Here is a 144,179-nt window from a genome sequence, read left to right on the forward strand (position 1 = left end):
CAACTCAGAGGATAACAGCTGAAGAAATTCATCCCACCACCAGCAATTTATGGTTCCCTGGAGACGTTCTTTATCTATACGTCTTCGTTATCTTTTTTTTTTTGGCACACCAGAAGTTGTAATGACAGTTCCATTCTTTTGACACACTGTACGGCGTCTCTCATATTCAGAAGGTGGGTTTGCGATGATTCACTTCATATATTATTATTATTATTATATTATTATTATTATTATTATCACGTATCCATCGAGCGCCAGCAGCAATGCTGGTTTCTAAGACTACCCACAATCACATCCAAAGCTGTCACGCCATAGATGAAAGAGTAATTACAACGGCATACAATAAGATAAGTGAAGGAATGTGAAAACTTTAGTTAGAACGGTAAGAGACCTGACTGTGGAACCAAATAGATATGTTTAGAAAAAAATCACAGCATACCCACGGAGCGAATGATGATGAGCGGGGCAAAGCGTCCGTCCGTCTGTCCGTGCATTCATTCTTGTATGAGTCAATCCATCCGCCCGCCCGTGCTTCCGTCCATGCGTGCACCCGTCCGCTTGTCTCTCTGTCAATCTGTTTGTCTGTCTGTTTGTCTTACACTGCCAGTTATGCCTGACGCAGGACAAAGTTGATATGAGAGAAGCTTCGCCCCGAAGAAATTTGTTAACAATTTATAGCACTTGGTACTCCGCTATAGAAGACGATAAAGCCGTCCGGTGGTGGTCACACTTTATGAGGCCCTGTCGACAAAAATAACGTGGCTTTCGCAAGTTTTCGTGGATTTGCGCATACGGGAAACCATCGGCCAAGGTCCCAGGGTCTTTTCTTCTGAAAGGTGCGATGTGTCCAGCTGACAGAGCTTGGCTTCCATAATACGTCGTTCAGAGTGGTATGCTGGGCAATGGAATAGAATGTGTTCAAGCGTTTCCTCGTAGGCCCAGATGTTGCATACCGGCTATTCCAAGGAGACTAGAGTACGCATTCGTAAATGCTACGCCCAACCTCATGTGACACAGTAAAGTTTTAGTGCTTTGTGGGAGCCCGGATGGCAAACGAAGTTGCAAGTTTGGGTCGATCGAATACAGGTGTGTGTTGGAGAAACCCGGCGTATTTCATTGCAGTAGAGTTAAACGGCGGGCAAGTAACTGTAGTCGCCTTGCAGCGTTCGTTCTGAATAATGTTATGGGCGTTCGCAGGTCTTGGTCATGAGCCGATCAAACAGCTTCATCCGCGCGGTCATTGCCCACAATACCGCAATGACTCGTCAACCACTGAAATCAATAACGTGACCTTTCTTGAGCGCTTCGTGGTAGTCGCGCCTTATCTGATATACAAATTGTTCGTGCAACCCGTGCTGCATAACAAACAGTAGTCTCATTGATTGATATGTGGGGTTTAACGTCCCGAAACCACAGTATGATTATGAGAGACGCCGTAGTCGAGGGCTCCGGAAATTTCGACCACCATGGGTTCTTACACATGCACCCAAATCTGAGCACACGGGCCTACAACATTTCCGCCTCCATCGGAAATGCAGCTGCCGCTGCCGGGATTCAATCCCGCGACCTGCGTGTCAGCAGCCGAGTACCTTAGTCACCGCGGCGGAGCTAAACAGTAGTGTCAGTAAGGCTGACCTCGAGTCGCAAAAGCTGGCCCATTGGTTTGGTTGCTGCCGAAGAATGTACTTTACTGCACCTTCAAGCGCTGCGAGCTCTGCTGCTGTTGACGTCATGGTGTGAGAAAACTTGTACTGAAGCAACACATTATCAGATGGAACAAGCACCGCTCCTGTAGACCTGTAGGAATTAGTGAAAGCATCGGTGTAAACATGTTTGCGGTCGAAGTACCTTTCGTCCAACAGACGCAAAGTCAATTGCTTCAGGGCTAGCGGTGACATGCGTGCCTTTTTAACGATTCCTGGAACTGATAAGTGCACGTCAAATAGACGGAGACTCCATAACGCAGCTTCTGGATGCATACAGCAGAACGAAGAACAGGGCCTCCACGCTGTCAAACAGGCTAAATCATGGGTTGGTAGCTGTGATAAATGCTGAATGTGTGCTCTGAGCGTCTCGACAATGATATGCGTTGTGACTGGCTGTTTTTGTGCGATAACAATAGTTGCCGCTGTCGATGAGCATCTTGGAAGGCCAATTCATGTGTGAAGTGCTTGGTCTTGTACGCTCTGTAATGCACGGATGTTAGTCTTGCACGTGTTGGACGGGACAGGAAGGCTGTGCCGGAGAATTCCAAGAAAGAGGGATGTATAAAGCTGCAACATGGAGCGCATGGATGGGCCCCATGATTTTCCGGCGATGAACTTGAATACATTCTCAATGCCAATGAGCTTTTTCTTCAGATATGTGACATGCGAGTTCCAGGTTAGGTCCCGATCTACGATGACACCTAAGAATCTATGACTGCTCTTATATGTGACTGAGATGCCATCGATGCACAATGGATTGAAAGATATCGGTTTGCGTGTAAACGCCACCGCGGCGCATTTTCCTGTGGCAAAAGTCAAACCTTGCTGGAGAAAGTATGCCGATGTCATTGTTGCCGCTTTCTATATCCTTGCGCGCACTTGAGGCTGTGTCACTCCGGAAACCCAAATGCAGATATCATCAGCGTAGAGAGGTATATAGGCCGTCTGTGGCAGCATTTTGGTGAGTCCCACCAGAACTAGGTTGAAAAAAGTCTGACTCAAAACGCCGCCTTGTGGCACCCCACGACTTGTGAAATGCTTATTCGTAGGCCCCTCTTCAGTTAGAATGAACATGGATCTCTTTGTGAGGTAACTTCTTACCCATCGAAAGACACGACCTCAAAGTTCAGCCTCTTCAAGACCATTGAGAGCAGCCTCATGGGTCACGCTGTCATAGGCACCTTTCACGACTAAAAACAGTGACCAACAGCCACTTCTTAGAATTCTTTTGCTGAACAGAGGTCACTAAGTCAATGACGCTATCAACTGAGGACCGACCTTGTCGGAAGCCAGCCATAGCAGAAGCCACATGATGTCAAGGAGGTGACCAGGCATAAACGAGGCCAATATCGTGCTCCACGATACATGTCTCAATCATGCTAGGTGGGCTGGAGGAACCAGAGCAAGCAGAAGAGCTGCCGTTGTATCTACAATGCTGCTTTCGAAAACTGCCACATCGGAACAAACTTGCTGCGCGTGTCGATAAAATGCTTCTGCCGTTGAACAAAATGCAGGCACTTAAAGTGTTGGCGCTGCAGCATAAAGCCGTGCATCTGGTAGTAAATGGCGTATCTTGTTCCCTAAGAAATAGCATGCAGGATCACGCGTGGGACGTTGATCCTCGTGCAACAACCTAAGTAAGAATCTCAGGGCAAGCAGCCTGCAGCGAACAGACACTCATGAAAATGAAAATCTGCTGCCATTTCTTGTTTACACAAGTGCTGCTCGGCAAACCAGTTCTGTTCCACTTGACCAGTAAAATGAGCAAATGAGAGATTGCAACGACCTATAGTGATTCGTAGTGGGGGCTGTACGACATGAGGTATGTACCATGCACGGCCGCAAAACACAGTCTGTGCTGATTAGCTTCCTTCGAGCATCGATAAATCATACGCTTGTGCTTCCCGGACGAGTCATTTTACAACTTAGACTGCTGAAAATCACACGGAGGCTGTTATGCATAGTAAGTATATTCAAGCCCCATAATGCGAATGGAGTCACTTTTTTGTAGACCGAAGAAAGGACTTAAGCAGGCGTTTGGGGAACCAATGAATAAATATTGAAATTTTGAAAAATTTATCGCAGCACCTGATATTATGCCATACTCCGCAAAAAGTCGTAGACTACGGGATATACTGTCTTTATTCTTCAATTACAACGTGATGTCATCAGCAAATGTTGTCACCGTCACGGCACTATACTACCTGGAAGAAGAAGGCCTCGAACATATGCATCAGTGATTAGGGAGCAAAGGAATAGTTCGAGGCTGAGTACAAAAAGTGCATTGGATAAGGGACAACCCTGGCGAACACCATGGGTAACAGAAAACGGCGCACTCTCCAAACTATCAAGAAACAACGTGCTGCATATATTTCGGTATGCATTTCTGAGAAGCTCAATGAGGTTTTGGGAGAAGCCAAATGCTGCCATGACGCTAAATATAAAGCTATGTCTATGTATCCACCCTGCGTCCGCCCATGCGTCCATACGTTCGTGCAGCCATCCGTGCGTCCGTCCATGCATCTGTCTGTGTGTCCATTTGTCCATCTAGTCAACACTCGAAGTACAACAATCTCGCATGGTTTCATTATATATGCCGCATATAGAAGCACCGCCATCCAGCAGACATTCCAAGGACTAAACGAGAGGTGGCACACGCACACTTTCTTACGGCTGGCGCTTCGTGTCTACTTCCCACCTTTAACCACCTCGAGTTCATAGTATATACTATTTCACTGTAATCATGGCACTGCGGCCCAACGCTCGCTAAACCTTTCTGAAACAAGGGAGGTTATGTCCAGCAAGTGTAACGTAGCAACTTTTTCTTGTCAGATACTGCTCAATGTACATGCCAATGGCTGCTAATGGGGAATGAGAGACAGAAGAATTTGGCTTTTAGTTAACGCGAACGCTGCGATTTTTTATTGTTCAACAACGCACAGGAGAAATCTCCTACCGGCACCCCCTTGGAGGTCAAAGCGTAAGACATGTTACGTGCCCAAACAAGTCCAACCCCCGAGCACGTGAGCAGCGTTGCTTTGTTGACCTGTGTTATTCTATGGGTTTCTGCCTAATTCTGGGGGATGATTTGGAAATGCTGTCTTAGATGCGGTAGAGTAGATGAGCACAATGAGTGCGCGAACGCGTAGGATCGTTCCACGGTGGTCATCTGCCTAATGTGCTGACCGCGGGAACCCGAACGCATGCGAAACACTGGCACATTAGCCCTGCATCTCGTAGCATTTCCCCTGAAAAATGAAAGAAAAACGCGCACAATTTTTATTGCGTCTTATAATTTATTTCATGTTTCATTATTCTCTTAAAGCAACAAATACATAAACTACGCATGTTGTGGTAAACAATTTTTGCCATGCCACGTGGTATACTGTTGACGACGTCACAGCAGAGTCGTCTACGTAGAGGACCAACGTCACTGCATTGCCGTGTACGTAGGGCCATTCCTACGCCCACATCATCCCCTCATTCTCTACGCGTGCGCCGGCAGAGGGGAGGGCTAGCAGCGTTCATCTTGAAATTTGACCCATTTTCGGGGCGCATAGCGTAGCAAACTTTGGCAGACGTGATCATGAACGACTCGTCTACGCATTGCGTTTGTCAGCTCAAAATTGTCAAACCTGGTGAGTGGACCTTTAAGAAACTAGCGCGCTCGACACATAGAAACAATCCAACCTACTAGACGATGTGATACAACGCCAAGTCCTGGCATACTCTGGTGCCTGCACTAGTTTATACGTATCTATCAAGGAAAAGTGTTGGACCAGATGACGCAGCTCCCGCGCGTTCAAATCAGAGAGAGCCCGTCCCGGACCTTGCACGTCAGCTCACGCGTCAAATATACATTTAAAATCTCCAGTGAGTGTGACATGACGACCATCTAGAAAATATTTTCCAGGTCACGGAAGAAAATGTTAGACATCACTGCATGAGCTGCCCAATAAATACACAAAACGCGCAGCTCGAAAGATGATAGGACGCAGTCAAAAGCCAATATCCGTCCGATCCCGTCGTAGAAAGTATGATGAGTGCGCAGAAGAGCGTGGTTAATATAATAATCCCTACTCCACTGAAACGAGATGTTGCGAAAGAAAAGTAATAGTTTTAATTGAATGCGCGTTTCAATGCACGAACGTGGCCAATGATAAAAAAAATGGTTCCTTGTAAACACAGAATATCACAATGTTCCGCGTGGGCTACGCTGATAACTTCGTCTCGCTTTACTGGGTTACTGAACCCCTGCACACCTATGTGTTTAGAAAAAAATGTTGAACAATTTTGAGTACTTCGTACTCAACTATCCGTCTCACTAAAAAAAAAAAGTAGGTCGCAAGGTACCTTTATAATAATCGTCAGTAATTTTTGTGTTTAGAAAAAGTTTATTTACACTATGTACAAAAAAACAAAGCTCCATAGCATTCCAGGGCGTAAGCGCCCAAGGTAGAGAGTGAATTGACGTCTCTAATGTTTTAAACTCCATAGCATTCCAGTAATGGGCACATATACTTCGACAGATCTATGTACCACGACCAACATCACTACGTTGAAAGAAAGACATCGTTGCTCTAACATACATGACATTGTTGGCATACGTGTACACAAGAATTCATGCGAAATTATGATACAATGAACGGTATAATGACACTATAGATACAATGAAACACAATTGCTTACAAACGGAATCATGAATAACTACTCAACGGGCGCTGCTTAGCACCACGTCGGTAGAAAAATGAGTTTTACCATTTCGTGTTTAGCATTGACGAAAGGGCACGACCAATGCCACAGAACATTGTGCTCCCCGAGGAAGAAAAGCTCCTAAGAGGGGAACGCAAGGATCTCTCGTCTCATTCTCCCCAGTATTGGCCACAAAGCACGCTGGCGGCGATTGGCAGTTACGGCCTCACATAGGTTTTGCCAAAGGCTATACAGCCCCGCAACTGAGCACTGAGCCGTCCCACTAAAAATAATGTGTACCTCTATATTATTCGTCAGCAATTTATTTAGAAAAAGTGGTTAACGATTTAGAGTACTTAGTACTCTACTATGGGAGAGCTGAAAGCCGTCCCGTGGCTCGCCAAAGGCATCACCGCTTGACAGCTACATTCAAATTTATGTTCACCAATCACAAAACATCATTGAATTAAATTATGGTCTCACGAAACAGTGCGCACCGGATCCTGAATTGTGGCCTTATATGTAGTTCTTGTTCAGGCACTTTTATTTTCTTCTTGTTAACGTTTTTTTCTGTTGTGTGCTTTGACTGATGAGTGGTTAAATATTGGTTTTCTATCGTACTTCTAGACTTTTAATTTTTTTGTTGGAAGCTTTTTGATTATCCTTTCGCTGCCCTCAAAAATTTCGCACGCACCGGCTCTACATCTACTGCAGACTATAGCGGCTGGACCGATATTGTGAGATCGTAATGTGTTTCGCCCCTATGAAAAGCTCGTTTTTAAAAGCGTACATACAACCCTGGACAAACCAGTATTTGGGGGATGGGCCAGTAATGTGGAAGGATCCAATTTAATGAGCAGACTGTTTTCTTAAAAAAAACAAAATTAACAATTACTTAGGAGTGCAAGGAAGGCCGTACGGAGCTCTGCAGTCTTCGTGTACGGGTGGCACGGATTGCCGCACCTTCTTCAAATACATGGGCAGTGGATCATCGTCTCAGTACTGATAGCAACATGTATACAAACAATCAGAGTTTTGTCACTTAGTCCGGTTGCTTGCAGCAACTGCAACGCCCTCAGAGTTGCTCGTGTTGTAGACTCGCAACGCGAGTGGCACGTGTTGTATTGAAAGATTTTCAGCACCATGCATTTGTTCAGTCTCTCTGTCTGTAGCTTTTCGCTAGCGATACTTGTTGTTTCTTTTCTCGAGCATTCCAACCTCCGGAAACAATGAGAAATGTTATGTGCGAGGCAGGATATTTACCTTGAAGGACATTTTCTGGTGTGCTACCCTGCACAGAAGAAGGGTAAGGGGCACAGAAAAGTAAGGAAGAAAAAAGGAGATGATTTAAAGAATAAAGCGAGAACGCTTGATCACTAAAGCAGATTATTGTGATAGTTTCAGCAAGTCTTAACCGCTTGAAAATACACAAAAAAGTGCGAACGGGAGCTGTGAATGACTGATTCAGCTTTGATTTCATTTTGTTTCTTCAAGAGCGTCATACTCGCATGCCATGACGTTGGCCACCCAGCACGCTACATATCCGCTCTTTTCTACACTTGTTTTTCAATTTTTTGACTTAGTGCTTCGCATTTATTTGGTTTAGCTCATCCTTCCTTGAAAAAACGAGAGTACATTGACGCCAAACATGCACGTTTTTCAGGGGCGAAGCTCTTTATGTCGTGGGTCATGCATCCGCGACGTATGTAGTAGTACTAGTACTACTACTAGTAGTAGTAGTATTAGTAGTAGTAATAGTAGTGGTGGGGGTAGTCGTGATAGTAACAGTAGTGGATAACCACAGGTACTTGAATTTACTGACCACATTAGGAAAACTTGAGTCTTTGGCACCAAAGAATATCAAGGATGTAAGAGGAATGTCTTGGCCGCCGTCGTCATATTGAATGAGCAATATCATAGCGAATGGTGTACTATACGATGTGGACATCGTCATTCCTTCTGCCGATCTTTCGATGCTTTCCAAGGAAAAAAGTGATCCCGCCAAAGTCGTTCAAGTATCACGCCTGGGTAAGTCGTGCAAAGATCACGCCTGGGTAAGTCGTGCAAAGATCACGCCTGGGTAAGTTACTTTTGTTGCGTGAGGATGCCTACGCAGAGGCAAACACTTTGCCATGGCACGTGAAGCGGGTTTGTCCATATACACTGAAACCAGTACAGTGCCACACGTGTCTGAAAGCCATGTCGCGGTCGTGTGAGTGGAGTTTGCATGAAAGTGTTGGTTGGCTCAAAGAGGTCACTAAAATACCCGGTACAATGCTCTTCTCGACAGCCTATAGGCATGTTCAACGCGGACGCTGCCTTGTTCGCTCAACGCTCCGAGGAGGCCCGTCAACTCAGCCAACGCCACATTCAGACTCGCGGAACTGCAGACGCACGCCGCTACAACCTTCATCACCGAATAATTACCTTCAAACGAGATAGTGAAGCCTAGGTGTGGACCCAATTCAGATAACGTGGCCGATCAGAAAAGTTGCTGTGGCGCTACTTTGTCCCATTAAAGGTTCTACGCCTGCCCAATCATGTCACTTACAAGGTTCTCCCAGAAGACAGCCCAAGGCATCCCCATCGGTTTCCACATAGTGATGTAGTGCATGTTTCAAGGTCAAGCCATGTTTCTGGCATCGTCAATTGAACGTTGAGTCACTTCTAAAACAATGGATATTATTTTTTTTGTATTTTCACGCTTTTGTTTCTTTTTGGGGAGAGAGAATGCCTTTCAGGGATAGAGAATAATGCCACCGGTCAATGTGAATGAGCCTTTCGCTGTGGCATATACTCGCTTAGAAGGGAAGGAAGAAGGGAACGTTGCTTTTTGGTCTGGTTTTGCTGAAGACGTGAACTCCTGGCTGTCTGCGATATTTTGCTCGTGGCAATATAGAAGTTCAAAAATGTTGAACAGTCCATGAAAGTCTACATTTATTAGTGTCACGCTGAGGAGTGTAGCAGCTGACCCTAATTCGAGTTTGTGTGCCCTTTTTAGAGAAGCACCTTCAATTTTTTCGGTTGTTCTCAGCCTGTAAGCTTATTCATGGTGAAAATAAAGCGCGATTTCTTTTGATTTCATATTGCGGCCTCAGTTGCGAACTCACTTTGAGTAATTTTTGCAGCAGGAACTTCTTAGACTGTATTTACCGAGGGGGCTTCTTTTCTCGTCACCTTAAATAGCAACGTGCTATTCAGTACTTGGGTGCTTCAAGGTTAGTTTATTGTAGGTAAACGCATGCAGCGTGGAAAAGAGTGAATCGTTGCCAAGTACAACTGATGTGATGTAAACGTGCGGGAAGGGTATAAACCAACGTGAGTTCTGAACGTGCGTCTGCAGGCGGCTATCTATCTGGGCAGAGTTGTACTTGTTGCCATTACCATATGCCGCAGACTGCAAACATTTTGGCGTTAGGAGGTGAAAAGTGAAGTACAAGCAGCAAAAGCAAAAATACTCGTTTTCCAAGCACCGCAAACCGTTGGACAGGCGAGGTCTATAGAATATTACATACGTGTTAAACATGTCTGATATTTGATGCATGTATCACGTTCGCGTTTTACACTTTTGCGTAACGAATTTTGCTTTCTTCATCAGCGGAATCTGTATGATCTTCATCGTACTACTATTTGTACCATGACATCATTACTGTTGTCAAGGGGGCCGAGTCTAAACAAGACCCTTTATGAAGATGTGACGAGTTGTCCTGTAACACACACACACACACACATATATATATATATATATATATATATATATATATATATATATATATATATATATATATATATATATATATATATATATATATATTAGAGAAGAAAGAGGTACATAAATGCTAGAAAAGGTGGCGAGGTTAACCAGACACACGTCTAATTGGCTACCCTACAGTGCCTACAGTGGGGGAGAGAACTAATAATAATAATTATACTTGAGGTTTAACGTCCCAAATTCACTATATGATTACGAGAGACGCCCTAGTGGAGACCTTTGAAGTTTCGACCATCTGGGGTTCTTTAGCGTAGACCTAAATCTAAGCACATGGGCCTCAAGCATTTTCGTCCCTATCGAAAATGAAGCCGCCACAGCCGGAATTCTATTCCGCGATCTGCGGGTCGACCTTTGAAGAGGGCTCTTCGTTTTGTACTTTGAAAGAAGTGATGCGAAAAGAAGACAACGAGGATGTGCCGAAGGAAACAAGCGGACACATCCGGTGTCTTGTTCAGACCTTCAGCATAGAAAGAGATAAAACACAGAAAATGTGTAGGAGAGAGAGGCGGAAGATAGAATTACGAGCACACTTGAGGGAGCACATACAGTTCAATATAGCGCTGAAATAAAACAAGGATCTAGTCATCAAGCACAAAAGCAAACAGGTTATACCGGAATAATTGTTCCACCTTGTTTTATTTTCCTCTTGTGCAGTCATACTTTTGATTTATTTCCCTTTTTTATTTTATCCATTCAAGCACAAGCTGTGTGAAAAGATTTTCAGTAATAAAGCTTGCTGTTGTTGTTGTTGTTGTGATCGTGGATGCTAACTCTGTTAGAGCTAGCATCCGCGATCACACGATTTTACCGTGTGTTCTCCCAGCGTGCTACAATTCTTGTTGTGAAAATGCTGGAACTAACACAACAAGCAGTCCTTTTCTTCATACATTCGCTGCAGTGGCCGCCACAACGGCCGCGCTTGTTCTCGTCTTGCACTTCGCACCGACAGTAGACACGTGACTCAGTCACGCTAGAGGGTTCTTTGCGGAATCAATAAGCCGAGCCGGCTGTGAAAACATGGCTAGCCACCACGACGTGACAGTTTGTCATCGAGCGAGCCTGAGCAACGCACAACATGCTCTGTTTAATTGTTGCTGTGAGCACCGGAGTTGGGAGTCTGGCTTTTGCTTCGACAGAAGCAGGAATGCCTATGTATCTTGGAAGAATAGTTGCATAATGCGTGCCATTAGGGACGCTTCACTGTGCAGTTCGATGTCACAGTGTACCTGTAGTGGGGTTCGCCTGAACGAGTACGTTGTAGCATGGAGGAACGTCGTCAAAAGGACCGTGAGTTATGGAAGATGAATCGAACAGCCAATGTCACCATCTGAGTATATAATGCACAAGACAAGCGACTCTGTGGGGCACAAGGTTACCTAAAAATTGCTAGAGCTAAAAATTGAAAATAGTGCGCTAAATCAGTCAAACTCGCCTCCACGCTCATGATGATCATGAATCTACCATAGCAAATAAACTGCAGAAATGACGCAGTCTCTTCAGTTCGTAATTAGAAAGTAATTATACCCCAGAAAATAATTTCTCATAGTGCAATCATTGTTTCTACACTCGCGAGATGATTTCGTCACTCCTTCGAAGTGGTCTGTATGCGCGAATGGGCATGGAGAATCTATGCAATGTTCGCAATTGATCAAATAGAGGTTGTGTCACCTGGAAGAGGGAACGATTGGGCAGCGCTGTATAATTATCTCGTTTGTCATTAAAGCACTCTTCTAAACGAAGAATTAACTGCTACTACTCCTTTCACTTGCTAAATATTTGTACAGTGTCCCTAACTCACACGACAATTTGGAACGTAACGACGCTGTATTGCAGTTGTGATCCAAGAAACAGTAAATTGCATAAAAGTGGGCTTAGAGAGGTACCGCTAGGTCTCTGCCATCATCGTTGCTAACGAAGAAAAGCGTGAGATTCTGCATGCTCCCATTGCCCAATCTCAATTATGATTAGTGACTATGAAGGTCAGCAAGTTCAATTCACATCAACGCCTTATTAAGTCTGAGTTTGCCCCATGCTTGAGCAATCTCCGAATAATTGAGTAAACACACACTTCTGCAATGTTGATGGGTTCTGGGGGCATAAAGATAATCCTAGGAGAATGAACCTAATGCTAGAAAGAGCAGTTGCATTATTGATCACTTCGCTGTGATCAGAAGAGTAGTTACACAAAGATTCAGTTTTCTCAGACTGAATGTCAAGCAAACATAATCTTGGCCAAATTTGAAGCAGGGATAAAGAATTGGAATACGCTAATTTATAAGGATTTTCAAGCAGAAATAAGTTCAAGATATCTTTGTTTGAGTATTTTTATGGCATTCTTACTTCTTTTTAATGCAGCTTCATAATCAACGATTACTAAGTAACTGTCTACAAACGTTAAACTCTTGTACTATACCTAACAAAGCAATTTCAATTGCTTAATCTACTTCTACATGAAACTGTTGCAGAATAAATAGTTTTTTCTATACATTCAGGCTGCCATGCGAAAATTGTGTGCGCATTTGATATTCGGCAGTTTTACCCAGCAGGGAACAAAAATAAAAAAAAAACGCGGTATTTCCTCCTTGCACCTCAGCGTGTTTTAATCTCGTAAAAACAATAAATTTCAAATAATCATGCACCCATGCGTGAACCAGTGGCTGTTCTTCTGCATATCCATCCGACCCCTTCCACACGCACGCACGCACGCAAAAAGGCACGTAGCTAGGATTTTTTTTTCTTCGAGGGGAGGGGCAAGGCCTAACTTTTCGGAAATCTTTCCATGGCAGATAGAAAGAAAATTGCCCGGCAATGTTAAAGGAGCTAATTTGTTGGAATAAATTTAGAACAAAGTCTAATGCAGCACAAGAAGTGAGTTCATCAGCTATGGAAAGCAAATTGTGACATTGCAGCAAGACTAGCGCTTGTGCACCGGAAAGAATGTTCCCCACTAAATAATATCGACCAAGACGTCTCATGCAAAATGATTAACCTAAAAAATGAGTGACATAAATAAAGAGAAGGGAGAATACAAGGAAACCAGTCGTCCAGTTACGCATGTGAGACAAAAAAAACCGAACGCTTTCTCTTCCAAACTTCTCATAATTTATCTTAAAACAGGCCCGCGAGAATAACGGAAGCTATTTTATGGGATGAACTCAAAAAAAAGAACACACATATCCAGCAAAACAGTTTTATTAGACAACAAAGAACTAAATCACAGATGCTTCCCTGACACAAAAGAGGCAGAACGTTAACATTCATTTTAGCAGGCAATTTTAAAGAAGGGCATTGCTAATGGGTTTAATAAATAGTAAAGGTCAAGGCAGAAGAAAGAAAAAAAACTAGCATGTAGCCTCGCCGAAGAGAGCAGTTCACGCTGCAATTAAAATGCGTCGCGGTTTTTCCGCATACACAGCGATAACTTCGTCAACACTGATTCACATCAGGTGAATGGGCGTTAAGGCTGGACCATCAAGCCGCTCCTTAGCCTTCCGGTTCCTCAAATACGTTTTCACTCTTCTCAGTGTCGATAAGCTGCGTTTTATAGCAGCTGTATTCACTGTACTCACTCTTGTTGCAGTTTTTGATGTGTTCTAAAGAACAATAATATTTTTCTGGGCTCACATAATGTTAGAGCAGACGTAGCTAAACACATCTCGAATGTGCCGGAGACCGCAAAACGTATCTACAGGCATTTGGGATCAATTTAACATGGCGCAATAGTTTGGCTATTTTTTGCTAGCGAGACATCAGAGCCGTCTGTGTCACCCTTCAAGTAATGGTGATATTTCACCCCCACACCAACAGTTTTGAAATTTTTTTCTGACTATAAGCGTTTCCTCATAAGTTGCAAATATGGTGCAGTACAACCAAGCTCATTGTTGCCGCTGCGTGGAGCTGTCACGTGCAACTGTACACGATTACAAAAGATTGTAATGGCAGATACTCTGCATATTTTGCTCAACGTAACAGAGCCGTCACGAGAAAAGCGCATAAAAGAATTGTGGAAAATTGTATAACACAAGCTTAGCACGTGCACTTGTGCCAGCCTTATTTCTTCAACGCTTGGCCTCTGATTGTTTGCACGCCGATGTAATCTCTGGCCGTAAATAAATCGGCTCTGCCACAAAACCACTGTTTTGTGAGCTAGTTTCAAAGCACGTCTTCCTACATAGGCGTGACGGATCGATGTGGTAAATAGTTTTTAGATAAGGTTAGCAGAGAACTTTTCCGGCTCCAGGTGAGTGATGTTAGAGACATTGTTGTGTGGTTCAGCCAGCCATTGCGCGTGTCAAAATATAAAAGAGAACAACTACGTACTTTTACGGAACATGCGAAAAATAAGCAAGACGTCCTAATGAACTGCTTTTCTACGATCGAATCAATATTGTCAAGCTCTAGTGACATAGAGAGAAACTAGGTGCATAGTAGCATTTATTATAGCTATTTTATTTATTTGTTAGGCCCTTCACCCCTCCCCAAATTTTAACGTGCTGTTGTCGAGGATGGAAATCGTGGAATTGAGGTTAAATTTAACTAAGCCAACAACTCAACATAGCGCGTGTGCAGATCGATCACCCTTCCCCGGACACGCACAAAGAAGAATGCAACACGAGTACGTGCATAGCTATGTCGCCGAACAAATGCAGGTAAGTGAAGAACAGAATACCAAAACGTACAAAAACGACAAAGTAAACTTCTAAAAAAGATATCACGTTCCTTCTTTAATGCATCGAAAGATATTGGAAGCTGCCTAAATATGCAAATTCTCATTCTAAAGAAATTGAAACATAGGACCATTTAAGAAAGCTTCACTGAATTTTTAGTACCAGACAGATTAGTATACGGAGAAGGTCGTTCGCGAGGAACTCTTAACCGCTCATTTGCTTAAAAGAAGTTTTCACAGCGTTAAGAGTGTCTGTAATGAGGCGATAAACGTTTAGCGAGTATTCCGGCTCGTCGTCGCGAGAAACGCTGTTTTGTTTTATTCTATTTTGCTCGTGACAGTTCCTCACTATATGCATTTTGTCAAACTCGTTGATCGTGCGGGGGATGTTATTAAAGCTTTCTGCGAGAATTCACGGAAACGAAGTTTTGCTTAAACACTTCGAAGTTCATTCCAGGTAAAAAAAACGTGAAAGAAAGCAGTACCGTTACATACCCGTTCGTTCTGAACGTCGAGTACGTGTAAACATTGCGCTCAAAGGAAAACGACCAAGCCTCAAGCTGAGTCGGAGAACGTGCGTCATTGCAGAAGGGTGCCCCGGACGGTTGTGCCCTTGTAGTGTCAGCTGCACCGGGGAAGAGCAATCATGGCTAAATGCAAGAGCGGCAAAGGTAGGAAAAGAGTACACAAAAACACAAGAAAAAAACAGAAATAGAGAAATCGTAATGCATTGTTGTGCACTAACGCACTGCGTTGGCCGCTCAAGTAGCGTCCGAACAAGGGTGCAAGAGCCATCGTCGACAACATGGTTCCTGCAGGGAAGAATAAAATTAGAAGAAAAAAAGCTTCATTTTGTTTTTGCGATTGAAGCACCGCACTCGTGGCATTGTAGTCCTCTCCAAAGGGCACGGAGACAGCTGTGTACGCAGCTGCAAAGGATATTCCACCATATTTTCATTTGCTTGTGAACAGCTTGTTGCCTCTTTTGGGCTATCATGAGTGTTCAGTATGGTCCCAAGCGTCATACATCGCCATACAAAGAACTCAATTAGAATTTCCTAATTGGAACCACTACAGCTCGTAATAATTTAATACTTACAATGATAAATTATAGTCAGTATCTATTTTACAATATTCCGCCTTATTTTTATCTCTAAATTAATGGTTCTGGTCTACCCTTTTAGGGGCGAAGCTCCTTATAACGGCACCTATTCGTCCCTCGTAGCCGATGTAGTATGCAACTAGTATAACATTTTGACCTCCAAGGTGGCGCCCGTGAGGGATTTCTTCTGTGCGTTGTTGAACTATAAAAATAGTGCCCAATGTACATGCCAATGGCTGCTAATGGGTAATGAGAGACAGGAGCATTCGGCTTTTAGTTAACGCGCACGCTGCAATCCTCATTACCAGCCATTGGCATGTACATTGAGCATCATCTGACAGGAAATGGTTGCTACGTTATACTCGCTGGGCGTAACCTCCTTGGTTTTAGAAATGTTTTAGCGAGCGTAGAGGCGTGGTGCCATGAATACAGTGAACAAGTATATACCATGAACTTGAGGTGTTTATAGGTGGGAAGTAGACCCGAAGTGCAAGCTGTAAGAAAGTGTGCGTGTGCCACCTCTCGTTTAGTGCTTGGTATGTCCCTTGGATGGAGGTGCTGCTATATGAGGAATATATAATGAAAAGATGCGAGATGGTGGTACTTGGAGTGTTGAATAGATGGACGAACGGATACACAGACAGATGCATGGATGGACACATGGACGTTTACACAAACGGACGCATGGACGGACGGAAGCAAGAACGAATGGACGGACGAATGCTTCTCCCCACTCTTCATCATTTACTCCGTCGATATGCTGCCAATTTTTTATTCTTTCCATTTTCCGTTCACTTGGCTTTTTTTGCATTTTCACTTTTAATTGAATTAATTTTTTCTGACGACTGAATTGTTTAAACTCAAATGTTATTTTTGGTTGCGCAAGCAAAAAGGCCTTATAGTTGTTCCTGGCCACGTTAAGACCACTGCTTGCATACTAATAGTGTTAGGATTACCACGACTTACGACTTTGAGTGTGCATGTTCTCCTCTCTCTCCCCGTCTCTATTTTCACAACTCCCTCATCCTGTCCCCTAATAATGGTAGCGTACCTGTAAGTATGGACTGGTTAACACGCCTGCCTTTCCTTTCCCTCCTGTTCATGGGTACGTACAGTATAGTGTGAGTGCGACAAGCGAACGAATCTTCACTCTCTTTACATTTCCCACATAGTACATTTCTTACGTTCAGTACACTTCTTTTACCTTAACCAACACGGTTTTCAAAAAGGACTTTCATGTAACACTCAACTCGCCCTGTTCGTTAATGACATAAGCTCTAGCCCGGAATTTAAGATACCTGTAACGCCACTTTCATTGATTTCGAAAAAGCCTTCGACAATGTTTCCCCTAACATATTATTCTTGAAGCTTTCACGTATTAACCTTAATTGTCTTCTTTTTAATTGGATATGTGACTTCTTGACTAACCGTAAGCAGTTCGTTTGTGCTAACAACCATTACTCCTCCATATCCGCTGTAACCTCCGGTGTACCTCAAGGCACTGTCCTTGGTCCTCTGCTATTCCTAATCTATATTAACGACCTCCCCGACGACTTAAGTTCTAACATTCGTCTATTCGCAGATGACTGTGTCATTTATCGTCCTGTTTAGAATGAAAGCGACACTGTCATTCTACAATCTGATTTTTTTTATTCAATCTTGGTGCGAAAACTGGCTGATGTCCCGTAACATAAAGAAAACCTGTGTCATTTCTTTCCATCACCGGCAAACTTATTCCTAAAAAATTCTTCCCGTTTGATTCTGAAATTACAGCATCTCATCATCATCATCATCTTCATCATCATCATCATCAGCCTGACTACGTCCACTGCAGGACAAAGGCCTCTCCCATGTTCCGCCAGTTAACCCGGTCCTGTGCTTGCTGCTGCCAATTTATACCCGCAAACTTCTTAATCTCATCTGCCCACCTAACCTTCTGTCTCCCCCTAACCCGCTTCCCTTCTCTGGAAATCCAGTTAGTTACCATTAATGACCAGCGGTTATCCTGTATACGCGCTACATGCCCGGCCCATGTTCATTTCCTCTTCTTTATTTCAACCACGATATCCTTAACCTCCGTTTGTCTCCTAATCCACTCAGCTCTCCTCTTGTCTCTTAAGGTTACACCTACCATTTTTCTTTCCATTGCTCGCTGCGTCGTCCTCAATTTAAGCTGAACCTTCTTTGTAAGTCTCCAGGTTTCTGCTCCGTAGCTAAGTACCGGCAAGATATAGCTGCTACCTCGTTACCGCTCTAATACCTCGTTATCACTCTAACTTTAGATCTCACCTGGTCATCCCACATAATGAACATCACTAATGACTCAAACCGCGTTCTTGGCTATCTCCGAAGAAACTTACGACTAGCCCCGCCTTCTGTTAAACTTTTAGCATATCTAACACTAGTCCGCCCGAAGCTAGAATATGCATGTGCCATCTGAAATCCCCATCAAATCACCCTAACTAAAACACTTGAATCCATTCAAAATCGCGCAGCCAGATTCATTTATTCGGACTACTCCTATCACAGTAGCGTCACCGAGCTAAAAGCTCGTGCTAACATGGTTAACTTAGCTTCGTGCCGTAAAGTTTCAAGACTCTGTTTGTATCATAAATTTTATCATGCATTGCACCTAAACCATGTTATCGTTCCAGCTAATCGTCTTTCATGCCGTATCAGCCATTCCAAAGCGGTTTATACACCTAGTTTGCATACCACGGCCCATCACTCTTCATTTTTTGTGCAAACATCAATGGATTGGAACAATCTTCCTGCTGATGTCGTGCACCACTCCAGCATCACCCATTTCAAAAAAGTCATCGAACAAATCATCTGTTTGTGAACTGTCTACCCCTTCATGTAACACCCCTTGAATGGGGGCCCTTGAGGTATTAAAAATAAATAAATAAATAAATAAATATCACCACGTCTAGATCTTCGTCATCTGTAAATGTCATCATCAGTGTCACTTAGCTCGAGCCTGGCTGAATAAACCACTTCCTCATAATGGGACTGATTGAATGATTGATTGTTGCTGAAGAAACCTTTAAAAATACATGACACGACAACATATCAGTAAGTGCTTCTCATATCTCAAAGACACATTGCCGTGGTCGTTACACACCACACACACGTGCGCGCATGCGCATCGTGCGAGCTCGCTGGCTGGATGTGGCTCGGGCTAGCTGGGGCTGGCACCGTAGAACAAAACGATAAGAACGTACTTAGCCCCAATGACTCTAATTATGTATTGTTCCAAGTTATAGTTTTAATAAAATAAAACTTACTTTACCACTGATTCTCATGCATTTCTCATTGCTGTCATTACTTTCAGGCAGTGTTAGCTCTCAGAGACAACGTTTGAAGAGCCCTTTTCAAAACTTCTTGGCTTTCGTTCAACAGAGAAGCAACAGGGGTTTAGCTAGCAGAAGCCTTTGCACACTTAATGAGTGTTCTAAGGAGCGTGCTTCGAAAAACCTTTTTGAGTGCTTGCCTGTTGTGCACAATAGAAAGCCTTGAAAATACGCCACAAAAGAAAAACACATGGAGAAACTTCATGTCGGAGTCAACACGCCCTGAAAAACACCTAGATTATTTATTTATTTATTTATTTTACCCTCAGGGTACACAGTACATTTCAGAGGGGAAGGGCATGCACAACAATGAAAAAAACAAGGAATACAAAGCAAATGGCATAAAAATGTTGTCACGAATTGGGGTACAAAGATTATTACTCCTAACTCACATCATAATAAAGCAAAGGATAACATAAATTTTATTTTTATTAGATAGTGAAGGCACAAAGCAATACGAAGAAACTGTTCAACAAAGATACAGGGGGTAATTAGGTAATCATTGTTTTAAGGACATTCTTAAATTGAATGGGTTCATTGATGCTTGTTGTTGTTGCAGGCAGAGAATTGCACACATTACAAGTTCTTGGGAGATATGACTGGGCATATATGTTACTGTGTTGCAATAGGGGACTGTGACTTTTTGTTGGTGATTACGGCGAAGAGAAATGAAGGGAGCAGCTTGGATTAAACGGCAACGGAGTTTCGGGAACGGAGAACGGATTACAGCAAGCATGAAGTCTACCGAGCGTAAACGGATGCTGTACGGTGTAGCACGAGCGCCAGCGTTCGCTAATCAACCAAGTGGTTGTTAACTGCGGCTTCGAATTCCTGTGAAGCTTCTAAACACCCTCCTGGCAATATCTCATGTCGTTGTAGATTTACTTCGTTCTATGCTTCTATGACTAGCAAATACCAAAAAAAGGAATACTGCACATCCTAAATACACTGGTCCATTTCCCCCCCTTTTATTAGAAGGAAACCAGGCGTATCTCATAATCGTATGGTGGTTTTGGGACGTTAAACCCCACACATCAATTACTAATAGGAAATCAGTTACTTGTTTAAATAATGAATGGCGTTAAAGAAGCGTGCGCTACTTTAACGCGTTTTGGATTCTCCTACCTATGAACAAAACATTAAAGGGACCCTGCAACACTTTTTGAGAATGCTCAAAAAATGCTGCCCATCGGTAGTAGAGGCTCCCGACAACACGTGAGTTAAATAATATAGCACAGCACGCAGCCTGGATAAAAGTCAGTTAAAATTTGCTTTCTCTTCTCTCGACGAATCACCGAATAAGCCCCAAAATCACTCGTACTAAGCCGATGGCTCTATCGCCCATTGGCTGATTTGAACATGGCGCACTTGGTCGTTACAGAGATTACCACGGGAAACCGTGACTTGTCTACGCATGCGCACTAACACTGAGAAAGCCGCGCATTCGAAGAAAAAAAAAGGAAAAGGTGCTCAAGGTAACCAGGCGCGCGTGACGTTTTTCTTTGCGCCGGTCATCCCTCCCTGCGCTTAGCTTCCAGCGTTTTCGTCGGGACGAGGGAAGAGAGAACACAATTGCATCATGCGACGAATCTTTGTAACTTCACTCGCACTAGGCGGAGTCTTAAAATTCTCGCGCCGTTTAATTCGTGAGACAATAAGCTTTTCCAGAGAGTTCATTCCATGGTTGCTTGAAAAAGGGTTTGAAGGCACCAATAAACTGCCTTCTTCGTTGTGTGGTCAACGACAAGTTTACTGTTTTTTATCACCTTTTCTCCCTCTTTTTATGTACAGGGTAGCTAACCGGAGGTTCGCGCTGCTTAACCTTTAGTCACTCGTTGACCTTTTGCATCAGCTTCAGTGTATGGTGGCATGTCACCTGACAGTCAAGTTGGTTTAGTGTAAGTAAAGTACAGCTAAGTTGTTAAATGTATTTTTCACCAATGGAAGGTCATGGCATGTGTGAGTGCCCACCTGCTTGGTCACGACGTAGGATATAGCAATATCAAAATACTAAATAAATTGAATATGCAATCACATATCGACGTTTAGGTCATTTGATCATTAATTGCCTATACAGTCTGTGTATTTAGATTGAGATAAACAAATAAGTTCTTGATCAGTATTTAAAAAGTATATTAAAAATATATATTTATAAGATATATTGTAACATATATTATAATATTAATAATATTTATAATATATATAGTATATTTCAAATATATAGTCCTAGCGAAATGGCCACGAGCACGCCATGAGCATGGTATGTTGTCATGTTCTTACATGACACGCGGGCCAGGATAATCATGTTTGCAGCAGCAACATATTTCGTCATCGATTTACGTCACGTAATGCCGAATTTGGTATACGTGGAGCTAGCGAAATGGCCGCGAGCACATCATGAAGGGTCCAATGTACTCCAATGTAGCGTTTACGCACGCGCACGCTGGGCACAGCCGCGCTAGGTTAGCAAAACGCGAGCACTCTATAGTCTGACGCCAGGTGCGACCAGCGTCCTTCGGCGCAGCCCGACGGCTACCTGCGCGAAATGCGACATGCTGCATTCCGCGCTGTTTCGTTACCCAGACAACACTGCGTCTCCCTCTTTTCGTGACAGGGGGACGCCGGACGTGCTGAAACACGCATGCTTCCATGGCAGGACCAGCACCTGGCGTGGCAACGCCGGCGTGACGTGACAAATTGAACGTCGGCGTGCACGCGCACCGCATCACGTCGCAATGTATTGGCGCCTTGACTGTGGCATGTATTCATGTTTTCACACGACACGCATCTCATGATTATCATGTTTGCACCACTCGCATACCTTTGTCATCCATTGACATCCCGTTATACCAAAATTCGCATATGTGAAGCTGGCGAAACGACCGTGAGCGCATCATCAGCGTGGCATGTAGTCATGTTGTGAGATGACACGCATGTCTTGATTATCATGTTCGGATGTGTCATTTATCTATGTCGTCCATTCGCGTCGCGTAATACCGAAGTTTATACATGTGAAGCTAGCGAAACGGCCGCGAGCGCATCATGAGCTTAGCATGTAGTCTTGTTGTTACATGACAGGCATCTCATGTTTAGCACATTTGCACCAGTATCATACCCTCATCATCCATTCACGTCCCGTAATACCAAATATGGTATAAGTTAAGCAAGCGAAACGGCCACCAGTGCATCATGAGCATGGCATGTAGTCATGTTGTTACATGAACACACATCTGATGATTATCATGTTTGCACCAGTCACATACATTCGTCATTCATTCACGTGCTGTAATATCAAATGTGGTATATGTGACGCTAGAGAAACGGCCACAAGCGCATCATGAGCGTGGCATAAAGTCATGTTACGTGACACGCATGTCATGATTTTCATGTTATAGGGTCTGTCGCTTGTGTGCGCCATGCAATCATACAATACAACAACAGCTTTGCAACATGCCATGTGAACGAAACCACCGCACGAGCTGCAGGAGCAGGAAATTTAAATAATAACATTCGTGACATACATGTGATGATTTTCAAGTTATGACTAGTCAAATATGTTCTTCATACAGTCATGTTATGCCATACCAACCTTGGTATCGTTACCATTGTCGAAACGGCCAGGAGAGCTAGAAGTCGTAGATAGATAGATAGATAGATAGATAGATAGATAGATAGATAGATAGATAGATAGATAGATAGATAGATAGATAGATAGACTAAAGTCGCGCAAGTTCGCTAAGAATTGCTTCGCATTTAGAAATTATGTTCTGACTAATAAGCGTTAACTGTGATTACTTCTCTTTAATTTAGCTCCACGACATATTGAGTGAAGCTTGCGGTTAGGAACGAATAAGCCGTAGCCTACACAAACACAGGTTTCATCTCGCCGCTGCAGATACATCTGCTTGAATCCGTTTGCAGACGGAGATTCTTGCGAATACATTGTTATTTTTATTTTCATAAGCAGAACCTTCGTTCAGTGAGGTGTTCCGCGAATATCTAAATTTAAATATGCAGCACAAAAAACGCCTGATTGCTGATGCCCGCAGTAGGGCGGCTTTGTTAGATTCAATACCACCGGTTAATTTTGAATGAACTTAGGCTGATGATAGCTGGTAAGTGATGCCAACTTATATCAAGGAGTAACGTTGAAAGGTTTCAATTTTTCACTGTCTTAGCTACTTGATAACTTGAACAATAATATTTCTTATATTCGTATCTCTCTTTATCGTGAAACTTCTAATATACATAACATAAATCTGTTTGGTAAAACTAAACCGATATATTATGAGTTTATCTAACGCATGTGACAAAAAGAGTACATTCGCGAAAGGCTATAGGAACGCGAGGCAGAACGCAAAAGTAACGGATAAGGAGATGTAAACAGAAGACATTGTGTAAATGAATAAATTATAGGAGAGGAAGTGTACGCTTCGAACATAAGCAACTGAAAAAGCTCTTCGCACTTACACCAATAACTCACCATTTCTTGCAGTGCTTGTTTTGTTTTCGATGTCTGTCTTCATAAAGAAAAATGCGTCCTGTAGACACACTATCGTTATTTTCTGAAACTCAACAAACTACAACAAGACTTTGCTGTCTGACTGTGACTTCGTTGATTTCACCAGAAATGAAGGGTGAAGTGATAGGTTTTATTTTTATCTTATACCGTTACAACCACGTTGTACGTGCTCGCTGTGAATTCGATAGAACGAGTTTTTATATTAGCGGTACACAGGTTACAATAGTAGGTTACAAGCAGGTTACTATAGCAAGTAGGCCTACGTGAAATCGCAACGGTTCTCTGATAAAGAAGACTATGGCGCAAGTGGTGCTAGTGTTCTTGAACGTATGTATGTGACTTTTGTTCGTTCTTCATATCAACAGTTTGCCAGTCGTTCTTTACCTTTAAGATAGGTAAACACTCAAGTTACACTCAAAATTCGTCTTTACATATATCGAGACATTCCTGGTGAGAATGAATAGTCCAAAAGTTCCTTAATTTCCTTAGTTATACACTAGTTATAGTGAATTACTTATAGGAAAAAATGAAAAAAAGAACAAAAAATATTCGTATAAACATTTCATGTTCATGATGAACATAAAATGCCAGGACATCCGATACCTCCGACCTCTTTCGCACGTGTTCTAGAAGATTGCATCAAAGCGGTGTGTTCATTTTCAAGAGGCCAAAATGAACCATTTTTCTGGGTACAAAAATGAAGCTACCGCTACCTTGTAGAATCAAATATTGGCTTAGGTTGCCTAAAACGCTGTTTGTGAATGTGGTCAAAACCTGCATGTGTCTGTTGAATCTTTGACGTGATTTATACATAGTATCTATGCACAGTTCGGTGCATGCGTTTATGGACAGAAAGCCTTCATTGATCCTTGCACTATCTTCTGCTTGAAAGAAATCTTACTACAGCATGAGAGCTGTGCTTCCCGCAAGTATCGGGAAGCAACCGAGAAATCTGTGACACTAGTGACAATAGAATGCAACATCTGTATGATGAAACGCTTTGTGAAGACACGTAATGTGGTAGGGCTCTTTTTTCTTTCTTACAACCTCAAGCCACACAGTTTGCAAAAAATGTCCGGAGCAAAATGTGCGGCTACATTTGTGACCGGAACGGAGCAGACGAGGATTTGTGACTGATCCAATACCTCTAGGTCGCTAAGTTAGGTCGCTAAGTTAGGTCGTAATAAAGAATAATAGATGCGCGTGAATAAATTTCAACGTCTCTTTTGGGTCTTCAGAGGCAAATATAACTTGGTTTCACTTATCCATCTTTGTAAATGGTTCTTGGATTTGTGTCACTAGTACAAGTGCAATGAAAGTGATACCGTGAAAAACGTGGCTAAGTCGTTCTCAATACGTGTGCCTCAGCGATAGCCCACGGTATTCTGGATCTGACGTGAGCGATAAAGAAAGCAAAAAGCAGAAATGTGTAGTTAGTAACCAGGGAGGTCATGAGGCAATATGTTCGAATAGATGATGTGCACTGAATTGGACTACGATTGAGAGAAAGGCATCGACTGGAATAATCGAATTATAACGACTAGCACGCTATTTTTCTTAGCAGCTGTGGTGCCTTCGTTAATCTGGTTTATTTTGCGTGCTTGACAAGCTTGCGTTGTGTTCCGTTGTGCACGTCGTTCAAATTTGTTCGTTATAGCGGATATTGCTTGAGTAGCTGCTCTGCGACTCTGAATGAATACATTCATAAATTTTTAATCGTGAAAAAAACAACGTATCGAGATGACAAGTCAGATATGATGTATTTTGGCAGTGTAATTGAGCTGATATATTGTGTGTTGGGGAATCATGTGATTCAATACTGAGTTACAAATAATCAATTAAAACAGAAAACAGATTTAGATTGCTGGAAATATGTTTGCTTCGTAGACACTTCGTTTCCAAGATTGTATGCGTCCTAAACCTATATTTATCTAAACGTGAAAAAAATATTAGGTGCGTGGTTATATTTTATAACTTGGGTAAATGCCGCAACAACACTGATACCTGGCGCTGATGCCTATGGATATTTCACACGGGACTCGCTCTCTGGATTCCGTGACGACCAGTTGCGCCCCCGCGATCTTAGACGACAACGCAACACTGGCCGACTGGGTTCCCCCTACGCCATCTCCTCTCCCCGACATGAACTCTCACTGAGTTGGGCCCCGTCCTCGAACTCCTTTGATTGATTGATATGTAGGGTTTAACGTCCCAAAACCACCATACGATTAGGAGAGATGCCATAGTGGAGGGCTCCGGAAATTTTGACCGGCTGGGGTTCTTTCTCGTGCGCCCAAATCTGAGCACACGGGCCTACAGCATTTCCGCCTCCATCTGAAATGCAGCCGCCGCAGCCGGGATTTGATCCCGTGACCTGCGCGTCAGCAGCCGAGTACCCTAGCCAGTAGACCACCGCGGCGGGGCGTCTTCGGACTCCTGCGACCATGTCAACCTTTCCTGTCTTCTCTTTACTTCCGTCGCTCCCTGTCCCTGCGCCTCGCTCTCTCCTTCCTCCATATATACTTTTTAATCCTATCTTTTTATTTCCTCCTTACCCCCATTCCTTGTGAGCTACTGTTGAGGTGTCGCACTCTGATGCAGACAGTTAGGGTGCTCACTTTTCTCTTTTTTTCCCTTTAAGAATCATATAAAGATATTATACACAAGTTCGTAACCAATGGCGCTGTTCTTTTTATAATTATTTTGCTCACGAACCTGATCCTACAGTCTAAATACCAGACTGAGGGGTGCGAAAGTACTTCTATGCTACTGGCAAGCCTGTTAAGATAATTGTTGTGCCTGACACACTCCCGGCGGAAGCGCTGATGCCCGAACATTCTTTACGTAACAATGTTTTCAGAAGTACCAATTCTGTAATTGGGCCCTGAGATTCGTGCCCGACATGCAGTACCGTTATCTGGCACCTTGAAGAAGCCTTTTACCTTTTCATTTTGCACTAGCAGCCGCATTACTGTCAAAAGATGAGCATGACATCATACCTGTCCGCAATATATGAACTTTGGTAGCCCCAGTTGCCTAACTCCATGAACACGCATATTTCATCTACATCCTGCATGCCGCACGCTCTGTATGTCCTTGCTCCTTCGTTCGTCGCAGTCAATGTAATCAGTATTGCGTAACATAACTGTGTAGGCTGCGAGTGACGCAATAAGAGCACGATCGAAGCGACGTCCTCTTTGCGAAACCATGCTAGTCTGCGTGTATGTGCCTTCCTCGGTATGTGACGAAATCGCTTTCACACGAGAGCCTGCAGCGGAAAGCAAGGCGTTAACGTAACCGCAAAGGTAGCCGGAGACTCGGCTGAATCGTGCATCATGGAGATCGCACCTGAATCAACTATATGTGGTGTATATACGCCAGCGCTTCATTTGGGAACGTTCCTCTTCCAGGTGGAACCAAAGTCTGCTTTCAGCATTCGCCAGTACCTCAGAGAATATGCCGTTCTCCTGATCTGTCACATATACGGGGCACGAACACTTACTTTTCAGCACATCGAAGGGAGCGAACCCTTAGGAAGGAGAGAAGCTGCAGCACTAGAAATGCCTATAAAGATTATTGTAGGCTTTCCTGTGGCTTCGCCAAATCCTGCCGGAGGCATAATGTAAAAAGCTGATTTTATCCCGTCCACAGAAAAACATAGGTGTATCCAGCGAAAAGTGCACCGAATCATCATGTGTACTACCGTTAGATCTTTGCAATGGCGGGCTTATATTCGTATTAGCCATGTCACAGCGTACTTATGACAATAAAATACAGCCATGCCAATCATGCAATTCACCACTGCCCTAAATTTACAAAGTAAATCTCGTATAAATGAAAGAGCTAATCTATCTCTTTCTAATTCCAGGCAATGCTGTTCGTTATCTGATGCATTAGTAACTTTTATATCACAAGATGTGCACTACATGCATTATAATAACAGCTGTTACGTCAGGCTGATGGCGAGCATGAAGGCTACTAAATAGGACCGAGGTCTGCGTGATAATGAAAAGAAGACCAGGCAAAGTACTTGACTCTTATGTTTGACTAAAGCCATTCCACATGGAATGTTTCTTGGAATTCATATTTCCTTCAGTTATTCTGTTATTTCGTGCATGGTTACGTGTCCACAGCTACACTTTATTTTTTCTTACAGGGCGCAATAATTTTCCAGTCTTGAAATACCGAGTGACTGAAGGACTTTCAGACATTATTTTTGTGAATGTATTATTTCTCGCCGCCATAAGAGTCCCCCGCAGTCTTGAGGTGTTTAGAATTTCTTCCTTCGTGGATCTTCTATATTTGTTTCGGCAAACAATAAATTAAATACAAAGAAAAATAAACTATACAGTAGAAACGAGAGTCGACTTTCATGTCCCAAAAAAGGACGTTGGGAAGTTTACAAAATGAAATCCGCGGAAAATCAGCTCAGTAATAAAAAAAAGACAAGATTATTAACACGATCCACGCAAGACTAATAGACCCAGCGCTTGAATTTTCAGGACCGAGCATACCTCTACGGATAAGAAATTAGAGGAAGCTACTGCACGTTTTGTCCTAATGAAGAGATGGGCAAAGCGAAATTTAGTTATTTCGTAACAGAAAAGTAGAGAAAGCAGGAGCAATCATGAATGAGCAGTATAATGCCGATGTTGTAACGTTTGAGTCGGCGACTACAGTGATGCATTGTTCCCTTTACTTCTAGAAATAAGTTAGTTATTACATTATCTATCTCTCAAAAGTTGGAAATAATAAAGCCCAGAGGAAATTTGTCGTATTTGTAAGACCTTCCGCATTTCGTCTGCTCATTTGTTCGCATTTCTACAGCGGTGGGATTGAAAAGCAAAAAAGTTATAAAGAGAGTTGAATGGGCAAAACCTTGTGCGTTCTTTTCGGTCCATTATACGGAACTTCTGGGGTACGAAAAGCTGGCGGTAAGAGACAGCACACCAATATGATAAAGGTAATGTTTAAATTTACTTTTGGAGTTCTTAGAAAAGATTTTTTCTTTCTTCTTTGAGAAAAAGCAATACGCGCTTGCGGCTACATCATAGCAGGCGCGTCCTATAGAAAAGAAAACCTAAGATTCTCGTCATCGTTAAATCATCTATCGTAGAAAATGAAGCAGAATCTGAATCACGTATTCTGTAGGCTAGGAAGATAAAATAGCAGTTCCTTGTATTCTGGCGGCTATGTGATCGGCGGAAATCAATTGGGAAAATTTTTCTTGTGCTGACTTAAGCTGGTAGCGGACTCATATATTTTGTAGAAAGTGGTACAAACGGCTGAAAAAGTAGAGACAGCGCTATTGCACAGGAAATCATTGGACGGTGTACGTATATGTTTCGCAGAACAGCAGCGTGTACGTAGGAAACGAACAGAGCAGCGCCACACATTAGTAATCATGTTAAGCGTACGCCTACACTGTATCTCTCTTTTCCGAGGGGTCCATTAATTCCCCATGAAACACGTCAAAAACCTAAATTAATTCAGCTTCCAGCGCATGACAACGGCTGCTGACGCTGAACTACTTAAACACTTTTTTAAATTGCTAAGTCTGTTACGAGCCTATTAGGCATGTTCGAGAAGTGACAGTGGTACGCGGTGGGACACTGTCACTGAAATATTCTGCAGCGGCCACCAGGCTTGAAAAAAATTTCTCTTCCAACGCTGCGTCAAACCGACTTTCATTTAACTAATACGTTGAGACTTATGAAAGGGAGTGATACTTAAGGCTTAACACCAGATATCGGTGTGTACCCTAGCAGACATGCTAAGGTAAATGTGATTAATTCAGCGAAGGAAATAAAAACAGCTCACTATACACAAGATGTATCGAATTTCAACCACTGTTTCTTTGGAAGAACTTGTTCCCATATTACATCGCTTATGTCTGTACAATATGAGCAGCGGTACAGTATTTTGCCTTTCGGGCCAACTGGTGTAGTGCGTTATCTTGACGGTTGCTGTTTCAGTGTTGTTGAATGAAGAAACACGATGTGCTTCCCAGCAAAGCCATAATTACAGTCCTACCTTCCATATATTACGTTCCTACTTTTCATATTGCAATCACTGCACTGCGCTGCACATGTCACACCCACACCTTCTTTTTCTGCGTCTCGGTGTCGTGCATTTTCTTATTGCTCGAAGTTGTAATTGTGTACGAGGATGTCATTTGTCTTTCTGTATACGTTTTTTTTTTCAGAGTGTGTATACGCTTTGCTGCCTGTGGGCGTTATGTTCATTGATGAAAAGTAGAGCTTACAAAACAGGAACGATTCTCTCTCACGCCATATTTCACCATCGTACACATAAAAAAACACTCCAATATGTGCAAAGCGGAATGTTTTTCTTTAATTAGAACGTTTCATCCATGCTGCAACATACTTCCACGTTTTTTTTTTCAAGTGGCATCTCTTTCAGCTTTTTCATGGCTTCATTGTGGCTTGGCTTATTATGGCAAGAAAAATAATAATGCGTAAATAAATAGGTACATATTTCTGGGTGGGAAGAAGAGAATTCGCACGCAACCTCTAAACCTTCGTGACCCGCAGTGTGTTGTGGAATAGAATCAATAAATCTATAATGTCATTCTCAATTCCGGCTCGCCGAGCACATCTACAGTTGTCCAGATGCACCCTGGTAGAGGGGGCCTTAGTTCTAGTTTTATTTGCAGTTGTGCGCTTTAGAGAGACGCCAAAAATTGTCACGCATGTACTCACAAACATAAGAAAACTATCACTGGGAAGTCTGCATCCGACATGTCGGTGTAATTAGGTGATGCTTCTGCAGAAATAATGAAAAAAAAAACCTTCATAAATCCATGAGCTAGAAGAGTTTTTCTCGATGTGCGCTCGCAGAAATCACTTTATAGAGTACCAAAAACATGTATATGAATATATGATCCGCCTAGACCCCAAGACCGGGAAAAAATTTAATTATTTTTCTCCGAGTTCTTGTTTTTGACATTAAGGCCGTAATCAACATATATATAGAATACCTTACCGGAAATTGAGTTGCGAATTCAGACGTACAGAACAAGAAAAAAAAGTGGCATTTAAGTGGTCGGATGAGAATCCATTTCATTTTCCCAAGAGTAATGTGAAATATGATGTTCATTAGCTAGAATACTGAGGCATGTATATAAACGACGAGCGATGAATTGTGGTAGCTGGCATTGATGGATTTGTTGGAGCACGCATGATTTCCCGAGGCGTTCGCAACAGTACGATGTGTAAATATTCAAAAAGATGTAAAAATAGGTTTCCAAGGATACAAAAATTGTCGCGTGTTTTTCCACACCTTTGCTGCAGTTTTCTTTGTTCAGGCAGATAATAACTTACAGAATTAGTAAAATAAAAACCAACTTTACTTTTGGTGTGTATTTTTTTTTCTGCAAGCAAATATTCCGCAGTTTTTCTCGCCAGAAATATGTTACAGCATGCGCAGTAATGCACTTCCGCAACTGAACTTCGTTGAGGGAACCGATTTCTTTTGCTTTGATGCCACTGTTTACGAACACTTTTTTTGTAGCATCTACCACCTGTGCGTATGGTCACTTACCTTCTCATGCTAACGCATTTCCAGCCGAGAAATTTGGACGAGGTGGTGCTATACTTTGTCTGCTTATGTAGGTTATAATAAACCGTGTAATATTTCGACCGTGCCAAGCTTGGTTAACCTCCCCGTCTTTCCTCTGTATTTCTCTCTCTCTTTATGTACTATTTCGGCTTGTTTTATATAATATGGTGTAAACAGTCTTGATCACTTGCGATGTTTGAAAAGTTTGCGGTACTCATGTTGTAGTGTATTTGGGCATTTTATGACCATCCAATCACATGGAGGTGATTTAAAGAAGCTGAAGTAATTAAAATCCAACCATTTACCACTAAAAAAGCTTGAAATACGTGAACAAGTTTAAGTACGAAATAGGGAAAAAAGACTCCGTTGCGCATATAAATGAGACTGCGCCAAGCACTAAATGACAATCGTGATTAAAAGTCCTTGGAAGTAGCCACTATGCCGTGAAAACAAAAGATGAATAACAATCTTATCAAGGATCGGTGAGGAAGCGTGCGTCAAGGTTCCGACACAGAAATTTTTTTATTGTGTTGGCAAGAACTACTTGTGGGTCTCCTTAACCCTGATGTCAACAAGCGACATAATATTTTACTTTGTGAAATATAATTGAACTCTTTCATATTTATTTGGAACAATCCCGAAGTTGACCGCATTGCTCTTTGGAAATACATTAACGTTTTTATACGACCAATGTTATGCACGGTAAAATATAGTGTTGGCTAATAATATTATGAAGGCACCATCGGGGTACGCATACTACTCCGTCTATAATACCGGAGCGTAACTCTCTACAAGCTACTATACTTTCACTTTTGTTTCTCCATCTCCCCACATTACCTTTCACGTGCAAGTTACTTTTATTTACATTGATATGAAGTAGATATACTTCATTGCAGACATTTTGTACTGTGTGTGTTGTAACCATAACATTTAGAAAAAAAAAAGAGTACCTAGAGTTAACATACGATTTACTCTCACCTAAAACAGTTTTGCCAGTTTTCAGAGAGCCTACATTGCCCAAACATTCACATAGCCCATATGCCGTTGGTATCTGGATTCTCATTTGTGTAATATAGTGACAAGCAGCACGTTTTGCAAAAGCTGCATGCCAAGTCTTGTGAACAACCTCATGGTGGAGTGCTCAAAAACATATAAATATTCCTTGAATACATAAACACGCTTATCGAGAATGAATGTAGCAAAAAGAGATGACAGACAGCACAGAAAAATAGGCTAATCCGGACGTGCCCAGTAATCTAATATTCCGGCTCCTCCATTTATTTTCTCTTTTTCATTGAGTGAGCAAATCGAGTTTCATTCTGTGCTCTGAGTCCATAGCGTTTCAAGTGCGTCAGCTTCACTTGGGCAGAAGGCGCTCCCAAATAGCAACTCAGGTGCCTCTCGTCCTGCCGTCGTAAGCATGTTTGGTTGTTTGTCCAGCAATCCTACAAAAAAAAAGTTTTTTGGGAAATGTGTTGGTACGTAAGTGAATTACTTGCACTCTTGTTCACACTGGATATAGAAGAAAATGGTGAATGTACTCATCACGTTTATTTAGACAATCCTCTTTCAGAACGCAAGCTTAGTTTACACAACGTTTGTGTATACGCGTCCTTGCCAGAACCACGTCTCATCGTAACATAATTGGGACTCTTGAGGACCACAGAAGCGTACTTAAATAATACTGCAAATGGCTGAATAGCGGCTACCAAGAAATAAAGAGAATTTTGGTTTCTATTAGCTTATGAATTTTTAATACTGAATTCATCATCGATGTAACGGTGATGATTTGGATATGTATTACACTTTGTACTAGAATAATAGGTGACCTCGTCTGCCAATCCTCGCTGAATATTCTGTACAGCGAATGCATTGTATAGGAACAACTGTGTTTTGTACTACGGTTTCTGCTTTTCGTGGAGCCTCTGCGAGAGCAAGCATATATGTGATTTATACTACTGAGTTCCCTCATATGCCTTTCTTCTAATAAATTCAGTTTGAAAATGAACCTGTATTTCAAACTTCTCGTTTCTAAACATGATGACATTGGTATGCTTTAGTCACAACCACCTTCACATCGTCTTCACTGTAGCTCAACGCGTCAAATCTGTCACATATATGTACCACTGCAGATTTAACAAAACCAGAAAACCCACTGTTTCAGTCAACTCGTAAAATTTACACGAGAATTACTGAAAGAATATTGTTGTTGCTTGGCTGCTCCTTCCAGAAGCCATTAGCAGTTTTCAATCGCACAGTGTTCTTTAGGAGTGATTGCATTTTCAGATCGGTAGCGCATTATGTGAAAATCCGATGAGTCACTTGGCTGCAGTAGGTAGGGAGGTACTAAATTTAGCGACAATATAGGAGCGCGCAAGGTAGAAAGAAGGAAACCGCTTTAGAGGAATGACATGATTGTGGATGCAATCCGCAGTTTGGAAGCACGAGTGTTAGGAGGAAATCTAACTCAGACTGACCAGAGAAATCACGGAAGCAGAGCAGAATAGGGCGAATGCGAGCGCGTGCATCAGTGTTTCCTTCGTTGCGCTAAGTGATAAAGAAGTGTACTTTTAAGTAGTTGAAGGAGAAAAACGAAACACCTTGGAAGGGGTTCGTTTAGTTGGGGTGACGTTTCTCGGTTATAGTTGGTTGAGCCTGAGTGCATCGTTGTTCTCGTGCAATTTTTTCATAATAAAACTGCAGTTGTGAGTGAGCGTCTCTCATGTGAAGTGCTTTCCTTCCGTCTGCCTCGTTCACTAATATATTTCGACGTTATGTAGCACCAGCATTCCACTATCTTGATGTAAAGTTTTATGTGGTCCTGAAGAAACCATCTTTAAGTTTCCATTGATTGCCTTATTAGCAGTTGTGAGTTCAATCACGCAAAGGTGAACTGTTGTGGGCATGCCATGTTTGCTCGTAAAACTGCTACGAAATTCTCGGCTACCATTGTTGGCTTCCAACTATACATTGGACTTCAAGATGTACATGAGCAGTTCTGCAGTGTGGCACGTACGCCCAGGAATGGCAGCTTGAATATTGTATGAGTCACGCTTGTGAACGTTGGCTTTTCAATGCATGGGCATTATTAGCGAAATATAACAGATCAGTGAAAAAGAACAAACAGAACAAAAGAAGCTAGAGAGTTTGAAGCTCTAATTTGCTGTAATACTTGCGTTGGGTCTAGTTTGTACACAGCCAAATAAGAAGAGAACTTCTTAAACACAAATAACACTGAAAATTTGAAAATAAAAAGCAGGTCAGAAAAAGAACAGGTTGGCGGTAAATTAACAACTGCTTTAATCATCTCAGAGCATCGCACCAAAGTTGCTTACCCGCCTCATGCTCGGACCGTAGCCCACTCATTGTCTCTTTTCGCGCTGATGCCCAAAGGCTGCAACGTTCTCTCTGCCGGTGCCATGCAACACTCCTGCTCGGTACTCTCCAAAGAAGGACTTGTCAAACATCTGTTATGGTGATTCGTTTTTGACCACCCCTCAAGTAAAGCCCCTATACCGGGGACTTTGAGGTAACGAAAATAAATAAATATTTCAAAACCCATATATATATATATTGTATGCGCATGCACAGGTTAGTATTGTATACGTACTAACTTATAAAATTTCATGTTATATCACACCGCAACACCTGAATACACACGCGTAGTTTCATATTCCTTGCGTAAAGAACAATATCCTAAGATGTGCTCAGAAGATTCATATTCCATGGTATGCAAAGAAACAGAGATGTCACTGATACAATCAGATACGCTTTTCTTAATGTGATGTGGTCTCAAAGGAAACTGCACGTCTTCACTCCTGCTTGTGCCTAGAATCAGCGCATCGTAACATCGCGGTGCCCACTCAATGTAGGAATTCAAGTGAGCCTCAAGTTGTGCCCCTTGGCCTACTTTGTTAGCTAGTTTTTACTCATGTTCCTTAAGATGTTCAACTAGCATCTTCCCGTATGCCCAATGTAGAACTTGGCACATACTAGATGTATGGAGTATAGGTCATGTAAGAAATGAGAAAGACACTGTGTTTACTTTGGCACACACGTTTGCTACTATAGCTCATGTGCGGGAGCACAACTTTGAGATCTTGTTGGGCGCAGAAGACACCAAGCGGATTCCATGCCTGTTAGCAACTTTGGTGAGTTGATGTCTGACCTTCGAAACTAGGCAGCCCGCAACAAAGCATAAAACTGCTGTGTCCTCAACGTTTCCGTCTAAATATAAGGGCAGGGAATAAATGTTTTGATCCTGCGATAACGCGGCTGTTGCGGCCAGAGCCGCCGTGCCTTTTTCCCTATGTAGCTCGGGGAGTTTTCCTAAGAGTACTGCGTTTTCACGTATCCGACGCTAACAAAGACATATTCGCAATGAACGTACGCGTGACCCGCTTGAAGGCGGGAGAAGTAAGAATTGCGAATGCAGCGCTGCACCTTGTCGACTGTTTCATCCATGCGTATTTTTCGTAAGTCATGTACCGTCATTTCTTCCCATATAGGAAACGCAAGCACAAGTCAGGGAGAGACGTTCGCATGGCTGAAGTATGCGTTACTATAGGAATAGACGCTGCTGGAGAAGGCGGTTTGTCGCCAGATTTTGCAGTGCCAGCGGCAAGGACAAGTACTGTGCGTGCTTCTCTTTTGATCCAAAGCACGGCCAGTCATGAATCGTTTCGTTGTGGTGCACCACAGATAAATTTCGAGGGCTTAGTGTATCCTCAGAACAGGGGACGACTCTCATATGGCGAAAGTAAGTGCACTGTGGAAGTTTAGTTCGCACTGTCGATCCTCGAGTCAACTGTTTTCCTCTGCAAGAAATTTCGGGAAAACTTGGACTTTGAAACACGAGCGCCGAGACGCCCAAAGCATGCTACCATAACCATCGTATATCACGCTACCTTTAACCTATAAATAATATGAAGAAACGATTATGTAAACAGCTCCGACTACTCAGTTCGTCATCTTTCTGAGACTTTTGCTTGCCATCCGGTCCTATGGGCACACTTCCGACTACATCAGCATTTTATTAGCTGTTATCGCCAAGTTCAAAAGCTGTTTTTCGCTTTTTTCTACTGGTTGACATGAAAATACACTGTATATCGACTTGAATGTTTCACAAGAACGCATGCACTTGATTAAATAAGGTGTATTTTCTTGCACAAGCGACGACATGCTAGTGCAGCGACTGTGTCAGTGCCTACTGATTTTTGATCAGTAACACAATAGCTGGAACGACATAGCTTATTGCTAAAAACCAATACGCATGTGCACGAAAGTATTTCCACGTGTTAGTTTGTGAACGCGTACTGAACGACAAAGCTGTGTTTTCACGTATACGGAAAACGAGTAACACGGCTGCCGTCCCATACGGCCGGCGTGCGTATTGCGTACGCAGCGCGCCATCGACTGGGCTCTGAAAGGAGGATTGATTTAGGGGACGTGATCTGTTCAATCAGTCAGGTTCTTTTGTTCAATGTCGACCGCATTCAGCCCGAACGAAAAGACGCCGCATGGGCCGGGCTGCCACCCTAGCGTGTGCATCGTGGGCAAAAGAACAAGACTTCGAGTTCGCGTTGTCCGCATGAGCATCCCTCTATATATTTCATTACTACTTTTCTTCGTTCTTCTCTTTGTTTTTTCATTTTATAATAATGTTTTCTCACGGGAAGCAACGACGTTCTACCGCTGAAGTGCTGTTGGCAAGCGGCATAGGGTAGAACGCAATTTTCTTGCTCTGGGCTAGCGGGAAGAGCACTAAAAAAGAAAAAGTTGTGAGTTTTTCAGAGAATTAATGTTGTTTTTTTCATAGACCGAATTCGCGTACGCTGGTTTCACTATGTGAATGCTTTTTTCTATTTCATGTCAATCGAAAAAAAAGTTTGTTGTTCCTGAAGTCAAACTTATTTGCCTCTTTTCACTTGCAAATAGAGCAATCAGCCACAGTGCACGTCTACGCATGTAGGAAATATACTCCCTATTTACTCAACCATCCTCCCAAGAAAACTTGAGATGTCACTAGCAAGCGATTCTGCTTGTCTTAACATGCAATGGTACCCCATGGGTACACAGCGTTATCTCACACGCTATGTCACCCTATAGGTATGAACCAAACGTCAGTTTCAACACATTGTTTCAGCAGCCAGAGCTATAGAGAAAATTTTTCGTAATTACTCATTTCACAGGTTCTACAATTAAGAAGCGTTCTTGACCATTTTTTTACAGTTTTGGCTAGCCGTGTATATCACCCCTTTGAATGAGAAGCTACACGTGACCGCTTCGCGTGGACGAGATTTTGTTTTAAGGATCTTTGATCGAGCGTGCACTTTCCCCCTTTTTTTACCCCATGCGCTGGCATACGATTCTTTTCCGTGCTTGTTATTTCAGTGCTATGAATTATGGTTATTCGACCTCGCCGTTCTTCGAATAAGCGAGCATTCGCCGACGTCCACCGTGGATGTTTTTCTTGGCAGCACCGCAAGTCTTCTGCTCCCGGGCCCTCCAGAAAAATGCGACGTGGCGTCTCCTGACAAGAGGAAGCTTTGAGGTTGCTGCCTTGTCAGAGCTCCTCCCTGAATGCTGAAACGGCAATAATGTTTCTGTTTTTAGCTAGTTCATAGTGTATTACTCTTTAACCAAATCTTTTCAGGAGCACGTAGGTGAACATGGTCGTCTAGGATCACTTTTTTTTCAAGCGTGGTCTAGCATACTTCTAAGCACTCTTGTAACTTGTCAACTTTGTTTCCTTTTTTTAGAAATAAATGATTGTGAAAAAATAGCAGCTAGGCAGGTAAATAGGTGTGAGCAGAATTGAACTGAACTGGTGAAATTTAAATTACTATAGCAATACAAAAATTATCAATGTAAAGAAAACCTTAAGTATTACACTTCAATATGAAAAGTAAATCTTGTTCATGCTCTATGTACACTTTCTGAAACATATGAAGTATATGATAGACAGCTCGAAGCCTACTCTTTCAAAGCAAAAATTATATGCATACCTCAATAAAAGATACATCAAATCAGCTGTAGGGCACTCTGATATTTTTTTGTGGCGAAGACCAAAAAATACCAGTTTCACGAACAGCTCCTGTGAAATAAATAAATGGTTTTTAAGTTAAGCATGTTGAGATCTCACGAAGCCTGGTAAAGCTCGGTTTACACTTGTATATTGTACTGAACTGGATAACAACCCGGTCTTCACGCGTTGTCGTGGTGGCCTTCTGGCTAAGATACTCGGCTGCTGACCCGCAGGTCGTGGAATCGAATCCTTGCTGTGGTGGTGGCATTTTTGATGGAGGCAAAATGCTATAGGCTCGTGTGCTCAGATTTGTGTGCACGTTAAAGAAACCCAGGTGGCCAAAATTTCCGGAGCCCTCCGCTACAACATCCCTCATAATTATATCTCTCATAATCATAACCCCACATATCTATCACATTCTTCTGGTCTTTTCTCTCTCTCCTTTTCACCGTTTTTCTACATGTACCAGCACAAGCAGTGAGATGGAGTGCTCAGTCAGCAACAATTCTGTCTGCATGATTATCTCCTCGTCGACATTCTAAGCCAGGAACCTGAACTACTAAATTATTTTTGAAAATCTTCAGTCGCTCCAAAAGCACTGATGATCATTTTTATGAAGGGTATTGGAAGTTCAAAAATGGTTTCTATTTCTCGACGTCATTTGTCTTTATACGTGCACGTTTTTACTAATCTCTGAAATGAGAACCATACGAGTCACACTTTCACAGTGGACAGTCAGGAAATGCATAAAGCGCCAAAAAGCTTCGTAAGAAGACATTACTGTTAAGAGACTGCCGCACTTTTGCTCGCCTGCGCATAAGAGGGAGCCTCCGCCACGTTCCAGGTTTCAAACGCCATCTGGTCCGGACAGGTGCGCCGGCTAATTAAGCAGCCGGTCGATAGCCGCCCCAAAATATGTTTCTTTTACTGCTGATCATTACGCCTAGACAAGAGACCATTTCTTCTCATTGTCTATCTGCCGTACGGAATATAGACACTCAATGGAAGGCTTCTCCACTAGTGGTATTTGCGCAGAGCAGTAACGTTCAGGGAAGCAGTTGCACATTTATTGCCATTCTTACTCCATTCTTATTGCTGCTTTGGCTGACGCAATGGTATGCGAAGAGCACCTTTTATTTGCGTAAATTACTTTATAGCGTACAGTCTTCAATATTTGCGCTCAACGAGCTTAACTCACGCCTTCCTCGTTCTTCCTAATGCTTCATTTTTACCCTTCTAGTGTAAGCCTCATGTTGCCGAAGCTTACCTGTATGTTTGCGACTAAGAGTCAATTCTTGCAGCTTTAATATCCGGCAGGACTGATTTCTTTGTTTCGTTTTGGAATAAAACAACTGTTAATTCAATTTGGATCTAGAGGAAAAGCTCATCATGGTACCATAAAAAAAGTGGTGATTCCGCCAAGCATGTTCCGGGAGAGTGAGCTTTCGAAATCATCGTGTTTGCGAGGAGGTATCACTATCTTTCTCGCATAGCTTGATACTGGTGAACGAAGCTCCCTTTGCTGGCCCATAAACTAACTGCACTTACTTTATTGACCTCCATGTTGTAGCTCTACCATCACTTGGTTTCAAATCGCGGTTTGAAGTAAACCATCCTTACATTACAAAGACAGGTTTAGCTTCACTGTTGATTCTAGATTCGATTCAAAGTAACGCTTCGATCAGCAAAGCAGTACTTCATATTTTTACTCAGAACAAGGTTTGTTCCGGGGTTTTGACAAAGAGATACAACCTTGGTGAAAGTCGGAATGTAAATAGGCCACACAACTATCACCTTGTTGTATGCCGGCACTTACTTGAAGTGGTGACTACATGTCGAATTTTATGTGAGAAGTTACCTTTGTTTAGACTATGGCTTGTAATTGCTAGAGCAAGGTGTATTCCTGAGCTGATAAGAACTACACTTTTTACAAGGAAGAGCTCCTTTAATAGTTTTCAGAATATTTGAAGAAGTGAGAAAAGATTGAAGAGAGCATGTACTTACAGCAAACTTTATTGCTGAGAAAGAGGGAATATATACGCTATAAGGGGAAGGTGAGAACAAAAAGAGTGCATATACTAAAAACTGGTGAATAGCATGTTGATTTGCGGGCCTCATCTGGAAAGATACTGAAATTCACAATCTAAGTATTGGATCGATGAAGCACTTGCGCAATCCTCACTTGAATTGCTAATGAAACAAGGCTTCATAATTTTGACGTCAAATTCAGCGTGGTAGGAAAAGATAACTGAAGACCATAACATCAGCCATTAATGACATCAAATCAAAGTGTTACAAAAAAAAGCAAGGCGAAACGCAACACTCAGACACAAAAGCGGCTTTTTTTAAATACATGACTATTCGCAATGTTCTGAGTAACCGAATAAACCTTCCTCAATAAAAAGAAATTATAATGCAGGCATTATCTATTGCCAAGTTTTGAAGGCTTTATAGAGCGCGGCTTTCGGGCGCATGCCCTGCGTTAAACAGCGTTGCCGTAGGTGACCTCGTCGCGTGAACAAGCGCGTTGCAGTGGCATTGGACAGGCCCCACCAACACGTACAGCAGGTACGACTGTGAAACGAAAGCAAGAGAGAAATAAATAAAAGGAAGAGACAGGGAGGTTAACCTAGACGAATAGGTTTGCTACCTTGTACGGTGGTTGGGAAATAGGTCGGAAAGAGGATAGATATAGAGAGATATAAAATAAATTACAAAAAAAACCACATGCGCACACATTCAGGGAGAAAGTTCCGATCACAGTCGTTTGGACAGGCCTGTTGAAAGCAAAAAGCACAGGAGCGCCTTCACAGCCTTCTTCTGCGACATAAAGTCCTGTCGGCAGCGCAGGATTCTTTCTTCGGCAAGAGGCTGGTTGTCCAGTTCATCTAGTGCATTGCAGAGTGACTGTCCCTGCGAGCAGTATTGTGGGCATTCACACAGAATGTGCCAAGTTGTTTCATCACTGCTACAATGGTCGCATGCAGCAGTGTTAGCCATTCCTATGCGGAACGCGTACGCATTGGTAAATGCGACGCCCAACCATAATCTGCACAGCATAGTAGCGTCTCGTCGGTGTAATTCCGGAAGAATTCGAAGACTGAGAGTGTAGTCTAAAGTACCTAACCGTGCATGGATGAATTGTGACTCGTTCCATTGTGACAACGTGCGCTTGAGAGCAAGCATGCGGAGTTTCCGTGCAGCGACAGTTTTGGAAAGCGTAATTGATATTTCATCGCTTTCAGTATGGGCAGAACGGGCAGCTCGATCGACCCGTTCATTGCCAATTATTCCACAATGTCTTGGGAGCCATTGAAAGGCTATTTCATGTCCTTCCTCAATGAGTTGGTGTGTCTTTTCTGCAATCTCAAATACCAGCTGTTCATACGGGCCGTGGCGTAAAGGTGATAGAAGGGATTGCAGTGCCGCCTTTGAGTCACTGAATATTGTCCATGTTTGTGGCTGTTGGTCGTTGATGAATTGTAATGCGGCACGAAGAGCTGTGAGCTCTGCTCCCGTTGATGTCGTAAGGTGGGAGGTCTTAAATTTTCTTGTCGTGTCTTTTATCGGTACAACAAATGATGCCGTTGAAGTCTTCTGTAAAACAGAGCCGTCGGTGTATACGTGTATACAGCCTTGATACGTCTCGTATAACAAGAGCAGAGCAAACTGCCTAAGAGCAGGTGACGACATATCTGCTCTTTTCTGGATGCCAGGTATAGTTACCCTGATGTTAGCCTGAGTCAGGCACCAGGGAGGAGTCGAAGGCCTGGCGGCGGGTGTGAAGCGTGTGGGCAAAGATTCGTGATATGTGGTGACCGTTTGGCAAAATGACGAACGTGGTCTGTCTGCTGGTAAAGAGGCTAGGTGGTGGCAGGGTGTCCGAGCAATATGCCTTATATGTGTCCTGAGTGCCTCAACGTCGATATGTGTCGTGATGAGGTGGTGCCCGGTGATAGCTATACTAGCCATTGTCGACGCACTACGAAGCAAGCCGAGGCAAATCCGGAGGGCCTGGGACTGAACACTGTGTAGCGTTCGAAGACTTGTTTTTCTTGCATTGGTCAATGCTGGTAAACTGTACCGCAGAAAACCGAGAAAAAGTACTCTGTACAGCTGTAGCATTGCACTGGGAAACATTCCCCAAGTCTTCCCTGCAGAGAACTTCAGTATATTACAGATGTCCATTAACCGTTTCTTCATGTGCGAAACGTTATCACTCCATCATAGATTCCTATCAATTATGACGCCCAAGAACTTGTGCGATTGAACGTATGGTACAGTTTGATCATTGATGCTTATAGTGTACTTATCCATAGGCTTTCGTGTAAAAGCTACGAGGGCGCATTTCTCGGAAGAAATTTCCAAGCCTCGATTTCGTAGGTAGCGTAATGTTTCAGTGGCAGCTTTTTGAATTCTCCCTCGTAACTGCAGGCGTGTAACAGCCGATGCCCAATCGCAGATATCATCTGCGTACATTGATAGCCTGACCGTGCTTGGCAGATGCTCAGTGAGAGCAATCAACGTAAAAGTGTACAGCACAGCGCTGAGTACGCCACCCTGGGGGACGCCATGGTGGCTGTAATGTGGAGAGGTTGGACCGTCTTCAGTGCTGACAAACAAGAATCGCATTGACAAATAACTACGTATCCAGCGATACATCCGACCACCTACTCCTATATCTTCGAGAGCGGTAAGAAGAACTTCATGCGTGACGTTGTCATACGCCCCTTTAACATCTAGGAACAAAGATGCGCAGAGACGCTTACGGGCTTTCTCGTGTTGGACGTAAGTGACCAGGTTGACTACGTTGTCAATCGATGCTCGACCATGCCGAAATCCTGCCATGGCGTCTGTGTAGATGTTGTTACACTTCAAGAACAACTCCAGGCGTCCCAGGATCATCCTCTCCATAACTTTGCCTACACAACTAGCCAATGCGATCGGACGATAAGATGAGAGCTCCAACGGTGACTTGCCTGGTTTCAGAAGTGGAACTAGGCGTTTTGTCTTCCAGCTTGTCGGGGGCGTTCCATCTTGCCAGGATTTGTTGTACAACTCAAAAAGGAGGATTATCGCGCGTTCACCCAGATGACCCAAGGCCTTTAAGGAATTCTATCGGGCCCTGGTGCCGACGTGCGTCCACGCAAAGCTAGTGCTGCTCTGAGCTCCACAATTGAAAAGGGCATATCTATGCGAGAATCCAGTGTTTGTGGACAGTTAGTCGAGGGCAATAGGCTATTGGGCACTGCGAGTGGCCCAGATACTCTGGCACAGAAGTCTTCTGCCACGTCAATGCCGCGTCTCTGTTCAGAAAGTGCGAGAGCCCTGAATGGTTACCACTGAGTGGGTTTTGTGCAGAGACCTCGTACCGTCTTCCACAATCGGGATAGAGGTTTTCGTGGGTCAAGTGACTCACAAAAAACAGTCCAACGTTGTGACTCGAGAATAATTATCCGGCGCTGAATCTTCTTTTGTATACGTCGAGCAATCCATAAGTCTTCTACTGCCTCCGTGCGTCGGTATCTTCGTTCAGCACGCCGTTGGATTGCTCGAAGTCATTCTAGCTCAATGTCAAATTCCGTTACTTTGCGAGAGCAGGTGAGGGTACATGTAGTATCGTGTATTGTGCTTTTAATTATCCCCTCTATATCGAGGGATATGTTTCCTTCACATTGCTCTTCCATGCGAGACTGAAATTTCAGCCAGTCCACTCTCTGAACACTATCGCGAATCTTAGCTTGGGACAATCCTTCGATTTTGACGTGTGATTGTGGTCACTTCCAAGCGTTTCTATGTCTGGAAACCACTCAGCATGGCTGACGAGGCCTCGTGAGACAAAGGCCAGGTCAAGGCAGCTGCTATACCTTGAACCACGTAGGAACGTTGGACTGCCATCATTTAGCAAGAAAAGTTGGTTGTCGGAGGCGAAGGACACCAACTTTCTCCCTTTAACATTGGTCTTCGAACTTCCCTAGATTGTATGATGGGCCTTGAAGTCACCAATTATAGTGCATGGGTGAGAAGTTGCTGACAGGATACCTTGTAGTCTGGTATGGTCAAACGGCTTGACGGAGAGAGGTAGGCACCCACAACCGTGACGGTAAGTCTCCTTTACACTGTTATACTTATATATTAATTGTCGTCGTGGGGTGACACCGAGTGATGGGTGTAGGTGAGGTCACGGCGAATAAACATCTGAACTTTGCTATTGTCCGCAGTTGTAGACGACATGAATGACTCATAACCAAAAAGTCTGATTTCTTTCTGCAAATTTGGCTCACAGATGACAATGATGGGGAACTTATTGGTGTACACGAACCGACGGAAATCGGCGATGCGTGACCTCAGTTCCCGGGCATTCCATTGAATAATTGCTGCTTTTCGGACCTCTTCCCTGAAAGACAGTGGCTGGTGAGCCATTATTTAATCAAGCGCTGCGAGTACTGGACTCAAAGCATCCAGTAATTGCAATCCACTTCTTGCTGATGGCGTGTGCATGTTGCTTACCAACAAGCGAATGGCGTTAATTAGGGGTCGCAAAAGAGCTATCACTTGCTGATCTGTGTTCACCAAGTCCTCCATTGCAGCAGCTTGCTCTGAAGAAGTAGGCTTCTGCTGCGGCTCTTCTGAGCGTTGTGTACGCGTAAGTGGAGGCCACTCTTCTGTAGAGACTTGCCTGCCCCTTTGCTCTTTTCACACGTCTGTGTTTGCCGTGCTGGAAACTGCAACTGGCGATCTTTCCTGATGCGTCGACTTACTGCCTGAAGTTGGCGCTGTCCGACGTGAAGACCTTGTACGGCAACGTCGTCTTCGCCAGATTTTCTCATCAGCTTCTTTGTGGGTTGAGCTGTCTCATACCATTTGCTTCAGAGTAGAAAATTCTTTCTTTATGTGCGCACATTCCTTAGAAGAAGCCTTGTGGGCACCTTGACAGTTAGGACACTTCAGTGTGGTAGCGCTACAGTTGTCTTCCGCGTGTGGTTCGACGCACCGGAGGCACGCTGATAGCTCCACCAAACACCCTTTACATGGCCGATCTTCTTACAATTGAAGCAATGTACGTGTATAGAAATAAACGGTCGAACTTGTTGACGAAAGTGGCCAACCTTCACGTATGCGGGAAGACAGTCACCTTTGAACGTTACTCTCAAACAGCGTGTGTTACCAAGCCGTCCAACGCTGACATTGACGTTGTCTTGACTCGCTGGTTTTATAAGTATTGGAAGGTCTGCGTTTGGGATTTCCAGGTTAATGTCGTAAATGACTCCTGATGTGGTCGCACCAATGGCTAGTATGATGGACCTAGCGGCAATGTTTCCCAGTTGTGGTACTTGTTGCAGCGTGCTCAGTACACTCGTGTGCACAACATCGACAGCCAGGATGTTTCTTCTTGTATTAAGCCGTACGTCTTTAATCTCTTTCTGCACAGTGTTCTCGAAATAGAGCGAAGGCGGTTGCCTGTTCAGAGCACGCAGACTTTCGGTAGCGTTCTTTGGCACGAACAGGATGGAATGGGGCCATCACTGGTGCGCCGTTTTCACGGTGGGTGTACTTGACACCGGCGATGGATTGATGATCCGTCGCTTGGCCTTGCGGTGCAGGACAGGTTGAAAGCCGTCATCTGAAGACTCGTCGAAAGATGCGGAGTACAGCTCAGTGTCATCGCTCTCACTGTAAGTGTTTCCTCGCGGTCGAACCGGAGTCTGACGTCACCTCGTGAGGTTGTACATCTATTACCGCAACGTACGGGGCAATATACCCCACAACTGCAGCGAAAAGTCCAGAAAAGCACTGAGACGAGCGAGATGTAGAAACGAAAGCAATGTGCCTCATGTACAGGAGAAAGCCAAGAAGACTGGTACGCGTAGCACTTGGTCCCTCTACAGACATCAACAAGCTGTATCTCACCAGTGTAGGTGGAGACTTCAGAATATATCTTGGGATAGCCAAGCTACACAGAACGCTAGCCGACGAGTTTCTTCGGTTGCTATCTTACACACTCAAAACTGTCACGCCTAGGGGCTACAACAAGATTTAGCAGCCACACTTCTTGGTCTGTGTGCTCCCTTGCCGCACGTGCGAAGGACATACATAATTGAAAATTTTGTTGAAGTACACTAAAAATGGACGGAGAGAAGAGGCTGACAAGGACAGCGCTTGTTCTCACAACTGAAGGTTTATTCATCAGAAAAGATATTTAGAACGGATATATAGTCTTTCGCGCATGTGCATCAGAACAGGGTGCAGCAGAAACCACTCTTTTCAGGATTACAAAAATTGTACATATTATGTATCATTTGTTCTATTTTACAAGTTCTAGGAGTCCCAATACGCGTACTCTTTATCATGCAACACAATCGTAGCTTGGCTAACACAGTCATGTCCCCTTTTTCGGATGTAGTAAGATTCCACCATCTCACGTGTTAGCTGATCTTTGTGTCGAAATTATATATCTGTTTCTTTAAACACAGGACAACATCCGCAGCTACTACAGTGATCTGCGAGATGACTTTTGCCCGATGCCTTAACAGATGCGCGATGTTCTCCAAAGCGGTCGTTCACGCATCTTCCTGACTGGCTATTGTAGACTTTTCCCCAAGAAAAGGGCATCATGTATCTACTGCTTTTATGCACTTCACGAACAAGTTTCTGTGTTGTACGGAGCAAGCTTTCGAACCTATGGGCTTATTAATGCGTGGACACAAGCTTGCAAGTTTGGTTTTTGCCGAAAACTTCATGGCTACGCTGTATCTATTTCCAATGTGCTTTAAGTTGTGTGCCAACTTGTGCACGTATGGAATGAGAGCCATTTTTTCTCGCTTCTCTCTCTTCGAACTGGATCTTCGTTTTCTGCCCGTCATTTCTCTGGCAAGGACCGTGCACACTGAGAAAAATAACTGCTTCGGGTAGCCCGCCTTCTGGAATTTTTCCACCTGACTCCTGAAACTTTCATTGATTAGATGCCCACATAATTTCTGCAAAGTGGACACAATAAGAAATTTCACTATCTACCTCTTTACCAACTTGGAGTGCCCAGACACATTATCTAGCACTGGCTTGGCACTTTTTGGTTGATAATACCAGCAAATGTGTTCCCTACCAAGTTCCAATTTTAAATCCAAGAATTGCAACTCGTTATTTTTAGGCTGCTCAGTAGCAAACTCAAGGCCCATGCTACATTTCTTAAACACCTTTACCACGTTCAGGACCTCTCGGGAAGGATCAATGCCATCTGTGAATATCAGGAAGCCATCCACATACCTGAAGACATGTTTAACAATTCCAGAAATGTGCTGCTCGATTCCCCTGTCAAATTTACTCAAACATATTGCACTAAGAATAGGTGCAACTGATGAGCTCAATCATAATCCAGATCGCTGAAGGAAAGGCTTATTTTCAAAATAAACGAAAGTAGACCCTAAATAAAACAACAGCAGATCCAGGAATGGCTCTAACATGCTGAACTGCTAGGAAAAATGAAAGTATTTGGCTAAGCTTTGGGCTGATATTTGAATTTCTACTTTAACATCATGCACATAATCTTCGTCCCGATAAAAAAAATGAAAATATTATTCCTTGATTCGATCTGCCACCCTCTTCAGATGGTGACTCCTCTACTATGAACAGAAAATGTTGGTTCTTACTTGACTTCCGTTCTCCTCCCACTATGTTTTTGAAGATCACACGAACGAAGTAGTGTCTTTAGCTTACGCTGTGATAGGTCATACTCAAAAAAGTGAAGGTGCACTGTGGTGTAAAGTGTTCGATGCAGGAGCCTAGATCGCTATATATCCATCTATTTGATAAAAATGTTTATTACTACCGCAAAAGGTGATTCGGTAATGCACTGTGGCAACTTTCTTACGCACATTTACAAATAGAGGAGCTTCGGGAATGCTCGTAGTATCAACGAAAAGAATTCTCGTGGCAGCATGCAAGCTGCGCTGCACGAATAGTGCTCACAAACTAGGAGAGACTTTCTGACGCTATGGTAATAAGGGCTGCAGCGCGAGCACGAAGGTGCTAGAAGAAACAGACGAAAGGCGAGGCACGGAAGGCAAAGAGGACAACACGAACGCTGACTACGAACTGAATTTTATTATTCGCAGCACATATGATAATATATACAACAGGCAACTTTTAACAGCAAACGTGAGCAACGTGAAATATTCTGGGGAATGGTCTGATAAAGAGAAGGTACAATGATAAAATGGCTAACCCTTATCTAAAAGCGCGAACTCTTTGTCATGCAAGGCCACCGAAGGTTGGCTCACGCATCGGTCACTATGTTTTCTAATAAAATACGCTTCAGCTATTTCACGAGTTAACCTGTCCATGTGGCGTGCCAGCACACTCACGCTCGGAAATCGAGGCTGGCACCCGCAGCTTTTGCAGTGCAAAACAAGGTTTGAACTAATTCCTTTGCATATATTATTCATATGTTCTCCTAACCTTTTATTGATGCACCGCCCAGTTTGGCCTATATAACAACGACCGCACGTTAAAGCAAGCATGTAAACAACACCAACTGCGCAATCTACCAATTTATTTATGTGTTTTACGGCGCATGTCCAACTTTTTTTGGTGGTTCCACTAAGTCGCTCATCCGTCATTCTGAAAATCTGGCTTACTTTGCACGGGGCGGATAAAACTACATCCACACCATATCTCGAGCCTACCTTCTTCAAACCATGAGATCTATTGTGAAAGTATGGGATGACTGCAACTCTTTTTCCCTCTTTATTTCCTCCTGCCTTTTCTTGTTTTTGTTTGATTTTTCGCAACAAAGCTTCGCACACTGAAGAAATTACAGATTTTGCAAATCCCGCTGACAGAAGTCCGGTAATTTGCATTGTTACACTATCCGTCATCTTGTGTAGCCCGTAGCGTAAAGAAAGCTTCTTTTCTAGAATTGTCTATTTTTTTCACTATTAAGAGTCATAAACCGGAAAAACCTTTGCGTACAATTGTTTCTGAAAGAGGAACCTGGAAGAAGCTTTTGGGAGGTTATTTGCAGAAACATTTATCTAGTTTATTTTTGAATGACCCCCACCGCGTACGTAATTCGCAAGAAGTTGTCAGATACCTCAAGGATCATAATGCCATTGGGTGCGCTGTTTTTAGTATCGATGTTGTAGATTTGTATTACACCATTCCTCTGAGCACATTGTTAAATGATGTTAGAGATTGTATAACCAAGGACCGTCATGAAGATTTGTTCATTAATGATAGTGGCATCAGTGTTAATTCTTTCATGGAACTTTAGCTTTTCTACTTGAACTCCACTTTTTTTGGGGGGAGGGTCTCTTTATAGACAACGTAAGGGAGTTTGCATTGGGTAAAGGATCGCCCCGGTTCTGAGTGACATTTTTCTTGCCAAGATTGACACCATCCTCAGTGAAAAACTTGTGGATTTGGTGCAAACCGCTTTCAGATATGTGGACGACTATTTAATTTTTCTGCTGCTTTCCATAACTAACAGGAAAAACCCGGCTGAACTTGTATTGAGTGCTTTTAAAACACATAGAGGTGGGCTAGACTTCACGTGCGAAGTTCCCCAACAGGGATCACTGAGGTACTTAGATATTAATATTACATTGTTTCCAAATCACGTATGCTGGGAATACCAACCGCGAAGTGTTAAACCCTTGTTAAACTATGCCTCCTGCCACACAAAATTGGTCAAGAGAGCTATTGCTTCGTCGGCTGTTAGTGCTGGCTTATTTAAGTCATGCCTACACAAGATGACTGATAGTGTAACAATGAAAATTACCAGACTTCTGTCAGAGGTATTTCCAAAATTTGTAATTTCTTCAGTGTGCGAAGCTTTGTTGCTAAAAATCAAACAAAAACAAGAAAAGGCAGGAGGAAGTAAAGAGCGAAAAAGAGTTGCAGTCATCCCATACTTCCACAATATATCTCATGGTTTGAAGAAGGTAGGCTCGAGATATGGTGTGGATGTAGTTTTTTTATCCGCCCCGTGCAAAGTAAGCCAGATTTTCAGAATGACGGATGAGCGACTTAGTGGAACCACCAAAAAAAGTTGGACATGCGCCGTAAAACACATAAATAAATTTGTAGATTGCGCAGTTGGTGTTGTTTACATGCTTCCTTTAACGTGCGGTCGTTGTTATATAGGCCAAACTGGGCGGTGCATCAATAAAAGGTTAGGAGAACATATGAATAATATATGCAAAGGAATTAGTTCAAACCTTGTTTTGCACTGCGAAAGCTGCGGGTACCAGCCTCGATTTCCGGGAGTGAGTGTGCTGGCACGCCACATGGACAAGTTAACTCGTGAAATAGCTGAAGAGTATTTTATTAGAAAACATAGTGACGGATGCGTGAGCCAACCTTCGGTGGCCTTGCATGACAAAGAGTTCGCGCTTTTATATAAGGGTTAGCTATTTTATCATTGTACCTTCTTTTTATCAGACCATTCCCCAGAATATGTCACGTTGCTCACGTTTGGTGTTAAAAGGTTGCCTGTTGTATATAATGCCACGCGCTGTGTTGGTAGCAGAAGACGAGAGCGAAGAAGTGAATGGCAGCTGTGGCTGAGTAAACAGTCCTCTACTTCGAGTTCCTGCCTATCGTTTCCTCTCGCGACAGACTGGTGGAGGTGCTGGGTACTGTACTGCAACATCTTATGCCTGCTAGTCCTGAACCAGAAGCAACCACCGCCAGTGCACCAGGGTCTGCTGATATCTATCGAAGCAGCCGCCGCCTTCAAGGACTACCACTACAGTACGGCCCCTTGGCAAGTTCCGTGAGGACAATGTTTGCCACATCCGCAACCCAAACCGAGCATGACCCACTCGCTAGCGTACCCTGTGTCAGCAACACGCCTCACACACCCAACCCATTCTATGGTGATGCCGGTGAGGATGTCAAAGACTAGCTTGACCATTTCGACCAGGTCGCTGCCATCAACGACTGGACAATCGTCGTAAGTTGAAGAACTTGTATATCTCCCTCTTAGACGCGGCAAGAGTGTGGTATGAGAACCGCGAAACTTCATTCACAAGTTGGCAGGAATTCCATCGGCAGCTTCGTGAGGCGTTCAGTAACCCCGAATGCAAAGAGAGAGCGGAGCAGGTACCTTCTTCGCGGTTTCAAATGCCGAACGAGAGCGTCGCCATGTTCGTCGAAGAAATGTCGCGATTGTTTCGACGGGCTGACCCCCACATGCAAGAGGACAAGAAAGTGCGCCTTCTAATCCGAGGCGTAAAGGAGCAACTTTTCGCGGGCCTTGTGCGCAACCCTCCTACGACAGTGTCTGAGTTCATACGTGAGGCCACAATTATGGAGCGCATGCTTCGGCAGCGGGTGTGGCAGTATGAGCGTCAGACGGCCATGTCCGCTGCGCGCTCGCTTGTACCAGGAGGTGATAACAGGGAGGTGCTCACAGAACTCATGCGGCAAGTTGTACGCGAAGAACTTCGGAAATTTCATGCAGCGTCTCCTCCCAGTAGGGCTGCTCTTACGGACGTCGTTCGTAACGAAATCAGGCAGTTCGTTCACTCCTCACCACCATCGCAAGTCGAAGCTCCCATGCTTTCCTACGCGGATGCCCTACGCGTCTCTACGCCGTCGACGGCACATTTTATTCAGCCACAGCTGCCATTCACTTCTTCGCTCTCGTCTTCTGCTACCAACACAGCACGTGGCAGATTGAAGTAGATGAACGGGACCGAGAAAAAACAACGTTTATTACACCGGACGGTCTCTGTATGAATTTAAAGTTCTCCCTTTTGGCCTGTGCTGCGCTCCAGCCACGTTCCAACGAATGATGGACACAGTTTTATGTGGCTTGAAGTGGTACTCTTGTTTAGTGTATTTAGACGACGTAGTCGTTTTTCTACGACTTTCGAACAGCACATTGAGCGGCTTGAGGCGGTTCTTTTGGCTATTCGCACTGCCGGCCTCTCTCTGAAACCGGAAAAGTGTCATTTTGGATATGAGGAACTGAAATTTTTTGGCCACATTGTCAGCAGCAATGGTGTTCGCCCCGATCCTGACAAGGCTATGGCAGTTGCTTTGTTCCCGATACCGAAAACAAAGCATGATGTACGCCGCTTTCTGGGACTTTGTGCTTATTACCGCCGCTTCGTGCCAAACTTTTCGAAAATTGCCGACCCTCTACAACAACTCGTCAAGGATGACGTCGCCTTCGTCTGGGGTCTCAAACAATCCAGCGCTTTCCGCGACCTTCAACAACGCCTACAAACGCCACCGATCCTAGGTCACTTCGACACCGAAGCAGACACAGAAGTCCGCACTGACGCGAGCAACCTTGGCCTCGGAGCTATTCTCGTGCAATATCAAGATGGCGTGGAACGCGTCATCGCCTACGCTAGCCGCACGTTGTCATCTGCGGAGAAGAACTACTCGACGACTGAAAAAGAATGTCTGGCGGTTGTATGGGCCATAACGAAGTTCAGACCCTACTTGTACGGACGCCCCTTCCGAATCGTAAGTGACCACCACTCTCTCTGCTGGCTAGCGAATCTGAAAGATCCTTCGGGCCGTCTCGCAAGATGGAGCTTTCGGTTACAAGAGTTTGATATAACGATGGTTTACAAGTCTGGCCAGAAACACCGACGCCAACTGTCTTTCCCGCGCACCTGTCGAGGTCGCTGAAGAAGACAATGATGAAGACTTCAGCTGCCTTGCTATTCTCGCATCATTAAACGTGGCTGAGCAGCAACGCGAAGACTTTGAATTGCAACCACTGATCGAATACCTCGAGGGACGACGCCCACAACCCCCCCATCAGTTCGCGCGTGATTTGTCATCTTTCTGTTTACGCCAAGGCATCCTCTACAAGCGCAACTTTCATTCAACGAAAACTGTTTACCTCCTCGTCGTTCCTGCTGCTCTCCGCGATGATGTTTTTCGTGCTAGTCACGACGAGCCATCGTCAGGGCATCATGGCTTCGCGCGTACTCTGGCGCGCATCAAGGACAAATACTACTGGCGGAAACTTACGAAAACCGTCTGGCAGTACGTAAAGACATGCACAGCCTGTCAGCGCCGCAAAACTCCAACGGCGAAACCAGCCGGTCTGCTTCAGCCTTTGCGACCCCCTCACGAACTGTTTGAAAAGGTCGGGATGGATTTACTCGGCCCATTTCCAAAGTCTACGGCTGGTAACCGCTGGATTGTGGTTGCCACCGATTACTTGACCAGATACTGCGAAACACAAGCCGCCCAGCGAGCAACTGCTTCCGAGGTGGCTGACTTTTTCATCAAGAACATCGTTCTTCGCCACGGTGCTCCCGCTGTCGTCATCACAGAGCGTGGTACTGCTTTTACGCCACAGTTGCTCCGACAGATCCTGTTGCTGAGCGGCACGACGCACCAAACAGCAACTGCGTACGACCCACAGACTAACGGGTTAACCGAACGTCTTAACAAAACGATTGCAGATATGCTTTCGATGTATGTCGCCAAGGATCAGAAGAATTGGGATGAAATCCTCCCGTATATAACATTTGCCTACAATACGGCTTTGCAGGAAACCACCGGCGTGGCTCCTTTTCGTCTGGTTTACGGCCGCGACGTCACCACAATGCTTGACACCATGCTGCAACCAACTCTGCCGGACACGATTACCCCGGACGCAGATGTATTTGTTCAGCGTGCCGAAGACGCCCGGCAGCTGGCGCGCTTTCGCATTTTATCGCGGAAAAATCAAGATGCTCGCCGGTACAACACCCACCACAGAGCAGTAATATACGAACCTGGTGACCTAGTCTGGGTTTGGACTTCTATACGTCAACGTGGACGCTAAAAAAATTGTTACGTCGGTACTTCGGACCCTACCGAGTTCTTCATCGCCTCGGCGAAGTGAACTACGAAGTTGTCCCAGCAGACACGTCACACCGTTCTCGCAGACCCCGCTCCTCGGATGTGGTTCACGTCTCCAGGATGAAGCCGTACTGTTCTCGTTGACTGCAAGACAAGAACTTTGTGATGTGGCAATATCCTTCAAGACAATTGTACATTACTTTCTTGCCTCTTTATTTTTCATCTCGTCCTTTTTTCTTTTCAATAAACACAGACATTTCTTACTACTTTTCGTTGTTTTTCGGAGCCATGGCATTCATTCGATGCTTCTTCTTTTTTTTTTCATTGGGGAGAGGGTAATGCCACGCGCTGTGTTGGTAGCAGAAGACAAGAGCGAAGAAGTGAATGGCAGCTGTGGCTGAGTAAACAGTCCTCTACTTCGAGTTCCTGCCTATCGTTTCCTCTCGTGACAATATTATCATGTGTGCTGCGAATAATAAAATTCAGTTGGCAGTCAGCGTTCGTGTTGTCCTCTTTGCCTTCCGTGCCTCGCCTTTCGTCTGTTTCTTCTAGCATCTTCGTGCTCGCGCTGCAGCCCATTATACCATGAATTCAAACCAACTAGCCCAAATAGCCATTCGTTTTCTGACGCTAGTCTGCAGCAGCTCGCACGAGAAAAAGGCTTGAGGAGACGCGTAATATTGTTTTTGCATTTCTTTATTTGGCTATTACTGCTATCGTCGCAAATCACGCTCGCAGCGGAATATTTCGGCTTGTGTGTGGCTGGCATGGCAAGTATGAGGATTTGCGACTCGCCTGCTTACCTCCAGTAAGCTGGCAATGAAGAACAATGAACGTGTGCGCACATGCCTGAAGCGATTCCGGTGTCTCTCATGGCACTGCAACATGAAACATGAGCAAGTTTCTTTCTTCTTTTTTGACCTGGATTTTCCTACTACGTCGCTAATGCAATTATAATTGAAGTAATACTACGCTAAACACGAGTGAAACTTGCTTCGGATCCGCTCATTTCAGCGATAACACGAACTAAAGGCGATCGAACAAAAACGACAAAAAAATAAGGAAAAGAATACTTCGAAGAGAGATGATTAAGCCATTCATATGGGCAGTTGATGTGCGTGGTATTTCACATGCAAACACACTTGCAAAAATGAAAAAAAAAACACTTTCTGCAAACACACTTTAACAGAAACCTACTCCACGCAATCGCTTCAGTTATGCAGAGAAGCATGGCACCTTTGGCAGCAACTGCCTTTGTTTAGTCGCCCGTTTACTTTTTTGTGTGCTGTCTGGTTAGTACACCTTGTATAAACTTACAAACTAAAAGCAACGTGTTGTTAACGGCGTGTGTAGTTTATCTCTTCGGGGATTATTGGCGGTGCCTCAATTATTGTTCTGTTAATGGACTGATGGCACCCGTTTAGTAGCTGCTACCCATGCACTATTTCCTACAAACGAACTGGAATTCCGCGCAGATCCCCTGAATGAAGCAACATTTCTTTCTTACATTCACACCACAACGATGTCTCCATAGCTGCCTCACCCAGGAGGAGTCGGTCCACTGAACTACTCTATGCGGATGATATTTTCCTCCGAAATTCACATTATGTATTGATATCTAGACACTGGCTATTACCATTCATATATAACGTGTTTGTTCTACGTGGTGGCTAGCAAATGACGTGGGAGAGAACACGCGAAAATTATATAGTGACCACGCTCACATTTTTCCTATGAGATATTGCTTTATTTGAGGCGAACTGTAGCTGACACGCCCTTATGATGATATCTACAAATAACGAGGTTATACAAATAATGATGACACGTCCAGTTGACAAAAAAGAGTTGGCGACTGCGTGCACAATATTTAGTCATGTAAGCTTTTCTCCATTCGCAGTCAGTGCGCCAACCAAAGACGGTGGTGCGGCAAGTAAATGAGTTATTTTTCTGCATATATAAGAAATTTCTGGTTTCATTCAGTGCATTCACAGTCAAATCTTCAATAAGGTTCCACTCACATTGTCATATCTCGTCCAGTTCTCTTTCTGAAACCGATTCTACAGAAATGATAAATTACTCGCATTGCATGCGCCAAGGCACACAAATGCCTGCATGTTGTCGGCTATGGCGGGGTTCTGCAAATCACAAACATTTAGCAAATATTGAGTCCCACAGGGCAAAGAATGAAAGGCACAAACATGAAAAATAAGTGGAAGGCGAAATAAAAACAAAAAGGCAGTTCTCAGGTAGTTTGAGCATCCATAATATGTGAAGCACGATTGAGGAAGTTTGACATGCCACTTTAAAATCAGCATATAGTACGAGGCGGACGTGAACTATGCCGTAGAAAATTTCCATGTCATGATTACCATGCTTGGGTGTGTCTGTCATTTATCGTCGTCGTCTATTCCCGTCAAGTGAAAGCAAATTTAGTATCACGTGACATGAAATGTGGGGCTAGTGAAACGGCCACGAGCACACTATGAGCGTAGCATGTAGTGATGTTCTGCATCACACGCATATCATCATTATCATGTTTGGACGTGTCATATACCTTCGTTTTCTATAAACATAATGCGATATTAAATTTGGGATATGTGAAGCTAGCGAAACGGCTATGAGTGTGCTATGAGCGTAGCATGTAGAGATGTTTTACAAACCATGCATATCATAATTATCATGTTTTCACGCTTCATTTACCTTCTTCGTACATTCACGTGAAGTAATACAAGATTTGGTATATGTGAAGCTTGCGAAAGGGCCGCGAGTAAATTATGAGCGTGGTGTGTTGTAATGTTCTTACGTGATACTCATGTCATGATTATCATGTTTGCACCAGTCATGCACCTGCGCCATTCATTGACGTCACGTAAAACAAAATTTGGTATGTGTGAAGCTAACGAAACGAACGTGAGCGCTTCATGAGCGTGGCGTGTAGGGATGTTTTTACATGACCCGCATCTAATGATTATAACATTTGCACCAGTCGTGTACCGTCGTCATCAATTCACGTCCCGTTATACCTAATTTGGTAAATGTGAAGCATACGAAACTACTGCGAGCGACCCATGAGCGTGGCGTGTATTCGTGGCTGGCCAAAACATAAATTTTATGACATGCATGTCATGATTTTCACGTTAAAGTCTGTAACTTATGTTCGCCATGCAGTCATGTCATATCATATCAGTTTTGCAAAATGCCATGCGAACGAAACTACCGCAAGAACAGCAAGACCATGAAAGGTAAATTAAGACAATAATGACATATATGTCATGATTTTCATGTTGTAATTAGTCAAATAAGCTTGTCATTCAGTCATGTTATGCCATACCAATTATGGTATTCATACCATTATTGAGATGGCCATGGGAGCTAAAAGCCGTTGGCAGCTAAGTAGATAGGCTTTCTTAATGTCACCGCCGTTCGCTAAAAAATGCTCCGCATTAAAAAATGTTGATGGCGGCATTAACCAACCGAAGGCTTGAAACAGTTAAACGGTCTGAGTGGCACTGCGCAATGGCTCAAGTACTTCAGCCGCAGCTGTCACACCGGCGCCCCGTAAACATGTCGGTGAATTTTCTATTAGCGGCGTCATACACCTTCAGTTAGCCCACCAGCAGCCGCAGCCGACTGTATGCATGCGAACCGGGACCAATGAGCAGAAGAACGAGCGAAAGTGGGACCGCTGCCTAGACTGCTGCTTGCGAGTTAGCGAGAAGACGGCCATCTCTTGGGTTATATTTAGAGCATTCCAAATGCCCCGCCGCAGTGGTGCAGTGGCTAAGGTACTCGGCTGCTGACCCAGACGTCACTAAATCGAATCCCGGCTGCGGCGGCTGTATTTCCGATGGAAGCGGAAGTGCTGTAGACCCATGTGCTCAGATTTGAGAGCACGGTAAAGAACCCCAGGTGGTCGAAATTTTCGGAGCCCTCCACTATGGCGTCTCTCATAATAGACACCTTTAGTTGGGCTAGCGTAACGAGCCCATAGAGAAACATACTATATAAAGAGTGGCCACTCGAGCATCTTCACGACCTAGCAAGATAGGCTCTGACCGACCGCTAGATGGCGCGCCCATGGTCGCTTCCACTCTTCTGTCACGGCATATAACAGCTGCCTCAGGAGGTCAATGAAAAAATAAGTTTGGCATCAAATTTTTGCAAAGAAGAAACTTTAGTAATTTGTGCAATTTTCCACATCCGCTTTACAACGGATCGCACTGAGGACGTTTAATGCTTTAGCACAAAACTCGGTAATGTTTGACTAGAAAGTGTTTCTCTGCATTCATTTTGCTCATAGGGTATAAATTCTGGTGGTTTTGATGTGCTGTAGATTTACTCCTTGCGTGCACGGATGAGTGTGAAGCCTAGTCCTAAAGACACTCGCTTTCTTAGGATGAGGCTACGGGTTCATGTTCCAATCTCCGCATCGAAAATAAAAAGATTTGATATTTTAATAATGCAAAAGAAATTATTGGGTCTGACCAGCCACTCGTGGCGCTGAAAGCAGTGCAGTAGCTGGGCCACAGGGCCCTACCACAGTGTCCGCTCTTTATGTAAGTATGTTTCTCTATGACGAGCCCACATACGCAGCAATGCCACGGGAGAGAACTGCGCATATGCAGTACGTAATGCATCAATTCCAGAGATGCGCAGCGTACGCACAAAAAAAAAAGCGGCGTGCGTAAACGTGATGAGGCGAAGCGTACGCGGCCCGATGCTCTCGCGATATTTTGATTGATATAGGAACCAGATAGCTAAACGGCAGTGACGGTGTCAAACGCAGAGAGCAACAAAGTCGGCCCAAAACCAGTATATTTTATTTTGAGGGACGATGTTGCGCTGCTATCGCAAGAGGGCGCTAAAATGCACCCAAAAGCTGCGGCAATGCGGTCTTGTGCATGAGATCAGAAGTTCAAGCAAGATTAGAAATTAAGCAACGTGGTATAGGTAGGCTTGCTTTAGGAGCTCACGGGAATACACCAAATCAGGGAGTACAAGGTGATATGGGATGGACATCATTTGAGGGCAGGGAAGCTAGCAGCAAGATAAAACTTGAGAAGCGATTGAGAGAAATGGGGGAAGAGCGTTGGGCTAGGAAGGTTTTCAGCAACTTGTACATGAATAATGTCGATACAAAATGGAGGTAGCGAACCAGGAAGTTGACTGGTAAATACTTCGAAAACAGCAGGTGGCCAAACCAAAAAGAACAATCGGTTAAGAAGAAAGTGAAGGAAACGGAGACTGACATGTGGAGAATGGGCATGATTAAGAAGTCCGCACTAGAGATCTATCGAACTTTTAAGCAGGAAATTGCCAAGGAAAGGATCTATGATAATACTCGGGGTAGTTCTCTACTGTTTGAGGCCAGGACGGGAGTACTACGAACCAAGACATATCGGGCCAAATACGAAGGGGTAGACACAGTATGCAGTGCGTGCGTGTGGAGAGGAAGAAGAAACTGCCGAACACTTGATAATGTTCTGTAAAGGGCTTCACCCTATAGTTCAGGATGATGGTGCAGAGTTTTTCAAAGCACTGGGGTTTAGGGACCGGGAGGGCAAAATAAACTTTAAGCGGGTAGACTTAACTAGAAGGAGGTTATCTGATTGGTGGCTAATGTCAAGGCACGAGTGAAAATTAAACTCTTCACTGCAAAGTACGAATCCTCAAACTCACTTTTTAAGGAAAAAAATATATAGTTTTTGGTTCATTAGGTATTACGGCTTGGTGGCGCTAGCCACCGCCCGATCTAAAGGGTACAGCCATATCCATCCATCCATCCATCCATCCAGCTGCTTTATTTCTAAGGGCATACGTCCAGTTGAACCAAACGTATCTTGATATTCTCACATAAGAGTGAGGGTAGCCCGAAGACAGGAAACCAGGAGGCTCGTAGAAATAAAAAGGAATCCGTTTATTTGGTGGACTTGCGCTCACTAAAGGAAAATATACACATCGGCTTAGCGGGTGGCGGACAGCGAGCTCGACGGCCGTCGGAGAACAGAATGCCCCACTGGATTGCAAGGCGCGTCCACCATCCAAGATACAGTCGTCGTAGAATCTGGGGCTATCTCGTAATCAACGAATGGTCGACGTGCAGGCCACGATCTTCGCAGATGAATCGCGATGCATCCTGGACCACGATAAGGCCGCGTGCCGGTGGTATTGGCTTGCGTAACACTATCCGCAATACGCTTTGCGGCAATATGGTCAATACGGTGAACTCAAAGTGTCGTTGAGCGCTTCGCATGCAGTGAGCGCAACGTATCGTGTCACTACGTAGGCTCGTTACATACGCCCAACTAAGTTGTGTCTATTCTTATAGTGATTTTGGGACGTTAAACCCTACATATCAATCAAAGCGTTCGACATAAAATTACGATCGTTGGCAGCAACACAGATGCTTTTTGGAGGTGTCGCAGAGCAGCGCCGAGATATTTGCCCAGTAGTGGGAAGTCGCAGATCATCTCCGCGGACAACCTTCGCTGATCGAGCGACCGGTTAGCTCACGGCCAATGGTGGGCGACATGGAGGTGGTCACAACGCACAGCCGAGCTGATGCCCAGATTGGTTTTCACAGCGCATCTCACGTGATATACAACATGACGGAGCCCCTTCGCAGTATTCCATATGCTTTTCACGAACGTGATAGTTACGGCTGATTGCAGACTGATTACTTGTAAAAGTAGAGCACGCCGATTGGATCCCATAGTCAGGTCGCAATCATAGATTTGATAGGCCTACTGTACTCTCGGTCACCATTCCAAGCCAAAGCTTTGCATTGACCACGTCAGAGAAATGCAGCATGGCGTATCGTCGCCAGTTCCAGACTTCAAGAGTGCGGCAAAACGTAAAGCAGCATGACACGTTCGTTCACGCGTACGCGTACATCTAAAGGCGCCATGGCGTAATATCCACCTCACTGAACTAATTGTTGATGTTGAGTGTAGTATATACCTGAAGCATGCAGCAGTCGCTTGGGGGTCGCTCGCTGGATTTCGTGTCGACCGGTTGTGCGCCCGCGCGCTCCGCGCGCTTGCGACCTTCGGCGTCACCGTAGCTCTAGCCGACTGGGCTCGCCCTACGTCACCTCCTGCCGCCGACGGCCTTCGACGACAGTGAAGCTCTGACTTACTGGACCTGCTCTACGCCATCTACAGACGCCGACATCTCTCGCAAGAGTACCCCGTTCTCGGGTTCCAGTGACCGTTATTCCACCTTTCCGGTCTCTCCTATCCCCCCAGTTTGTTGTTGCTTCTTCTTTCTCTTTCCTATACCTTTACTTTTACCCTTTTTATTCCTCCTCACCCCCATCCCTTGTGAGCTCTGTGGCGGTGTCGCTCACTGAAGCAGACAATAACGGGGCTCACTTTTCTCTTCCTTTCTCTTTATTAAGAACCACTCGCAGCAGTCGCTTGACCCAACGCAGTGGTGTAGTGGCTAAGGCACTCGGCTGTTCACTTACAGGTTGGGGTATCGAATCGTGGCTGCGGCGGAGTCATTTTCGATTGATGTGAAAATGCTGCAGGCCCGTGTGCTCAGCACGTTAATGAACCCCAGGTGGTCAAAATTTCCAGAGCCCTGCATTACGGCGTCTCTCGCAATCATATTAAGCTTCCAGAATGTTAAACCTCACATATAAATCAATGAATCAATCCACAGCCGCTTGATGTAGCTATACTGCTAATGTAACTCGTCAAACTCATGTGCCTATAGACGCAGAGAGAACTTTTTTCCAGGTACTAAAGTTCCCTTTTTCTAGAAAAAAATTTCTTTCGACAATTTTTGTTGTAAGGGCAAGATGCTTGCCTAGTAACACCGTGTGGGTGGTTGAGGTTTGTTCGGGCTATAAAGAATTCGTAAAACATTCTAAAAGGCCTTGATAGTGACGCTATCAAAACCAATCGGCTCAGCTACGTTACAGCTTCTCACTATACGAATTACTGACCTTCAGGCCATATTGGGAACAACCGCATCACTGTGACCGAAATTCACGTAGCTGACGCGCTGCCGTGGAGGCCAGAGAGTTACCTGGTTCTTTGCATATCGAAGGGCAACGCACTGATCACACCGTAAAGATGCGGTAAGCTTTCCTTCATGTAGTGGTAGTTGTAGGGAAATGTCACTAACGTGCTAGTATCACCATGTCGTCCTCATCTGTCAATGCCCCACGAAGCAGTGAAAGCTTTCCCGATGTTTTGAGGACGACGGGCTTGTGTGACCGCCTCTGGCTTGCAGTGTGGTTACACACACTGCAGCGAATTCACTGACCCTATCTCTCTTCTCCTTCAGATTCCCCTCTCTCTTATTCTCACCTTTCTATTCGTCTTTCAAGATTACTCAGTGCAGGGTCTCGACCAGAATCCTTTCCAGTTGACCTGACTGCCTTTTACTCTTCTTTTTTCTGTCTTCATTCGTTCAGGTCAAGAACATATCTGACATATTGTTGGGCGAAATTACGGCCCTATTCATCATCCTAGTGTCTTATGATATACCGTAGAATTTCTGTCTTGAACAAATCATTGTATTCTTAACGACTTAGCCTTCCACAACTGGTTCGCTATTTACACACATGATCTGTAATTTTAACGTCATTGATACCCGGAAAACGGGAACTGCGAAACTATGTAAAGAAGTAGTGATCTCAAACAAGCGGCACGATGACCCGTCGGAAACGTCCCGCCTCCCGCGCATGACAGCCTTCATCACATCTTTTTTTTAATTTACTTTACGGCTGGTCATTCAGGATATTGTAAAATAAGGCTCTCATTATTTTTTCGCCTACAGTTATTTCTATAGATAAGCTTTTGTTCGTGTAAGGTACACCGGCGGGTCTAGTCTTGACCGTTTTCTTTCAGGAAGCACCGTATGCTGCCCTCTTGAGTTAAAAGATAACCGCCGAAGAAAAACTTTGCAATACATCAGCGAAGGTTTTAGTGATTGGCAGATCGGTATGTATGTGGTTTTCGAATTGTGATATCAAATACTATCCATTATTGATACGTGTTCTTGATATACAGGAAATAAACTAGATCAAATGGTAAAAATAGCTCGTTAGCTGACGCTTTCTTTCAGCTCCCTTTCTCCCAAACACGCTCTAGAAATTTTTCAATATACCTATCCTTCGCGAGAATAAATTTCGGAAATGCGTTTTTACAAACAATAACTTGAGGCTCATTAAGTAACAGATTGCTGCACATGCAGCAAACAATATGAACGTTGTAAGCTAAGGAATTCATTTTGATCGTCAGTGTTCATAAATTGAAAATGTGCAACGTGTGCGTTTTTTAAATATCAAATTAAGCGGTGATCCCTTTTCCAATTACATCAATAGAATGAGGAGACGTGCAACTTCTGAATTGGAGATAAAGAGATTCAAGACTGTACACCTACGCACCTACAGATGAAGAGTTCTTCAGCCTAACCATACTTTTATAATTAGGCGTTCTTTCTTATATGTATAGAAAGACCAGGATTCATGGTACTTTTCGAATACTTAATTGCAGTTCTTTTTTGCAAGAAGACGTTAGCAGGCCCCATCAGGAGTTCCCAGGAGTCCTTGCTTCATCGTCACCTTAACTAGCAACGTCAGGTTAGTGCTTGGTTCTTACCCGATTTGTTTAGTCTAAACAGATGCTAGCAGCGTTCCGAAGCGTGGATTGTTGCCAAGTACAACTGAAGTGCAGCTTATGAGCGGGGAACGCGAAAAATAACACCACGTCTGAAAGCGTGTCTTCAAGCAGTCGTTTGTTTGCGGACCGCTGTTTCTCTAGTTTACCTTGTGCCGTGAAGTGTTAGCAGTTTTCCGTTAAGAGATAAAAACTCCGAAAGAAAGAAGAACTTTCATGCTTTTCCTGCAGTGATAAACACTGATGACAAAATGATGAAAATACGTCAAAGCTGTGCATAACAGATAATTGATATTTATATCACTCTCGTCTTTACGAGATTGCACATGCAATGCCACTGTATTACTTATCGACATCAGTTGCCTGTCTCGTCATGCCACTGTTCGAAGGATATCGCCATGATTTTAGTGAAGAGTGCGGACTGAAGGCAAATCTTTCAAAACCGAGGTGAAAGGCTTTACTGAGAATGGATATTGAGCGTCTGAAAGCTATATGGTTGCATATATGTAAAAATGTATATATGTATATATGAATATATGCATATATGAATAATACACTTAGGCAAGACCAACAAGCAAGTGAGTAGTGAAGATAACTAGACCAGATGACGAACTTTAAAATGTATTTCCTTTTCTTTTCCTTCTACCGTTCATGTCATGCTTTATTTCCAAGTGATTTATCTCTCCTTGCGTGGACAGTCCCTGTAAACATATTCCACCACAGCTTGAGTGAATGGATGAATGGAATAACATTCATTTTTATATATAAAGCGTAACCTCAGTAATACATAAAAAAGATAGCAACGGAAGCTCTCAGTATATATTTTTCACATGTACATTCCTTACGAACAATTATTTAAAGTTCTCAGCTCACAAACTGTGGTGTTTCCCTAAGTCAGTGGGAAGCCCGTGATCATATTTATATGCTAGACTCGACAAGCTGTAAATGCTGTCGACCGACCATTCCGTGCCCAACAACATTCGCATGCAATACAAGTCTTGTAGGCTGCTGAATTCCTACGGGAAATTCAGTGACTGTATCGATGCATTGCCCGCGACATCATACAAGCATAGCATGGCTCCAACATGGCGGCTAAGATAGTGAAATGACATTACAGTCACTCGGTAGTTGGCCTGCTATCAATATTTGAGAGCTCAGCTAGTTTATGCGTAGTCATTACAAAAAAAAGACAGGGCTTGAAAGCATGAACTCTTGAAAAATGTCAAGGTACCACAAAGACGCATTTGTACTGTTCTAACCTCGGTAATTTGTTCGTGTTTTGACGCCCTGGCTACTTACAGCCTCCATCGATCAAATAACGACGTCACTGGAACAATATTGTGTCTCTGTGCACGAATTGCAGAAGAACGAGGATTCAGTGTACCATGCACACCCATGCCTCGAGGTTGCCTCTAACTTATAGCGTACAGATTTTTTTAGAAGTCACAACCACTACTGAAGGTCATGAACACGCCCTGTTTATTTAACGTTGAGGATTTTTATGCCGGCCAAAAATAACTTTGGTATCTACAAAAAAAACCATGCTCATCACTTGTACCAGAAAATGGGGATGAATCCGACGTTTCACCAGTGTTCCGCTGGAGATAAAGAAGGGAGCAGACGGACGTCCTACACCAATGCGAGGAATCAAGGTGTGCTGTTAACTGACATTGTTAGCGTTGACGACTAGTGGATCCGGCACCGTTAGCACAAAAAAGTGACGGAGAAGCCAATGCTAGAGCCAAAAGCTTGGAGTGTGTGCAACAAGATTGTACTAGCAACGCGAAGGTTGCAGAATCGATGGAAGCCCAACGTGAGTGACGTGCCCGCAAGTCTATGGAAGATGAGAGCAAACTTTTTCAACACATGTTTATGCCACTGTAATGTTGGCCTCAGTGTCGTATTTGCGAATATATGGAGCTGTTTCTCACTCCAGGCAAATTAGGCGCTGGCAAATGAACATGATCTAAAGATCTGACACTTACACGAGAAGTTGTATTTCATGAAAATCTAAGGATCTCGGAAAGCTGATTTCGCGAGGCGCATGTAAGGTAGTATTCTGCAGTAATTAAGGGCTATAGTTGTAGCTGAGGCTTTTTTGAAAAAGCCTAACAATTACGAAAAAAAAAATGGTCATTACAGAGCTCAAATAAACCACTGATAAAAACCGTTCGCCGATTTGTGCGCAAAAGGGCTCCTCATCGTATCGTCAAAATCTACATCTCACGTCGCTTCCTGCCTTGAATCCAAAAACAGGTGCCTATTTTCGCGTTCTGAAATAAGTTTTTATCAAATACTTATCTGGCTGGTACACCCACAACAAAGGGAGCAACTCAATAACTATGACACGCCAGAAAACTACTGTATGCAAAAGTACATGTACTCTAAAAGGTACTCATGGTTGAAAGTTGTTCGGAAACAGATTTATTATGTGAATAATATTCAGGTTGAAAAAACCTACAAATTTTATCGAGTAAAATAATTTTGATCCTGTATATGTGGTATTTCTTGAGCCTGTAATGTATCATTGCATATAATCAAAGCAGATATCTTTTTGCAGAGATTTTGTATCATATACGTTCAACCGTAACTGAAAGCAAGAGAAAAAGAGGGAGGGTAGCCGGACTTCATAGGTTCATATTTATGTTATGTTCATAATTAAACTATTTTTAATTTTATAGTCAAAAAGGATTATGGAAAACCGACGTATCAAATCGGCTGTCTTTGTCTTTGAATTATTTGTTGTAGAACGGAAGAAAACAGTGTGCTTCAGAAAAGTTCATGCGACAAGCCTTTGTACTACAACTTTTTACGTACCATTTCCACTCAGTCATCAATGTGGATTCCCCGCGACGTGCTGACAAAAAATATTATTATTTTATGAGGGAATATACATGTTTATAGCTAATAAAAATAAACAAACTCAGGCGGCAGTAAACAGAGAGACTAGCAAAACTGAAAACGCCTAGTAATCTAATATTTGCCAACCTCTATATTATTCCGCGTTCTCTGCTTGCGTGGCAATATTGAGTTCTCCTCTATGCTCTCTGCACATAGTGATTTTACTGCTGCAGCGTAGCTTTGCGAGTGCTTACACTTGAGGAAGAAGCGCGCATACTCCTGTGCAGTCAGCGTCAGCATTGTGTGCTCTTTGACTCACACTACGCAAAAGAAGTGCTAGTGAGGAACGTGTTTCAGTCTCATTACATTACTTGCGCTCCAGTTCGCAGTCTACATAGAAGAAAATATTGAATGTACTAATCAAGATCTTTTGAGCCAGCCTTGTTTTAGTGTAAACTATTAGCTTACTCAGGCCTTAAAGAAGCATCTTGTGGCCCGAAATACATCCAATCGGGTCATTATAGGGTTTTTTAAGAACCGGAGAAAATGTTTCCAAACAGCACTGAAAATAAAAGAACCATAGTCGCTGAGAAACATCCATGTTAATTGAATTTATCTGATGAGTTCTTACTAATATAATTTATCTTTTCTCAGGATGCTTTTATGGCGGTCAGTTGATATTTATTCTTTGTCTTGCGACTGCACCTCACAACGGTCAAAGAACAGTTAGAAAATCCGAACGAAATATGGTGTACACGAGAACAACTTCTAGCTTCTCGTTTTTTTGTGTGTGTATGCCCATGCGGGAAGGAGAACTGCAATACCCCTTATGGACAAGCCTTGGGCTACAAACCACTCGTTGACGCCACCTGCCGCCGGCGCTACTTGAAAACACAACACTCGCTAACTTGCTGCTATAGATATGTGGTTCTCGTCGTACGAGTATCTTGCGCTTCATGAAGGAAGTAAAGCAGCCCAGTTTTTGTGAAGTGTGACACGGCCGTGCAGCACGCTACCGAGACAAACAGTAATATTAAGGTGACCTCAAATGTGTTAGTAAGGTACTTTATTCACAGAAGTTCTTCGCATCTAATGCAACAACTGCTTACACGTATACTCTAGTGTTTGGTTGAACAAATATGTGTTAATGGGGTGAACAAGATAAGCCGATAAATTTGCACTAGCCGCTTGTAATGAAGTGCCTGGGTAACAACGTTCACACACATTAACTGCTTTATGAGACGTTGTTCCAGAGGTATCTTGCATTTAGTATTTTTGTATTATATGTAAGAAGTCTATTTTGCTCCTCCGTGGAACCTAACTTATCCCTTATCAACACAGGGGCAGCCAGTTTTTATTCCCGTCTTCGTGCGATATTTCCTGACTCGGCAGGCATTAATCAATTGTTTCCACTTTGTTGAACAGATTAGAGTCGCCTTTAACCTACGGATTTCTGAGTCTACCTTAGAACTCCTCTGCACCAGTTCCAACTTAGAGTTAGCAAATACTTGGCATGTACAATGAAGCTGTGTAATTCCAAATTAGAATATCGTGTTTGATCTTTAAAAATACATGCTATAGTTTATTCTACGCTTTGAACTTGACCGGAATTGGGCAAGTGTCTTGTGAAAATCCAGTGACAATAAATGAAAAGACTGGGTAATCCTCACATATACGAAAGGTAAAAACTTGCCGAACGGCTAAACGTCACGCTGCTAACGTTTAGGCACATCCCGACATCCAATTTCGCAACTCGTCGCCTTTTTTTCTAAGCGCAGATCGTTGAGGCAAGCGCCGTAAAATTCGTTTAATCACCCATTTTTTTTTCAGATCGTCGAAAGCTGTTATTTCGCCGAGCATCTTTGAACACTACGCCGACTATGACCTATCATATACAATAATAAAAATACAAAGGAAAATTTTAGAGAAAAAGTAGCTAAAAACTGGTAGGTGGAATTAACATAGGTTCTTCGCTCTTTATTGACACCTTACGTTTGTGTTTTTTTATTTTTGTGTTTGTCTCTCGCTGCAGTACAAGTTGGAAAGATAACTAAAATAATGTCTTAGTCTTTTTGATTTTATTGATTATTTGACCAGTGATACCAGGAAAGAGTGAGTGAGATGAAACACTCGGCCTTCGAGGGTTGGGTAAGCACAACTTGACCGCTGAGTCTAAAAAACTATTTGTAGGGTCTTAAGGGCCCGAAAGACACTAAACCATTCTGAACGAATGTCACCTAAACAAACTGAAGGTCAATTAAAAGATGAGTGGTGCACAAAGTATTTCTTAATTTATTTAGAAATTGAAATCCAATTGCAGTTCCCAGTCGCTGCGTGGAGTTCTTTTTATGCAATACTGCGGAGAGCCATAGGCGCATTATCTTGATGCTCTGCCATGTCGAAAAAAAAGGGACCAATAGCATGTTTCCATACATATACTTCTTCATTTTATGTACTGTTACGTCTGTACAGCCGCTTGTGACTGTAGACGATTTATTAAAGGACAGGAAACGTGAACAAGTTCAAAAGCGTAGCCCAGGCGTTGGAGTCACTCCTGGCCAGCGTTCGACGCCAGGCTCGCGCTCGTGCCACAGCGCCAGTGCCCCGCGCGCACTTCGTTAATGTCGTCTTCTAAGGCGACATGTCACTCTTCCTCCCTTAGACGAAGTCTCCATAGCGGTCTGGAGGTCGCCTAACCTCTGGTGGTCGCAGTTGCCGAGTGGCCACTGCCTGTGACGTCGACGGTTGCGAGGGAGTGTGATCTTGCATCTCGGGCGATTCAGGCGGTTGAGCAGCTGAGCTCGATGGCGTCTCTTCTGGCGTTGCGTCCAAGAGATCGTCAGCTGCGCTCCAATCTGTCCGCGATTGGGTTGTTTGTCTGGTCTGACTCGTTTTCCTCATGTGATTGAGGTGACGCCGAACCTTTCCTTGGTCGCTTTTTACAAGCCAGGATCGTGGTCCGACGCGGCGCAGTATTTCGCCTTCAATCCAATCTGGCTTATTCAAAAACTGCCGGATAAGCACTCTATCCCCTATAGCGAAGCGGCGTGATTTTTGCAATGCCTCCTGGCTCTCAGGACTTCGCTTATCCGTCTCCCGCTTAAGAAGATCGAGAGGGCAGAGCAATTCTCGTCCGAACATCGCTCTCGCCGGTGTCATACCTGTGGTAGTGTGTATTGTCGTGTGCTGCCGATACAGAAATCTTGCAAGTCGGCACTGTATGGACTTGTCTGCATCTTTCAACAGCGCTCTTTTCAACTCCGCCACATAGCGTTCTGCCTGGCCGTTTGTTGCCGGATGATATGCTGGTGAGGTTGCAGCCTGTATGCCGTTCGACGCATAGAACTGCTTGATCTCGTTGGAGATGAATGCTTTTCCGTTGTCGGAGATGACCTTTCGGGGAATGCCGAACGTTGCAAAGAGGCTTCGGAGCACGTCGATTACAGCCGCGGATGTTGCTTGTGTCACGTGCCGGACTTCCACCCACTTTGTGTATGCGTCCACAACAACTAAGTAGGTGCGTCCGAGTAGTGGCCCCGCGAAGTCAACGTGCACCGTGTTCCATGCTGTCTGGGGACGGTCCCACGTAGGAATAGGAGCTTTGGGTGGGCTCTTTTGCGTTGCTTGGCATTCACGGCACTGTCGCACCGTTTCCTCGATCACCTTGTCCATTCCGGGCCACCATACGTAGCTCCTTGCGCACTTCTTCATGGCTACCATGCCTCTGTGACCCGCATGCAGAAGTGCCAGAACACGGGATCGTGCTGAGCTCGGTATGATCACTCGGGATCCAAGTGTGATGCACTCGCGCTGTAGTGCTAGTGCGGTCGCTCGTCGTCGGTAAGGAGCAAACTCATCTCCAGTGAGTTTCTCCACTGTACCATCCTGCACTGCCTTGTACAACCTCTGCATGATGCTGTCTTGTTGTGTCAGGCGTGCTATCTCGGCAGCAGTCAACGGAGGTCTCGATAACGCTTCGAACAATAGTACGTCACCTGGAGGCCAGGGTTCATCGAGACGTTCTTGTAATGGCAAACGGCTCAACGCATCCGCGTTTTGATGGTTCTTGCCACGCCTGTAGATTATGCTGTAGTCATACGCCGATAACTTGATGCACCATCTGGTCATCCGTGGAGAAAGGACTTGAGCCGTTGGCTTTTGTGGACCCAGTATGCCGAGCAGTGGTTGGTGGTCAGTGACGAAAGTCACCTTTCTTCCCGCAATATACTTGTGGAACTTGTGGGCTGCAAACACCACAGCAAGGCCTTCTCTGTCCAATTGAGCATATTTGCGTTCTGCCGGCCCTAGCGTCCGAGATGCAAAAGCGATTGGCGCCTCTCTATTCTGGTCATCACGTTGAGACAGAACAGCTCCTATGCCATATGGTGAAGCATCACAAGAGACAAGAAGCTCCTTCTGTTCGTCGTAGTGTGCCAGTACGGTCTGACTGAGCAGCAATGCCTTAAGCTTGTCAAAGGCTTCTTGATGCTTTGTCTCCCATCTCCACGTGGCGTCCTTCTGAAGAAGCTGGTATAGGCAGCTGGCAACTGTTGCCCTGTTCTTCAAGAATCTGTCGTAGAAAGCCAGCATTCCGAGAAATGATTGAAGCGCTTGTTTGCAGTTTGGTGCTGGAGCGTCCGTTATGGCTCGAACTTTCTCTTCGTTTGTGTGGACGCCTGTCTCGTCGATTCGGTGTCCCAGAAAGAAAACTTGTCGCACCGCAAAGCAGCACTTGTTTTTTCCGAGGCGCAGATTGTAGTTTCGTAGCCTCTTCAGCACTTCTTCCAGTCTCTCGGCGTGTTCCGTGGCGTCTTTCCCACTGATGATCACGTCATCTAGGTATGCGCACACGCCTGTGATGCCTGACAGCATTGTCTCCATAAAACGTTGAAAAATGGCTGGGGCTGCAGAAATTCCGAAAGGCAATCTCTTGACCCTGTATAGTCCCTTCAGCGTGTTCAGGGTCAATATCTCTGCTGTCTCTGGCGTCACGTGAAGTTGCTGGTACGCTTGTGCTAAATCCAGGGTGCTGAAGACCTTGCCTCCCCTCAAGTGGCTGAGCACTTCATCAGTTGAGGGAAGTGGGTAGTCTGCCTTCTTTGATACCTGGTTCACTGTGCAACGGTAGTCGCCGCATATTCGCAACGAGCCATTCTTCTTTCGAACCAGTACGAGAGGCGTTGCCCAATCCGAATGCTGTGCTGGCTCGATTATGCCTTGACTTTGCAGTCGATCCAATTCTGCTTCTACAGCTGACCGGAGCGCGAAAGGAACCGGCCGTGCTTTTAGGAACTTTGGTTTCGCTCCTTCCACGAGGTCTAGTTGTACCGCTGGACCGATGTGTCCTGATATGTCCTCGTCGAATACAGATTGGTACTTGTCGAGAAGCTTCGAAACAAGTTCATCGCCGGATACATCATTGATGCCCGTGATCTGTATACCCAGGTGAGGAAACCAGTTTCGTCCAAGGAGGTTACAACCTGCTCCCTTGATGACAACAAGTGGTAGTGTCATGGTTTTGTTTCCGTGCGTAACAATCACCGTTGCACATCCGAGAACTCGAAGAGACTGTCCTGACCATGTGCGTAGGAGCATGTTGTCGGTCTGAAGCCGTGGTCGATCATCTGTCCACGTAGCTTTGAACGTGACCTCACTGATGAGTGTGCAGGCTGCACCCGAGTCGACTTCAAAATCCAAGAACTTGCCATGTACGCGTAGCCGAGTCATGACCTTCTGTGTGCTGAACGCGTTGGTTACGGTGTTGAGCTCGTAAAGGGCCACGTCTGATGAGTCCTGCTGAGTCGACACTGGTGCTGAGGCAGCTGTCGAAGTTCCTTGTTGGGGATATTCGATGCTGTTGCTCGTTTTTGCTTCTTTCCGCTTTTTCAGACAGGCTTTTTCAATGTGTCCGCGTTTCTTGCAGTAGTTGCAGGAGACTGTCTGGAACTTGCAAGTGTCCGGATTATGTAGCGCGTTACAACGCCAACAGCGTTGTTTCTTCTTTTGGGCAGAGGCACTAGAGTGACCTTGGTTGTCTATCTTGCATGTGCTTATGCAGGATTCGTGAAACTCTTTAAATTCGGTTTTCACGCGTTTCTGGTCTTCGATGGCGTTTTCAGCTCGCAGTGCAAGGTCGAAAGCTTTCTTGAACGTCAAGTCCTTTTCTGCGAAGAGCCGTTGCTGGACCTGCTCGTTCCGAAGACCGCAAACGAAACGATCACGCAGCATGACGTCCATAGGCAGCATTGTCGGATTCGCTGCAGTGTCTGCGCTTGTCCCGAAATTGCAATCTGCTGCTAGCTTCTTGAGCGCCGTGACGTAATCACTGACCGTTTCGTCGTGCTTTTGGTCACGTCGCTGGAATCGTGCCCTGCAGAAGACCTCAGACGGTTGTGGATCGAAGTGAGCCTTGAGCATCTTGACTATGTCCTCGTAGCTCACTTGGTTGGGCTGCTTGGGTTGAACGAGGGCGCAGACGATGTCATAAGTCTGTTCCCCGCACAGCGTTAGCAGATGAGCACGTTTCTTCGATGCGTCCGTAATCTCGTTAGCCTCGAAGAAGAACTGTAGCCTCCCATACCAGGATCTCCAGGAGCTGGGGCTGCCGCTGAATTCGGGTAGCCGACCGAAGTCGGGCGTCGCCATGTTATTTCCTTGACGTCGGTGGAGTGCCGATGAGTCGATCCAGTCTTCCTCGTCGCCAACTGTTACGTCTGTACAGCCGCTTGTGACTGTAGACGATTTATTAAAGGACAGGAAACGTGAACAAGTTCAAAAGCGTAGCCCAGGCGTTGGAGTCACTCCTGGCCAGCGTTCGACGCCAGGCTCGCGCTCGTGCCACAGCGCCAGTGCCCCGCGCGCACTTCGTTAATGTCGTCTTCTAAGGCGACATGTCATGTACACTAAAAATGGGAACGTTTTGAAGCGATTCGAAAAACCTATGCGTGTTATACCCGAAGGTCAGTCAACAATTTTTTGTATTAGCCGGATTCATAAGTTACTCCGAATTTTCCTGCTTCACAAGGATCATCTCCGCAGCGACCTCAAGTGGTCATTTGACGTGTGTATTGCAATGTAGAAGAAAATATTCTGAAACCTAACAGATCAAAACTGATGCTCTAAAAATGTGGCAGAAATGGTGCATGATGTGTGTCAAAAAGTGTACGTAGCAATTGGAGTTCAACCCGCGTCACTAACCCCAGTACATTTTGACTTTTCATGCTACCGCTACTTATGTGTGCACCTTGCATGCCCAATAGTGCCTGGTAACCAAAGTCTGCACTTTTTTTTCGATGCCATGATTACAATGATCAAGTTCAAGTACAGCTGGTTCACAAAATTATTCAAGGGTGCCAAATACGTCCAGCGTTGCAGAAACTTATCTGCGTACACTCGACAGCAATCTTTACTCGAAGGTTTCAACGTTTCATCTGGACTTGTTTGACTGTTGTCAATCGGGAAGTGCTAGGCGCTGTTGGTGAGGTAAGACCTCGGTGTGCTTTGAGAGTATGCCGGCATGCATGGGTAATAAATACCTCGGCAAAAGAATCTATCGCTACGCTGAGATGACGTCAAACGGCTACAGAACATCCTGCGGAGCGTTCGTGTCAAGCTTGGTGACGAATGTGCAGGCTCAAAATTACAGTACTGTCGCTCCAATAAAATTTATATTAGAAAACGTCAGGGCAATACTGCAACTCTGATTGTCGAGGGTTCAAACATGGTCCCAACTCGCCGCACTTCTGCAATATATGACGATACGGTATCGCATATCAACGTAATGTCAGCTAAGGCGTGAGATGGTGGGAAGGAAAATTTAATTCTCGGTTTGTACTCTGTCACGCTACCCGAACTCATAAACGTAGGAGCATCGACCGCTATCTCTTGTGTGGAATAGCTAACTACCCTTTTTATCAACTGTTGCTGTAGACATTTATAAAGAGCTGGACTTAATCTTTCAGGAAGAATATTCCACATCGTGACTACAAACAACGACGTTTACAACCATTCTAACACGTGGTAAGTTTGGTTTGATTTCAATGCACATCGGTCGGTCAGTAAATAGGAAACCTCAGCCTGTGACCATAGATGTAGCCGGGGTTGACGGGTTTGAACTTCCTACGCAATGTTCCCTCAACCCTCCCCTCGTTACAGTTTTCAATTTTGCATTTCCGTATATTCTTGCGCGTATGGAAACACGTTTATTGACATATATAAAGTATAATTTATACGCACCCTCAATAAATTGTTTTGCTGCAGATCTGACACTCGCACTTCTCATCCCAGGAAAGAAAGTGGGTGATAGTCGCTGATGTGCACAATGAATTGAATAGGTCACCTTTTTTACTTTATGGGGCTTCTCTAAGTCGATGAAAATAATTTAAAACTGTCATGTTGCCCACACTTTTGAGTTCATCGTATTGTGCCACATTGCGCTACAATTCTGGTCATGAAAACCATCGCACTGACGTGATGTCCAGTGTGTTTCTGCTTGCCTACACCGTAACTGCCATGAGTAAAGCGAATATTTCTTTGCTGGCCATGTCCTTGCAATGACCGTACGTACGTGACTACGTCACGCCACTGGCTTCTTTGTGCTAAAAATATGTACGCACCTGGACGTAACATTTTGTCATCGAGCGGAGTTGACTGATGAACAACGCCCTCGATTTCACTGCTACCGCCAGCAGCGCAGGTGGGAGTCATAATTTTGTCTGACGACAAAGATAGAGTCCTATTTGTATGGGGATAATAGTTCCACAATGCGATTCATCTGGAATGCTTCGCTGATAAGGTAGATTACAGAATGTTCTTTTCGCAGTGTTTGCTTCATCGAGCGTTTTGCACCCAAAATAAACGTGAAAAAAATGCACGTTTTGCATAGTTCATTGCACCTTCGGTTAAATCATTACACAATAGTCAGTGGGACATGCGACGAAAAGCCACGTGATGTTTTTTCAAAAGAAAGCGTGCATGAAAGAAAGCCCCCTATGTTTCGGTACTCGCTTTGTTGTCGAGACCACCAGCATTACAGCATAATAATGAGCCAACAAGAATGATGCAATACATTTTGCAATTTCTAAATTGATTATACACCAGTCGTGTTGTTTGCTGCTAGATTTATTATTCTCCCCTGCCAGTCTCCATGTTGAAACTCTTTCGAAGTGCTCTTCTGTGTGCGCGGTGGGGCGTAGCCAACGCATGCAGCGCTGTGAAGTTAGCGAAGCGGGAAAGTCGCGCACTATAGCATTAATGGTCCGACGGCACCATATGATATTCTTACCTGTAAGTGAACTATACTCTTGTGAAACATTGTTATGAACTGCTTCTTTCTCTTTGTGTTTATTAATGCAGTGTCTCCTGCGTTAGTTGTACAACTGACCCTATCAAGGTAATCTGACGTACCCACATTGAAACTCTTGAGTCGGAGAACGTTTGAAGGTAGCCTCGACCATAGAGTTTCTCAAAATTAACTAGAGGGCACTCTGGCGCTGCGATCATTCAGCGACCATGAGAATGATGGGTAGTACACACATTTGCCTAGTCTTCGTAATTGTGGGCGGCGAATCGTACTTGAGGCTTCGTTTATTGCTGTGTTTTGATTTTGTTTTGAAAGAAAGATTGAACCCTTTTAAACTTCGTGACCCGATTTGAAAAGGTAACGAAAAAAATAGGCTGGTGAGGCGCAATCGCTGAACTTTTGCCGATTTTTGTTTCATGAGAAAACAGCTTCAAGCCACACGAGCACACACGGAGTCAAAAGCAGAGCAGAAGTATGAAGTTTAGACAAATGAGTGTACTACCCATCATTCCCATGCTCGGTGAAGCGCTGTGTGTTGCAGTTCCCATAGACACTAGCGCCAGAGTTTCCTCTAGTAAGTATTGTGAGAAGCTCTACGGCCTCGACATTTCTGCCATAAGCACCATTGCCGTAGCGAACCACAACACTTTGTGCATGCTCAGAATACCTAACACGTAGTATTATTATTATTGATAATAAGGTCCCCAAACTCCGTACGTAGAAAGGGCGTACCACTCCCCAACTGACCCCCACATGACCGAAGACAAATGTATAGCGCCATTTTCCGCGGGAACGTGCTATCGGTGATTTGACTCGTCGATGTAGCACAGTTACACGTGCCAACGTGTTCGTGTATAGATCGTGAAAGTTGTGCTTAGAATAAAAAATGAATAAAATACTGGCTCGATGGCCTGCGTTGCGGGTCCAAGGCGTTACATTGTCCAAGTGGGATGCAGTGCTATGGAGTCCAATTTAACGTACACAACTAGGGCAGTCCAACGGGACAACAACATGGCGGAGAGGCTAGGCCAACGCCTCCTCTAGGAAGATGCCTGCCGCATGAGAAAAAAAAACAGCTGCCACACTCTTTCCCTCCTTCATTTTGAAACTGTTCTCGGCCGCTAGCGTCACTTGTGGCGGACGGTGCAACAACGCAACACTTTGGATAGCCTCCGAAACAGTGGTGCACAGTTGCAGCTCTCAAATAACTTTCGACTGATGTGCCCCTAGGGGCCGCATATGAAAAACGCTCAGCTGGTACCGCCCGTCGCCGTGATAATAGTGTCGGTCGCGAGCGCCACCGCGCGGAGCTTCTTTAAAGCTGAAGGCAGGCCAACTCCGCTGGGAGCGTGAGCCATTCCTCAGGCATCTTTTTATAGGAGGCATTGGCTAGGGCTATCTGTCCCGACCTTTAAGTGTCCTGCTACGTGTTAGTTGTCGCCCCAACGAACCTAAGTAGGCGAAAATGTTTGACGCACTTGTATTTTGATTTAGGTACACATTAAAAAACCCCAGGTGGTTAAAAATTCCGCAGTCCTCCATTACGGCGTCTATCATATTCATGAAGTGGTTTTGGGAGGTTAAACTACACATTTATTAAGGGTAGTCCTTATTGATGCGTACCCATTATATTCTTAAATTGTATTTCTCGGCATCTCTATTCAATTTTTTATGTCAATGAACTTGACGAGTTGCATTCATGTGCGTGCGCTGCAAAGACACGCACTAGCATTAGCTGCGGCAGCCCCCACATTAGACAAAATCACAGATACACCAAAATAGAGAGACGAAACAAAGCACCTAATGCTAAGTCCCAGCATAAGCTGCTCACCTGTGCCTTAGAAGCACCCTAATGAAGCCGCAGTTCCGCACTGTTGTCAGGTACGGAAGACAACGACAAACACCGTAGGATAATATCTTGTGCATCTGCAATATCCTTACATACGATAACTCGGAGATTTGTATCTGCATTGTTGTCTCTCATGGGGCCAGAACACCGTACATTCGCCTAATCTCGAGAGTTACAACGCTCTACAATGCTTGGGGACCGGAGGGTAAGATCGCCTGCTCCCTTAGATTCTTCTTTATTCTACAAAAAAATAAAACAAATGCTGAGCAGAATGCCTCAGGAGATTTCGCACGAGATAAAAGCGCCGCTTTCACGTCAGTCGCTATCGGAAGTGTGTTTCTGGCGCAAGTTCGTGCGTGTGGTATAACATAATGGCAGCCACCAGCGAGTTCTTAATTGCGCTTGGGGTATCTCCTCTGATTGGGCCACTCCCGATCCCTGGCTGAGTCTTTCATCTTGCTCGACGTAGCGCCGTTCGGCATTGCCTTAGGTGCTTCAGGTCATGAGATTGCTACATTTGCTGGGCCGCTCCATTTCGCCAAGTGGGATGATGCAGAAGTGTTTGTATACAACCCTGGAGAATACGTGTTCACGGAAGGGCGCTATGGTAAAAACGTTTCCAACATCATGGTACTTAATTTCAATAAGGTTAGTGGAAATAGGAAATTTGATCAACACTAATATTTCTACTCAAGGAATGCACCGAAAAAACGGCGTCATGGATAAAAGCGTTGAAATGGCTTCGAAAAGTTGTCATAAGCTTTCATAGAAGGTACAAGAAACAACGAGCTTGCAAGAAACAGTGAAGCAAATTGTACAACAGTAGGCTGTCCATGGAGAGAAAAGTTTGTATGTGCATGTATGGCTAACCATAAGTACCCGCCAGTATATACTGCGAGGCATTAGTAGAAAACCGTGGAAGACAAAAAAAAACAATTGACCATTGGAACGCAACAGCACTATAGAATTTTGTTGTCATATGGCGTGTATTGTTGCTTCGATTTGCACGTTTTTTTATTGAGATATCAGTTATAGAGGCAATCTCGGCTGTATTTCACCGCCGGTGTTGACGTGGGCGTCGGCGCCAATGTCACGCACCGTATTGTATACGTATCTATACACATAAAAATGCCATAAAGAAAAAAAATGCAGAAAAAAGAGTCTAGCGCTTTTTTTATGCTTCTGCTACAACGTTATCAGAATCACGCCAATCACCGCTAATAGTGGTATGCAAATCAATGCAATGTAGGACACACTTCCATGTAATGAAGTTGAAGTCTCAGCGCTAATAGAAGTGTAACAGTTACGTCAGAACATATGGCGACCTTATGTTCAACATATGGTTGTAGTTGACGTGCCTGCAAAATTCAGAGTGAACGAGAAACTGCTCAAAGTACACAAAGACACTTATTAGCCCTGTATGGCATCACTCATTACCATACTAGGCGTTGGCTTCAACAAATTTCTCTCTACGTTCTAAATTAAATCTCACAATGAGTGCAATCCTTGGCATGTTTTTTTTAATTGATTACGTAGAACTCGTATAACTAATATTGCCTACCCACAAATCAAGAGTTGTATCTTTATTGCTATTACATAGTTTTCCTTTCTGATGTAATAACGGGCCAAATAATTGTATGTGCAAGTAGGTTTCACTACCAGTACATCATGATTCACACAAGAATATGACAAATGGCTTCCCACCCTCTTGAGAGACTGTGTGGGAAGTACTGCATGCCGATTCACTTTTCTTAAATATCCATAAATTACGACCACCTTAGAACATAGGATAGAAAAATGGATTGAAGACAATATGAAGAATAGATTTACTTTTTCGTTTCCACCAAATTGCCTGTTATTTTGAGCTGCAAGAGAAATGTCACCTGTGCAGACCCCTAAAAATGCCGAGTATTGCGCAAATTAGACGGGCACTAGCCCTCACAATTTTCTCAAGCTTGCTTGTTAAACTAATTTTCTTTCCTTCTTGTACAAAAAGACATGTTCTGCAGAAATTACAGCAGCCTTACATTTATTCTCTAGAACGTAGAGAGCGCGAATGTTCATGACTATTACATACTAACACTTATACACATACGCACCCAGGCATGTGAAAGCCGCTTCAATAACTTGATGAAAGATGTATATCAGGATATTATTCATCGCACTTAGTGTCATGCATACTGTTTGAAGTTTTAAGTTTGAAGTTTATTTTATTTTTTTCTGATACAGAAAGAGGAGTAAGAGATAAAGGCCGTATTGCCTGACAGAGGCTCCTACTCCCATGTGCATTCGGCATGCGTGTACATGTTTGCATGCGATGCAAGTATACAATCAAAAGAGCGACCAGAAAATTCAAAACATGCATGTACATAATTGTCACTGCAAATAAAGCATTACAGGTAGACATTATACATGAAAACTCTTCATGAAAACAAACATATCATACAGACACTCCACGAATATATACCTATACACATTAAATTATGAATTTTCAAATTGTGGCACAAACTGTATATGCGGTACACGTTAAAAATTAAACAGGTATATTTTATTGATACGTTATCGTGGAATGTTACAGAAAGTTCTTTATAACTTTTTTAAAGCGGGGGGCATGAAAATCTATATGATGTTCAATACTCATGGTCCTGACGCCCGTAGTTAGTTCGCATAAGTTCACATTCTCGTTTGGTGGCGTAATTGATATTGAGAGGGAGAAACGGGAAGGCTACTGAAATGGAGCCTGTGCTTTTTTATGTGCAAAAGTAATCTATAATAGTAGATTTTATTTGCTCTGTTTAACGAGTGTTTCTCAAAAAGATTGTGTGCTGGTAAATCTCGCGGTCTACCGTGATATTTTCCGAAAATTCGCATTGCCCTTTTTCGCAATTTTATTAGTTTGTTGTAATTTTTTGCTCTTGTGTTTCGCCATAATAATGCACAATAGATAAGTTTTGAGTGAAAGAGGGTGTAGTACACTGCCTTCTTTAGTGTTAGTGGTATAAGACTACTAATTTTATACATAGAGCCTACTACAATACTGAGGTCGCTGCTGAGTTTATTAATATGATTGTCCCAAGAGAGATTTTCTTGAAACCATACCCCCAAAAACTTTTGTGTTGTTACCTGTTCTATCTGCTCTCCTTTAAATAAAACAGTAATCTTGACACGGCTTATTTATCGGTTTACATATTATATACTTAGCTTTGCAGACAATTAATTGAAGTTTGTTTAACTTCAGCCAATCAGAGAATAAGTCTGAATAATCATTAATTTCATTTTCAATCTGTTGTAGGGATGAATTTGAAAAGAAAAGATTAGTGTCATCCGCATACATGACTATGTTCGGTGTAGGTGAAACGCTTGGGAAATCATTGATGTATATGTTAAATAATACCGGGCGAAGTATGGATCCCTGCGATACGCCAGTCTGTACTCTAAGATATGGAGAGGTCACCTGATTAAGTGAAACATACTGAAAACGATCCGTTAAGTAGCTTCGCATGAGATCTAACGTTGTACCACGTATCCCATAGCTATGAAGTTTAGATAACAGTATTTCATGATTCACACTGTCGAATTCTTTACGGAGGTCAAGGAATAAACCGACCGTGTATAAACGATTTTCAATGTTTTGTAGTATTTGATGTTTTATTTTGAGGAGTGCGTCCTCACATGATTTATCTTTCCGAAATCTAAACTGAGATGTACTAATTATAGCATACTTACTTAGAAGACCTTCTAGACGGAAAATAATAACAGCCTCAAAAAGTTCTGAGAAGAGTGGTAGTATTGAAATAGGTCGGAAATTGTTTACAGAATTGTCTGCACCCCCTTTGTGAATTGGAGAAACACGGGCTATTTTAAGTTTGCTTGGAAAAATTCCGCATTCGAACATTCTATTGATAATATGGGCTAAGACTGTAGATATGATATCGGATACTTATTTTATGGGAGATGCCAGTATACCATCAAATCCTGCAGCTGCATTGCATTTAAAACTACTGATTACCTTTTCAACTTCACCTGCAGTCATAGGAAATAATACAAAAGAATTTCGCACAGATTGTTTCGTTACAGCGGGTCTTACATACCCGGGATTTTCAAAGGAATTGCTGTTATAACATTCAACAAAGTGAGTCTTCAGGGCACTGGCAGCCCTAAATACTCACTTGAAAATGACTGTGCATCCGCCAGTCATTTTATGTATTCAATGAATAATGCGAGCAGCTGCATTTGCCATGAATAATGGTGGTAAGAGCTGCATAGGCAATCAATGCGAGTCAGTGCGTAAACAGAAGGAATTCACGGGTACCAGGCTGTTTGTTCTGTTCGTTGCTGGTCTAACATTGACCACTTGGTTAATGACTCTCTTGAACCAAGTTATCATACAGGTTTTTTTGCACTCTGCATACCAAAAGATCAGGATAAACGTGCAAGGACCATGTACTATCTACATAATTTTGGATAAATAGATGTTATATACGTACGTACGTCACAATGATTTTGCGTTGTCTGTATTTAGGCTAACCTTCAGAAGTTGAGGGCACAGGTTAGGCGCACAGTCAAATCTCAAAGCTGTCCAAATGGTGAAAAAAAAGGTAACCCAAAAAATAAACGAAGTATGAAACCATTACTTCATTTGAAAGATCGTTAGTATACAATATACCCCAAGTTTCTGTGGTAGGTTCATATAAGTTGCTCAGGAGGGACAAATAATACGCACTGCTTCAGCTGCTTCCAGAACAAGCAGATACATTTAGAACTGACAATCGAATCGTAAATGTGGGAGCTTCGAGGCTAGCGACTACATCGCGAATGAACGTTCTCGTGGATCGCTTTTAATAAATGTAATCACTGAAGGGTCTCAGGAAAATATGATTAACACTATCAGTGTATGCAGCACAGTACCTAAATTAAACAAAGCTCACTATAATAAATAATTTTTAAACATTTCAATAAAAACATTGCGTGAATGCTACTCGCTCATGTGTGCCATAGTAACATAGTAATACTGAAGTATTTATGAATATGTAACGTATGTTTCTGGTCAGACTATATGAGCTAATTGATTGATATGTAGGGTTTAACGTCCCAAAACCACCATATGAATATGAGAGACGCCGTAGTGGAGAGCTCCAGAAATTTCGACCACCTGGGGTTCTTTAACGTGCACCCAAATCTGAGCACACGGGCCTACAACATTTCCGCCTCCAACGAAAATGCAGCCGCCGCAGCCGGGATTCGAACCCGCGACCTGCAGGTCAGTAGCCAAGTACCTTAGCCACTAGGCCACCGTGGCGGGGCAGACTATATGAGAAAATGGAGGATTAGTGCTACATATGACTCGACTTTTTGTGGGCAGAGTGGATAGTATATGCTTTGAGGAGCAATTCGCAGAATCTGTCGAGGCACGCAGCAATACTTCTAAAACTTCTAATGCGGCAAAAAGTGAAGGTTTGGAGTAACAGCATTAAAAACTTTATTTGCGGTTGCATTCACACAATAATGAATACCCATGCAGTTTTTTCAGCGTTCAATGCAGTTTCTCGGACCTATATGTGTTGATCAGTAAGCGAACACATTCATTAGTCATTCTTTATATACTTGTCGACTCTTCACATTGCTTCACAGTAGACGAAACCGAAGTCACCAGGGACGGCTTTAGGCTCCCCCATAGTCGAGTACTAAGTACTCGAATTTGTTAACCAACTTTTCTAAACACACATTGGCTGAGTGTGCATACATATTCACTGCATTAACAGTGAATGACATGGGTTTGCGGCTTCTATGACAGCCTGACAAAACGTGGTCGCGTTTGTTCTCAGAGCTGTGTTTGAAGCATGTATTTACACATATACTACGTTCGTGCAGACGCTTTCTAAATACCAAATACTATAGGAAATATGAGAAATGTGTGCAGTGTTTTAATGATGTAAAAAGTGGGCCGCTTAACGGACGCCGGCGTTTTATTCCTTAGCGAAGGAACACAATATTCATCAGATATGGTTTGTTGAACTGTATGGTACCTTAACTTGGTGTATGGCTTGCCTTAAAATCTAAACAGCGTTCCTTTGTTGGCATGCTCGTGATTTGTGGCATAGTGTTGTATACTGACGTATTTCCGCTTGTTGAGCACGCGACGACGCGCCAATCGTAGCTTTGATTCATTACAAAATCAGATGCGCTGCAAGAACCATTATATTTGCTGCTAGGCATGAAGTTTCCTAGAAAGAAGCAAAGGAGGCTGTGGCACTGCCATTCTTCAGCCACCACGGGAATCATGGGTAGAACACAATTTTTGCCCAGTATCAACGTTTTCGTGCTTCGTACACACTTGCAGCATGTTAATTGCAGTGTTTTGGTTTTGCTTCAAATGAAAAAAAGGTAATCATCGCAAACTTCGCGAATGAATTTGAAATGGTGAGTCTCAAAAGGTCAAGGTGGTGAAGCCTAACTGCTGAACCTTTAATGAACTTCGTCATCGGCAAAGTGGATTCAGGCCCTACAGAGCCAGAACAACGTTTACACTAGGCAAGAATGGGCCAACTAGTGTACTGTCCCTCATTCTACGGTCGGCTCAAGTGCTGTGCATTGCAGTTCTCATAGACACTAGTGCCTGAGTTGCCTATTGTGTATATATTTGAACCTCTACGTCACTATAGGTTCACTTAATGCGGATCAAGAGGCTCAAAGGCAAAAAGCCCTGCTGCGGCAAAAGAAGCCAACACTGTTTTGCACAACGTAAGATAGTCATGACCCTCCAAGATATTCTCTGGTACTTCACTTGGTCTCTTGGGATAACCTTTGTCTTCATAGTACATGACACAGTGTTGTTTGTATTTAAGCCTGTTTGTTTGTAATAAACCAACTGCGTCACGTAAACACCCTTTCGCGAAAGTTTTGTAGAGCCCGTTCGCGTCTATATACGCACGCATCGTGCTTTCGAGCCACAAAACCATTTTTTATTCAGGTAAATACAGGGCAAACAATTTCTTGTCCAAGTGAGTGATGATCAGTAGTATGGGCTGTTTTACCGGAATCTACAGGAAATAGTGGTCAATGAAAACTACAAAAGAGAACGCATTATTTACTACTATAACGCACAAAATCCAGGCATTCCATTATATCGTAGCGATCGCTACATCGGCCGTAATCTCGAAATTTCGCAGCGACTGTCGCCACGCCTACTGACATGACGTCAGAGGACGGGCCACTGAAACCGCGTTTCAACAACAAAACGGTAGCCAGCCTTCCATCGTACATATGAAAAAGCTAGCTCGCTGGGTTCTATCGACATATATTGAAAGTGAGTTAGAAAGAACCCCGAGAGTCGAAATTTCTGGAGCCCTCCAATACGGCGTCTAATCACATAATAGTTTTGGGACGTTAAACCCCATATATCAATGATCAATCAGAAAGTGCGTTGGAGAGTCAGAAAAAAGCCAGGCGTCATCGTGAGGATGCAATCGAGGAATCAAGTGAGCTGAGGACACCGAGGAAAAACGAACCTCACCTCTCAAGATACGTAACCTCACAGAAAAAACAATTTAAACAAAAATCACTGCATATAAACGGAATGAATACTGATGAGGGGAGTCACGCGTCCGTCAATTCGTCCGTGCTTTCGTCCATGTGACCATCCGTCCGTACGTGCGCCCGTTCATGCGTTTGTTCGTGCGTCCATACGTGTATCCACCTGTGTGTCCGTCCGTTCGTTCATTCGTCCTTGCAGCTCTCTGTCTGTCTGTTCATCTCTCCGTCCGTGCGTACGTCTGTCCATCTAGTGAACACTTCAAGTACCGTCATCTCAATTCTTTTTATCATATATTCATGATATACAAATACCGCCATCCAGTGGACAATCCAAGGACTAAACGAGAGTATGTACCACATATCTGCGGTCAGCGCTTTGCTAACAACGAGAGCGTGATAACGACGCCATGCTACGTTTCGTTTTTCGTAACATGTGAATATGCCGGCATGCGCCCGAGAGCGGGTATGTGTCACTGGTATGCGGCTATGTGTCACTGGTTACGCATAACGGCAACGGGACGTACAAGCCCCGCCATAAGAAACTTGGCCCCTAAAAGATTGAGCGTACAAATCGCTAGGCACAACCAGACGTAAATACTTGAGCCAGAACCGATGTCTAAACTTGCGTCGGTAGCAGTAAACTGTTATTGCCTCGTGTTACTAATATGCTGATAATATGAAGTCTTGGTTTGGAAGACCTTTATTAGGCCCGAGGAACCAGCAACCGAAAGCTACGAAGAACGAACCAAGATGATGAACCTACGCAACAACTATGAGGAAGCATGAGCAACACATAAGGATGATAATGTACAGATGAAGAGGATGGGTATAATAAATGCCCTCACTAATTCCCCCCGCGTTAAGCGGCCAGCCTGGCCGTGGCAAGTCAAGGGGACAACGACCGTCCCATGAAGGGCTTCATACGGCAGACATGGACGACCCCAATAGTTCGATAACGGCGATCTGCTAGGGTTGCTAGTGGCGTCACGCGGGGAAGTCTCTTCAATAACTGTGTACGGCTCCATAAACTATGGCTGTAATTTGTCGCACAAACCAGGTGCGCGGATAGGCGTCAAAAGGAGCACTTCGTTTCCAGGTCGAAAGGATACAGCATGATGAGATTCAACGTAAACTAGCTTTTTCTCTTGCTGTCAGGCTTCAGTATTTATACGAGCATGTTGGTGTCACTGTTCCAGTCGTAAGACGTATCCCTCTGAAGTGGATGGAGAGGAATTCGCGTGGCACGTAAAGAAAGAGACGTCCAGGAAGGAAGTAGGTTAGCATTCCTAAACTAGGTAAAATGGTGAGTATCCGGTCGTTCGCTGAATGGCCGTATTGTTGACATAAGTACCGAATGGTGGAACTAAGTCCCAGTTTTTGTGGCCTGGTTGAATATAGGTGGTCATCGTGTCAGCAGGAGGGCGGTGAAATCCCTCAGTGAGGCCGTTAGTCTGGGGATGATAACTAGAGGCAATCATGTTAGTTGTGCCAGAGGCGTGAAGAAGTTCGTTCAATAGTTTTGAAAGGAAAGCTCTTCCACGGTCACTGAGCAACACAAGTGGAGTACCATGGCACAGTATATTGGCTAGGAGTATGAAAACGGCAATTTCAGAAGCTGAACCAGTAGTGACGGATGCTGTCTCGGCGTAGCATGTCAAATGGCCAACGGCTGTTACTAGCCACCGGTTTCCAGCAGCACTGAATAGAAGGGAGCCATAAAGACCAACGCCTACAACTTCGAATGGGGTGGATGGGCACGGAAGAGGCTGTAGTGTACCGGCGGGAGCAGACGCTGGTAGTTTTCTAGATTGGCAGGCAGTGCAAGACCCGACGTACCGAGCTACGCTAGTGGTAATGACTGGCCAATAAAACCGACTTCTCAGGTGCTCGTAGGTTTTATAGAAACCAAAGTGACCAGTGACCAGCAGTCGAATCGTCATGAAGCGCTCTGAGGACTTCGGACCGAAGCGATCGGTGTAGAACGGGAACCCAGCGCTGACCGTCAAGATGGTAAATTTTGCGGTACAGCACCGAGTTGTCCCGCTTGAACAACGAGAGTTGGTGACGGAGCCTCGCATTAAGTCGACGGGAACTGACAGTGAGGTAGCCTATACTACGGCGATAGCATGGGTCAGCCAGCTGTCGAGAAGAAAAATCGTGGTGGTCGTTCAAAGGCAGCCGGTCTACAGAGGTGAGACACTAATCGGCACAGACGTGGACTCCGAGGGTGTGTTGTGCAAAGTAATTGTGGAAACGCTGAGTGGAGCTGCTGGTAGTGGGCAGCAAAAAAAAGCGTCAGCGTCACTATGCTTTTTGTCACACTTGTATATTGTCACACTTGTATATTGTCACATCTGTCACACTTGTAATGTGATGTCGAAATCATACTCTTGGAGGCGTAGAATCCAGCGGCCAAGGCGTCCCGGAGAGTTCTTGAGCGTCGAAAGCCAACATAAAGCGTGATGGTTGGCCACAATGGTGAAATGGCGGCAGTGCAGATAGGGAAGAAATTTCTGCACTGACCAAAGGATGGCGAGGCACTCCTGCTCAATGATCGTGTAGTTCCTCTAGGCTGCAGAGAGGACGCGGCTGGCGTATGCAACGACTCGCTCTCCCGAAGAGTTGTCGTGTTGCAGGAGCACGGCTCCTAAACCACGCCCGATCGCTCCTGTGTGCAGAAAGGTCGCTGCATCACCGTGAAAATGAGAAAGTACAGGGTTGGTCATTGGGGCAGTCTTCAATATGTCGAAAGCCGATTCACATTCCTGAGACGACTCAAAGGGCATACCAGAAGAAAGTAGCTTATGGAGCGGTGCAGCTATGGAGGTAAAGTTTCATATGAATCGCCGAAAGTAGGAGGTGACACCAACGAAACTTCGCAAATCTTTCGGTTTGTCAGGGCGAGGGGAGCAAAGCACCGCAGCAGTTTTATCGGGGTCTAGACGAATTCTATCCTTGCTGTCGACATGATCGAGGACCTTGATAGATCTGCTGGCGAAATGGCACTCCTACGCGTTATTTGAAAGCCAGTGCCGGCAAGACAAGTGAGGACCTCCTCCAAGCGTTGCAAATGTCGAGAAAACGTCGATCAAAAGACAACAATGTTATCGAGGTAACATAGCCAAGTCTTCCATTCCAGGCCACGCAGCATGATGTCAATCGTGCGCTCAAAAGTCGCGGGCGCATTGCATAGACCAAACGGCATAACAATGAATTCGTATAGGCCATATGATGTTGCAAACGCAGTTTTTTCTTTATCATCTTCGTGCATGGGGATTTGCCAATAGCCGGAACGCAAGTCGAGGCTTGAAAAGAATTCAGCACCTTGTGAGAAAACGAGGGCGTCGTCGGTGAAAGGCATGGGGTATACGTTCTTTCTGGTGATTTTATTGAGTGCCGGGTAATCAACGCGATATCGTAGTGAACCATTTTTACGCACCAGAACGATAGGAGACGACCAAGAAATGGATGAGGGTCGGATTATTTCCCGTTGCAGCATATCGTCTACGTTTTCCTCAATGATTTTTCGTTCGACTACAGAGACACGGTACGGACGACGGTGCACATCGGATGTTCCGTCGGTCTGAATACGATGTGCTGTAGTGGTAAAGTCTGGCCAAGGGTGGATGATTAGAGTAGAAAAGAATTTGCATGTGTTATCAACAAATCAAGCAGCTGCTGCTTCTGTGAGTTTGTCAAGTTTCTGTTGATGGCTGCTGTAAAGGCCGAGGAAGCAGCATGACCAGCAGAATGACCTTTACAGGAGACAGGTGTAAGAGGCACAACGTAAACATGCTCCAGATCGGCAACGCAGACGACAGTAGTGCCCCGCGGCAGTAAAAATTTCATCTGATGTGGTGTTCGTAGCAGCGAGGACAGCTGATTCATTGTTGAAGCAAATCACACCGGATGTGAGAGCTATGCCTTTAATTAATAAGGCAACTGGGCGATGGAGTGACCAAAATGTCACCAGAGTCGACTTCGTTGGACAAAACTGAGACTAATTGCTCTTCGTGTGGTAGTAGCTTGATGTCTACAGCAGCGGTGAGTCGAAGTGGCCTGTAGCTTTCATCGCTGAGCAAGTGGTCTGTGTCAGTAAGATGGACTACACGTTGAGCACAACAAATAGCCGCAGACGCAGAGGAAAGAAAATCCCAGCCTAGAATGTGTTGAAGGGAGCACGGGGATAGCACAGCAAATTCTATATGGTGAAGAATGTCGTTGATTAGCACACGGGCAACACAGAGAGTGGAAGCGCGAATCGTTGTTCCCTGGGCTGCAATAAGTATTGGTCCATCGTAAGGCGTCATGACTTTTTGAAGACGGGCACACAAATTAGCACAATTAACGGAAAACGTAGCCCCAGTGTCGACCAAGGCATCAATGTCCACTCCCTCAACTGTGACTGAAATAAAATTGTAAGGGCGCACTGGAGAAGTTGCAGTACTGTGTTGGAATGTCGATGAGCTGGTTGATGAACCACGCCTGCGCGACACCCGTGAGGTAGAATGAGACGTGAGCGAGTTCTTAGGTGTTATCCCACCAGTTAGCGGCATAAGCACGTTTGAAATCCCCCAGCTACTCCTCCACATCTTCGCTGCGCATACCAGCGAAGGAATGGTGCTCACGCTGGAGGCTGTTAATGACGGGAGAAGGCGTGGAACGCGGTGGCGGAGTGGGAATTGTTGCAGCACCAACCTCATCTTACTGCGACATATTTCCGGACACCTGGCCCAAACGGCGACCTGATGTAAGCTCCAGGGGGTATAGCGGGCTAGATGACGACGAGGGATCAAATAGCACCCTCCACCACGTATGAAATCTTTGTTTAGAAGACCTTTATTAGGCCTGAGGAACCAGCAGCCCACAGCTACGATGAACGAACCAAGATGATGATCCTACGCGACAACGATCAGGATGCATGAGCAACACATGATAATGATGATAATGTATAGATGAAGAGAATGGGTATACTAAATGCCCAGAATGTAATTAGATGCGCAAGTTATTTTCTTTTTTTTTCATTTGTTCTTTGCTGAGTTAGATCTGCCCAGAAAGGGAATCAAATCTGTGTGACAAATATTATATTCTCAGCAACCAACGCGCTAAGCCCTGGACCAGCAGACAACAAAAAAAAAAGACGATGAAGCGTCATAAATACGCACATAGAAGCTAATATCGCAAGACAACATCAGCTTGGGAAGTCTGATAATCAAGGAAACTTAACATAGAAAAAAAGCAGGACATCATTATCGCGTTCTTTAGTAAGTAGTTTGTTTATACTAGGACCGCTTTGTTTTCTGAAATGACATATTAAACAAAACGAAACCGAGGAATACTCCATAGCACATTACTGAAGTTTGAACGCCAGAAAAATTTTGATACGGTAGAAGCTTTTTGGCGAGCAACCCTCAGGCACTTCTCTGCAACGATGAGTCGAGGAAACATATATAGTTTCCGAAATGAGGCGATAAAAGTTGGTGAAAATTCTGGGTCATCGTCACAAAGAAAACGGAAGCTATTCAGGCAAATTGCTTGCCACGCCGTGTTTGCTCAATATTTCGCAGCTGACTTACGAGACGGGAAGTGGGATTTGAATAATTTTACGCCCTCATTCTCGCAGTTCACGGTTTTTGAATAAATATTTTGCGAACAATCTCCAGAGAAAGTAAACAAGAGAGGCGTTCATAATTCGTTCGTAGCTCTCAGCGTCATGTATGCGTACACGCGGCGCATATTAAGCGTATATTAAGCGCCTTTCCTCCCCCTCTTCCCTCCAGCATCGTCTCGGAAAGCCGTGAGAATTTTATGGTTATGAACTAACAGTTACATTAAGGTTAAGAATGAACGGACGGAAGGAACCATGGACGGACTTACGGACGCTTTACCTCAATCATCATCATTCACTTCCTAGATATGCTGAAATTTTTTTAGTCAGTTTACTCTCATTTTGATGCTTCCCTAAATCCAAACGAATGCGATGCGTACAGGTTACTATAACTTTTTTGCTGTTTATTGGACCTAGCGATGATATATGGCTTGGTGAGGCGAAATAAATGGCCTAAATGGCGAAAGACCCGGCTGCGGTGGTCTAGGGGATAAGGTACTCGGCTGCTGACCCGCAGGTCGCGGGATCGAATCCCGGCTGCGGCGGCTGCATTTCCTACGGAGGCGGAAATGTTGTAGGCCCGTGTGCTCAGATTTGGGTGCACGTTAAAGAACCCCAGGTGGTTGAAATTTCCAGAGCCTTCCACTACGGCGTCTCTCATAATCATATGGTGGTTTTGGGACGTTAAACTCCAAATATCGATCAAATAATGGCGAAAGACGAAACAATGCAATGCGCTGAGAAAGAGCAAAGACATATGATTGCGCGTGAGTAGGCTGCAGCAGGCGTATTACCACGTAACTGGTTGTAACGACCGGACGGCAGCGCATTGTTGCAATTCATGATAGCGGTGTTCAGGCCTAAAAAGACTGCAGCAGAACGACTATAAATAACAGTAAAAAAGAATTGCAAGGAAGAATAGGGAAAATTCAGTGATAGGAAATTGCACATGACGGAGCTGCTGTAGGCTTCTGAATTATAGCTGTGAAATATTTTTCAGCATGTGTTTGCATCCCAAGTAATTGGCAAGGTGGTGATTTCACTTCTATATACAGCAGCAAAATCACCACCACCATTTGACCATGTTTCTGCTTCACGTAGAGAAGCGGGAACATAGTCAAATAACGCAGTTATCAAGAAGAGCTGAGAGAGGTCATTACTTCTCACGATGAGTTCACTTGTAAACGCAGTAGTAAATATCGGGATGAGTTAATGTAATATACAGATAACCAGAAAATAGCCTAAAGTATAGTAATAGCGTGTGATTAAAGTATAATCATGAAATGCAATTTTGTAGTAGCGTTGCTTGATTGATCATTGTAGGTTTTCAATATTTTGTGGGTGGATTCTACTTCCCAAATGAGGGGGAGGAAGAGGAATAAACGTCATTGAATAAATTCGCAGGTTTAGGGGGCCGGGCCTAGGCGTCCCGAGAGGGACCGTCTATGACTTGCCCCGACACCGCCTCACGGGCTTGCTGGGTCGCCCTAGTTTGGTCGACAAAAGCGGCGCTCCACAGAGCGCCAAGGAGCTTCGACGAAAGGGTCGTGGTGGTAGTGTTTCTCTACTGTCCTGGGCACTCCTACATCACTGCAGCTTCGCGAACCCGCAAGTCTAGATCCACGCTAGTCTGGGCTGTCATGCTGCAGCCGCTCTGCGAGCCCAAAACTCTGGACTGAGTTTCCGCGCAGCCGTGCTGCAAGCCGTCCTGTCTTCATTCACAACAAAGTACACTCCATGAACACGAAAGCGTCAGCCGGGAGCAAGCGTGCTTTATAGCTCTTGGAGCGCCACACCAAAATAAACAGCTTGCCACGAGCGCACGCGTAATCACCGCTTTCCTCTTATACGGGCATGTTCCCGGCCGCTGCTTTCAGCACGTGCAAGCCAGGACAAAGGACGTCGGAGGGACAAGGCTCGACCCTTTGAAACTTCTCCCCTAAAATGCCGTAGGCTTCTACTCGCTGACTGCATGGCATGAAAATTGACTAGCACAATGCTTGGAACATGAAGAAAATTTTCTGACAGGAATGTTTGAAACTATATGCTAAAAGCAGAGAAAGGCGAACACTTATTTTTGGCCTCTATGAGGTCGAGGGTGGGCTAGACATCGATTAACAAACTGCGGTAGAGTTAGACCTCACCGAGTTCTAGCTCAACTGAAGCTCCCATCCTAAGCAGCTGCAAGACCTACAATTTCCGGAAAAAATCATGAGGTATGTTATCATTTAAAGCCGATTCACTCTCACACTTGCTATTTTATTCGGTCAGTTCTGCTACCCGTATTTATATATATCTGTGAATATTCAGTAACCAGTGTCAGTGTATGATGATCACAGCGAATATAAGACAGACGGGCCCTCTGGAAGCTTCATGTTCGAAATATGGGTCCCCTAATTGTCACGAATAAATTTCTATTAATAGCGAGAAAGACTAACTAGTGCCAATTGACTACAACCTTCGAAGCTAATATTTAAATCATTTCGTTCGTTCGTTTCATCGGACTGCGTTTTTCTGCTTTCTACTCCACCTTTTTGTGCGACAGTATTGAGTAAAAACTCACTCCTAAGATGACAATTAGTAGTGTGAAAGGGAGCATCGCGTAGTTATCCTCATTGCGTTTGCCATTTCATCATTCGAAACGTAGAAGTGTTGTCAAGCGTGAACGTATGCCTTCCACTAATTTCTTAATTCCAGCGTCAAAAGGCATCGCCCCTGTCGGCGCCAGGTGCGTTTCAAGAGGCCAACCCCGGACGTCCCAGCTCTTCCGCGAACCAAGTGCACGGCGAAAACCTCAACTTATAGATTTTTTTTTTGCGCTGTGCGCTAAAGCGTGCCAGCGGTTCGTGCGTGTCCTGCGACGAGCGCTCATTGATCGGGCTTGTTGGAACCGGCTTATGAACGCCGTGAATCAAGCAGTTCTCGGAAGTCACCTGCAGAGTCGACATTTTCCCCTGTCATTGGCAGCATTTTTTTCGCTTTCAATGTGCGTGCCGCCCGGTGTTTAGTCATTCCAGTTTCTGCGCCACTTAACTCAAGGTAATGCGTAGTAGTAGAGAACCGCGGAGTCTTGAAGAAAAATAAAAAAAACAACTGATGAATGTCAATGGCTGATTCCTGAATACGACACTTTTTTTGTGTGCACCATCTCTGGCCCATACTCATTCTTTCAGAATATGATGGTTGGTCACGCTATTTCGCCCGTTTCACGAAAAGCTTTCTCTTCCATATTCTCCGTGCGTTAAGAAGTTTGATTACAATTAACTGTAGTTGAGATGCAAAACGTATACACGAGTCATAAAATGTATATGAAGAGTGCCGTCTGGCAAATCAAGTTTATCCACCTCGTCGAGGGCAGGGCAAGCACTGCAATCAACTGCTAATCCGAAAGTAACAAGTTCGATCGAAGCCGCAGCAGTCACATTTCGATGTAGGCAAAATCCTGAAGGTCCGTGTGCTGTGCGATGTTATTGTACGTTGAAGAGCAACAGATTGTACAAAAATGTACATAAAACTTAAGGGGGGGGGGTATCACGCAGTACCCCTGCAAACTGCAGATAACTATATTTCTATGAAAAAGAGGTTTACTATCGTAATGCAGCTCAGAATAACCGAACCTAAGCCAGCGATCTGGTTTCCGCATGGCCACCTATCTGTTTTTACGAAATTGTTGCGGGTTATGCTACAATGTTAAGCTCTTGTCATAACTGCTGTATTTTTTTCAAGCTTATTTTTAGTTTCTAAGTTTGTCGCGTGCCGCGCCGTGGTGGTTTGTGACTAAGACACTCGGCTGCTGACCTGTAGGTCGTGGGAACAAATTGCGGCAGTGGCGGCTGCGTTATCGATGGAGGTGAAAATGCTGTTGGCCTGTGTGTTCATATTTGGGCGTATGTTGAAGAACCCCCGGTGGACGAAACTTCTGGAGCCCGGCATTATGACGTATCTCATAGTTGTTATTATTACTACTATTATTATTATTATTATTATTCTCGCGAGTACTTCATATGTTTCTTATTGTATATAAACTCTCGGAGTTATCAGTCGTATATACTGACCTGCAAGACGGCACTTGTTGCGCCCTTCATTTTTTGTGCATATTTCTTCCACCATGCAGTATTTTGAAACATTTCCTCACAAACCCAGATTCACGTTCTGATAGACTAGATTGTACTGCTCGCTCTAATCAGCAGTGCGCAAGAAGACACATAACACGTTTTGTGCGTTCTAAGAGTGGAAGATTTGCTCGTTTTTCTACTGATAACTACGGAGATTCGCATGAAACGTAATAAAAAAGTATTGTCAGCTCGCTTACTTGTTAAACTTGTCAGGTTTGAAAGAAACTGGTTCGTATGTTAGCCCCCCAAATTGCAACGTAGATACACGGCCAGCTTTTGTTAGAGGTCTGGCTCAGCGAGTGAGTCCCGAGTGTAAACCTGGCCTCATGGTGTGGGTGTGTGCCATACGATTCAACGCTGTAGTTCACATATCTTCACATCTAGTTGTTTGAGGTGCTCTAAGGTGACATCGAAGAACCAGTCGCTAGTATAGGGACTGCTTTTCTGCTGCATTCTCCAAGTAAAATTTACTCCCGGCAAAGTTATTGATGTTTGGCATTCCAACGCAAGTATGTACTCCACATGCTCATCATATGCACGAAACCTAGATTTTGTCAGCGTTTCAGAGGGCATATGTTCTACTGGTATGTATTTCACAATACTATGTCATTCTTTACGCGGTAATCAACATTTTGTCAGCTAACTTTGAATAGTTTTCATACCTTGGCACGCACATCGGGTCGACGTGGCATATTATTTTTCATTCTTCGGATAAACTTAGATCAATACTTTCAAAGCGTAAAAATGAGAAATGGGTGAATAAATAAGAGTGAAACGCGGACACACAAGTTCACAAAACCCATCCACTCAGAGTTCTTCCGACAGGCCAGTAGTTCGCAAGAAGCCCAATAGCGCTTGCACGGCCTTCTTCTGTAATAATGAGTGATGAGTCCATGGCGCAGTATACTTCTTTCTGACAGCGGCTAGTCACCTAACTTGTCGGATGTAATAGAAAGGTACTGTCTTTGTAGATTATAACACGGGCAATCACATAGAACGTGTCGAATTGTCTCTTCATCTCCGAAATGTGCATGGGGGGGCGTTGTCGGCCATCCCTATGCGAGACACGTACTCACAGGTAAACGCGACGCCCAACCATAATTTGCACAGAACAGTAGCGTCACCTCATCGTAGTTTTGTTGGGAGCCGTAAGCTTAACCTAGGATGAAGGGATCGTAATTCTGCATGCGTAAAAATTCCCCAACCCCAGTGTAGGGTAGCATACCGGACATTAGCATCTGGTTAACCTCACTGCCTTCCTTTTTTTCTCGTTTTTCTTCTCTTCTTTGGAGCTTCGTTTCAGTGATAGATTCTGCTTTGGACGTAGCTGTGGGCAATAGCGATAAGCAGAAACTATTGACATAACTGAATATTTTTGTTACACTGTGTCAAAACTCCGTATGATATCGTATTGAGCACGCTTCAGTAGGCGTTATGAAAGGTTCGAATGGGATACAGACGGAACGCTGATATAGAAAAAAACAAGATGAACGCTGTGATTGCCCTCTATCCTCCTGCTCTGATGTCCTGACTCTAGCCCAGTTTAAGGTTCTTTAGCAACTGGTTCCCCGACAAGCGTTTCTAAGTAGGCGTAAATTTTTACTTCGAATGTCTGTTAACGTGGTGAAAAATTTCTGTTTCGGCGTTTTTTTTCCGTTTTTTTAAATGTTCTCATTGAAGTAGTACTGTGCTTAGCTTCCCAACAATGAAGCGGCCACTGCTCTTGGACAGGCCGACACTTAGAAGCAAATATCAAACCCACCATAAATAGGGACAGAAGAGGTACAGTCGCGAACTAAATGGAACTAAGTGCAGCAACACAGGAAAATAAAAATACAGAAAAGTTACACTAAACGAACGTCAGGTGTCTTCCAACCATTCTTCGAATAATTCAAAAACAGCTTGCCCTCGTAAAAGCGCATTTTTAAAGAATCTAAAACCGAGTTGTATTCAACAGCACACTGTTACGGAACTTTGAATACAGAAGCATTTGCACGTGAAAGCAACTCGTTTCCGAGGAAGCCTTAGTCACTTTTTTGCTGAAAAGGAGTTAAGAATGCGTAAAGCGTTTCCGTAAGGAGGCGATGGAAGGTGTTCGAAATGGCGTCTCAGCGTCGACAAAAAAGCGTTTCTGTTTTCTTTTTTTTTATCGCAAGTGCCTTGTTATACCTCATCGCAAGTGCCTTGTCAAAGCCGCAATTGGGGGGGGGGGGGGTAACGGGAGAGGTGGGTTTTATTAAATGTTCACGCGTTAATTTGGGAGAACCGCGTTGCCGATAAACACTTCTCTAGCACACCGCAGTTGAAAACAAGCAAAAAAGAGAGCCGTTCATAAGCCGCTCGTCGTCCCGGACGTCGTGAACGTATACGTTTCGCGCGGAGAAAAAACAATGGAGCTTCACGCTGCGTCGCTGAACTCGTGTCATTACAGGGTGATCCTCTGACAGTTGAGCCCTTAGCGTCAGCGGCACCGAAGAACGAGCAATTAGCGCTAGATTTGACAACAAGAAAAAAAGAAACAAATAAGAGTAACATTATGAACATACCACAGAAAAGAAAGTAGCGTTCTGCGTTAAGGCGCTGCGCCGCAGTCTGAAGCAACGTCGTAAATAAGGTGCCTGAACTGTCGGTGCACGAAGTACTTCCTTAATTGAAAGAAAAAAGAAAACGAGCGCTTCATTTTTTGTTTTTTTTTTCTGGAGTACATCACTTTGCTGTCGTCATATTCAGCTCTCCAAATACTTTATAAGAGTTGACTGGCGGGTGACTTGTTGTTCTGACATAAAAACCATTCTGAGTTGCGCAACTAAACCAATTATACAGGAAGAAAGAGATGAGCTCTGGTACACACTGATTTTATTGAAGGCAGATGCACGCCTTCACACACTAACATACTGTGCAGGGGCAACATCACAACAACAACTGTAGATAAAAACGAAAAGTGAACTCAAACAAGGCGCAAAATAAAAATTGAACATCACTACTGTACAGAAAAAGTGGAAGTGTCGCTTACACACCCCTCCCCTGCTTTCCTGATAAAAAACAAAATGTTTCCAACGCCGTTATCATTATCGACGGAGCTTGGGAAGGGACTGGAGGGCATCACCTTTTCCTACACCTCACCCTAAGTCAACTGCTGGACTTAAAATGAAGTATTTTCGTATAACAGAACGCGAGGCATTTTTCACGTACTTCCATGTAGGAGTTTTCCAAACCAGAATCACGGTTCACAATGCGAGCATGTCATGCCGTGGTCAACGAGGTGAATTCTCCTTTCATTGTTAAGATTTCTTTCGTGTTCCCTCAGTCGGTCCTTCGGGCAGCACCCTGTTTCGCCGATGAACGTTTTACCCGAAGACAGTGCAGTCTCCTATACGCCGTTGTTGTCAAGCTCAACAAAACGTTTTTCATGCTATCTTGAAGAGCTATCTTTTTTCTCCAACATTATTATGAGACCGCTCGGTAGATAGACTCCTTTGGGGCCAAGAAAACCAACAGCACGTAAAAATGACTAGCTACTTTTTTTTTCAGGCAATGTGTGACTTCGTGCATCAACGGAACTGCTTCTGGTCTCTGCGTGTCCACCAGGGACCTCACACCATGTTTTGAGTCGCCTTGCTTGTTCTTCTACAGAAGCGGCTCGGCAAAAGACACGACGACCGACTCAGGGAAGCCGGCTGAAAAAACCCTCTCCTACTGTCATAATCGTAAGTGCGATGCCTGGAATGAGAGCAACTTGAATACATTGCCTTGAGTTGCTAATTGCGAAACCAGTTTAGCTCGACGTACGTATGCAGTTACCATCAAAAGGTGTGCTGCTCTGTTATCGATGCACGTTGTCATCCGCGGGATGTAATTTTGTAGCAACATCTGCGACGTGTTAGAAAAAATAACTCCGTCGACTCAAGAGGTGACTCCGTAAACGCGCTTAAAATGCGCTCCACGTCACCGTTCAAAGTAAACACTGCTCGGAAACACTTACCAAAAGCGCCGGAGGACCGCTTGCATGAGCCATGTGTGCTGTTAACGAAGCTGCATTTGTTTAGCTTTTCTCGCTTTGAAAGCACGCGAGAGGCGCGTGTCTGTTCCTAATTAGTTCCACGAGTGAGCGTGCACTGCATTGCTTCGAGCAAGCGACATCTTTCGAGAAGTTGCTGTCGCCAAGCCTGTCGGACCAGTTTGAGTGAGGTGTTGACGTGGCCAGTCGTTCCAGCTTTAATTTGTAGCCCGAGGCTGCTCGCACGCGAGTAATTACGTGACACTATTGCTGTCATTCAAACAATGTTATCTTTGTTAGCTTCAACTCTGCTAGCAATAACGGCGCATTCATAAGGTGGCACACTCATAATTTGTTTTGACCGTCCACGTCAGAACACATGCTCTGGCTGTGTGCCCGGTGACACTTGTCTAGTCTAACCACTCTGCCACGTTGGATGAGCCCTTCTGGCCGACCAACTCTGTATAGAGCCCTTCTGATCGACCAACTCTGGGCTGTCCAGCAGGCTGACAATGCGGCCGAGTGGCCTGGCTTTTTGGTCCATATACATTGGAGCGGCTGGTTGCGTGATGAGACGCACTCTGTAGGGCATTAATAACGTTTTTATATCCATACCTGAGAAGGGCACTTTTAACCTGAGGTCCTTTAATGTGTCGGCTAATTCATTTCAATATTTATTTGTTTATTTACTCATATGCTAACCCTCTCTAGAAGGTCGTCACAGGAATGGCAAAATAACTCCAAGCACAAACATATAACAATGGCCAACTAACAAGCGAAATTATACTTGACATATTACCTGTCAAAAAATACCAAAAAATCATGTGTACATCATTTGCTTGCACAGCTTTCTCTGGTAAACTATTTGAATAGAATTGAGTTTAGCTATGAGAGAAGACAATGCGCCACATACCACATTAAGACTAAAAGGTCGGGGAGACAAAAAAAAAACTATTTAGTATTGACGGCTTTCATCCGTTCATCTTAAGGCAAATGCAGCTCAGACTTCAAAAGAACAGACAAAAAGTTTCTCTTGACAGGCTTCGAAAATGGTGCGCTGCTTTTGCTTTATGATGACCAAGCAACTACCTCGAGATGTGCCTTTCACCCTTTTAAAACCGTAGCAACAGCAGCGATAGAACCACGAGTCTTGATGCAATATCGATATATGCCTGTGACGATCAACTCTACAGCTTTTCTAATACACGTATAGTCAAACATTTATAAAAAAAAGTAGGGTACAAGGGATTATCACTTGTCAACACCGTTGGAGTTCCGCTGTGATCTGCATTGAATCTTCTCCATACGAGCTCAATTGTATTACCGCTATGTGTATGCTAATCCAACGCGATAACCTACGAAAGATACTCAAATAAGCAAGAAGAGCTTCAAACAGGCAAAACTTAATCCTTAACACCTTGTTTAGTGGCTGGAACACAGGAATTTGCAGTACTCGTCCATCTTTTTTTTATTTTATAGGCAAAATGCATACAATACTCATTCGTTAGGTACGTTGTGATTTCAAGTAGATATAGATGTTTTTGGTTGAAATGCGGAAATGTGACTTGCAAGCAGCGTATACCCCTACCAAGTTTTGCTGGCTAATTGAAACCATGTTATAATGTATACCGCCTTACTGTCTCAGTTGTAGTTCTAGTAGAGTCTGATATTTGACTATTCACTCTGAAAACTACGTGTTCAATCTGTATGCTGTGAACATTAGTGACCAATAGTGGCCGATAAATGTTTTGGTCACTTTAATTATTTGTCCATCATACCTAAAGCAGAAAAAGTAATGCTATACTTGAGTCTGTCATATAGGTATGGCGGTAATTGAATGAAAAAAAAAACAAACAAATTTAGCCGTCAATTTTAGATGGGAGATAGGCCAGTTACATTTGCACTTAATTTACGATTGTCCTAAAGACTGAAAATTTTTGGGAGGCCAATAAATTGATTCAAATCAAACGTGTGGCATCTATTGAAGACATTAAATATGATTGTTTTTCTTCATCCTCTTTGTATCCGAATCAGTCATGCGGGTGGTGACGTCCATTCATTCCTTCAATGATTCATTTATACATTCAACACGTTCTCATTGTGTATAGTACAATGCTATGAGAGTAACGGCAATACACTGCAGAAATGGTAGAACTGACTTACTTTGCAGCAACAACAACGGCAATGATAAAATTAACAATAACAATAACAATAACTGTGAACCTAATAATAATAGTTGTCATTTTACGGGGGAAAACTCTAGATATGAGTGTAAGGCAGGCCAAACAAGACTTTTTGTGAGTATGATGTAACCAAATTATACTCGTTATGTTTTATTTCTTCTCGCGAAAGAGGAGGGCTTCGAAAATTTTGCCAGATAATAGAACTTACGTGAAGTCACATCGTGAAGTGAGTACGCAGACATCTAACATTTCACTGTCTTTGATATGCAACCGATACGGCTTCGAGCTTTCCGGTCAGCATCCGGACACCTTAACCGCGACCGACAGCTATTACAATACATTCCGATCCAGTACAAAGCGAGCACTCCTTGCACAGAGGAGGGCTTCGAAAATTTTGCCAGATAATAGAACTTACGTGAAGTCACATCGTGAAGTGAGTACGCAGACATCTAACATTTCACTGTCTTTGATATGCAACCGATACGGCTTCGAGCTTTCCGGTCAGCATCCGGACACCTTAACCGCGACCGACAGCTATTACAATACATTCCGATCCAGTACAAAGCGAGCACTCCTTGCACATGCGATGAAGAGCATCTGTTCCATCGGGTGGGTGCCCAAGCGACCGGGCCCCCTCTCCCCCCTCCACTCCTAAAAAATTGGACTGAAGGGTGTTCTAGCGAAGAGTAACAAAAGTAGCTCTTTTTTTTTTCAAGGCTTTCAAAAATTCCCTGGCCAAGAACCTGTCGGTTTCCTAAATATACAGTTCTTATGCGTATATATAATACAGTCGAAGAACTACGTCCACAAGACAGTCTGAGTTCCTTTTTTTTTCGCTTTATGACCAAATATAGCATATATTTGTCTATTGTAGGACTACTATTTAGTGAGTTGAATTTTGTATGCTGCATAATTAGCACGACTGAGTAGTTAGCATCGCGGTAAAATCACAGTGATACTGTTGAGTATCAGTATACCTTTCTATCAAGACGCATTTGAAGCAGGTATTTTTAATAAAAATTAGTTCAGCGGAAATTTTTGTGGCATCATACTACAAACAGGTGGTTGTCTTCTATCGCTCTTTTAAGGTGTTTGTATCTCAGTAAAGAAATATTTCCATAAGGTGTTGCTTTTATCGCAGTACTGGCTATTTCGCTTGTATGTCATTACTTTCATTTTATTTGCCGAAAGGAGCCGTCGTGTCTTTGGGAAAAAAAAGAAGATGATTTTTCTATGCTATGCAGAGCAAATGGGCCCTCTGGTCGGTTACACAGGTTAGGTAGCGAAAGGCCTTCGATGCGCAAAGAACGGCCTGTATGGTTAAGCGTCCGAGAAAGCTGACGCTATGATCGCGAGTCAGTATTGCTGAGTGCCTCCGATGAAAGTCGCCATGTTTAAGATAAGGTGAAGCACCCCTCATTTATTTATATTTTGGTGGAAAGCATTCCGTGAGCTCACAGGTGTTGCTTTGAAGCCATATCTACGTTGTCGAGACGGCAGCCTAATCGAGTAGGTGTGGTTGGGTAAGCGCAGTTTACGCAGCAATTTTCTCAGCAAAATATATGCAGTGTGTAAATCAGTGTTAGTAAATACACTCTTTTCTCAAATAAATTGTGTTCATCAGTAATTGTTAACATTTTACGGAGCATTAGCATCCCTGTAATAAACATGTATATCGGTATCTCTATTCCTGTAATTGTAATCATTAATGTTCTTACCTGTTGTGTCCAAAGTATCTCTGAAATAGTCTGTTAGCTCCAAGATCAATGTATCTGAATCCCTGTGTTTAAGGCTTCGAACGCATGCCTTTCGATATCTGTACACTAAAATACTTTCCTATCTGTGCTCAGGTCTGGTATTCCGTCACCTTGAAAAAGCACGTACATGCATTACCTGCACGTATAACTTACAATACAAACACAGGGAGGCGTTAAGCATAGTATACGGCAACGCGTGTTAATAAAAACCGCACTAGAACTCCTTTCAGAGAGCGACTGTCGGTTTTCTTTTTGTCCTCTTCCTGAGCTCTTCGTAGTGCACAATCCCTCTTTTTTTTTTGCTGGATTTATTAGGTCGGTAAAAAAGCGGTGGGCTCGAAGTTTTCGTGTTTTTTTCTTCAAAAACTGACACACGCGATGGCTTCCCCATCGGGCCGGCGTGTGCAATTTATGTATACATAGCGCGCCGTCGACGGGGTTCTGAAAAGAGGATATATTAAGCGGGCGTGATCAGTTCACACAGTCACGGCCCTTTTGTCCGTCGTCGGCTGCCTTCAGCCCGAATGAAAAGAAAACGTACAGACCAAGCTGCTACCCTTTGACGTATGCGGGGATTGGCGAAAAACAAGCTATCGTGTTTGTGTTGGCTCTACCACCATCCGCGTCTACTTTCTCTCGATATTTTTGCGTCCCTCTTATTTCGGCTTTACTTTTTAGGATAATTGATACCCCCCCCCCCTCTTAAACAAATGCCACTCGCAGGTGGCGATGACTAACACTACATTTTCTTGCACTAGACTCTGGGAGCAGCAAAAACAAAAATAAACGAGTTGGGGATATGCGGTTATATCCACCTTTTATAGGAAGAACATTCTTTTGATCATTGAGCGAATGCTTCGGGGCTGCAATAACTACACAAGAAGGGCTTTTCTTACAACTCCGTGTACTGCTCCCGCAAAGGAAGTCCACGGATTCTTAAGTGAAATACATAGACCCCTTTTCCTGTTAGAGCAACCAGCCACCGCAGATTACAGATACGTACGAGGTTATTGTACTACTCATTTCTTTCACGGCTGCGGCGGCTGCATTTCCAATGGAGGCGAAAACGCTGTAGGCCCATGTGCTCATGCAGATTTGAATGCACCTTAAAGAACACCAGGTGGTCGAAGTTTCCGGAGTCCTCCACTACGGTGTCTACATATACATATGATGATTTTGAAACCTTGGACGCCAAATATCAATCATATCAGTCATTACTACTCATTTCTCTAGTCATGTACCTTCGCGAAGCATAAAGTTGCGATACTAGTACCGACCCTTTTGTTTCCTGCCTGTCCTCACACATCGGCATTCTTGTAGCCTCCCTTCAGGCCAAGGTCACAGCACACGCGTCCTCAGCTATGCCGTATACAGCGTAGTCACTACGGTTCCAAATTCGAAAAGTCATTCGGCCTAGACAGATGCGCTAGCTAATTAAGCAGCCGGTCAATGGTGCTAAGTAAAATATTCTTCCCTTACGGCTGTTCATTACGAATACGTGAACGACAATTTGTTCTCGGTCCCGCATCTCTCCAAAAGAATAATTACACACGTTTTAAGAAGTCTCCCCTTGTGCAAGGTGTGCTGAGGACTAATTTTTAATGTCTTCGGGGCAGCTATTTAGGATTTTCAATTTATTTAGCCCTTTTAGTTCTCTCTTTCTGGCCAAACGCTGTAATGAGAGAACTATCTTCCGGTGTGTCGATTAAGCTATAGCATATTTTTCAATACTAGTGATTGCTAAACTTGCTCACAATTTCTTTTTTCTTAAGACCTTTCAATATTGAATGCTCGATTTCAAGAGGTGTGTAGACGCAGTTGCAATGTATATTTGCTGCGTAGAATAAATTAATGCTGCTCGAACAGTTGGAAGAAAAGGCACATTTATTCTGTCTTGTTGTAACCGTTACCGTTTACAAGTGCAGCAGTCTACTGCGTAAAATTAAGAGTTGCAGGATAGGCCTTTTTGTGGTTCTTTTTAACGGATCAAGAGAGTGGGTAGCGCGTGCTTGGGTTCTGTTCACATTAAAACATTAGATACTTATTAGGCAGTATTACCGCCCTCAACGTTTGGGCGAGTACTGATGTTTTACGAAACTTTATTTGCTAAGTGACGCACAGAAACTACGGCTACTTTATTGATTTCGTTGTAACTCCACACTATCTTGACCACTTATGTGGCAAAGCGAGTCATACTCATCGTATGCAACCCCAATTTAAAATCACTGTTATTTATAGAATTGCATGAATGAATGTGTTGGTGCATAATATTCGGAAAATGATACGTCGTTCTTTTAATAAGCAGGGGCTTTCCTCATGCTGATGCTGCACAGATTCCACTATGCGCGAAATCTCTTTGATTGTCAACACGAGAGAAGCAGATGGCTACATGCGTGCCAGCCGTTACCGCCACCCACAGGGCACGTCTTGTGAGCCTCGAGATAATCAGCTACGTTTTTTTATAAACTTCTTTCTTCTTCGAAAAGTGATGGATGCTTAATGATATTCTGCCATTTATAACACTCTCGGGATAATATAAGATGGATGTTCTTTCTGGTATGAATTTAGAGTGCCCTCGTCAAACCCCCGCAATAGTGACATTGCTACGAGTGCGGCAAGCTAAATGTCAAACGCAGTTGGCGTTGCTCCAGCGCTTAGCTAAACTATTTAGCAGTGTCGTAATCTTCACTGAAGTTTTAGGGGTGAAGTCATTGCACGCCACGAAATGTCCCTTCATTCTGTATCTTCTGCACGGGGTCTACAGAAAATGTACATAGTAACCCGAAACATCTGTGCAAAACAAAGCAAGGCAAACAAACAAACAAACAAACAAACAAACTGTTGTGGTGGTCTAGTGGTTAGGGCACTCGGCTGCTAACGCAAAGATTGCGGGGTCGAATATTGGCTGCGGCCGCTGCATTTTCGATGGAGGTAAAACCTTTATAGGCCCGGGTGATTTGGGTCCATGTTAAAAAAACTCCAAGGGGCCGAAATTTCCGGACGCCTCTCCTACGGCGTCTTTCAAATCATACGGTACTTGTGGGATTATTATTATTATCAAGAATAATGATGTATTATTATTATTATTATTATTATTATTATTATTATTATTATTATTATTATTATTATTATTATTATGCAGAAAAAGGTTATCGTGTGCCTGTTAACCAGAACAAACAGAATAGAAGGTGTGTGCCCCAATCTCCGATTTGAGGCACACAACTACGCCTCATCATCAATATTCACTCGCTTTTTTGATGTTGTTTTCTTTTAGCTTATCAATCTAAAAACTCTCTTACTGTACTTCAATAGCCCACATTTTTGAAGACATAAACACCAAAACAATTGTGTTGGTCGCATTCTTTAGGTCTTTTCGTTACACATTATTATTGACGGCAAGTGATAGGAGGTAATTGCATAATCACGCGTGAGGGACGCTATTTCCCAAAGGAGATCCAATCGAACTACGGGGTTTAGGAGTGGGTAAACTACACGGGGTGACACTTACGTAGAAATGACAACCTTCAGGTGACACCCAAGACATGTGCTCGATAAATGGTAGCCTTTGCATACACGCATGTGGCTTTTGTTCCTTTCTAGTTTCAAGTGTTTAATATCTTTGTGTGCTAGAAAAAATATGAATGATTTAGCGCATAACGTATATATATATAAAACTGCACCTCACCGATGTCAACACAGTGCTGGAGTACAACCGTCTGCGAACTTCCTTGTGTGTTAGTGGAGTTCAACTTAAAGGAAGGGGGTATCTTTTATCAAAATGTCAAGAATTATCCTTCTCCCTACAAGCAGTGAAGCGATATTGTGGAATAAGGTACTAGATTAACTCGTCTGAAACTTGAAGATTTACTTCGTGCATTCGGCAAGCAATAAAGTGTTTCCTGCAATTTTTCACGTGATGTGAAGATGCGCTGTGTCTACTTCTGTTTATTCCGTGACAAATAGAGCACCGTTATCAACTCTAGTGCTATATTCTGAAATGATTTCCAAGATGGCATCCTGGCTGGGCTGCACGCAACTGTCTACTGATTGTCAGAAACTTCCTGACGCAAGTTCGCAGTAGCTCTCGGGAGGAATGGGTTGGGGATGAGGCATAATTTAATATTCTTCTTGTTTGCTCCTTCCTAATTATCTGAAGTTGCAATGGTAGCAAATGCCGCCTGGAGTGAATCCTTTTGGTACGTGTTTGGGTGGCAGGGCGCCGACCAGGATTTGCGACTGGGTTGTTTACCTTTCGTTCGATAGGTTGGGGGACCATGAAGATTAATGAACGCGTGCGTACGCGCCTGAGAACATCCTGGTGTCTCTTGGTGGGCTAAAAGAAAAATTACGACAGTTTGTTGCCTGTTTTCTTTTGTACCACGTTGTAGGAACAGTGGCACTAATACGAATGTAATGGAAGTGCGCTCAAAAGAGTAACTAAATTCAGTATTCAAACCGCGAAAGTAGAGCGATAGCATACGCTAGTGTCGATTCCACGTGAATGATGAAAAGGCGTGTAGTTATAAAAATGGGTGCTCATTAAGGCTTTCGTATGAATGGTTCGTGGTCACAGTCTTGCGCGACCTTTGAATAACAATAAAATGTGAGCTTTTGCTTCGCAAAAATATGATATGACTACGAGAGACGCCATAGTGAAGGACTCCGAATATTTCAACCACTTAGTGTTCTTTGTCACACACTGCGATCGTACACGGGATTCTAGCATTAGGATTATGTCAAAATGTGACCACCGCCTATGCGATTTAACTCACGACTAGTGAGTCGACAGCCAAGCACAATAACTACTGATCCACTTCGGCGGAATGGGCTTCACTACCAGGAAATTTGGTGCACACGATGAGGGAACAACAGCAAAAAACGCGGCGTACTGAGCTGCAACTAACACTGTGACGAGTTGGCAATCTATGTTGTTGTGTGCCGTGTGATTTTGTTGAGCTGTTTAAGATATATTGATAATTTGAAATTTTGCTCCTTGGATTGGTTGCTGCTTGGGTAGATTACGCCTGCTCTCACTCATACGACTCTGGGTCCTCTGTGCATGGAAGGCACGTTTTCAGACGAATATTTTTCGCTTAGCTGAAAAATAAAAACAAAGTTTGAAAAGATTTTTGCAGAAGGTGTGCTATGCTCACGTAATTAAATGACTGATGTGGTTTTCGATGTGGTGTTTAAACCTGACGGGCTGTGTCGGACCCGGAAAGAGTTGTCAGTATTGCTACGGAAAGAAATTTTTGTTCCTGCTTCCGTGCTTTACAAAGTTTTAATGATTGTTTTTCGGACAGCTTCGGGGCGTTTACATAGGACCAATAGTCACGCAGCTGAGTTATCAAGGACTGTGCTTCTTGCAACATTGAGTTTCGATGCTCTAGCCATTGCCAGCCTAGTTCAGAGTGTCCTATTTTTTTTCCCGTGTGGCCGTCATGACCATTGAGAAGTCTCGCACTGTGTGGTATCATTGAAGGTTTATATCAAATTATATTGGGGCAGAGTGATGTCTCGCACCGTCAAGATCATGACAAGTAAAGTCCTAACCACAATAACCCTAGCACCTTGTCGTGATACAATTTCCGGCTCAACAAATGCAAGTCATACGATCAACTAGTTTCCCCTACAATAACTGTTCTGACACTTGTGTATCTAACTAGTAAACACAACGTCAATAACACTCGAAAACACGACATTGCAATACCATCAAACATAGCACTGTAAAAAGTTAAACATTATTGTTGCGATTGTCGCAAATGAATTGCTTTGCCTAATGCTTTTTACTAAACACACATTATATAAGATTCAATCGTTCTCATACATCAACATAATTATAATGAAAATGAAGAGAAAAATTTAATGTTGCGTGCAGTGGTTCTAGTACAGATGAGTCACGTAGCCCACCTATGTATTTTATGTGCTCTTTTATTATGAAGACGTGCCTATGCTGCGTGCTCAGGTGCGAACATTTTAGCATACCCCGTTTTCTACGGGAACTGCACAGGCTCGACTTCGCGAGAACCTTTCTTTTGCCCTCCCCTTAGTAAGCAATGTTAAGTTAGTACTCGTCAACTTTAATCTTAACATAGCTAGTACTCTTCTAGGTTTAATCTCAACATAGTGTAGACTAAACTATGTTTGGTGTGAACAAATGACAGCAGTGTTAAGAAGTGTGGATTGTTGCTAAGCGAATTGGAAGCGATTTAATTGAGCAGAAAGTGGGGGAAAATAATGTGTTCTTAAGAGTTCTGGCAGTCGCTTGTGGACCGCTGTGTTTGTGGTGGTTGCCGTATCTTATAGGCTAAAAAATATTTCGCATTAACATAATAAAAAAAACAGCAAAACTACATCTTGTGCAGCGTAAATGCTTTAGAGATAATATTATTACGATTAAGTAGGACAGAAACGTTTGTGATAATAAGTAACAACGGTTAATAACATAATCGCGTTTTAGGAGTCGGTATAGGGCAATTCGTGTTATTTATCAGTACAATTGGGGTAACGTTTCGCCATGTTACAATTCGTGCGATGACGTCATGGTAATCGCGAAGAGGCCATATTTTATACAAAACCTTTAAATAGATAACTTTTTCAGACTGTATAATAGTTTGATGAGCTGTCTGCTTCATTAGGGAGCTTCAATTAGAGAACACTCAAAAGTGGACATAAAAAACGACATTTAGGAGAAGCGTATCGTCTTGTTCCGTTTTCCTCCTGTTGGGATCTTCCCACACGTTTCCTCCATTTCGCATGCTTAACCCTGCGTGTACAAGATGTTTGCGCACGTATTCTAAATACAAAGGGTGCCTGCCGAGACTCGTTATACATCGATCTCATTCTTCGCAATATTTGAAATGTTCAGAGCGAACACCCCCTTTTAGATTGTTTCATTCTGTTTCATGAATACAAAATATTTATTCTAATGAAAACATCCCTGTGCTTTGAAGCTTTTTTTACCGCATATTGGCCGACACAAAAAGTGGGTGTAGACACTATCGGCCGACAATTTCTTTTGTAATAGTACTGTTTGAATTGCAAGTCATGTGCACTATGCAATTCACAGACAACGCGCAGTGGCACTGTCTCTCATATCAATGAAACCCTTTGAAGCATGTCGAGTAAGAGCACTGTTACTGTCAAACGTTCACGACAACTCTATACCTCTTCAGAATGAATGAACTTCGTATGTAACACCGACTTCGCTCAAAGTGCATGTTTGAGTTATAGCCAGCGCGGAACATGTTCTGTACGCCATCACTCCCTTGTTCGTTTCAGTGAACGTACTCAATATTGCGACACATAACTCTCTGGGCGGCGAGTGACGCAATCCGGGCGCCATCGAAATGACGTCGCCCTTGCGAAACCACGGTTTTCAGCGCATATGCGCCTGCTTTGGCATGTGAAGATATCAGCTTCGCAGGAACACTCTCAACAAATCAGGTTCGCTGAAACATGGAGAGGCAATGCGGTAATGTAATCTCAAATACGACCAGAGGCTTTGCTGGTTCCAAAATCAAAGGTAGCCTATCAAGGTCTGTCTGGCGTCATATCATTTGAACAGCGATTCAATTGTTGAGACTTTGGAAGAGAGAATGAAGTTTTGTGCAACATTGATACAACGTTATGCATCAGCATACATCACTAGCTCAGGCTTTATCGCGTTTCTAGCTCTCAACTTTACCGATCGACGAATACAAATTTGCTCTGGAGCTCCTAGAGGGCTCAAGTTACCCATAGAATTTTAAAGAGCTCTGTGACTTTGCAAAATGTTGCCTGCATGCCACTGACCTTGCTGATCTTATTGATTTTGTGGGAATTTTAATTCTTGTCGTTTATTAGGCACGAGAGAATATACGGCCCGAATATGCGCCAAGTAACATGAGTATTCTAGGGATCGATGTTCAAAAGGATGAGTGCGAAATCATGGGAGCAATACGGTGCTGAAATAGTTACCAAGGAATAACAAAAAAACTTTCAATAATCAGCAGAAAAAAAACAAAAAACATTGAAATACATACCTAAATATGTGCAGATGGTAAACATAAATTCTTTTATGAGATTAGGCATTTTAAACAAATTTACATTCCTTCAATGCTTATTAAACGCCGGATTTTGTAATATACTACTAATGGCTGTAATGTTTTGTGAGTACCTGTAGAATATTAGGAGAGCCGGAGGACTCGAACGCTTCATCTGCCTTTCAAGACTCTTGGTAGGGCAGAGACAGACGTACGAATGTCTGCCGAGTTACTAAAAATATGGCGTACAGCCGTGACAGAGTTTGTTACTTCTCAAAATAGTAACCAAGAGAATGGAGCGAACATCAAGCAGCCACATATTGCGAAGTTTAGACAACGCACCAAGAAAGAATCCCCTTAGGGCAAACTGGCTGTAATAAACGTAGCACTGATGTGCCGAGTCTTTTCGGGCTGCCTCCACCGGCCTGTCTACAAATCACAGGAACGCAGTGTTATGCTCTAGGACCAGTTCTATGCTCAGCCATGTATCTTTTCTGCTGAGACATCATACCAGCATTTGTATCTTTATAGTGTGTCACCAGCAGATGCGGCCTCTCAGAAGTCGTGATAGCGTTGCGACACTTTTTCCCTCTAGGAGGAACGCAAAAACAAAGATGTGGAAAGTGCAATACAGCGGAAGCACGAGAACTTACTAGAATTTGTTATTTGCTTTATATTTTTTATCAAGGGGAATGCATTGGGTATTATTGCAAAGTAACTGGATGAACAATAAACTATGGTTGAACTCTCCACGGAACCCCGGACATTTTTGGTACAGGCTATATTTCCTTTCCCGTGGAGATGTTTCTCAAGCACAGAAAGAAACAAGAGAAGACGAGCGAAATTGAGTTTCTCTGAGTCGCATGGTACTCGGATTCGATTTTCGCATAACGAGATGAAATCGATTTTCTCAGTTCAGCATGCATAGATTCAGCGTTCATGTACGCACTGCACAGTGATTCTGAAGTGTATTCGACGGGGTCCGGCCCTCTATCCCGTTAATTTTTTCAAGCAAAGTATTTCCTAGGGAACTTCGGCGACTTTTGCGCTAGCTGATACACACCAAAAGTGGTATTGCGTGACGTGGTTGTATGAAAACATGAATGACAGGTCCTGAAATAGAAAGCATGATATGCACAGCATAATTTAATTCTTGCTGGCTGCTGCTTTGCCTTAATTCAAACTCCAGAATGTCTGAGATCTGCTGGCTATGAAAACATGAATGACAGGTCCTGAAATAGAATGCATGATATGCACAGCATAATTTAATTCTTTCTGGCTGCTGCTTTGCCTTAATTCAAACTCCAGAATGCCTGAGATCTGCTGGCTTTTTTTTTGTTAGCGTGAAACGTCAGTATTCGACGCTGCCTTGAAGCAGGTGGACTCAAATTATCGAGCGCTATGGTCGAGTGATGAGCACTGTAGAAAGCTTTTTTTAAGTGTAACGCTAGGATGGCGCGTAACACCCAGCCTAATACGTAAATAACTTGTTCCTATATCAGAATTATAAAATTTGAGCCAACAGTCCTGATCTTAAGCCTAATATGGAACTGAGATATGCATTTATTGCTTCCAGATTGCTGTTAATCCTTTTAAGAAAAGCATGCTTCTTAACTTTACAGACACACAAAGTAAGAGATATCGGCCCCACATGCTGAATGGCTCACAGCTTTCTGGGCTTGGGAATGAGGACCGCGTCAAACGTTTTTCATTATTCTGGTATTTCGCCATTCGTCCAATACGTGTTGATGTAATCTGTGAGGTGTTTGTCACCTAATTGTCTAGGTTTCAGAGAATTTTTTTAATAGCCTATCAGGCCCGGTGACTGATCTGGTCTTGACGTTCTGCAAGGCAGCTCTTATTTCTTGTTTTTAGTAGTTCATATTCAGATCTTCAATAAATGAGCCTTTTTACTCCTTGTGATTTTTGCGTGGAGGTTTCGCAAGTTACTATTTGACAAGATGTTCACCCATTACTGTTATGTTGGCCTTGTATTGGTGCTTGATCTTAGTCATCTTGGCACTCGATGTTGCGTTGGTGTTGTGTGGGTCGAGTAGGTGTCTAAGAAACCTCCTTGTCTTGGTCGTGTTTATGTTCTTGTCCATAGTTTCGCTCCTCATCGCATGCCTGTACGCAAAGCTGTGCGCAGTGTTATTCTATTTGTTCATTTAGTTGTGTTACTTTTCTCAGATTTCTGTTGTTTTTTAGTGCGCATTCACAAAGAAGTTGGCACATTTAGCGCATTTGTTCAAGCACTTCATTTATATTTGGACGATAGATAAACACGCGACCGGCCTGTGAGTCAGGCTATACCGCACTCGCAAGCCGTGAACAAGCAGTTGGTGGAGCTAGCGGCTGCATTCCAGCAAAATATATTGTTCCATTGTCAACTGCACGTGAAAATGAAATATTTTAGCTTTTTTCAGCTTGGCACTGAAATTGAACCATTTGCAGCGGCACTGTAGGAAGCCATTCTTCCATTTCTACGAGCTCAGCACGATGTACACGCTATAGCAAAATGTCGGCCGCCAGCAATGGGCGGGCTCTAGAGCCGGCCACTTCTACGGCTTCTATTACCCCGAATATGCTTGTACGGCCCACTTTTCATACCTGTGTAATAGACCCTCAACCACTAGTTTTTGCTGAAAACAAGTTTCTGGTTCACCATGTCATGACCACTTTAATGCAAAAGTTAGTATTCCTTGTGTGGTTGGAATTTCCTTCACTTCCCTTCTACGCGTAATGCGCTTTGCGCTGGTCACATTATAATCTTTCCGATATTCTTGGCGTTAATCATCAGACAGTTATATGACTATTTTTGACGAGAATTCGCAAGAATGGTTCATTCATCCTTGTTGTGATACACACAATCCAACGTCGCCAAACGTGACAAAACTACCAAATTTTTTCCAGTGTCGTCTCTCAGGCAGCTGAAGCAGAAGGTCTAAGCTCGCCATTTTGGTTTCTTTACATCCCGTCTGACAATTTCATTAAACGTATTTGTTGTGACAAATTGGTAAACTTATCTTCTTTCTTTCTATCATTTTTCGCCGAGTATAACATATTTCACGCAAATTTCTCGCGTTTGGTAACAAACTGGTTAATGGTCAGTGAGTACCCTCTTGTGAAGGTAACGATGCAGCAGTCAGTGGAATGCAAATGTTCCCATAGTAAATTTATATATTTTGGCAGCAGTGGTGACCAACCACCATGCTATTTAGCTAAGAGGCGTCGAAGGACACGCATGGCTGCAGATTCCAGTCGTGCGCTACTGGTAAAGCTTATATACAATGCCCAAAACAGGACTCATATACATGATCAACCTGAGCTGTCAACGAAATTCAAAGAAGAACTTAGAAGATACGACAAAAAATACGGGAAAGAAGGCGATGGGAGGGTGGTAGGAAAAGAGGTAGGAAAGTGTTATGCCAGAAAGGAACCACCTTAAGTTGTTTCAATAATGATTAATGGGATCGTCATCCCAAAACTACTACATGTTTATGAGAGACGCTGTATTGCAGGCCTCAGAAATTTTGGACAACCTGGGGCTTTTTAACGTGCACCTAAATCTAAGCACAGGAACCTCAGGCTTTTCCGCCTCCATCGTAATTGCGGCGCAGCTGTGCAAGGTATGCGACCATTTGTGGTTTGACAACCTAGACTCCATCGCATTCATCCGCTAAGATGAGTCCTGTCACGGTCGTGCTGTATCGGGAGTTTCACTGTTTTACTGATTAGCTTTCTGACTTCACACAAGTTATCATCATCCACTTCTTGGAGATGGCAGAATTTCTTTTCTCTCTACTCGTGGTATCTGCCAGCAATGAATGGCTTGCCATGCCTCTACGAGAATTCAGTGCCGAATGATCGTAGAGTGCCGAATTCTACGAGCCGAAGAATTCGTGCCGAAGAAGTTGTGCAAGTGAATACATCAAATGCGTCTTTTTGCTTAAGGGATGACCGTATTTGACTTATTTTGTCCCCCAATGAATTTGAATGACAGCCTTGTGGTCATTTACAACCTGTGTTTTCCCATATATTGTCAAATAACTGCTATACATTCTGTATTTGCTCTGTAACTTGTCGACTTTAATATTGATATGGTCAGACTTCACATTTTGCGTTAGAAAATGTAGTATTCTAATGTGGCAACTCCGCTAATTCAGTGCCAAAATCTAAAGCTGCTTTGATGCCTTTAAGTATGCGTTTGTATTGCCTTTTATATATCTCCATTCATTAGACTCTCATTTTACTTAGGTAGGCCCTCTTTTCGGAATCCGTTTGTTACAGTTTCAGACGAAGTACAGCACAGCCTTCACAACAAAGTATATTGCGTAAAAAGTAGAAGTATAAATACAGGAATATATTTGCGGTAATTTATGATAGACACCAACGTGGGGCCGTAGCACTTCGGTGATACAAGATTAACTATCCTCGGCTTCTGCACCGCCACCGCCATGGGCCCTGATTTTCAAAAAACGCTATAGACTGATCATGAATGTTTCAGAACTTGTTAAAAAAACTTGGCAGATCCCACGTAGAGTTGGAATCAATGATATGAGAAGCACGAATAACAAACGTTGATATGTCACTTTAAAATCAGTGAAACGTTACCAGGTGGAGGCAAATAATGCCCTACACTACATCGGTGTCATGATTATAATGTTAGGATGTGCCCTTTACCTTCGTCATCTATTCACGTCACGTGATACTAAATTTAGTATATCTGGAGCTAGCGAAACGGCCACGAGCACGCTATGAGCGTGGTATGTTGTCATGTTCTTACATGACACGCCTGTCAAGAGTATCATGTTTGCACCAGTCTCATACTTTCGTCATCCCTTAACGTCACGTAACACTAAATTTGGTATATGTGTGTCACACACGTCCCCTTAATTAGGGAGGCAATCGCCGGGCTAATTCCAAGGGCCGAAGTATCGACCCCCCGAACCGCACCACGAAAGCGTGGACAATTTAGAAGTGGTCCTTTTTGACGCGCCAGCGGACGCTGGCTGTGGCGCAAAGAAAAAGTCAGAGCCGAGAGTTGATAAACAAAACCAGAATTGTATTCTCAATAAAGGCAGATCAAAACAACACACCAGTATGCACACTCCACAACAGTTGAGTACAATATGTCACCAAACGAACAACGTACTACACAGTACCATCAGCCACACTTGAAACAACGGACACAGACAAAAATATGCACTGCAATGCAGTCGCATGCATTGAACAACCAAGACACTTAAAGACTAAAGAGATAGAAAACCCATTCAGTCCAAAGTTCTTGGAACAAAAGTCTGGATGATACTCTTCCGAGAATCACTCACTCAAAGTCCAGCGTTGTTGTCGTTCCGCTGCCCCTGAAGTTTCTCTTCCAGGAAACCTCGCGTCTTCAATTGGCCTCTCTCCAAACTTCAAACTTCTTCGCCGGAAACACGTCGGCTTCACACACGCAGCTGTTGCCACGCGTCTTCGCTCGATAGCGGTAGACACACGCTCTTGCCTGTAGCTCGAGCCTTCACCCCTCAGGTGGAAATCCTCTTCTTCTTCTCCTGCTTTGTCGCTACGGACAAAACCTTCGCCGACTACACGGCGGTATACCCTACGCGCTCTGGCGCTAACTTTCGTCTTCTCCTGATCTCTCGTCTCCGCTGCTCGGTTAAATACCTTCCGCGCGACATTCCAGAAGGTTCTCGTCGTTTCGTCGGCGCGATGCGCAGCGGAGGCTGGGAAGAGGGCGAGATGGTTGGAATGCCCTCCGCGTTGGATGACTCAACTCGGTATGACCACGCCGCTTTCCTTCTAGAAAAACTCCAGTGCTTGCTCAGCCGCCGTTGTGGGGTGAGAAGGTTCGTCGGCGAAGCCACGCTTCTGAGGGGAGAGCGCGCGCCCGGGGAGCCTTGGATGTTTGTTTTCTTTTTTTTCTTTTGACCTCCCGGCCTCTCTCCCGCGCGTTATCGCAAGAATTTGGCGGCGCGCCCATTTTTAGCGCTCGTTCTGTGACACTGCCCCCCACTTTAAGAATATTATCTCATAATATTCAAAACCACACAAACGAGCGCGAACAGACACCACACTCTCTGAAAGACTGTAACACAAACCGTCGCTCATGACTCTTCATACTCAGAATAGATCCTAAATACAACTGTACATTGTAATTCAATTCCACGACACATGAAATATAGCCACAGGTACATGACTACAACACTTCATTGCACATTCCAAACAATACAAATGTATAAAGTTCTCTCATTACAACAATTACTAGACTCACATCATTACTATACATCACATCACCGAGACAAACATTTTGACTCACTCAACATACAGTTGCGACACAGGACAACAAGAACATTAACACAACATATGGCACTCAGCCCTGCCAAACACAATCCGATTCTACCTCAGCACCTATCCTGTGTATTTCGAGCTGCGCTTGCGTCCTTTCTTGCGGTGCTCGCTCGATCTCTTCTTGTTTTTCCTTGTTCTTTTTCGGTGAGCCTGTTCCAACGACGGTATCTGAGGCAGCGTCTCAGCCATCGTTGTCACTTCCGACCCTGCTAACGGGTCATGACGTTCGACGGGTCCTGTCTGTTTATTTACCAGCTTGATCATGTCTCTACATTTTGCCCGGCTGGCCAACTCCGTCTCATTTACACTGTCGGTCGGTTGAGGTCGTGCCGACGTAAGTCCAGTTGCTCGGCCCGTGAACTCATTCAACACGATCATCTTCTCATTCATGGTCTCTTGTACCGCGGCTTTACCTTGGGCTCTAGTGAGATCCGTCACGGGCGGCTCCTCCCTTGTATCTCGCGGTCGCTGGGTTGGCGAGGACTCTATCTTAGGGTCTTCTCCCAAACTTTCCAGATCATTCGGTCCTCGCGCCCCGTCGATGTTTCCGATGACAAGGTCGTAAAGGGGGGTCGTCATACATAGAGCGGTAACCTTCCCGCTGAAGTATGGGGTTTCAACCTCAATCTCTGCTTCGGGAAGCATCCGAACTGTACGGTCAATTAAGCAAACCGGTCTCGTTTTACCGGTGAACTCACTTTCCCGTACCAAGTTTCTCCGCACGATAACAGTGGAGCTGCCGGTATCTCTTAAAACTGTAATATTTTGCCCGCAACTTTTCCAGGCAGCGTTGGCGTTCCTTTCGTAACACCGGTTGGCTGTTTTGACATTACAGCATCCACAATAGGAACTTTCTCCCCATTCTTCAACTCTACGAATCCATCGGTGACGGCATTATTTTCAGATTTCGGTGCCGCTTGCACACAAGATACCTAGTGAGTTTGACTCACTCCGTTCCGACAAGCATCTGCTTTGTGCCCAGTCTGACCACACTTAAAACATTTTACCGCCGTAGGGCTCGTAAAGATTGTTCGACAGTTTGTCGCGCGATGACCCACTCGGTTGCACAGAAAACATCGCGGAATGCTCTCTGGTGCACGCTTCTTTTCTTCGGGTGCCAAGTTTTTAGAATCTTCGGGACACTCCTTCTTGACCTTGGCCAAATTAGTTCCACCTTGCGCTTCCAAGAATTGATCAGCCAATTCAAGCATGTCTTCAAGTGACTTAGCTCTCCTCTCTTTCAAGTACAGCGACAGGCTTGGGTGGCAACTAGTAAGAAATTGTTCTCTAATTAGGAGCTCTCTAAGCTCATCGTACTCCTGCGCTGTCCCTGAAAGTTCAATCCATCTGTCGAAATAGTGGCAAAGTCAGGCAGCATACTGCGTAGCCGTCTCACCATCAGCTGGCTTTCCTGTTCGAAATCTGTCCCGGAAACCTTCTACAGTAAACCTAAATCGCTTCAGCAAAGCAGCTTTCACCTTTGCATAGTTGGCTGCATCGGTCGGCGTCAGCCTACCGTAAAAACTGAGCGCTTCACCACTCAAGCAAGTACTCAAACCAGTTGCCCATTGATGTTCCGGCCAATTCTGGCTCCTCGCAATCGTCTCAAATCGGTGAAGGTACGCGTCAAGGTCATCCTTCCTTTCATCAAACGCCACGAGCAGCTTGCTTGGGTTCAAGCGGAAGCCATGATCTTCTCGTTCGCTGCTTTCAGCTCTAGGTTGGACCGGAGTTTCACTCCGCTGTTGCAAACGGAGCCGCTCGAGTTCTATCTCGTGCTGTCGCTGCCGTTCTTTTTCCTCCCTTTCTTCTTTCGCCCTTTCAGCTGCCAGTCTTTCTCTCTCCAGCTCCAACTTCAATTGCTGCTCTCTTTCTTCTCTCACCTGTCGCTCCTTTGCCTCTGTTTCTTCTTTCACCCTTTCAGCGGCCAACCTTTCTCTCTCAAACTCGGCTGCTTTTTCTTCCTTGGCCCTCTCAGCTGCCAACCTCTCTCTCTCCACCGCCTCTTTCTCCTTCTGGCTTACCCACTTCCGTAGTTCGGCGCCAGAAAGCCCCATCTTCTCACCAAGAGCGACTAACTTTTCGAGATCCATTGTGTCTCGCAACTTGCAAATAAAACCTTGCCGTGTGCAAAAAGTATCTTCCTAAATCAGTCTATCGGAACACTCCCCTGCACTCGTTAACGAGAACACTGAACAACACACAAAAACGTTCCGATAGCACTATCAACACTCGGCGCTCTTTCTCGATACTTTGGACGCACAGTGCACCAAAAGGTCCTGTCGCGGACGCCAGATTAATTGTCACACACGTCCCCTTAATTAGGGAGGCAATCGCCGGGCTAATTCCAAGGGCCGAAGTATCGACCCCCCGAACCGCACCACGAAAGCGTGGACAATTTAGAAGTGGTCCTTTTTGGCGCGCCAGCGGACGCCGGCTGTGGCCCAAAGAACAAGTCAGAGCCGAGAGTTGATAAACAAAAACAGAATTGTATTCTCAATAAAGGCAGATCAAAACAACACACCAGTATGCACACTCCACAACAGTTGAGTACAATATGTCACCAAACGAACAACGTCCTACACAGTACCATCAGCCACACTTGAAACAACGGACACAGACAACAATACGCACTACAATGCAGTCGCATGCATTGAACAACCAAGACACTTAAAGACTAAAGAGATAGAAAACCTATTCAGTCCAAAGTTCTTGGAACAAAAGTCTGGATGATACTCTTCCGAGAATCACTCACTCAAAGTCCAGCGTTGTTGTGGTTCCGCTGCCCCTGAAGTTTCTCTTCCAGGAAACCTCGCGTCTTCAACAGGCCTCTCTCCAAACTTCAAACTTCTTCGCCGGAAACACGTCGGCTTCACACACGCAGCTGTTGCCACGCGTCTTCGCTCGATAGCGGTAGGCACACGCTCTTGCCTGTACCTCGAGCCTTCACCCCTCAGGTGGAAATCCTCTTCTTCTTCTCCTGCTTTGTCGCTACGGACAAAACATTCGCCGACTACACGGCGGTATACCCTACGCGCTCTGGCGCTAACTTCCGTCTTCTCCTGATCTCTCGTCTCCGCTGCTCGGTTAAATACCTTCCGCGCGACATTCCAGAAGGTTCTCGTCATTTCGTCGGCGCGATGCGCAGCGGAGGCTGGGAAGAGGGCGAGACGGTTGGAATGCCCTCCGCGTCGGATGACTCAACTCGGTATGACCACGCCGCTTTCCTTCTAGAAAACTCCAGTGCTTGCTCGGCCGCCGTTGTGGGGTGAGGAGGTTCGTCAGCGAAGCCACGCTTCCGAGGGAAGAGCGCGCGCCCGTGGAGCCTTGGATGTTTGTTTTCTTTTTTTTTTTGACCTCCCGGCCTCTCTCCCACGCGTTATCGCAAGAATTTGGTGGCACGCCCATTTTTAGCACTCGTTCTGTGACAATGTGGAGCTAGCAAAACGGCCGCGAGCGCATCATGAAGCGCCCAATATACTCCAATGTAGCGTTGACGCACGCTCGGCACGGCGACGCTACATGAGCATATCGCGAGCACTCTATATTCTGACGCCAGACGCGACAGGCGTGACCAGCGTCTGTCGGCGCGGCCCGATGGCAACCGGTGTGAAATGCGACATGCCGCCTTTCGCGCCGGTGCGTTACTCAGACAACACTGCGTCTCCTTCTCTTCGTGACGGAGGAACATCGGAAGCACTGAAACTTGCATGCGTCAAAGCAACGCAGCGAGGCGCGCACCTGCGTGTATATGGCAGGACTGGCGCCTGGCGTGGCAACGCCGGTGTGACGCGACGAGTCAAACGCCGGTGAGAACGCTCACCGCGTCTCGTCGAAATGTATTGGCACCTTGACTGTGTCATGTAGTCATGTTCTCACATGACACGCATCTCATGATTATCGTGTTTCGCTAGTCATATACCTACGTCATTCATCGACGTCACGTAATACCGAATCTGGCATATGTGAAGCTAGAAAAACGGCCACGAGCGCATCATGAGTGTGACATGCAGTGGTGTTGTTACATCACACGCATGTCGTGATTATCACGTCTCGATGTGACATTATTTTATGCCGTTCGTTCGCGTAGCGTACTACCAAATTTAGTACATGTGAAGCTAGCGAAACGGCCACAAGCGCTTCATGAGCGGATTATGTAGGCATGTTATTTAATGACACGCATCTCATTTTTATCATGTACGCACCAGTATCATACCTTCATCATCCATTTCTGTCCCGCAATACAAATTTGTTTTATGTGACATTAACGAAACGGCCACGAGAGCATCATTAGCGTGGCGTGTAGTAATGTTGTAACATTACACGCATGTCATTACTTTCATGTTAGGGTCTGTCGCTTGTGTTCGCCATGAAATCGTGTCATACCATACCAGTTTTGCATCATGCCATGCGAACGATACTACCGAAAGAGCTGCAGGACCGTGAAATGCATATCATGACATTTATGACACGCAGGTCATGATTTTCATGTTATGAGTAGTCAAACATGTTTTTAATATAGTCAAGTTATGTCATACCAAGTGTGGTATCGATACCATTATCGAAACGGCCAGGACGGCTTAAAGTCGTAGGCAGATAGATAGATATATGGATACGCTCAAAGTCGCCGAAGTTCGCTAAGAAATGCTTTTAGCATTTAAAGCATGGGTGTGTGAGCATATTGGTTGTGCTCTAGACGTGTGCTCTTGCCACACCCTCTCCTCTCCAAACGCCACTACAGAGTGACGAATCAGGTTAACTACCAAATATCTGCATTCTCTCTGCCTCTTTCTTTGTCTCTCCTATCTATCTATCTATCTATCTATCTATCTATCTATCTATCTCTTTATCTATTTATCTCTTTATCTATCTAACTATCTGTCTATCTATCATATCTATCCATCTATCTCTTTATCTATTTATCTCTTTATTTATCTATCTGTCTATCTATCTGTCTATTTTATATTCTATCTATCTATCTATCTATCTATCCATCTATCTATCTATCTATCTATCTATCTATTCATCTATCTACCTATCCAGCTGTCAACATCCCGCTCCTGTTTGTCACCTCCTCAAGTTACCGAAATTGACATGATAGTAATGAGAACACTGCCAAGGACTATATAGAGCTTGTTACTAGCACTAAATATAATGCAAATGAAAAGAACGATAGGTTAACAAAAAGATAAATTGCCGGGGGCAAGGACTAAACCTGCAACCTTCGAATAACGCCTTCGATGATACGGCCACAGAGCTACCACGACAATACCACTCTCGTCTACTTGATTCATAGATATGCGCATTTGCGGCTTTATGGTCATATGATGCGCATATAGGCTCATCTAAACGCAGGATCATCTAGCAGCGTCGGTTACTTCCCACGTCAAGTTACGGCGAGTTTTCACTTTTCGCATTTACATTGTATTCACTAATAATACCATACCTTGTACCTCGCAGTGTTGTCTGTTTGCATAATATTCTCACTAAGAATGATAAATGAGCCCTTCAAATAACCACGCCTTTTGTGCGAAATAGAGATGATGGGGAACAGACGTGTGAAGAAAACGACTCGAGGTTCGTGATACAAACAACACGACTGTGTCGTTGAGTACGTCAAGAAGTTTTAAGTGTGAATACACTTTATAAGTGACCCCAAACCATCCACCGCCATCAGCGGCGTCCGCAGTCTTCTCTCTATCTTTAAAAGAAAGAGGACTTAGCGGGCCGCAGCACGACGCTCTACCGAATAAGCCACGGACGCGACGCTGATATCGGTGTCGGTAACGCGCTTTATATCTCTAACGCCGCTGCGCGCGTCCCCCTCCCCCTTCGCTCACTCCTCCGCTCTCCTCGCTCGCTGCAGCTGCGCGCGCACCCCTCTCTCTCGCGCGCCCACCTTCTCTCTCAGTCTCCCGTCGAGAGCGGGTCGCGCGATGGATGTCCCGGAGGCAACGCTACCATCAACAACGAATGCAGTACAACCGAATGCCAGCACTGCACCCGTCGTTGGAGGTGACGGTACCGCGGTGGTTTCGCCGACGTTGGAAGACAAGGCGGCGCTGCGAAGGGCTCGTGAGACCAATCGTAAGCGGGCGAAGCGTGAAGCGGATGCCGAACTGCGTGCTCGCGAGGCCGAGTGCAAGCGGGCGAAGCGTGCAGCGAATGCCGAACTGCGCGCTCGCGAGGCCGAGGACAAGCGGGCGAAGCGTGCAGCGGACGGTGAACTGCGCGCTCGCGAGGCCGAGGACAAGCGGGCGAAGCGTGAAACGGATGCCGAACTGCGTGCTCGCGAGGCCGAGTGCAAGCGGGCGAAGCGTGCAGCGAATGCCGAACTGCGCGCTCGCGAGGCCGAGGACAAGCGGGCGAAGCGTGCAGAGGATGCCGAACTTCGCGCTCGCGAGGCCGAGGACAAGCGGGCGAAGCGTGCAGCGGACGGTGAACTGCGCGCTCGCGAGGCCGAGGACAAGCGGGCGAAGCGTGCAGAGGATGCCGAACTTCGCGCTCGCGAGGCCGAGTGCAAGCGGACGAAGCGTGCAGCGGATGGTGAACTGCGCGCTCGCGAGGCCGAGATGAGGCGTCAGCATCGAGCCGCGAACGCGGCCCAAGAAGCGGAACGACCATTTGATTGCCATTTGAGCGGAACAATAATTTGATTTTTGAGGCTATCTTTTGCACGCCGGTTTACTCGTGGCGCCTCGCAAGCTCACGTTATGCGTCAATATACGCAATTTACACCATGCAGGACGTAGACCCATCTCATAAAACCTGTCTTAATGTGAAACATAACAGCATAGTTTTCAACTAGCTGATGACTCTTCAAGAAAGTGCTTCCGTCTATGAGCGCGATCGGTTGGAATCCACATACTTAATTTTTAATGATTCACCTTACGAGGCAGTCGAACTGGCCCATAGTTCTTTCGGTGAATCTAAAACCACTCAGCCAGCCTAAAACTTTAACCTAGCCCAACCTCGTGGAGCACCTTTTCGAACATTAGTTCTCAGTTTTCTTCGCCCTTTCTTGTTTATTACAATGGAACCACTTTAAACGATACATGATTGAGCTCCGCGTACTCTCAGGTCATAAGCAATTTGCTCTTGCTCGAATATTTCAGCACACAGATAGGTAAAACAAAATATCCTAACCCCATCATTAACTGTGGTTTCTGCGCACTGGGTGGGTGGCCACTTGGGCTCTGAGAGTGTTCAAAAGCAGTGAGTCTTTGCTCTTTGTGTTCATGCTCTTTAACATGTATTCGGGACGGCTCTATGATCTCCCATAATGGAGTACCTAGTACTCTCAATCGTTACCCATTATTCTAAACACATTGACTTCTTGTGTACATGTATGCCAACATTGTCAGGTATACTAGGGCAATGATGCCTTCATTGCAACGTAGTGATATTTGTCTTGGTACAAAGATGTGCCAATGTGTATGTGCCCTTATTACTGAAATGTTGTGAAATCTTTGTTCTCTGTACATTGTGTAAAAAAACTTTTTCTAAAAAGTAACTAGCTAGCTACGCTCAAAAGAAATTTTTACAGCTTCACACAAGCCGTGGAGGCCTGGGTATCCCAGACCATTGCCTCCGAGATGGCGCCAGCGCAGCAGGTTTCTCTCCGGCCGTCCCAAACACATGCAGAAAGCGTGTTTCCAGAGGTGGGCATTGCCCGCTCTTTTGGTCACACCACGGCGCTTTTTCGTGTGATCGAAAAGGCTGCTGCGCTGTTCACGCGGCTTGCATGTAACGAAAAAAATTAATTTGCTCTTTTATATAACTTTGCACTTATTTAGAAATGTCGGGCACACGTGTACGAGAGGCGAAGTCAGTGCTCGGGTGTATATATTTTGAAATTGACTTTATTTGCTGTAGATTTGCGCATCCCATGTTAAGCGCTGATCATTGCGATGCCTTTGCAAGAAATCCTGATGTGCTAGAAACTAACTTAGCAGGACGGAAGGTTGGGCGTGTTTCTACGACGTTTAGGAACAAATTTTAAGTGCAAAACACACAGACCAAAGAAATGAGTACACATGACGAGTGCTATTGTCGTGTGTAATCCTCTATTCGGTCCTTTTTTTTGGGGGGGGGGGGGGGCTTCAAGTTTGTTCCTTAAAGGAAACTTACTTAGTAGAGAGGGCACGGAAAAACTTAGTAGGGAGGGCACGGCAAATAAAGAAAATGACAGCCCAATCAACAAGCGAAGTCTGAAGAGTGCTACTCTATAAACTCGCACGCTACCGTCAAGTATAAGGGTTGCTTTTTCTTTCCTTTCATAAAACAAGTGCCGATTTTCATTATAACACCATCTGGAGAATATTGCCGTCAAAACGCAGAAGCAGAATACAAAGAGGAGAGTGTAGGTGGTCGCCATGCGTCTACTGTGTGCCTAGACTGAGCGTCACTGTTTCTGCGACCACCACGGGCTGGTTACAGGCACGTTTTGGTCACCTATGGTCACCCATTTTCACTGTGAATTTCACGGTGTTCAATGGATACGTTGGGCAATGTGAGAATGAACATCGAAATGCCTTGAGTGTTCAAGAAGTACGCAACGCGCGTTCATAGTTTCATATACCTGGTATAAAACATTGCAGTGTTACATAACAATGAGAATTTGCACTTTAATTGCAATTGAATATATATGGACACCGTTGCTTAAATTTTACTGCTAGCGTCGATGTCGGCATCACTCACGGTATATGTATACATATGTATATATATGAAAATGCAAGAGAGACGAAAAATTGGCAGCATATTCATGGAGTGAATGATGGAGAGCGTGGCGAAGCATCCCACTTTTTCTCCCACTTTTTGAAAATATTACGCAATTTATTAATAACAAGCGTGCAATCTGCCCTCAATCCTGCCTTACTGCCTGTTTTGTAGCGTCACGATAGACTGTTGTCTTCATTGTTGTTTCACAGTCGCTTTACTTTTTCGAAATGCACCAATGCCAACCGAAGACTTGATCAACATCCCACCCTTTTTTATTGAGTTCATCCTTATGCTTTGACAATTGGTGACTCCTCACTGGATAATTCCTGTTGATGAGTGTATATGCAGCCAGAACCATTTCCTCAGCATGTTGTTTGAAATTCTTACAGAAATGCTGCACATTAACACAACTAATTGAAGTTTGTTTTTACGATTGGCAACAAAAAATCGAAAAACTATGCCCACAGCAAAGCTTCACGTATGTTTTATTCCTACTTTATGAAGGCATACGGCCATTCCTTGTTTATTGCGAAATCACTGGATGGCTATTTGAGTTTCCTTTGGCAACATATTTGGACAACTTGCGAAATCCCATTGCTTTCGCTTTAGAATAACGTGCTCGAGCGGTTTGCGACAACAACACAAGCAGGCACACAAATACGAATACAAGCGCAAACACTCAAGCGGACAGAATAACGCCTACGAGGAAACGCCATGCCTGTTGTTGCTGCGAAAGGCAACCATCGCTCTTTTTTTTTGTGCTGGGCTCTTCATCTCTTTTCACTACAATGATTCAGACGGAGAAAAGCTGGGGTGCTAGAATGTTCATTTGGGAAGCGACGGACACGGCGGCCCCACCACCCGGCCGGCGTCCTGTGTACACTTTGCACCGTCGACGAGGCTCTGAATAGAGGATGGAGGGAGCGTGATCAGTCCATACAGACTTGGTTCTTTTGTCCCTCTTCTACGGCCTTCAGCTCCAATGAAAAGACCCAGTACAAACTCGCTGGCGTATGCAGCGCTGGTGAACGAAGTCATCTTCTTTGTGTTGGCATCACGTGCGCCCGTCTACTTGGGCTAGATAATCTCTACGTCTGTCTTGTTCTTGCTCCTTTAAAACCTTTCTCTTTATTGTATTGTCAGAGCCCGTGTTACCTTGTAGACTACCTATCCTCCTTCCAGCCATCATGATGCTTATGGTCTGTAAATTTAGTGTTTTTAAAAGAAATGTTTGATGATATAAATGGGAGACGTTTGACCTGTCAAGTGAAACGGGGCCGCATGAAATGCAGCCACAGGGAACACAGACAAGCATATTTACGAACTTATTGCATTGGTGTATGCACTTTGTTGTATGTGTTTAGAAAAAGTGGTTAACAATTTAGAGTATTAGGTACTCAACTATGGGAGGGCATGAAGCCGTCCCAAGTGGCGATGGTTCGCCAATAAAGAACGGAAAACGATCAACCAAGGGCAATGTACATATCTTACGTATTCATGACTTGATGCTATATATACTGGCAAGCTCACTGCTAAGAAAAGTTAGTGGTATAAATCATGCTAAAATCAAAACCACGGCATGTGCTCAAGTTTTAGGCTCAATCAATAAAAGTCTTTACCAAAAAATTGGAGCAGCGGGAAGCTTCTTTGGAAAAGATCAATTGATAAACGACAGTGTGGCACCACTTCATTCGAAAAACATCGAAAAACTTACAACAAAAAGTCTACCTGACGCTGCGCACAAGTTGGTCCAGGTGATAATTGCTTTGATCTCTACAAAGGATGCATCTCCACGAACAAAAAGATAACGAGTGGGTGAAGATTGGTGCAAAGATCCGCAATTGTCTACACTGAAGTGGCCGAGTACTATAAAGAGTTTGTGCTTACATACGTTTAAGGTTGTTACGTCACATATACGATTGACATTGGTTTATTTAAAACCCCTTTTTTTCTTAATCACAGACGCACATTTGTGTTGCGTATAGCATTGATTTTCTAACCACCATGACAACAGTCAGTGAATGTCGATGACAGCGCTGTAGGTCTCAAAGTCTATAATGTGTACGTTGAATTTATCGATAAGTACATATATGCCCTAAGTTTCTAGACATTCTATATTGTCCCGTTGTGCTTGTTTTTCTCATAGCGTTTTGTTAATAGACGAGGGGGCTTTTTGACAACTGTTTAGCAGGTGTTATGGTGCAAAGAGGACACGGATACATCGGACGTCAACAGGGGTAGGCCCTTAAGAGCTTCGTCTTAAATGTTATTTTCAAAAAAAATTGGTAACCTCCAGACAACAGTGCTTAGTTTCGTAATTCCACCCCCACTCGATCGTCTCAGACATTCGTTCTGGTAGGCCCCATTTATTTATAGAGATAGAATAATGCATTAGTGCAAGTAATAGCTCGCCTAAGTGATTTCGTGCCGTTTACTCAAAAAGATTGCAAGGATATACCCCATTGAGGCACGCGTACGCAATTTGAGATCACTGCGTACATGTTCGGTTACAAAGTTCATCAGTTTGACGGTGAAAAGTTGCTTTGTATCGAATGTCTTCAATCAAATGCCCACTAGAGCTTCCACTAGATGTTTTACATATAAGGAACACAACGACATTATTATAGCTAGCACGCAGGACACGCTCGCCTGATATAATACTTAACTCATCGCACCCTAATAGAAGCAGTACGAAGAGCAAGTGGCTCTCAGAGACATCGTGCTTCAAGTCGCTCCCACTCCACAGTCGTCTTCTGCTACGTCCAGGCAGGGCCGCCGCCATGTTTATAGACTCAAACGTAATTTGGTTTTGGAAATTGCGCTAGTTGATTCAGTGACCGGTCGATGGTGCTACGTAAGACATTCTTCACTAGCTGCTGTTCATTACGGCTCATCGGAAGGCAATTTCTTTCCCTTTCCTTATCTGTTCCTTCAATGCAAGAAGTCTCCCCTCATAGAATGTGCGTGGAGTGCTAATCTTTAAGGTCTCCGCAGCAGCAGTTCATGATTTTTGTTGCATTTATTTTGCTTTTTTCTTTGATTCATTCTGGTGGCGCAGTTAAAAGCGAGAAGCACATCTCTTTCAATCGATTATGCGATAAAATTTCTTCTTCAAAGATGGTGCTTGCGAAACATGACAGTTGTTTTGTTCTTTTTATGCGCGCACTCGTAATTCACCAATTCCAAGATATCTGTTGGTGCGGTTGGAATGCAGATCTTGCACGTAGAGCAAATTGATGTTCCTTGAATGTATGGCAGAATAAATTCTTTTTTTTCTTTCTTGTCATCACTTGGTGCAAGGATAAAAAATACTTAAAATTTACAGCTGCAGAACAGGTCGAGTTGTGGTCTTCTTTACAGAAACAAGAGACCTGGCAACTCATGTCTTTACATTGTTCGTTTTAAAACTATGAAAATATAGAGAATTGTATCACTGCCCTTCACGCTGATGCGAGTATTGACGTTGAAATAAGCGTTATTTGCTGACCAACAGAAGGTCACTGAACTAGAGTCACTGATCTGATTTTAGTATAACGCGGCGGTGTTCGATTGAAGTGAGTGATCCATTGCAAGTTTAAAATTGCTCATATCTATTTATAAGGTTAGATCTGTGTGTTTAGGCGTGTGAATACGGAATAATGTATTTATAAGGTTAGATCCGTGTGTTTAGGCGTGTGAATACAGAATAATGTATCATTCTTTTCATCATCATAGGTCTACCACAGGGTGACGCCAGAGATATCATTATGCTCAAAATCTCTGTATATATCGATAAGCAGCCCAAACAGATATCTGAATGCGTCCCATGTGTTTGCGCTACTTGCTGATGGAGCGGTTATTCAGTTTTGATAGAATACCTTTCGTTTTGCACCACCTTATGCTTTCGAAAGAGGGCGACAGCTGCGGAATGGTATTGCACTATTCAATACGGCCTTTAAAAATATATGTGAATACCTTCTTTGCAGAATTTTTTCTAAGCGCATCAAACACCAGCATCGCCAATGTGCGGTTGATATTTATTCATGTTTTTCTGGTATGTTATATCTTTGTTAGGTATAATTACCTATTTAGGAGTTGCCTTAATTATTTAACTGCCATGAGTACCTGCTAACACTAAAGTCATATGTGTTAGGTTCATGGTTCTGTACTATATAAAAAATGGCAGCATATCCACGGAGTGAATGATGGAGAGTGGGGCGAAGCATTTGTCCGCCCATTCGTTATTGCTTCCGTCCATCCATGTGTCCGTTTGTGTGACCGTCTACGCATCCATCTGCCCATCCGTGCGTGCGTCTGTTCGTGCGTCCGTCCCTGCGTTCGTCCATGCATCTGCCCTTGCGTCCGTTCATGCGTCCATTCATGAATCTGTCTGTGTGTCCGTTCGTCCATCTATTGAACACTCCAAGTACCACCATCTCGCATCTTTTCATCATATATTCCTCATATAGAAGCACCACCACCCAGCGGACATTCCAAGAACTGAACGAGAGGTGGCCCACGCACACTTTCTTATGGCTTGCGCTTTGGGTCTTCTTCCCACCTTTACCCACGTCGAGCTCATGATATATACTAGTTCGTTGTATTTATGGCACTGCGGCTTAACGCTCACTATACCTTTCTAAAGCTAAAGAGATAACACCCAGCGAGTATAACGTAGCAACCCTTTCTTGTCAGATAGTGCTCAATGTACATGCCAATAGCTGCTAATGGGGATCGCAGCATGTGCGTTAACTAAAAGCCGAATGCTCCTGTCTTTCATTCCCCCTTCGCAGCCAATGGCATGTACATTGAGCACTATATTTCATTGTTCAGCAACGTGCAGCGGAAATCTCTCAGCGGAACCACTTTGAAGGTCAAAATTTTCTACTTTTTACACACTACAACGGCTACGAGGGACGAACGGGTGCCACTATAGGAAGCTTCGCCCCTAAAAGAGTAAGCCACGAAAACACTTGTGTACCAAGTAAACTAGAATAAATGAGGCGTACCGACTGTGGTTTAGGTTTATAATATAAAACAATTCGTGGATACTCCAAACATAAGTAATTTCAAATACTACTGGTACAAACGTCCTTATTTCTACATTGTTGGCAGCTTTGCCAATTTCCGTTTACCATATCATCTGAAAACGAACTTCCCGAATCAGCACTAAAGTACTTTTTTGAAAGCGTACAAGATATAACTACTATATACGCTGGAAGGGTTCGGTGCGTGCACCGGTTACACAGGAATCGTGAGGTAATGAAGTAGGCGTTAGCTGAACACTCAGATGCTATTTCTTAATAATCCACTAGGCAGCGGCGGAATAAGTGCAAGAGCAATCAAACACTCCATGTGACCTTTGAGTGTTGCCTGTGCCCAGCGTTTTGAAATATTTCTCTACCAAGAAACACAAAAATGCTTTAGCACGGAAGTTACATGATAATTCAACTATACCTACATGCCGACGCTATGTCGATGCCATCAAGAAAGATACCTCATAAATTCGTTTGAGGATACGCTTTAGAGATGGTGACTCGGCTCATAACGAACACAAAATCGAAAGCCTGCCTTCGAGCTCTATTTACAGCAGTTCTTGCAAGTATTTCCCCAAATCAGGGTGTTTATTAATTTTAAGCCTTGACATATCATGCTCTTGCCCACAAGCAGTGAAGCTATTTTGTGGAATAAATTATTAAATGCACTTGCCAAACAGGGTGTGGTGCGTCGTATTTCACAAGCTAGAAAATATTTCCTCGCCCCCTTTAACGCCATTTAGAAGTGCACTTTGGATGCATCTGTACATTTGTATGTACATAGAGAAATTACATTAGCACTCGTTTTACCTTCTAAAAAGATTCCCGTGATAGTGTCTAGACTGTGCACGCAACTACTCAGAAACTTCCGGAACCTCGCTGACGCTAATCTGCAGAAGCCGACTGCCCGAGAGGGTTTGAGGTGATGCATAATGCAATATTGTTCTTGCTTTTTCCTAACCACTTTCAGCTGCATTCGTGGCAAATGATGTTGTGAGCAAACCGAGTGGGTACGGGTGCGGCTGGCACGACAAAGGCGAGGATTTGCGACTCGTTGGTTTACCCGTCGGTCGCTATGTTGGGACGCAATGAACATTCATAAACTCGCGTAGGGCTCCTGAGGACATTTGGCGTCTGGTTTTGGCTGGCAAAATGACAGATCAACATTCATTGCTAGTTTTTCTTTGTACCTTGTTCCTGGATCTGTTCCACTAGTAGCAAATATAACGGAAGCGCTCCGCCAGAAAGTGTTAAAAATTAGTTTCCAACCCGCGATACCAGAACGATGGCATATGATAGTGTCAATCAGATTTGAGCGTAGAAAAAATAACATCAAGAATTACATGTGAAGCTATAATAAGGTCTGGTAGTCAAGATAATATTATGAATAACGGATGTTTGCTGAGGTGCTCTACATTTAGACAACAAAACGAAGTGGTCGTTAAGTGATAGATTCGTATGAATCATAAATATTCCCTGATTTGCAATTTATTTCGTAATCTTTCGGCCACGGAGTGGTAGTTGGTGAGAGGTTTAGTGCTTGATTATGTTGAATTCTTTCTTGATCAAACGCTAGGACACAGTAATGTCTCCGATCGTTCTCGTGGCAAGTAAGGCACATGACCACACCAGCCTATAGCATCTCGTGGTTGCTAACATTTCCGGCTCCACAAATTGAAGTAGTATAATCGACCAGTGGCCCATACAATAACGGTTCTGGTACTTGTGTAGCTGACCAGTGAACACAATGTCAGTGATAGTGTATTACTAAACTACAACACCATGTAAAACAATCCTATAAATAAGGGCGAAATATGAACGCACCAAGCCAAGCAGATTTTTCTTTGCAAATTTTACCACACAAAATGGCGTGTAATATTAGGGTCCTTCAATTTGTTACACCAACATATTGACAACAAATGCAAACTGTCAAGCGTAGAAAAGAAGAAGAAATGCTGGGTTCATTGGCACGAACGCAGATGAGTCGCTAAGCCCACCCACATTGCCTATTTTGTACATTCTTTATTTTCGAGACACTTATGATCTGTGCTTCATTGGGAAAACTTTGGCACTCCTCGTTTACAACGACTACGGTGCCGGCCAATATTCCAGAGAATCCTTCTTTTGTCACCGCTTCACTTAGCAATGCCAAGTTAGTACTAGGTTCTTCAGAGCATAGTTTGCTCTAAACAGACGCAAGACGTGTTCAAAATTTGAACTGATGCCAAGCCTAAGTGAAGCAATGTAGATGAGTGGGAAACGGGAAAAAGAATAACACAGGTTCTGGATGCGTCTATTGAGGGAGCCGTCTATTTGCGGGAAACGGGAAAAAGAATAACACAAGTTCTGAATGCGTCTATTCAGGAAGCCGTCTATTTGCGGACTGCTGCGTCTTCGGTAGTTATCATATACCGCAAGGTGCTAACAGGTTTGCGTCAGGAGGTGAAGAGAAAGCAGACAGCAAAAATAAAAACATCAGTATTTGGCAGATCCCACGTACCTGGAAATTGACGTTATGCAAAGCATGCGGTGGGAAGGTGACCGTACTGCAATTTCGAGCAACACGTCATGAAATAACGTTAAATATATGTAAAATTGCTCCACGCCAAGATATATGTTTAAGAGTTTCAGATGTTTATATAACCAGTTGTTTGCACTTGCGCAACGATGCCAACTGGAGCATGCGTATTAGCAACACCTGAAGCTGGTATGAAGTGCTGATGCTCGCGAGGATGCTGGTCCTGGACACTACTACATAAATCAAATTCAGCGCATGGCAACTAAACACAATTAACGTTAACCTGACGTGACGGCTGTATCAAAAGAGTACATAGTGAATGTTTATAAAGTTACGTACACTTTAAAAAAGAGCGAGTAAAAAGGGTGTCTTTTTGTCTCACAACAATTATCGTCATCAGGCTTGCGTGTGCTTCCTTTCTTGAAAACTCGGCGCTAGCCACTTTCCTATCGAGAATGCAATGCAACCCTGATAATGGGCATGTCGATCGTGACAGGAATGTACCGGGCGCGGGGCGATAGCGCAAGGATGGAACGGAATATAGATGACGATTATTGTTGTGGGACAAAAAGACACCCTTTTTACTCGCTCTTTTTTAAAGTGTAGGCAGCAGTTTACCCGCCATTGACGTTTCACGAAGATTAGCGTCTATTTGAAAAGTAGTTCCGAGACCTGGCGCAGCTCTGTGGTAATATGCTTAAATGCCACGCAGAATAGTTGGGTTTGATTCCAGCTGGGACTCTGACATTTATTCTTTGCATTCGTCGAGTCGACGCTACCGATGTCGGGTATTTCTTACCACTCACTCCTTGCAATTTTCTAAGCGCGTTCCCGTCGTTCCTGGATAGATACTAAATGTCCATCACCTGCGGCACATACCCAATTACCAGTGACACATACCCGCGCGTGGGTATGTGCCACTGTCCGGCAGGAAGATTTGACGACGTATGCGACTGGATTGTGACATTCACGTCTTGACCAGCACAGCATATTCGTCAAACTGCCTTACCCTCCCTTGCTAACTTTGGTTCACATCAAGTTAACGTCGTGACCACGAGAGCACCCAAACGTGAGCGGCTAGATAGATAGATAGATAGATAGATAGATAGATAGATAGATAGATAGATAGATAGATAGATAGATAGATAGATAGATAGATAGATAGATAGATAGATAATCTCAAAGTCAGCGAAGTTCGCTAAGAAATATTTCGCATTTATTATTTGTTTAGGAGCGAAGCACCACAAGGTTGAGGATTGTCCGCCCTCGTTCGTCATGTCCGTTGTCACGGGGAGGTTCGTGGATGTCAGACATAAAACAGGCAATGTGTACCTTAGGACGCAGCTTTGCTGTCTAACTCACTGTTCGCTGTCTAAGTAAATAAAAAACACAAACGGTTGCTACAGTTGATGCATGTCTGTAAGTGATTGAAAATGTTTACAATGGAAGAGCAACCATAATTGCGGTTAACAATATGAAGTGCCCAGAAGCCCGAACCTTTTATACCTCTTGGTGACTTCAACATAGCCTTTATGAAACTTGAGACCTAGCATAGTCGTCCACTGGCAATGTCACTTCGTCGCTCGGCTTACAATACGTGGGGACGCGCTAGACCAAAATGTGGTTATTCACCCTAACTATACTCACAGCTTCGTCTATTCATTGTGAAGATGCACAGATTTTTTTATGCAGCGCGATAGAGCTTCTCAGGTGTGGACACCATAGGAATACATAGGTGTTTATTAAGATGGGTGTTTAATGTTGATGTCATAGTCACGTTTTATGCGTCAGCATACAAAATCTTTTCTTCTTTTTCGGGTAAGTTTGCCTAATTTTTCATCTGCCTACTATTTATGAGATGACGTCACAATCGTTGGAAAAAAGTGCATTTTACTGAACACTCTTGAGACCGATGAGAGCAGTTTTACTGACAATTTATTAGGTTGCGGAGCGATCTCCTTTAATACGGGGCTTCATTGAATAAACGCTCAAGTCTCGGTACGCAATGAGAGATTTACACCAGACAAAGCGTGTCGTACCGTTTTACTTTTGCCTATTTTTTCCTTCAAAGCAGCTTTGCTGATTGTTCCTTGTTCATCCCAGACCAGAAAGAAAAAAAGAACAACTATGACCATGTTCAACATGTATGCGCTACAGAAATTTAGTCCATGCGAGTACACCACTGGTCGTCTAGAAATAAAGAAGAGGCGTGGCAAATTAGTATGCAGCACAAAAACTTTTGCAGCTTATCAGCAAACTACCTCCATAATAAAGGCGTATATGCCACAGTAATCGGGCAACTTTTTCTACACAAAGCTTCCATTGAAAAGGACATAGGCAAAGTTAGCACACTAAAAAGTGACGGCGACGAACCTGGAACCCCCCGATAAGTAGAACGAGAAAACAACAGTATGTCACGAAGCAGGCAACGGCGGCTGCGAGGATACCTTGAAGCAATTGAAAGCTTTCACCAACGAAGATGTAGCCATGTTTTGAATGCGCAGCAGCTTAAGGCGGTGGTGTTGTCTGTCCCTCGGGGTGTGGCGCCCACACCACCACTGAGCATGCGCATTCCCTTTCCCCCTCATCCCTCTTCTACGCTCCTCCCTTTTCTCTCCCGAGTCGGCAGTAAAAGCAGGCTAACGCTTCCTCAGTGCACACAATGACTTCGTAGCCGTAAAAGCGGTCTTGCGTCCTTCCATGCTTTCGTGAGACAGAGCACGTCTGCTTTGGTTATCGCGTGATCACAGTCGACGTCTTTAGCATGTGCGAAGAGGGGCCGGCTGTGTAGCAGTTCTAGAGATAGTCTAGTCCGATTAGGTGTCGACTTGTGGAAAAGGGCGGAAGTAACGCTCAGTAACTGTGGCGACATGGTGGTTGTGGAGGCATTTCAATTGCTCCTTCATGTTCTTGTCCACGTTGTCGTTTTTATAGGAGAAGCGATGGTCAGCGGCAGCGTTAGTCATGGACAAATTATGAATGCTGGTGCAGCTGCTTAAGGCGTTGTGCACAAGCTTCTGTGGGTGCCGTTTTAAGTCTCCACACTGCTTCACAACCACAGATAGTTCCCTGCGGCGCGAAATGATGGTATATTTCATTTGTGACGCGGCAGTTCGACCCAAATCTTCCTGCACAGAGAATCAACAAATAAAAAACCTGGTCTCACCTACCTAAAGCCTAGAAACGACATAAAAGCCACCTAGAACAAACCTACATCGCCTAGCAAAGGCCTACAAGTAACTCAAAGGTAACCATATTAGTCGTGAAAATCGTCAAGTTTCGCTGTTTTAAAATTTGTGTGGCTCAGCACATGTTCCACCAGTACTTTTTTTGGTTTGGTTTTTTTCCGCACTTTCCTTTCATTTACAATATTTATCCGTGTGTCTACAAGATGTCTGAAAGTGTATTCTACAAGGAAGAATATACCTGTCGAAAATATATTTATTATTCGTCAATATATCCAGCCTTTGATTGCTTATATATACAAAAATTTATAACGCAGGCTCCTTTTACGTTTCATATTTGTTGCTTGCGAATATTTACCTAAATGGTCGTATTCATACTCGACAGTGCCCTGAAGTTTCCTTCGCAACTGAGTAGCTGGTCGCCATAGCTTTATGGCTGACACTGGAATGCACGTAACGTTAAACATTATCATCCGAACATTCGATTCGTATCAATTTCGTCCAAAATACAAGTCAATAAATCATCGTGCATGCGATGAAATTGGTTCAAAGCAAGTAGCGCCACTGTGTCTATCATCGGGGTTATCCTTTTAACCTGCCACGGTTCAAAAAGAGCAATATTAGGCTACTGCCGAAAGACGAGCAGAACTTCGTACCCCACCAGAATAAATAAACTTTGCGGGTACAGTGACCTAACCCAACGCTCACGTTATTTGATCTATAGCCTGAGCGCCTCGCGCCCTGTATGACATCACTCCCTCGTTCGTACAAGCTAACGCAATCAATATTGCGACACATACCTCTTTGGGTGGCGGGTGGTGCAATCCAGGCACGATCAAACCCACGTCCCCTTGCGAAACAGTGCTCGCCTGCTCATCTGAGCCTTACTTTCCATGCGTCAAATGTAATCATAAGGTAATCGCAGGAGCACTTGCCACGAACCATTGTCGCAGAAGTGAAGGAAAGCAACGCGATAATGAAACCACAAAGATAGCCGGAGACGCTGCTGGCTCCTGAATCACGAGAAGACCATCGGGGACACTATGGTGTGGCATATTTACCGCAGCCCGTCATTTGAAGTGTTAGGTGATTAAGTAGATTGTAATTATACTTTCAAGCATAATGGTATTCTTTTTCCTGAACACTGCCTGTAATTCACCAACGACAATTTATCTTCAAGCACCACGAAGGAAGGGCAACGCAGAAAAAGGCGGAGGATTTGAAATAACGAAAGGTGTTTCTTTGTTATTTTCATGTTACTTTGCGAAATATCGGCTCGACAGTACTTCAAACAGTTCACCGTATTTACTGCACAAAGCAATTAACTGATGACGTGTAATTAGCTCCACAATACAGCCACCCAAATCTTGAGTGGCGACACGCTGGTTATATTTAAAGTTACCCCAAGCCAGAGCAACAAAACCAACAAACGTTAATTTGATCCACAAAGTACTGCTAATCAGGAGAGTTTCATTCACATTTTGTCATGTAAAAGTCACTTTGCAGTGTAGACGCCATTCTGAATACAGAAAGTGTGTTTCAACTCGAACAAAGCGTGAATATGCATGCCCCCTAAATACACCAAGTAACGAGTTGTATTTAGGGACCGATGCTCAAAAGGACGGTTGTGTGATCATGATTGATATTACCGCGAGGCAGATCAATAGGAAACTTTTCGTTCATATGAAAAAAAAAACATTGTTCTGTGTTATACATAATCAAAGAATGGAGGTAAAAATAAATACATCAGCAGCAACTTGACTTTTTAAGCCACTTTTTATGGCTTTGATACCTTCAATACTCATTTTATGCTAGTTTTTGTAGTACACCACTCTCAGTTCACGTATTTTTTTTCAGTACATGTGGTGTATTAGGGCTGCTTTATTACTGAAACGACCCAGCTGCCTTTAAACTTTCTTGGTAGTGACATTTAAATATTTAAGCTCAGAGCCTACCATCAATGCACAATTGCTAAATTACGCCACATAGGCAGCGACACTGTCGTACATTCAGCGATAAATCTACCAGCGAAAGCCGAGCAAGCATCAAAGAACAAAATTTGCGAAGAATGGACAACGCACCAAGAAAGAACCTTAATAAGGCCATCTGGCTGTGATAAACGTAGCACTGATGTGCGAAGTGTTTAGCGCTGCTACTAAAAGTCTTACTGCAAGTAATGGGAACATGCTGGTTTAACGAAACACCAGCACTTCGATTTGGCTCACCTTCTTTCAGGTGAGCCATCATGTCGTGATCTTTCTCTATATAATACGTCACCAACAGATGTCGCCTATGGAAGTCGTGATGGCGTTGTGACACGTTATCGGCGTAGCAGGAACTCTAAAGGGAAAAAAGAAAAAGGGCGATGTAGAGCAGTGCTGAACTCAATAAAATCTTTACTCTGTTGATATTTTCTCGCCCTGTACGAATGCATTTGCGATTTTCATAAAGCAAGCGGACGTACGGCAAATGATATTCCCTTGAACCCTCTAAGATTAGGTATGGGTGTAATTTTTTTTTTGTATAGCATGTCTGAAACGTAGGAAGCAACAAAAAATAAAATGATTTGGTTTCTTTCATAAACAGTGGCTTCGAACTTCCAGCCATTCGAAAATAAAAAAAAATTGATTTTCCACCACAACATGCGATTGTACGCAGTACGCCACAGTACTTATCCAGCGGCCGCGAGTGAGCTATAATGAAAAGGTAGTATCTGCCCTCTTCTGCATGCGTTAGCAACAATTCTGTGCTGTCTTCAGCTATTTTTAGGGACGAAGCTTCTTAGGGTGTCTGTCGTTTCCTTCTTCATTTGTATTGGTGTATATGTAGCTACCTCTTGTTTGGGAATTGCTGACGTTATTGCAATGTTTGGTTACGTTTTGCAAAGGTACAAATACAGGAAAAGATGGGCTGTAGGGCTGGCCGACGTCTCGTATGGGTAGTGGGCCTTCGTGCTAACTTCAGAAAGAGAGGGTTGCTTCAACTTGATGTTATGGTCAGACACACTTTCATCATTCATCAATTTCATAGAAACGTGTATTGGCAGTCCAATAAGGTAAGCCGAGTACCACGAGCATAGGCATTGTACAGCGAAAGCTGTTATGACATCTAAACTTGGGTCACCCGCGGGGTCGTGGTTGTCTGCCGTCACCGTTGTCCGTAATTATTATTGCGAAACGCGAAAAAAAATCCTTGTACGAAGGTCTCAGTGGGACTCGAACCCGGGTCCGCTGCGTCCCGGCCCAGTATTCTACCACTGAGCCACGCAGATGCTTGAGACGTGTCCAAAAACTCGCCTTAGGCAGGCTTTAGGCAGGAAAGACTTGCTTTAGGCAGGAAAGTTATCGCGTTCATAGGAGTAACAAAGCGTTTTAAAACAGCAAAAGAAAACTGAGGCGTCAATACGAGTAGCGTAACCAGTGGGTCGTCTAATGACCCAACCCATTACAAAAGCTTGCTCTTGATCACCCATTAACTGTGCGCATAAATACTTCAGGCAAATTGCTCATCGTTGTCAGCCACTGCATGAACGATTGGCACTAATTCCATGAAAGTGGTTAGTGGATACAACGCTTCTCAGAAGAATGACGAAAAATAGCACAGTGAATGCTTGCCGACTACCCAGACATCATTATTAATAATGCGGTAGTAGCTACCCAGCAAGTGTGCTTGCAGTAGTTACCCAATGAGCCAGACTGGTTAAGGCTCTGAAAGGCCGCTCTTCTCTGCTGCGCTTTCCGCGCAGGCCTGCTGTTTTTAAAAATGTCATGAATGTACATAATTTTTTCTGGACGATGCCGAGTATGGATGCACGGGTGAATTTGCAGTCTCTGCAGTTAACGACAAGGATGAACTTCTTTGTGCACCTTCGGTAAGACATTGCACGGTCGATGCTGCTGTGCAGGCTGCCGTAATCATAACGATGTTAGATCCACAACGAAAGGCTACCTACGAACTCCCGCGTGGTGGTCAAAGCATTCACACTCATGCCTCGTGGCTACACAAGTAGAAGCGAAGTTAAAAAGAGAAGTCTGTTCCTGAACCTGCTCATCACATCATTTCATTCCGAATCAAAAATGGCAGATTACATGCTGCTGGGTCACCTAAACCTTAATGACATTGCCCACCACCGTGTGCGATAACGCACGCACTTCAACGGAAGTGCGACATGTACAGGTTCATAGACTATTTGGTACGGTGACCCTCTCCTTGCGTTTCATGGAATTACAGATGAATGCAGAGGGATGTTTCCCTCGTTATGTTTCCTTAAGAGGCTCCACATGGGAATAGATCCTCATTGCCCAGATAGCGGGGTAGACTTTTGTACTTTAGCCCAGATGCTGTTGCAGTGCCCGTGTTAAAGGACTTCAACAGGCGCGAGGACTGAGAGAAGGCCATCACGAGTTCCAGACTGGAAGAGCAATCCAAGACCGTCCAGAGGGCTCATGAAAGAGCAGAGAGGCTAGGGATCCCGGCTTCAACAGAGGATTAGCCGACAGCAAGCCCGGACTTCTTTGTAGAACTGCACTGGCTCGCTCCTCAAGACTTCATATATGTATTTGCCTGTGTGTCTGACGGTCGGACATTGTTTTCCGTAATAGCGACACGCACGCACGCACGCACGCACACACGCACACACACACACACACGCACACACGCACACACACACACACACACACACACACACACACACACACACACACACACACACACACACACACACACACACACACACACACACACTGTTATGCCTGCGAGTCCACAGCGAACGTCCATGCCTCTGAAAAAGGCAATCTGTGTCAAGGCCAGCACGCGAGCCCGCCTGAGGCGAACAACTCAACGGCGTCATCACGTGGCGGTGCCTTTTTGCCGCGCTCGCACAGTGAGTCACCTCAGCCAGCGAGCCCGTCAAAGCAATCGACGCCTTCCTGTCTGGCGAGTCTGACGCAATGCGTGGCGACGTCGCTCGTCCTTGGGTGCAGCCACGTGCAGCGCAGAGGCTCCACATTCGATGAGAATGCCATTGGAGGATTCTGACCTCACGACCAGCGGCGCTTCTGGTTGGACGTTTGGTTACTCAAAGAATCCACCCGGTGCATATAAAAAAGCCCTGCGGCGCTTCGCGAGCAGGAGACTTATGTGTTAGAGAGGAGAGCTCGGCTCTTCGGGTCTCTAAGCTGTCAGTCCCAGTGCCGAATTTGTAACGCCTCTGTATATATGCTGTACATAAACCTTGTTTAACTCACCGTCGTCTCATCCGCTCGTCTATCCGCTCTGCGCAGAAGCAGACGTGAGCTGAGAAACCTACGCTACCAAACGGCTGGTGACCTTCCCGGCGGAGTCCGAAGCAGTGGCACCTTCGGGACCATGTTGGCGTCACCGTCTTTCGTAACAGTGGTGGCAGCGGTGGAATTCCTGGCGCCCTTTCTTTTTTTGAGAAAGCAGGGCTTTTGTATCAGAGCTACATAAATGCGCAAGGTTGCAAGTATGATGAGCTCTTGGAGCCACAAAAGTATCGTCACCAACAATTGGAACTGGCGCATGAAAATGCGTGGGCCGGGTATCTCGGCATAAAAAAGACCAATGCTAGAGTTTCCCTTTAGTTTTATTGGCCAAAATTCTGAAGGATATTGAAGACTTTGTACGCTCATGCGACACTTGTAAGAAAGCGGGGAAATCCGCGGACAAGTGGAAGGCACCCATGAAGCTTTCTGATACCAATTATGAAGTGAAATTAGGAAGGCAGTCGAACAATATTTACCACAGTAACTTGATGAAACCATACGTTCAACGTCAAGCGGTCGTAAATCAGCAGTTGAATGCTTCAGAGGAAGAGGGAGCACAAATTTTGACGACTTGTGATGTAATCGAAAGGGGATCGGAGGTAATATTGGAGCAATTAAAGCTAGGGCCTAGGTTAAATGAAGTCCAGAACGAAGACCTGAGAGCGAATGTTTCCTTTTATGAGAAATCTGGACTTCCATATTGTAGTTACACAGATGTGCAACGTCACAAGTACGAGCAGCCATTAGTACCGCATAGGTATCGTCGCCTTAAAGTGGCCGGTTACTGAGGTGGAGCATGATACTCCAACAGCACAACTTTGACGTTCGCAACAAACAAAGGAAAGCTGAACGCTAATGCAGACGCATTGAGCCGTGCATTTAGTTAGTTCCTTCTCCACATTTCGGTTTCTCGCTGGCGATTCATGGCCAAATTTTGTCCTCATCATAGCCTTAGCTGAGCGCTCTTGTCCAGAATAAGCTCAAGGAGCCAACTTTATGTTCTATTCTATTTCGTTACGTTGTTGTACGTGTAAAAATTGAGTTCTCATTTTAAGAGTCCTGTATCCCACATGTGCCTCTTGGTGTAGAGGGAACGAAATTCCGATAGACACGTAGCTAGGTATATGATGTACTATACTTTGTCTGGTGTTCTGTCGGGTGACCAAGGGCACTTGCTTGTGTCGTGTGTTGTCTGTTGTCGAACCATTCTTGACAAGTTGCAGAACCATCGACAAGTGCTGAAACCAAAGATCGTCAGAAGAGACGAGCGAAGCTGGTCGACAAGTTGTGGTGACAAGCCAGTGGAGCTGGGATCTGTCCTCAAGAATGGGATGTGTTCCCGGAACAGAGTCTGGAGCTGCATTCTCCCCATGGCCATGGAGGCGAACCTGGAGGGACCTGGCGAACGAGCGCGCCTGACATCCGAGCCACGTGGAAGCAGCTCGTCCTTCCGGCGCATTGTCTGGCGGCGGGGGTGCTGTTATGCCTGCGAGTCACCAGCGAAGGTGCATGCCTCTGAAAAAGGCAATCTGTGTCAAGGCCAGCACGTGAGCCCGCCTGACGCGATGAACAACTCAACGGCGTCGTGACTCGGCGGTGCCTTTCTGCCACGCACGCACAGTGAGTCACCTCACCCAGCGAGCCCGTCGAAGCAATCGGCGCCTTCCTGTTTGGAGAGTCTGACGCAATGCGTGGCGAAGTCACTCGTCCTTCGGTGCAGCCATGTGCAGCGCAGTGGCTCCAGATTTGATGAGAATGACGCGGCCCAGCGGCGATCCCATTGGAGGATTCTGACCTTACGACCAGCGACGCTTCTGGTTGGACATTTGGTTACTGAAAGACTCCACCCGGTGCAAATAAAAAAACCCTGTGGCGCGTCGTGAGCAGTATATTTATGTATCAGAGAAGAGAGCTCGGCTCTTCGACTCTCTAAGCTGCCGGCCCCAGTGCCGAATTTGTAACGCCTCTGTATATATGCTGTACATAAACCTTAATTAACTCACCGTCGTCTCGTCCACTCGTCT

The 144,179-nt window shown here is 44.2% G+C and overlaps 1 long non-coding RNA gene across 1 annotated transcript; it reads right to left on the reverse strand.

Annotated features, from left to right (window-relative positions):
- Nucleotides 1-32,621: 32,621 nt before the first annotated feature.
- On the reverse strand, nt 32,622-99,275 carry LOC142768593 (uncharacterized). The gene is made up of 3 exons (XR_012885350.1): nt 99,099-99,275; nt 37,812-37,979; nt 32,622-32,839 (listed from the first exon to the last, which is right to left on the reverse strand). It is a non-coding gene; the product is annotated as an uncharacterized LOC142768593 (long non-coding RNA).
- Nucleotides 99,276-144,179: the final 44,904 nt, after the last annotated feature.

Source organism: Rhipicephalus microplus, chromosome 8 (genome assembly GCF_043290135.1).
Source record: "Rhipicephalus microplus isolate Deutch F79 chromosome 8, USDA_Rmic, whole genome shotgun sequence".
Lineage (NCBI taxonomy): Eukaryota > Metazoa > Arthropoda > Arachnida > Ixodida > Ixodidae > Rhipicephalus > Rhipicephalus microplus.